The sequence below is a fragment of the Lithobates pipiens genome, unplaced genomic scaffold, assembly GCF_037356315.1.
Source record: "Lithobates pipiens isolate NorthernLeopardFrog02 unplaced genomic scaffold, aLitPip1_a1.2 Scaffold_44, whole genome shotgun sequence".
NCBI lineage: Eukaryota > Metazoa > Chordata > Amphibia > Anura > Ranidae > Lithobates > Lithobates pipiens.
This window is the reverse complement of record NW_027507870.1, coordinates 3,076,974-3,221,152: the sequence shown is the minus strand read 5'-3', so window position 1 is coordinate 3,221,152 and position 144,179 is coordinate 3,076,974. Positions and strand designations below refer to the sequence as shown.

General features: G+C 45.7%; 1 protein-coding gene across 4 annotated transcripts; it reads left to right on the top strand.

Annotated features, from left to right (window-relative positions):
• The first annotated feature begins 77,392 nt into the window (after positions 1 to 77,392).
• LOC143956891 (cytosolic phospholipase A2 gamma-like) lies at positions 77,393 to 127,184 on the top strand. 4 transcript variants are annotated; one of them, XM_077467056.1, is made up of 20 exons: positions 77,393 to 77,435; positions 78,400 to 78,457; positions 81,405 to 81,427; positions 83,125 to 83,209; positions 84,759 to 84,904; positions 88,331 to 88,538; positions 88,849 to 88,957; positions 90,523 to 90,663; positions 101,265 to 101,315; positions 102,947 to 102,982; positions 104,318 to 104,347; positions 105,821 to 105,856; positions 106,382 to 106,417; positions 111,897 to 111,926; positions 113,167 to 113,211; positions 114,895 to 114,930; positions 120,438 to 120,533; positions 123,701 to 123,858; positions 124,003 to 124,174; positions 126,634 to 127,184. In XM_077467056.1, the coding sequence occupies exons 2-20, from the start codon at positions 78,443 to 78,445 to the stop codon at positions 126,816 to 126,818; spliced, it is 1,638 nt and encodes a 545-aa protein (XP_077323182.1). In that variant the 5' UTR covers positions 77,393 to 77,435; positions 78,400 to 78,442; the 3' UTR covers positions 126,819 to 127,184. The 4 variants fall into 4 exon arrangements, with proteins under 4 accessions (XP_077323182.1, XP_077323183.1, XP_077323185.1 ...); XM_077467057.1 differs by having other exon boundaries at positions 77,415 to 77,485; XM_077467059.1 differs by lacking the exon at positions 77,393 to 77,435 and adding an exon at positions 77,652 to 77,709.
• Positions 127,185 to 144,179: the final 16,995 nt, after the last annotated feature.

Below are 144,179 nucleotides of genomic sequence, written 5' to 3'. Positions count from 1 at the left end.
CTAATTATATTATCACACGATGACACTTGTTCAGTATATATATATATATATATATGCTCTTTATTCAGAACATTGATCAGCTATGAGTAAGCGCTACTTTTAGTGTGAAACGCGTCAACATTTTTGTTCTGTATTTTTCCCTTTGCTGCTGTGATTTGTGTGATGTGGGTTTTTTCATTTGAGAAAATAAAGGCACAGTTTACTTTATTTGATCCGGAGTGCGGCTGTCCAGAGTTACGTTTTTTTTTTTATCCATTTGGTTTGTGCAATCGGCCTGCACCTGGGACCCCTACTTGTCTGGAGGAGAAGCAAACAGTTTTCTGGTGGATTGGCCTGGAGCGGTGGATCCCTTTTTCCTTTGTCGATTTTCTGGATTTTCTTGCATATTTCTAATACCACCGGCTCGGATTGTTCCACCTTTATACATACATTTATCTACGGCTTTTCACTTCTCCTGACTGTTTTACTTTAGGGGCCGAAGAACCTTGCCTTACTAATTTACATGGATCAATCCACCATCCCAACATCCACGGCAGAGGGAGTATTTAGCAGAACCCTTACAGCACCTTCTAATAACCCATTACGACGGACACTACAAGCACACATGCTACAATCTCCGGACGATGACAATGTGTCTTTAATACGTCAATTTAGGAAACTTGAATATTTGATGGCCAAGGAGATCACAGCTTACTGGGATATCAGTTTCCTGATGGAATACATATCCCTAGCACACATTCCACGAGGATTACGTATTAAAAAGTTTCCATCTTCGGAATTATTTGATGATCAACTCAAAAAGCAATGGACTGAAGCACTTGATATATGCTCCATCACACTAACGAATATCTTGGTTTCATCAAAGCAGAAGGAGATTGAAATGTTACAAACAGAGATGACCAGGGGCGGACTGACCATTTGGCAACTCGGGCACTGCCCGAGGGCCCGGGCCACTAGGGGGCCCCATCAGGGTTGCCAGCCTCAGTAAAACCAGGGACAGTATGTCAAAATCTGTGTTTTTTTTTACATCTGTCTCTGAAATATCCCTTACCGACATCCTTTTGGTCTAAAAATCCTGAGATTATAGCTGCCCCACCTCTCCAGTACCTTCTCAGCCAATTGAAGCATGTCTGTGTATACTGTGGGTACATGTATGTGTATACTGTGTGTGTATACTGTGTGGCCCCATAATCTGATTGCCTGGGGGGTCCATAATCTCCTATTGCCCGGGGGCCCCATAATTTCCTATTGCCCGGGGACCCCATGAGTTGTCAGTCCGCCCCTGGAGATGACCTCTATTCAAACAGATTTAGCAGGGATGCAAACCCATGCAGGCTTTTCTGACCTAGATAATCGTCTGAAAAGCAATCTGGATAAAATGGAGAAGTCAGTCATTGACAGTAAACGGGGCAAAATGGCTCGGGACAAATTAGATTATGAAAGTTACAAAGTGAATGTCTGGAAAAAAAAAAAAAACACGATTTGTCCCTAGTCGCTCTCGGAGACTTCCCACTAAACAAGTTTGTTTCTCAGATCATGAAAGTAACCTGGTAGACGACACTTTTGCATTTACCATGTCGGATTCCTCACCAGACCGTCTTATGGGATCCACAGAATCTTTGGGACAAGGAAAATCTACAGTGGATCCGGTCACCAGGAAACCCTCGTGGATCCAGCCAAGCCAAAAAGAAAAAGTCTTCCATAAAAAAGGCAGGCGAGGCAGCAGGAAACACAGACACCACAAAAGACATTCAGTATACGCTACGGACAAAGATCAAAAGATGATTTTAAATGTCATTAATGTCTCAGAAAGGATTATACTTAAAGAGGAAATTCGTTTGTTATCGAAAGGACTGAATTTTTGCCCCAATAGACATTTTGATTTATTTAGGACTATTTTAGATGTCAACAGGTTCTCTCGGTCTTTAACCCTTAAAAAGCACTTCATTGAGATTCCTCTTGGGGACACCAAGGTCTCTTCTGACACTCGCAAACTGGGTGAGTCGTTTATTCTACCTTCACCTATTATGTTTCAAGACACTTGTGCACTATTAGATTTATATGATCTAGCTTTAGAATCTGATCCTCCCCCTATTGACCCAGTGGCGGCTGGTAATAGAATCAAATTTAATACCATGTCGGATTTTTACCCGATTGAGTCAAGGGGCAAGGATCTAGACTTATTTCAGAAAATGGTGGAGAGAGACTTGACTCGCCTCGCTCGCGTTTGTCACAACAGACCTGTTACACAGAATTTAACAAATGCTGAAAAAAAACTGCTCTTAAGACATTGTCATCAGATAAAAACATAGTCATCAAGAATGCTGATCAGGGTGGCAGTGTAGTAGTTCTGAATTCAGGGGATTATAGAACAGAGGCATTGTGCCAACTTTCAGATATAAAAACCTACCGCCCACTCAGATCTGACCCCACTGCCCCCTTTAAACGTGAACTCTTTAATTTACTAAATAATTACTGCTGGTCTCCTCTCTGAGAAAGATAGGGATTCTTTTATTCCTGAGAACCCTATTATGCCTGTTTTTCACTATCTGCCTAAAGTCCACAAGGGGTTAAATCCCCTTGCGGGTCGGCCGATAGTGGCAGGCATAAGTTCCCTCAACGAACGACTGGGAGAATGGGTAGACACTCAACTTCAACCTCTAGTCCTTGTGATGTTACTAGCCTGTATTTGAGTATTTCACATCAATTAGACTTGAGGGCAGTTGCTTGGTTCTTAAAGGCCTCTGGCAAATTTTCTCTTTTACTCCAAGAATTTATTCTCCTGTCCTTGGAATATTTATTCACTCACAATTTTTTTCGTGTTTGATCGGGGGGGGGGGGGGGTATTATATCCAGAGGGATGTGGGGCCTCTATGGGGGCAACATTTTTGCCCTCATTAGCCAACCTATACATGGGTTGGTGGGAGAGGTCCCGCATCCTCGGACATGATAGCCCCCATCGTAAAGATACAGTGATTTTTGGTCGCTATATAGATGACCCATTATGTATTACATCTAATGAACATGCTAATTTGGAAGAATGGCTCACCTATTTCAATGACAATGCCTTGAATTTACAATTTACTGTCCCATATATGATCAAATGGGAACAAGCAATAAATCTCTTGCTCTCATCTCACGATTGGGACATTTGTATTAGCAATTTACACAAATGCACGAGATCAATCACAGTCAAAGAGACCGCACTAAAATAATTTACCCGATGGTACTATACCCCAGTCAAATTACATTCAATATACCCCACAACACCTTGTACATGCTTCAGAGGCTGTGACTCCCCAGGCTCATTTTCACACATCTTCTGGGACTGTTCCAAAATCACATATATATGGAAACAGTTAGAGAATTTTGCCTCAGTGATCTCAAATAATAATATAAATCTAGCCTTACAGAATTGTCTCCTATATGCCCCTATCCCCTCTCTTTCCACCTACAATATGAGATTGATACATACAATATGTGTCGCAATTCATTGGCTAATTGCTTTCCATTGGAAATCCCATTCCATCCCCTTGGATCATCTTAAAAACAGGATTAATAACATCAATCTGATGGAAAAGATATTCCATATCACACAGAATACCACACATTTATATAGTAAGAAATGGGATCCCTGGTTTAACCATTCTACCTCCTTTTTTAATCCTCCCTGAAATTTGGTCTCCTATACATGACTGTCCAAGACTTACTGCACTATTGCGGCTCTAGCCCAACACTATGCCAAATTAAATCACAAACTATTGCAATATATATGCTCTGAATTTTGTATATATGGTGATTTTCTATGCTTAACTTGACATGCATTGCACTTATTATGTTATATCTATGCTTACTCTCTGTACTTCCCCTATGTACCAAATAAAAATCGTTTGTAAACGAATTTACAATTTACTGGAGCCCTGAGAAAGGATACTATAGAATTCCTAGATGTGAAACTTACTGGTTCAGAAGGAAAGATTGCTACCAGCTTATACAGAAAACCGACTGCTGGTAATACACTTTTGCAAGCAGATTCAGCACATCCCAGTCACACCATTAGAGGGGTTCCATATGGACAATTTTTAAGACTCAGGCATCTTTGTAGTACATCTGACACATTCCAATCAGAAGCCACTGAGATGGCCAACAGATTTAAAGATAGAGGATACATTACTGCCAATATACATAAAGCCTTAAAGCGGAGGTCCACCCTAAAGTGGACCTTCCGCTCATCTTAACCCTCCCCCCCTCCGGCGCCACAATTGGCACCTTTCAGTGGGGAGGGGAGTGCAGGTACCTGTACAGTACAGGTATCTGCACCCACTTCCGGGATAGCTCTCTGCGGAAAGGGGCGTAGATTACTCCCCTTTCCGAAAGTCCCCCGCTGCCTGCTGGGAAACACACAGATCCCAGAGGCAGCGGGTCCATTCTTATTGCGCAGCGCGACTCGCGCATGCGCAGTAGGGAACCGGGAAATGAAGCCGAAAGGCTCCACTTCCTGATTCCCATACCCAAGATGGCGGCGGCAGCACCCGAGAGACGATCGAGAGATCAGCTTCGGGTTCCGACATCGCGGGTGCGCTGGACAGGTAAGTGTCACTATTTTAAAAGTCAGCAGCTGCAGTATTTGTAGCTGCTGGCTTTTAAAAAAAAAAAAAAAACACGGACTCCCGGCGGACTCCCGGCGGACTCCCGCTTTAATCTCAGCTAGTGACATTCCAAGAGACATATTGTTGCAGAACAGACATGGTAAGAAAAAATATAAATCTTCCTTTACTGAGAATACAATTCCTGTCTTCTCTACACCTTATAGTTCAGAATTTACAGATATAAAAAAAAAGTAGTGACAAGATACCTTCCAATTCTATTCAATGACCCTACATACAATCAAATTCTTTCCAAGGGCATTAAGACGGTCTCCCGTAGGGCACCGGCATTAGGCAACATTCTGTCTCCCAGTTTTTTTTACAATGAAACAACCAGGCCAGCATTGGCTTAGTTTTAAAGGCAATTTTAAATGTGGGGGAACAGGTTGTGCCTACTGTGACCATATCACGAAAGGTACGTAGGTTACGTCTTGTACCAACAATAAAAGTGCAGAAATTACATCTTTCATTAATTGCAATTCTAACTTCTTGGTCTATGTCATCACCTGCGATTCCTGTCATGTTCAATACGTGGGACATACTACACGCAGACTCAAGGATCGTTTATACCATCATTTATATGATATCGAAAAGAATAAGTCCACCAACGTAGCTAAACATTGGAATGCAGTACATCACATGGACGTCTCGTTCAAAAAATTTTATTTTATGTTAAAATAAATTACATGTACAGAATATAAGAAATGATGTGATACCAGAAATAAAAAGTAGACATATTGAAGTACGGATGATACAAAGCAAAGAAGAATTTCAAGATATTCTCGTGGGAATGACAATAAATGGCCTTTATATTTCAGAATTTGAAAACATTCTTATAGCTGAGTTTTAAACATTTTAATCCCAAGAAAATATAAATATGTCTAAAAGAAAATATATGATTTTAAAGTTATGACCATAACTTCTAAAGTATGTTTATAGTAAGTATTATATAGTAAGGGAAGAACATAAAAGGTATATAGGAGGGGAAGGGGAGGGAATAATTCTCCGGAGGAGGTTTTATATATCAGCTAATGTTGTAATTCTATAAAAAAATCTTAATCACCATAACAATAAAACTCGGTTGTCAATATTATCTGACGTATAATATTTAATCCAGGGTTTCCATATGATATCAAACTTTGTCATCTGGTTTTTATCTATAGCGTCCATTTTAGCATGGACGAAAGATTGATTCATTCTACGTTTGGTTTCTGCAATATTCACCACGTCTGTTTTCCACGCATTGGCTATAGTCTGCTTTGCGGCTATCAGGAGTGTAAGAACTAATTTGAATTTTTTCTGATTCAGAAAAACTGGTTTTAAATTAAGGAGAGCTATAATTGGGTCTGGAAAAATTGGACGATCAAAAAATTTTGTAATTATCAGAAAGATCTTTTTCCAAAATGATTGTACAATTGAGCAATGCCACCAGGTGTGTATATAGGTACCTTTTTCTGGCTCACAAGGACGTCTCAAGTCTCTTTATACAGGGCATAGTGAAAATTGTCACCCCCAAAGGAGGGGGTGACAGATTTCGCATGCTCTGCAAACGTGAGATATTCTGGATATATTTTTTTGGAAACTAGGATCCCGACAGGATTACATTTTGAATGGGACGTTTCATATTATTATAATTAATATGTGGTTGCTTTTTTTTTTCCTTCACACATGCATATGTATGGTAGAACCTACATGAAATATAAGGCAACCACGAATTTGCCTCATTTTTAATTGAGTTATTATTTCACGAATCGCATGAAGCCTATGCAGATACATGGGTTCTATATTTCCATTAAATAATGGACATTATTCCCTTTATACGATTGCATTAAAGAAGGGGGTTCTTTCTTTTCCGCTTCTTTTATATCTGGTTCATAGATTGTCACATCATGATGCAGTTTTTGTGTTGGGGTTGGATGCATGTGCGCTCACATAAGTGCCGTGATTATAAATCACGGTCCACATGTGGTGCTTGGATATACATGCTTCTACAATCACCCTTACACTATATCATCATTAACCACTTGCCGCCCGCCCTATAGCAAATAGACGGCGGCAAAGTGGTTTCATAATCCTGACCAGACGTCATATGACGTCCTCAAGATTATGAGCCGCTGCGCGCCCCCGGGGGCGCGCATCGCGGCGATCGTTGTTGCGGGGTGTCAGTCTGACACCCGGCAACTACGATCTCGGTAAAGAGTCTCCGACGGAGACTCTTTACCACGTGATCAGCCGTGTCCAATCACGGCTGATCACAGTGTAAATAGGAAAAGCCGGTGATCGGCTTTTCCTCACTCGCGTCTGTCAGACGCGAGTAGAGGAGAGCCGATCGGCTGCTCCTCTGACAGGGGGGGTCTGTGCTGATCGATCATCAGCACAGCCCCCCCGACGATGCCCACACTGGACCACCAGGGACGCCACTAGACCACCAGGGATGCCAAGGACAAAGGTATGCCACCCTAGACCCCCAGGGATTGCAATCAGCGCCACAATGGATGCCAATCAGTGCCCATAATGGATGCCAATCAGTGCCCACAATGGGCATCACTGATTGGCATGCATTATTGATTGCCACTGATTGGCATCCATTAGTATAATATATTATAATACAATGCCGCCTATCAGTTCCCATCTGTGCCGCCTATCAGTGCCTACCCATGCCCACCTGTGCCGCCTACCCATGCCCACCTGTGCCGCCTACCCATGCCCACCTGTGCCACCTACTCATGCCCACCTGTGCCGCCTACCAATGCCCACCTGTGCCGCCTACCCTTGCCCACCTGTGCCACTTAACCCATGCCCACCTGTGCCACCTATCCATGCCCATCCATGCCAATCCATGCCAATTTGTGCCACCTATCAGTGCCCATCCGTGTCGCCCATCAGTGCCGCCTATCAGTGCCACATATCGGTGTCCATCAATGCCACCTCATCAGTGCCACTTCATTGGTGCCACCTCATCAGTGCCGCCTTATCATTGCCCATCAGTGTAACCCCATCAGTGCCCATCAGTGAAGGAGAAAACGTACTTATTTGCAAAGTTTTGAAACTGAAACAAAAAAAAACATTTTTTTTTTCAAAATTTTCGGTATTTTTTTATTTGTTTAGCAAAAAATAAAAATCCCAGAGGTGATCAAATACCACCAAAAGAAAGCTCTATTTGTGGGGAAAAAAATGATAAAAATTTCATTTGGGTACAGTGTAGCATGACCGCGCAATTGTCATTCAAAGTGCGACAGCGCTGAAAGCTCAAAATTGGTCTGGGCAGGAAGGTGTTTAAGTGCCCCCCGGTATTGAAGTGGTTAAGACCTATGCATTCTCTTGAACCCATATACTTACACCTATATCTTATATGAATTTATATATATACTATTATCAGGGACATCGCATAGATGTTCATACTGGTATATTTCTACGTTGGCTCAGTTTCTCTTTCTCCTGTTTTCCCATAATTATATTCCTCTACAAGGTTTATCCCGAGGCGTCATACATGTAAAAATGTCTATTTGACAGTCAATAAGGTTTGGTTAGCCCTTCCTTTTCTTCTAATTTTACTTTATGGGCTTTTCACCTTCCGATTTCTGTTGAAGTGTCTTTTTCGCTGCCAGTAAGGGTTCTGCGGTTTTTCTTCCTCTTTCTCTTCCTTTTTTTCTTCTTCTTCGGCTGTTTCTCTTCCTTATATTATTCATACAATCTATTCATGCAATACCTGTGCCCCCTTCATTGATACGGACGGTGTTCTAGGTCCGCCTGTTTACTAAAAGCTCTTGAATATATATATATATATATACATTTTTCAAGTTGGTTATAAGGCACTTGTATTATCTACATGCCTCAATGGCACCTAGAGTTTACAGCCGAATAATACTATACTTGATATAGGCTTGTTCTTACCAATTAATGATTTTACATTTATTGTGCGTTTTTATAACATATTATGGACTTCTTATTTCATGTATAATAATGAGCTATCTATTATTAATTTAGTTGTTTTTTTTTTTATATGTATTTACAACCATAACATGGCGATTGATCTATTCGTTTTTGTTTGATTGTATCCACTACCGATAATGGTTTAAGATTGATCTGTGTATGTGAGCCTTTTGTTAAAGATTGGTGATTGCGGCCTGCTCGGAATTTTGGGATCTCCAGACATGCAAAGAATCCGTTACAACAATAATGTTTTTTTTTCTTTTGCATCAGTCACTTTATTACACATCACTCATTATTTGGTAGTTTACACAAACAACATTTAATGATTGTCATTTTTTGAGATGAGTTTAATTTAATTAATTTCTCTATGCTCTATTCTATAGAAATGGCTCAGGTCCATTTTCTCACAGAAGTTTACATGAGCACTTCAAAATCTATATGTATACATCCTTCACTTTTGGTTTTAGTTACATATATTCATATTTATTTCTATGGCTTTTTACATGAAATTATACACACACTTTTACACATATACACCTTTTCTCACACATACATCTTTTGTTTCTTGTTTCAATCACTTTTTATTTTTCACTGATAATTTGCATTCACCATTTTTTTTCTTTTTGCACATCCCGCTTGTTCACACACGTTTCCTTTTTTTGTTCTTTTATTTCACTCTCTATTATCTACTGACTGAGTGCAGGAGTTACATGTGTGGAGACTTCAGATTGATGAGCCACCGTCTGTCACAGTTATTCACTTCCTAATTATATTATCACACGATGACACTTGTTCAGTATATATATATATATATATATATGCTCTTTATTCAGAACATTGATCAGCTATGAGTAAGCACTACTTTTAGCGTGAAACGCGTCAGCTTTGTGTTCTGTATTTTACCCTTTTTCTGCTGTGATTTGTGTGATGTGAGGTTTTTCATTTGAGAAAATAAAGGCACAGTTTACTTTATTCGATCCAGAGTGCGGCTGTCCAGAGTTCTTCCGTTTTTTTATTCGTTCGTAAAGTCTGACGGAACTTTGCCAAAAGTCCATCTGGAAGACCGTCGGACCTAGTCCGTCGAAAAGTCCGGTCATGTGTACACGGCATTAGTTCCTCTATGTACACTCTGTACATAGACATATGCAATTAGTTTCGTACCAATCGAAAATTTCTACAAATCTCCATAAATTCGTGCTTCTGAATTTTGTACAAAATTTCGTTTTCGAATTTCGGATCCAAATTCCGTTACAACGGAAATGTGACTGGTGTTTTGTTGACCCATCAGAGGTCTCCTTCTGCTGCTGAGTTGGGGTTGGGAAAATTACCTTTTTTTTAATATGGGGGTGGGAGAGACTTGTACTGGTAGTCGATGGGAGATTCAGAATTGGACAACATAAGAATTTTCGTTAATTACGATTATTCGTTATGATGAAGTTAAAAACCCAGGAATGCAGCACCAGCACAGAGATGGCGGGAGCCCCTCGTAATGATAAATTTCGTCATAACGAACGTTTGTAATTGTTACCAAAAGTTAACTAACCTAACAAAAATTTGTATTTCATACGAATCCAAATTGAATCTCGGACACGAATTACCAAATTCATGGCTAATATGAAACGGAACGGAGCAAAACAAAACAAATGTATTGACTGCACACATGTCTAATATTTATAAAGCAGTGAATAAGGTTCTATTCAACAAAATCCATATTAGACCTTTATCTAAGCATACGGCCTGGCTATTCAGGAAAGGAAGGGGCAGCTAGAGCCCCCACGAACCATACAAGGCCACATGCCTCAACATTGGAAGGATACCTTGCTAGGGCTCCAGCGGATGTGGGGGTCTGCACAGGAGGGTGGATAATTGCAATATGGAGACCCTCTTTAATTTAAGGGACCCCAAGATATCCACCTCCCTGACTACATGAATGGCTACCCCTTGTTACTACCCTCCATCACAACGCCCTTTCTCTTGATCCTCTCCTGCCAAACTCCTGTCACTAAAGGGCAGATACCCTACTGGCTTCTGAATGTCGACAAGCCAGCCAGTGACACTGGGTGACATCATTGACAAACAAGCCGGCAGGTGGAAAGCTGTCATTTGGTGGTGATAGCAATACTACCTCAAAATGAATGACTTCTGGGTGAAGCACCTGAAGTTTCAGGTGGGCTTCTGAATGTCAACAAGTTAGCTGGTGATACTGGGTGACACCATTGGCCAAACAACCCGACAGGCGGGAAGCTGTTATTTGGTGGTAATAGTAATATTATCTTAAAATGAATGACTTCTAGGTGAAGCACCCAGAGGTTCAGGTGGGCTTCTGAATGTCAATATACTAGCTGGTGATACTGGGTGACACCATTGGTCAAACTAGCCAGCAGGCGAGATGCTATCATTTGGTGGTAATTGTAATATTATCTTAAAATGAATGACTTCTGGGTGAAGCACCCAGAGGTTCAGGTGGGCTTCTGAATGTCAACAAGCAGGCTGGTGATGCTGGGTGACATTATTGGGCAAAAAAATCAACAGGCAGGAAACTGTCATTTGGTGGTAATACCACCTCAAAATGAATGACTTCTGGGTGAAGCACCTGGAGGTATAGGTGGACTTTATGTTATTGATTAATGATGGCATGCATCAAGGTAGGACCTGCAGTCCACTTCTGAGTGATATATATGAGACAATCTTCTCAGCTCTATGTTACCTCCCAGCCCCAGGCTCAGCACTACCTTATATATTACTTGGCCGCATCAGTCCCTTATCATTGCAGGAAGCTTACCACCCTTTCTGTGAAAGAACATGCTACATGTTCTACAATCTAAAGCTTAGGAACAGGCATAAAGTTCCTTTCCCATAATGCAATTGGAGCTTTCCATGCTTTATTCTGTAGAATGGTGGAAGTGATGGTTTTTATGAGGGTGTTGAGTCCAAACAAGTTAGATATCTGTGTGTGGGATGTGTGATAAGTATTATGTATTGTTATGTATGATATTGCTCCATAATGGGTCCTTTGGGTTTTGTACCTTCAGGGTGGCATCACTCTCCTGTATTTTGGCTTTGGCCAGGGTGGCGTTCTTCTTCTTGCAGTCCTCGCCCGCTTTGCATCGCACTTTATTCTCAGTGAAGAAATAGTAACACGTCTCGCCTATCTGCTTCCAGCCGCCCGGACAGATGGAGCCTGCAGAGAGGGGGGGGGGGGGGCTGAGTATTAGGATGAGAGTAGTGTACAATTTAATTCCTTTGTTATTCTGAAGCAAAAACTTACCGGAGTGCAACTCCGAGCCCCTCTCATCCCCGCCTGAAAAGAGAGAATAATCAGGAAGCACTCTGTATTACAATGGCTTGTATAACTGACACTAAACTCAATGGGGGGGGACTTAGTAAAACTGAATTAGCCAGAATTCAGAGGAGCTAAACATGACAACCAATCGGGTTCTAACTTCCGCTTGTATAGTTAAGAGTTGAAAATGACTGGTTGCCCTTCACAGCTGCTCCAATCTTAGGTAAATTTCTCTTATTCTGGAACACATTTTGTGAATCCATCGCTTTGCATTCATTATGCAATGTATAAAAAATCTTATTTTCTGACATCTAGTGGAAATCCAGTGTAACAACAATTAGTTATTATTGTATGCTGAAATGGTTCAATCCGATTTACCTACATGTTTGGATTAGATGTTTTAGTCCTTTGATAGACCCTTCCCTTCTTTTGTCATAGTGGGCACATGGTGTAGATCATTGTCTAATAACACTTGACCAGTGAACATCCATGTATTGCTGTCACAGTCAGGGGTCAGGCTCAGAAACCAGTTACATATGGCAGTAGAGAGGCTCCCACCTTACCAGCTGTATAAGTACATAAGCAGGTCACCCTGGTGTATGACACAGGCTCACTCATAGTGCAGGGTCTAAGCACTAACTGGTATTCTCCAAAGCTCCTAATGGTGGGGATGGGTTTTTCTGCATGCTAGTACCAGGTCGCAGTCCTAAGGATGGCACCACCAGGGGTGAGCAAGCCGGGGTCGATTAGCAGATATAGGAGGTAGGGATCAAGCAGAAGGGTAGTCATTAAACAAGCCAAATATTTGCAAGTTGGGGACAAGTCAAACATCAGTAACAAATGGTTGCAGGTTGGGATCAAGTGGAAACATAGTTGAAGAACAAGCCAAGGTCAGTAAGGAGTTCAAGGTTCTCCAAAAATAAGGGGCAAGGCAAGGTTTTCCAATGGATCAGACAGGGAGCTGTCCAGTATCTAAGGTGGCTCAGCAAGAAGAGCTATTGTTGGATGCAGCAGAGGATTGTGGGTTCTGGTCCTGACAATTGCCTTTTATCAAGTAAAGCTATGTTGAAATAAACTGACCAATTTTATTGGAGAATTAAGCTTTCTGTGAGAGGTGCTTATTAGGCAGGTGACAATATGGGTCAGATGGACTGAGGCCTATATGTGGTACGTCAGTGCATAAAGCGGTGCTTGAAACAGGATACCTCTCATTGACTCCACATGTGTATTGCGTTCTTACATTGATAGTGAGTGAAATACCTTTGCAGATGGTAGATCAGAGAAGGGCTTCCTTAGAGGCTGGAAAAAGGCCCCCCTTGTTTAGATGATCGGGGAAGAAGGACTTCCTTAGATTGGTGATGACCATTAAAAGGTCCACCTCACATTGAGGATAAAGGAAGAAGGGATCCTCTAGATTGGTGATGACTGGGAAATGTCTCTCTTACGTTGAGGATTAGAGATAGGCCTAACGCCTCCCTGTTCGGTTTACAGCAGAACTCCCGAACATGGTAAAAGTTCTAACCAGAACAGCAAAGCCCATTGAAATCTATAGGAGCTGAATAGGAAAAATCAAAAGTGCCCATTTTGAAGGCTTATATACAAGTAAGTGGCCATAAAGGAGGTATGGGGGTCTGGGTACTGCCCTGGGGAACATGTATCAATGCAAATATTTTCTTTTTTAATGTTTTTTCAAGAGCAGTGATTTTAATGATGCTTAAAGTACAACAATCAAAATGAAAAATGCCTTTAAATATTGTGCCTGGGGAGGGGGGGAGGGTCCCTTAGTCTGCCTGTAAAGTAGAACTTATGTACCATATATAGAACCTGCAGCAGCAAAACTGACATTTTTAAAGAAAAACATTTAGTCAAATTACATTTAAAATGGCTTGCGGTTGCAATTGCCATGGAATAGAAAAAAAAAATGGCGTGGGGTCCGCAGCCCTCCCCCTCCTGAACCATACCAGGCCACATGCCCTCTACATGGGGGGCAGAGGAGCCTGCCCAAAGCAGGCTAAGCCATTTGACAGTTCTATAGATAAAGCAGTGCGGCCACCGGGCTACGTCGCCTGGTAGCACTGCCCAATTCTGACATCAGTGACCCAGCATGCACCAGTTCATGACATCAGAAGGGGGTGGTGCCACCTATGTTCAGCCAATGTTCGGCCCAAATTGATGCTTGGGCTGAACCGTTCCCCTAACTTTATTGAGAATGAAGAGAAAAGGTCTCCTTTAGATTGGCGAGGACTGGGAAAAGGTCTTCCTTATATTGATAATCAGGGGAAAAGGACTCCTTTACATTGATGATGACTGTCTAAAGGCCCATCTTACATTGAAGGAAGAAGGTCTCCTTTAAATTATGACTGGTGATGACTAGGAAAAGGTCTCCCTTATGTTCTTTATCAAGAAAGAAGGGTTCCTTTAAATTGGTGATGACTCGGAAAAGATCCCCCTTACATTGAGCAAGAAAAAAAAAGATTGGTGATGACCGGGAAAAGGTTACATTGCTAATCAAGGGAAGATGTCTCCTTTAGATTAATGACTGGGAAAAAGCCCCTTACATTGATGATCAAGGAAGAAGGGCTCCTTTAGATTGGTGATGACTGGCAAAAGGCCTCCCTTATGTTGAGAATGAAGGGGAAATGGCTCCTTTAGATTGATGACTGCGAAAAGACTCCCCTTACATTGATGATCAATGAAGCAGGGCTCCTTTAGATTGGTGATAACCGGGAAAAAGTCCAACTTTTGTTGATGATTAAGGAAAAAGAGCTCCTTTCCATTAGTGATGACTGGGAAAGGCCCCCTTACATTGATGATCAGTGAAGAAGGGCTCTTTTAGATTGGTGATAACTGGGAAAAGGTCCATCTTTCGTTGATGATTAAGGAAAAAGAGCTCCTTTCGATTAGTGATGACTGGGAAAGGCCCCCTTACATTGATGATCAATGAAGAAGGGCTGGAGGGGGCGTGGCTTGGTGCCTGAGGAAGATGGACGCCCGCTTCTAAAGCTCTCCTTCCCGGAGGTCCAGCTATCAACTTCTCGGCTACCTACACTATAGCGAATATGGGGAGCACACCACAGAACCCCTCAGGACTTCCCTCCCGCTCATCCAGGAGCCAAGACGCCCACGTAAATCAACATATACCGGAGATCTTCCGGATGCGGCCTAGAGGACCGGCGTCTGACTCACAGGCAGCGCCGCATGACACTTCTCCTCATAGCAGATCCAGAAGCCGGAGCCCACAATCACTGCCCCCAGACCCTCCGTCATCTCAGGCGCTCAGCATAGCAGATCTCAGAGCCATGACGGCGGACATAAAAGGTGCACTAGCAGCTGCTGTATCTGAACTGCGCGCGGATTTCCAGTCGATGGTCCTGCGGGTGGAGGACATAGAGGAGACACAAGCCCGCCATGACACCACACTCTGCCGTGTGCAACAGGTCTCCGAATCCCACGCAATTCACCTCAGAGATATCAACCGTCACCTGGAAGACCTCGACAACCGTGGAAGAAGACACAACGTTCGGGTAAGAGGTCTTCCAGAGTCCATAGAACCCGCACAGCTTGCACGCTCTGTCACGGCCATTTTTAAAGGCCTCTTAGAGAGGCCTCCTGACACACCTATTATCCTGGAGCGCATACATAGAGCTTTGAGACCTAGGGGAAGAGAAGCTGATCCTCCACGGGATGTTATCTGTTGCATAGCCGACTACATTTTAAAAGAAGAAATTATGCGGAAGGCCAGGAATGGAGGGCGGCTACACCACCAGGGCGTCGAAATTAAACTGTTTCAAGATCTATCGGCCATCACCCTGCAGAGAAGAAGGGAGCTGAAACCGGTTTTAGATTTATTGAGAGCGCGCGCCATTCCATACAGATGGAAATTTCCTCTCTGCCTCTCTGTCACCTACAATGGCCACACTGCCAATCTCAGGGTCCCTGAAGATCTGGACCATTTTTGCAGCACTCTTAATCTGCCCTCAGTTGAAGTGTCTGATTGGTACAGTGACTTTCGCCTTCCTCTACTACGTAGAGCAGATTCCATGGAAGGCATAGCAGAGGCTGGCAACTTTAGCATCGGCAGACGCAGAAGAGCCCACCCTCCCGCTTCATCTCCAAGACCCCAAGGCAACCTGCGTAATCTCAGTCCCACGGCTTCACCGGGCCACAGGAAACCAAGAAGATCATAACCGAATCTTTATACCGGCATACTGCGTCGCCGAAACACGGCCTATTATATTTTGTTCCCTGTGTCTACTTTTGTCTGAGTCCGTTGCAATCTCACAGCAGTACAGTAGCATTGCAGTTCTGAGGTCCTCTTGTTCCCCCCTTTCCATTTTGTAACCTATGACTGGTGCACAGGAAACTTACGTCTTCTACTACTCCAGAGTCTGCTCAAACTTCACTCAGATAGAAACATATTTTTGCTGAAGTTACGCGTCTGCTACCTCTTTTCTTCCCCAAATTCACTACATGGAACTTGATTGATCGTCCCCATGGCTTTTAGCTAAGAGGTAAGCTGTCTCGCTGATCTATACGCATGCTTCTGGCCCGATTCCTCCCGTTTGGAGAACTCACCCTTAAAGGTTGACACGACTCAACGCATTAACTGTTCCAGAATAGTTCCAGCTACACCCTCTTGAAGAACTAATTTTTCTTCATTTTTTCTTTTGTTTTCGTTTTCTTTTTTCTTTCGTTTGCCGGAACACTTGTTTTTCTGTGTCCTACAGATATCCTCTGATTTTTGCTCACCCAACCAGATGGACACACGCTATGGGTATAAGCAAGGTATCATTCATATAGCTGACCTGCTCTTAGAGGTTTTTCTCCTTGTCACTCTCTCACCTAGTTTCCAAACTAGTGGAATATAGTATTGTGCCTTATTGTATTTTATTCTATTTTATTTTATTTTATTTTATTGCATTTGATTTTCTTTTACTGGGTTGACATCGACAACTACTCCCTGTGATACGGATAGCATCGGGGGAGAGATCTCAATCTCATCCTCATCTTAGCTCCTACAGCTAAGCCATTCCGCAGAATGCATACTACCAGGTTTAGATTGCACGCCTCACACGTTATTAAGGTTACGTTCTGTTTGATGTTTATGTATTAGTAAAGTTGTTAATAATATGCTCTTAATTGCGCCACTTTAGCCCCCCTATGGTCATTATGGGCACACTCACAGTCATACAAAATCCTTTCCACTCCTCCGCATTAGAATTTGCTTGCTCACAGTAAATCTACACAAATTCATTCCCATGCTCCAGCAAGATACCCTACCCCCCACCCCCCCCATACTGCTCACAGCCACAAGTACTAGATGGTATCCCTCTCAATCCCCTTTCTTGACCTCAATGGGAACTGGAGCATATATTCATCTTCGCTCGGCCACCAATCACTCCCCACCACAGGAATCTCTGTGAGACTCCCCTGACCTCCACTGGAATTGTTTTAAGTCAGGACAGTTTTATATATACTTCCTGACCCCAGTTATAACACCACCCCTCCCACTATTCTACGTCACTACCTACCTTCAGCAAACTAGTGTACGCGACTATTCCCCTGATACTCTTGACCCCTCACCTTTCTTCCTTTCTGTAGTTCTTTCCCTTCCTCCTCGTACCTCTTTCCCTTACCTCCTTGGGCGTCCGCTGCTCGCCGTCTACACCTTAGATCGACTAATCTCTCGCTCACCATGCACCCGCAAACCCCAACAACCGGGCCAAAACTTAGATCTCTTAAGATTGTGTCTCTAAACGCGAAAGGTCTAAACATCCCTGAAAAGAGATCTCAGCTTCTAGCACATATGAAATCCTTGAAAGCTGACATCATCTTCATTCAGGAAACCCACTTTAGCTCCCAGGCTACACCTAAATTTTCCAATTTTCATTATCCACACGGCTATCACTCAACCACTCCAAACTCTAAAACGAAAGGTGTCTCCATTCTGCTGTCTAAACAGACCCCCCTACAGATTACTGATACCATGATCGATGAAAACGGAAGATATATTTTCCTTAAAGGCTCGCTACACAACAAACCTATTACACTTGTGAACATATACAGCCCCAACTCCACACAGGTCCCCTTCTTCAGGACAATTACGCATAAACTAGCTACTTTTCAAGCTGGCATACTGATCTTTGGGGGCGACTTTAACGTCCCCTTGGACCCCCTGGTGGATACCTCAACAGGATCCTCTCACCTTCCCTACAGAGCCCTTAGACAGATCAAACTGACTCTCCAAGACCTCCTCCTCCACGAAACCTGGAGGACCCTTCACCCGACAGAGAAAGACTTTACTTTCTACTCTAATTCCCATGACAAATATTCCAGACTTGACTATTTATTCCTGACCCAGTCGGATCTTCCCTACCTCAAATACGCGACAATAGAACCTATGGTCCTGTCGGACCATCACCCTATCTCGATTACGTTGACGTTCCCTGAGATACAAGACAGAACATATATTTGGAAATTGGATCCATCTATTCTGACAGATGTTACACGAACCGAGCAAATTCGACAATGTCTCACGGACTACTTCATCGAAAACAATACACCGGACACCTCTTCTATCACTCAGTGGGCTGCCCACAAAAGTGTTATAAGAGGAAAACTGATATCCATTTCTGCTAAGCTCAATAGAGAGCGCAAAGTTCAACTGTCCGATCTTTACAAACGACTCAAAGTGTTATAAACGACACACAAACGTACCTTGGCCGAGCAGACCCTCCATGACTTACAAAACATCCGTTCCTCCATTCGAGAGGAGTTAGGAAAATCCATCCGGAAAAAATATATGCTCTCGCAAAAACAATTTTATGAGTTCGGCAACAAAAGCGGTCATCTCTTGGCCCTAGCCTTGAAAGCCAAATGGTCAAAGACTAACGTACACTCCTTACACACTCCCTCCGGGGAAAAACTCACTTCTAATGTGGACATAGCTAAGGAATTTGAACGATACTATTCTAGCCTATATCATATCGCGAAATCTGACCCATCCCCGTCTGCTGACCTTACCAGACAACGCTCGATAAAAGGATTCCTAGACAAATTCTGCCCTAAACTCCAGAACCCTGACGTTATATCTGCTCTAGATGACCCTATCACTCCATTGGAATGGACGACAGCCCTTAAACAGACAAAAAACGGTAAGAGCCCAGGCCCAGATGGGCTACCTGCGGTATATTATAAAACCTTCTCCGAAGTTCTCCAAGACCCCTTTCGGAGAGCGTTCAACTCTATTTCTGACACTACACCCCTTCATAGGGATATGCTAGAAGCTCACATAGTGGTAATACCGAAAGGTGAAAGAGACCCGACCAAGACTGAAAATTACCGACCTATTTCACTACTTAATGTCGATTTGAAACTGTTCTCCAAAATTATTGCCAATAGACTTCTTCCTCTTATCCCTACGTTAATTTCTGGCGATCAAGTTGGATTTGTCCCTGGCCGTGAAGCAAGGGATAACACGGTTAAAGCCATCAACGTACATCACCTAATCAATATTACAGGGCAGAAGGGCTTCTTCCTTTCACTTGACGCGGAGAAGGCATTCGATAGGGTCGTATGGGACTATATGCACTGTGTTCTTCAAACCATTGGATTGGGACCCCAATTACTACGCTTTATTAGTGCTCTATACTCTACTCCAAGAGCGAAAATCAGAGTGAACAATACCCTGTCGAATGCCTTCTCCATAAAGAACGGGACCAGACAAGGTTGTCCCTTGTCCCCTATTGTATATATACTTACATTGGAACCCTTTTTGAATAGTTTAAGACACGACCCGGATATCACCGGAATCCAGTCCAAGTTAAGAGAATATAAAATCGCTGCGTATGCAGACGATATCTTATTGTTTCTGACCAATCCCCTGATTACGATCCCATCCCTTTTAAAAGCTTTAAGGTTATTTAACACGCTGTCCAACTTAAAGATAAACTTTGGCAAATCTTACGCTCTCAACATCTCTTTACCTCATGATCTAGTTGAACAATGCAAACTCAACTTCCCATTCCAATGGACTAATGACAACATCACCTACCTGGGCATACAACTTACGAATAACCTGAACGACCTATACACTAAAAACTATTTACCTATTCTACACAAAATCAGGCTGGACTTAAAACAATGGAATAAACCTATTTTTTCTTGGTTCGGCAGAGCTTCCATTCTAAAAATGAACATCCTCTCCCGCATTCTATATCTTATACAGGCTGTGCCGATAACACTTCCACTAGCTTTCCTAAAATCGTACAGACAAGCATGTACAAGCTTCCTCTGGAATATGCGTAGACCCAGAATTAGCTTTTCCCAACTTTCCTTACCCAAAGACAAAGGTGGCATAGGCCTTCCAGACATCGCCAATTATTATGAAGCCGCACACATGACGAGAATTATTGACTGGAACATTCATTCACCCTTTAAAGACTGGGTCGCTTTGGAAGCATCATTTGTAGATTCCCCGCTCCATTCTTTACCTTGGATACAGCGTTCACACGTATCCCCTTCGATTAAGTCCCATCCACTTATCGCCCCAACCCTACAATGCTTTCATACTGTCTGTATCCAAAATGATATCTCATCCACTCCTGGACCACTGACCCCACTAAAACTAAACCCACACTTCCCACCAGGTATGCAGGAATCCTTTCTTGTTAAGCATTGGACACGAGAGCCGCTCATCATAAAATCCTTTTATAAAAATGGACGACTGCTCACTACACAACAAATAGCCTCGAATATGCGAATGCCCCCTATACTCATGTGGACTTATCAACAGATTCGACATTACTTGCACTGTACTAACAAACAGACTGACTGTACTAGACCTCTGACTCCCTTCGAGAAACTATGCTCTTCACAGACACCCCTGACACATCTCATCTCTTTGACACACTCCCTTTTATTTCAGGGAATCGTCCCTGGGAACTCTTTGGCTTGCAAGGCATGGGAAAAAGACCTAGACTCCTCCTTTTCCAGGGAAGACTGGGAGAATATCTTTTTAAATATTCATAAAGGTACGCTAAACGTTTCGACCCAGGAAAGCGGATTCAAAATACAAAGTCGTTGGTACTGTACTCCTGCTCTGATTCACTCCTGGGATGCTCAAATTCCGGATACCTGCTGGAGATGCCGTAGTCATCGCGGTACTCTTCTACACTTGTGGTGGCTCTGCTCGGCCATACGTACTTTTTGGCAGAAAGTACACGAGGTAATCAAACTAATCACAGACATGACTCTGTCCTTTACTCCAGCGCTCTACCTTTTACACCACAATGCTACCTTTAGAACATCTTATCGTAAATCTCTTACACTTCACCTTATTAGTGCAGGCCAAGCAGTGCATCCCGATTTACTGGAAATCTTCTACCATCCCCTCCATTTCAGACTGGCTTCGGAGAGTAGATAAAATCGCACACATAGAAGAACTGATCCATATCAATAACGACACACTGACTAAATTCGGCTCGAAATGGGCCCCTTGGCAATACTTTCGGATCACTGCAAGCTTTCAAGACTTGATACAAAATACGCCTACTTAAACATGTGGTAATTTCTATACGACTGTCTAACACACCATATCCCCTGATTTCTTCTCAGACCTAGCATATTGTCGCTAATATTATCGCTAACATTAGCGGGATCCCTTTTATCATATGAGACCAAAGTTGATCACTTTCAATATACAATAGTTGATGGACGGCGAGTAGCGGACCTCCTGGGTCCCCGTATCTTTCCCTGTAACTCTTTCTCCCATCCCCTCTAGATATAGCCCCCCCCTCTTTAAAGAGATGTATACATCTAGAACAGAAGGTGTATACTCATCACATCTCCCCTCTTGTTCCCCCATGATTTTCCTTCATTTATGTTTGATCTTATTTAACTCCGCATGGCAATCCAACAATTGACACATTGGCGAAACTGAAACCCCGCATCTACGGGGCAAATAGCTCCGATCTTGCGAATATCTGGCAGCTCCTATGCACAGTTTCATATGGTTGGCTATATTTTTTATTTATTTTTACATAAGTGGAGCGACGTTACATTACATTACATTAAATTACAATACTCTGTTTATATGGCCTATTAATGTTTTGTACTGATTGCCTGTCATACGGTTTTAATTTCCTGTATGCTGTATTGTATTATGCAAAACAATAAAATCTTTTGGAAAAAAAAAAAGAAGGGCTGCTTTAGATTGCTGGGAAAGGGTGCCCCTTTTATTGATGATCAGAGAAGAAGGACTCCCTTGGACTGGTGGTGACTGATAAAAGATCCCCTTATATTGATGATCAGAGAAGGACTCCCTTACATTGGTAGTGACTAGTAAAAGGCCACTTTTACATTGATGATCATGGAATCACCTTCCTTAGGTTGATGGTAACTGGAAACAAGTCCCCCTCACATTGATGATCATGGGAGAAGGGTCCCATTATCTTGGTGATGACTGGGAAAAGGTCCCACTTACATTGATGATCAATGGGGAAGAGTCTCGTTGGATGGTTTGTCAGTGGAGTAGGGTTCCATTACACTAGTAGTCATTGGGAAGAGCACTCCCTATTTTGGAAGTCTATGACCTTTCATCACCTTTTCAAGTCCTGTATTTACCTCCAGGGCTGCTAGGATGGGAATTATGCAAGAGGCCATTTTCATCTCAGGCTCCTCATACAGTTACTTGTCATTAACCCTCCTGATGCTGCTCCATTGTAAGGAAATTCACTTCTGAAAACAAATTTTCTGGGAGTACTGATGTGCCGTCCCCCCCGTAGTGCTCAGTGGGTCTTCCCTACATCAGTACACAATGCAGGAGATCTGTAGAAGGAAGCACTGAGCACCACGGGAGACACAGTATATCAACACTTCTGGAAATTTTGTTTGCAGAAGACACTTTAGAGGAGGATTCCTTAAAAGCGACAGCAGGAGAGGTAGGTTTTATTTTGTCTTCAGACAAATGTAGGTGTCAATGTGAATTGTTGAATAAACCAGAATGTATTTGGAAGGGAACAGGCCTCTGAGTCACCCAGAGTCTGAATTCCCACCATGATACGTGGTACACTCACAGCTTTTGCGGAAGCACTGGGCAGCTCCACTCTTCTTCAGGTCACTTAGCTCCTCCTCCATGTCACTTAGCCCCTCCTCCAGGTCACTTAGCCTCTCTTCCAGGTTGCTCAGCTTCTTGAGCTCCTCGTGTACGTTCCTCAGGCTCTGCCGAACCTGATTGATTGTCCTCTGTGTGTCATCAAGTTCTCTATCCTTCTTGGGAAGACTGTCTTCTTTTATCTTCAGTTTCTGCTGGACATCAGAGAGAGAATTCCTCATGTGGGAGATTGTCTGGTCAACATTCCTCTTTTGCAAGTTGACCGATTCCAGATTGTCTTCACACCTTTGGGGGTTAAAGGGAAACGTTGGAAGATCACTCATACGTGTCATCATTCGGATACGTTGTTTGTTAGAGGACATAACCAACCAATCGAGTCAAAAACTGTATGTGTCTTTATTTTTTTTGAGTGAATATGTAATGGTACTAAGTACCCCTTACTCACTCACATGGGAGGGATAATATCTGGGTGCCCCTTAACTGATAAAAGGGGCTTCCAGATTCTCATAAGCCCCCTGCCTGCACACTTCCACATCCACTGGGCCAGGGTTGATGTGGAGAGGTCTTTGTCCTCATCAAGATGGGGAAAAGATGCCTTATCCAGGGTGATCCCCCCTGTCAACGGACTTCCCGTGTTGAGGGTAGGTGGTCTTTTATGGTACAGGAGAAGGGAAGGTGTACCCTTCCTTCCTTTCCTGGCCTGCCAGGCTGCATACTCTCAGATAAGAGCATGGTATGTATTTTTTTATGGGGGACCCTACACTTTATTCTTTGCTTTTTGGATGGGATTCCCCCTTAAGATTCATACAAGACCCAACGTATCTAGCATGGAATTAGGAGGGATCCCACACAGGTTTTTTTTTGCTTATTTTGCATGTGGATCTGGTTTCAACATCGAGAGCAGACCCTCATCGAGGCCAAGGGGTTGATATGGATCATTAGGGGGGACCTCATGCCATTTTTTTCTTTTTTTTTGTGAAGCCCCCATCAGCATCTATAGGAGACCCTCATCTAGGATTAGATGAAGTAAATCTCTGCCCATTTTTTACATACAGAAGTAAGTGGCAGGGAACTGTCATTTACTAGCACTTTAAACATCATTTTTTTATATGGAATAATAGGGGGAACCCCATGCTGTTTTTCTTTGTGTGTTGGGGTCACCCATTAGCATCTACACTAGACCCGCATCCAGGACAAGGGTCTGGTATACATGAAATTAATCCCTGGCTATTTTTTTTTTTTACAAACAGAAGTAAATGGCAGGGAACTGTATTTTACTTGAACTTTAAGCACTTAAGTGCAGCTTATCAGTGCCCACCAGTGTGGTCTCATCTATGCCCGCCAGTGCGATCTCATCTATACCCACCAGTGCGGTCTCATCTGTGCCCACCGGTGTGGTCTCATTTATGCCTACCAGTGCGGTCTCACCTGTGCCCACCAGTTTGGTCTCATCTATGCCCAACAGTGTGATCTCATCTATACCCACCAGTGCGGTCTCATCTGTGCCCATCAGTGCGGTCTCAGCTATACCCACCAGTGTGGTCTCATCTATACCCACCAGTGGAGTCTAATCTGTACCCACCAGTGTGGTCTCATCAATACCCGCCAGTGTGATCTCATCTATACCCACCAGTGCAGTCTCATCTGCGCCCACCAGTGTGGTCTCAGTTATGCCTACCAGTGCAATATCATCTATGCCCACCAGTACAAACTCATCTATACCCACCAGTGCGATCTCATCTGTGCCCACCAGTGCGATCTCATCTGTGTCCATCAGTGTGGTCTCAGCTATACCCACCAGTGCGGTCTCATCTATACCCACCAGTGCAATCTCATCTATACCCACCAGTGCGGTCTCATCTGTGCCCACCAGTGTGGTCTCATCTGTGCCCAACAGTGTGGTCTCATCTATGCCCACCAGTGCGATCTCATCTATACCCACCAGTGCAGTCTCATCTGTGCCCACCAGTGCGGTCCCATCTGTACCCACCAGTGTGGTCTCATCTATGCCCACCAGTGTGGTCTCATCTATACCCACCAGTGCAGTCTCATCTGTGCCCATCGGTGCAGTCTCATCTATACCCACCAGTGTGATCGCATATATACCCACCAGTGCGATTTCATCTATACCCACCAGTGCGGTCTCATCTGTGCCCACCAGCGTGATCTCATCTATGCCCACCAGTGCGATCTCATCTATGCCCACCAGTGTGGTCTCAATCTGTAAATCCTTGTTATTGGCCAAACAAAAATGTTATGAATATGCTAACAAGCCTCATAGAATGCTGGTCCATAAATTGAAGCCATTCCTGACTTTCTGCTACAATGTTATAATTGTTTACCTACAGACCTGAAATTCTTAGTTCGCACAAGAGAAATTTAATACTTTTGTTGCTTCTCTACAACTCCCCACAATATCCCCTGATAATCGCTCTGTGCTAAACGCACCTATAACTGTCGAGGAAATAACTGAGGCTATAAGTCATTTACCGTCACATAAGTCTCCAGGCCCTGAGGGACTCCCCTACTCCTACCATAAGACGTTCCTCCAGACTCTCGCTCCCCACATGGTAAAATTGTTTGCCTCTCTGATGAAAGGGAACACCCCCCTCACCCAGTTTTTTCACGCTTTTATTACGGTCATCCCGAAACCAGACAAAGGCCTGACAATTCCTGATAACCACCACCGCCCCATCGCCCTACTAAACTCTGATTATAACATTTTCACAAAAATCCTGGCAAATAGACTGTCCTTACCGCTCCCTTCATTAATTCACAAAGACCAGGTTGGTTTTGTCCCCTACTAGACATGCGGGGACAACACCAGATGTACTATTGACTTTATTGACCTCTTAACCAAAACTAAGCGACTTGTGTTAAGCTTGGATGCTCAGAAAGCATTTGTCCATTTTAATTGGTCATTCGTGTTTGCAGTACTATCCAGATATGGATTCTCGGGTCTGTTTATGCAGGCCCATAAGGTGTTATATTCTAAACCTATTTCCCAAGTACAACTTGCCTCTCATGTGTCCCCGTTGTTTCCCCTGAGTAACGGCACCAGACAGGGCTGCCCCTTTTCATCCTTGCTTTTTGTACTTAGTCTAGGACCTTTGGCCGCAGCCATTCGATCCCACCCTGATATAAGAGCAGGGCTGGATTAATGTAGGGGCTATTGGAGTTGCAGCTCCAGGCCCCTACCTTAATATAGGCCCAGCCACCCAAAAAGGACATGGAAAGCAATGGGTCAACGAGGAAGAGATCTCCCCTGACGGGCCCTGCATTCCACATGTACCGCCGGGGCAAGGTGGTGGGATTGATAATGGGCACTGGATGAGCAGTCCTAACAGAAGCCTGGGGCATGCCAATGCAGGGCTCTTACAGACGTCTGGGGCTTTTAAGTTTGGGCGCATGCCAGCACAGGCTCTTGGAAAGCAGAAGTGTGCCCAGTAAAAGGCCCATCAAAATCCTCAGCACCAAGCACATGTTGCTCTTAATCCGGCCCTGTATAAGAGAGGTGATGCTGGGACACAGGGAGTACAAACTGTCCTTATTTGCTGATGGCATCCTATTGACAATAACACATCCCCGCATCTCTCTTCCATCACTCCATCCTACATTCATTCGGTAGTCTTTCAGGATTTAAAGTTAATTTGACTAAAACTGAAGCCCTCCCTATAAATATCCCGACAGACCTTCTCACCTCCCTACAGGGGAATTTTAAATTTTAAATATCGTTGGTGCTCCCACTCACTTAAATACCTGACTCCCTCATACTCTACACTCTTTCAGGCCAATTCCCCCACCTTATTTACAGAAACAAATAGATTATTGAAAACATGGTTGGATCTTCCCCTTTCCCTTCTTGGGAGGATCAATGTCCTCAAAATTAGACATGTGCAAAAGGAAAAAATTTGTTTAGTTTTGTTTCGTTTTAATTCGTTAATTCATTAATTTCGTTTAGTTATATTCGTTAACTTCCTTAAATTTGTTTTCGGATTTCGTTTAGTTTTCTACCGAATTCGAAAAATCGGCCACATTCGAAAATATTTCAACCAAATTCGAAAATATTTCTACCGGATTCGAAATGATTTCAACATGATTCGACATTATTTCAACCACATTCGAAAATATTTTGTGACCCGAGTTTAGGGCCATGTATCTCGGGGTCACTTGGGGCTAGAAACTCCAATTTGGATATATTGTAGTGCTAGTATTATTGTGTTTGCATACCAAATTTGGGGTTTCTAGCTGTAAGTGACCCCGAGATATGTGGCCCCAAATTCGGGTCGCAAAATGTAATTCTCTGCTCTAATAACTAATAACATTTTGCGACCCGATTTTGGGGCCACATATCTCAGGGTCACTTATAGCTAGAAACCCCAAATTTGGTATGCAAACACAATAATACTAGCACTACAACATATCCAAATTTGAAGTGTATAACTCCAAGTGACCCCAAGATACATGGCCCTAAAGTCGGGTCACAAAATATTTTCGAATGCGGTTGAAATAATGTCAAATCATGTTGAAATAATTTCGAATGCGGTTGAAATCATTTCGAATCATGTCGAATTCATTAGTTATATTTCTTTCGTATTTGTTGTAATTTGTTATTTTTTTATTCGGACATTCGGATGCATCCGAATGTCCGAAAGATGCAAAATTCGGCCGAATTTCGATTAGTTACGAAACGAATTGCACAAGCCTACTCAAAATGTCTATACTCCCTAAACTGCTGTCTCTCTTTGAGATACTACCAGTATTGATCTCTAAGCCTCAACTGAAAGCACTTCAGAGAAATTTTCTGAAATGTATATGGAACAACACTTTTCGCAGGATCGCCAGCTCGGTGGTCCAGGCTTTACGAACCAGGGGAGGTTTGGAAGCTCCTGATCTATTAAAATATTATTATGCTACTCACCTGAGAGCCATTGCCTCTTGGATGTCCACATACGCCCCAAACTGATGGCCGGAGATTGAAATGGGGGTCACCTCTCCTGGTCACCCATGCTGCATGTTATGGCTATCCTGTGACAAATCCATCTCTCAACTGCCCAGTGTATGGTTGAGCCCAATGTTATTCACACTTATGATATGGAAACCTTGCTCCAGTAGATACTCTCTCTTCTCCATGCTCGCCACTTATGAACGTTCGATCCAACCCGGAAATCCCAGACAGCTTATCCTATTACCCTATGTTATCATGGACCCAAGTTGGTTATTTTCAGTTACACCACTTGGTACACCCAGAGACACGTAAACTTCTCTCTGTCATGGTTGTGCAATAGTTTGTCTGCTTACCTGTTCCCATATGTTCATCTAGAGACCAGCCGACCCTCACCTGTCTGCTTTTGTAATCCATCCTCTGGCATGACTCCACCCTAGCTCCTATCAGAGAACTCTATATTAACCTGTGCACTGCAGGCCAGCCCTGCTGATCAACCATTGTGTATTCCTTTGTGTGTTTAGCTTCCTGTTACCTGCCGTGTGCTCTTCTGTTGTTCCGTTACTGACTTAGGCGTGTCTTTGAGTATCCCTGTTTGCCTGTGATCCTGACCTTTTGGCTTTGTCCCTCATCATCCCTATCCTCCTGTTGCCTACTGTGGGTGTGAGCTGGGGGACCCTGGGGGTCGCGACCTGGAGCCAGTTGCAGCCAAGTCCATCCTCACCACTCGAGGCTCTGGTGAAAACCTGCTGGCTCTTAGACTCCGCACCCCAGGGAATCTTACGCTCTAACCCCGGTGGGACCTGTCTCCCATCCGCAGCAGTCAGCCGTAGGGTCCACAACCTTGCGGTGCACTCCTGATCCCTACAGTGTGCATCTGTCACCTCGCCTCAAGGTGACCTGACAGTTTAATCAGCCATGGACCCGGCTGACGTGCCGCTTCCTGCAGATGATCCATTGCAGAGCTTATTTCGGCGACTTGAGACCCAAGAATCGCATCAGACCCAGGTGATGCAATTCCTTCAGGATTTGGCATCCCGTTTTGATCAGGTTCAGGCCTCATTAGGACCCCCGGTTCAACAACCTCAACCGCTATCTGCCACTGCACCTATCGCATCAGTCGCAGCCACACATTCATTACAACTACCAGCTCCGGTCCGTTTCTCTGGGGACTCCAAGGCTTGCAGGGGGTTCCTTAGCCAGTGCACAATTCATTTTGAACTTCAGCCCACAAACTTCCTGTCCGATCGGGCAAAAGTTGCATATATCATATCCCTCCTGTCCGGCGAGGCGTTAGCTTGGGCCGCCCCTCTGTGGGAACTGAATGATCCAGTGGTTTCTAACCTGTCTGATTTCTTGAAACTTTTTCGGAATATCTTCGAGGAACCGGGTCGTGTCTCCTCAGCGGCTAGCGCTCTTTTACGTCTTCGTCAAGAGTCCGCTTCTGTGGGACAGTATGCTCTTCAGTTCCGTATCCTCACAGCTGAATTTAGCTGGAATAATGAGGCCCTAGTTGCAACCTTTTTACATGGCCTCTCTGATAGAGTGAAGGATGAATTAGCAGGAAGATCCCTTCCTGCTGATCTGGACAGTGTCATCACCTTGTGTAAGCAGATCGATATTCACTTTCAGGAGAGGGCCCTGGAAAAAAGACGCCAGCACTCCTCGTTCTTTAGGCAGCCTGAGTCCCCAGTCCCTTCTCTTCGATCCGAGGAGCACCCCCTGCCTACCGAGGAACCTATGCAGTTGGGCTGGACTAAGTTATCTCCCGAAGAACGCGCTAGGCGCAGAACTCTGGGCCTATGCCTCTATTGTTGGGCCAAAGGTCATTTCCGTGATACTTGTTCTCTTCGTCCGGAAAAACGCTCAGGGCTAATACATCTGGAAGGTGGAGTATTAGACCCTGAAATATCACCTTCACCTTCTCGTCTTCTCCTTTCTGCGTTGCTTCATGTTGGTGCTTCCTCTCGTTCGGTCTCAGCACATCTGGATTCCGGAGCCGCTGCCAATTTCATGGATTGGGAAACTGCATCCTCCATGAGACTTACCCTTTTGCCCCTTACAACACCATTGGTGGTCTTGGCGATTGATGGCACGGTTCTCCCAGGGGGTCCTATCCGCTTCCAGACTATTCCTGTTAAGATGTCAGTAGGGACACTCCACCAGGAGTGGATATCCTTCCTTGTCTTACCTAAGGCTTCATCTCCTATCATATTAGGTCTTCCTTGGTTTCGGCTCCATTCTCCACACGTTGGCTGGTCTGCTGGACAGATCCTGGCTTGGGGTTCCTCCTGTTCCTCTTCCTGCCTACTCAAGGGTACCCCAAAGGAGAGACTTCCCATTACCACCATCCCAGTATCTTCTGCTTTTCCTGCTGTATATAGCGATCCCTGCGATACGTCCTGCAATAGTAGGACTGGTGCACTCTCTGGGTCATGTGGTACTCTGGATGAGGAGCCCACCTATGAACCTGAGTCGATCATTCGCTCCAGTTCGCATAACCATTTACCTTTGCCTGTCCCTAATCTCCCTTGGACGCACAGCCAGGCTAACTTGTCTGCAAGTTCCAGAGTCGCTATGCCTTGTGATGCGATTGAGATGGTCGCTACATCTGACAATACTATTCAGTCGGCCTCCACACCACTTATGCCAGTCCAGCCCATGCCCAATGAGCTTCCTGCTTCTTGTTCAGGACCTTCTGTGACCCAGCCTCACCCTACTACTACTATGTCCGTTCAAACCCATTTAAGAGGCTCAATCCATCCTTTGGATAGAATACCTCATTCGGCCAGGAGGGGTTTTCGATCTTTTTCTCAGGGTTCTGTTTGTGTTTCAGCTATCCAGCTTGACTCTTGCGACATGTCACCCTCTAACCAACCTGACCGCAGGGATCCACTGACCTCTGCCCAGTCTGGGGGTCCTGTTATGGATGCCCAACTCAACTTTAAGGGTGAGGGGGTCCCTGCTCAGACTCCTGACCTTCTCATGCCCTTACCTATTCCTAAAAAGCCTTTAGTCCTCAAGTCGTCTCGTCCTCTCCCTACCTCTGCTTTGGTTTCTGAGGATAATCTAAAATACGAGGTTAGTCAAGTTTTGGATTCCCGGCTCCGTAAAGACATTCTTCAATACCTCGTACTTTGGAAAGGGTTGGGTCCTGAGGAGAGATCTTGGATCACTGCATCTGAGGTCTTTGCTCCTAGTCTGTTTAGGAGGTTCCATCTGGAGTTTCCCTTTAAGCCTGGACCCAGGCAGGGGAGGGGGAGGCCTCGTAAGAGGGAGGGTACTGTCATGGTTATGCAGTGATCTTCCTGTGTTTGCTTACCTTCCCCAATGTCTTCAGACTAAGAAGCCAGCCACTTCCACCTGGGGGTTTTTATAACCTCTCCTCTAAGCATGGCTCCACCTCAGGCCCTATCAGGGAGCCCTATATTAACCTGTGCACTGCAGGCCTCAGTGCTGATCAACCATTGTGTATCCTTTGTGTGTTAGCTTCCTGTTTCCTGCCGTGTGCTCTGCTACTGGTTTCCGTTACCGACTTTGGCTTGTCTTGACTATCCCTGCTTGCCTGTGATCCTGACCTTTTGGCGTGTACCCGATTATCCTTGTCTGCTTGTGGCCCCGACCTTGGCTTTGTCCCTCACCATCCCTATCCTCCTGTTGCCTACTGCGGGTGTGAGCTGGGGGACCCTGGGGGTCGCGACCTGGAGCCAGTTGCAGCCAAGTCCATCCTCACCACTGGAGGCTCTGGTGAATGCCTGCTGGCTCTTAGACTCCGCGCCCCAGGGAATCTCACGCTCTATCCCCAGTGGGATCTGTTCCCCGTCTGCAGCAGTCAGCCATGGGGTCCACAACCTTGCGGTGCACTCTGGATCCCTACGGTGTGCACCTGTCACCTTGCCTCAAGGTGACCTGACAAAATGGGTCTCTAGAATTTCAAAATAAATAAATAACTCACCCGGTTACTTCATTTTCCCTTTCTTGCAGCTTGTTTCCGGCATCCACGAGATCTCCTCGTAATCTCTTCACAGTGTTCTCTGTCTCTGCTTTCTCCTGGATGGTCCTATCCAGCTTCTGGTGAATGCTCTTCCTTTCCTCGTGACTAGTAGATGGATGTGGGTTGTTTCCAGCTCCTCCTCTGTCTGGGCGAGAGCTTCCCGAAGTGCCAAAACCACAGAGTCCTTCGTATCCATTACTCCAGAGAGGCTGGAGTTCAGATGTTCGTGTTCCAGACGTAATTTCTCCAATCTGACGGCGGTCTCATCATGCTGCTGAGACACCTGAAATACTGGAAAATACACGAAGACTATGACACCACAGAGTAATAATCATGTGTGACTGTGGGGGAGGGTAGGGGACATTAGAGTGTAAGCTCCTCTGGTACAGAGACTCATGTGACTGACTCAGGGTTTGCTGTACAGCACTGCGTTATACGTCAGAGCTATATAAATGTATAATAATAATAATAATAATAATAGTGTGTGACTGTGGGGGAGGGGACATTAGAGTGTAAGCTCCTCTGGTACAGAGACTGATGTGACCTGCTTAGCATTCTTTATACAACACTGCAGAATATGTCAGATCTACCTGTAAAAAGGACAGGATGGTGTCCAGCCGGAAGTCTGATCACTTGATGATAAATACTCACACTGTGTAGACAGGGCGGTCAGGGATGTCAGGCAGATGACGCAGAGTGTGATAAGGAAATAACGACCAGCACAGAATCCTGAGCACGGAGGAGAATGTGGAGAAACCGGAGACATTGATTTGTATGCACTGAAAATTATTATGGAATTAATAACATTGGATAGATACAACTGACCTACCCCATCCCCCGCATAACTGCAAATGTATCTGACTATTCAACTTCCATAATGTTCACTTATTTCCATAACATGACAGGATGCCACCATTGGCCTTTTTTCACCCGCCATCTAGGTGTACATTGATGGTGCAATCAATGCAGAAATCATCTTTTAGAAACTGATTGCAGCCTTTCTACTCTGTGTCTGCAATTATAAAGAATCAGAGGCTATCACCTAATTCATTAATCCAACTGCCACTTATAACTGCCACTATAATCAGTGTCTGAACCTCCTCATTAACATAGGGCAATGGTGGGCAGTGCTGGGGCTGATTATCTCTATCATCATATAACCATATCATCTCTATCATCATATCACCATATCATCTCCACCATCATATCACCATATCATCTCCATCATATCATCATCATATCACCATTTCATCACCATCATATCATCATCATCTTCATCTCCATCATCAATCACCATATCATCTCCATCATCACATCACCATATCTCCATCTCCATCATCATATCACCATATCATCTCCATCATCATATCACCATATCTCCATCTCCATCATCCCATCACCATATCATCTCCATCATCATATCACCATATCATCTCCATCATCATATCACCATATCATCTCCATCATCATATACCCATATCATCTCCATCATCATATCACCATATCATCTCCATCATCCCATCACCATATCATCTCCGTCATCCCATCACCATATCATCTCCATCTCCATCATCCCATCACCATATCATCTCTATCATATCATCATCTCCATCACCATACCATCTCCACCATATCATCTCCATCTCCATCATCATATCACCATATCATCTCCATCATCACATGACCATACAATCAGTGTCTGAACCTCCTCATTAACATAGGGCAATGGTGGGCAGTGCTGGGGCTGATTATCTCTATCATCATATAACCATATCATCTCCATCATCATATCACCATATCATCTCCATCATATCATCATCATATCACCATTTCATCACCATCATATCATCATCATCTTCATCTCCATCATCAATCACCATATCATCTCCATCATCACATCACCATATCTCCATCTCCATCATCATATCACCATATCATCTCCATCATCATATCACCATATCATCTCCATCATCCCATCACCATATCATCTCCATCATCCCATCACCATATCATCTCCATCTCCATCATCCCATCACCATATCATCTCTATCATATCATCATCTCCATCCCCATACCATCTCCACCATATCATCTCCATCTCCATCATCATATCACCATATCATCTCCATCATCACATGACCATACAATCAGTGTCTGAACCTCCTCATTAACATAGGGCAATGGTGGGCAGTGCTGGGGCTGATTATCTCTATCATCATATAACCATATCATCTCTATCATCATATCACCATATCACCTCCACCATCATATCACCATATCATCTCCATCATATCATCATCATCTCCATCATCATATCACCATTTCATCACCATCATATCATCATCATCTTCATCTCCATCATCAATCACCATATCATCTCCATCATCACATCACCATATCTCCATCTCCATCATCATATCACCATATCATCTCCATCATCATATCACCATATCTCCATCTCCATCATCCCATCACCATATCATCTCCATCATCCCATCACCATATCATCTCCATCTCCATCATCCCATCACCATATCATCTCTATCATATCATCATCTCCATCACCATATCATCTCCACCATATCATCTCCATCATCACATCACCATATCATCTCTATCATATCATCATCATCATCTCCATCACCATATCATCTCCACCATATCATCTCCATCATCACATCACCATATCATCTCCATCATCATATCACCATATCATCTCCATCTTCATCATCATATCACCATATCATCTCCATCATCATATCACCATATCATCTCCATCATATCATCATCATCTTTATCTCCATCATCAATCACCATATCATCTCCATCATCACATCACCATATCTCCATCTCCATCATCATATCACCATATCATCTCCATCATCCCATCACCATATCATCTCCATCTCCATCATCACATCACCATATCATATCTATCATATCATGATCTCCACCATATCATCTCCATCATCACATCACCATATCATCTCTATCATAACATCATCATCTCCATCACCATATCATCTCCATCATCACATCACTATATCATCTCCATCTCCATCATCATATCATCTCCATCATATCATCATCATCTCCATCACCATATCATCTCCACCATATCACCATATCATCTCCATCATCATATCACTATAGTATCTCCATCATATCACCATATCATCTCCATAATATCTTCCACATCATCTCACCATATCCTCTCCATCATCACATCACCATATTGTCTCCATCTCCATCATCACATCACCACATCATCTCCATCTCCATCATCATATCACCATATCATCTCCATCATCACATGACCATATTATCTCCATGATCACATAACCATATCATCTCCATCATATCATCACCATATCACCATATCATCTCCATGATCACATGACCATATTATCTCCATTTCCATGATTACATCACCATATCATCTCCATCATATCATCATCATCTCCATCACCAAATCATCCCCATCATCATATAATTTTATAATCTCCATCATCATATCACTATATCATCTCCATCATCACATCACCATATCATCTCCATCATCACATCACCATATCATCTCCATCATATCATCATCATCTTCATCTCCATCATCAATCACCATATCATCTCCATCATCACATCACCATATCTCCATGTCCATCATCATATCACCATATCGTCTCCATCATCCCATCACCATATCATCTCCATCTCCATCATCACATCACCATATCATCTCTATCATACCATCATCTCCATCACCATATCATCTCCACCATATCATCTCCATCATCACATCACCATATCATCTCTATAATATCATCATCATCTCCATCACCATATCATCTCCATCTCCATCATCACATCACCATATCATCTCTATCATATCATCATCATCTCCATCTCCATATCATCTCCACTATATCATCTCCATCATCATATCACCATATCATCTCCATCATCATATCACCATATCATCTCTATCTCCATCATCACATCACCATATCATCTCCATCATCACATCACCATATCATCTCTCATATCATCATCTCCATCACCACATCATCTCCACCATATCATCTCCATCATCACATCACCATATCATCTCTATCATATCATCATCATCTCCACCATATCATCTCCATCATCACATCACCATATCATCTCCATCTCCATCATCATATCACCATATCATCTCCATAATCACATCACTATATCATCCCAATCTCCATCAACATATCACCATATCATCTCCATCATATCATCATCATCATCTCCATCACCATATCATCTCCACCATATCACCATATCATCTCCATCATCATATCACTACAGTATCTCCATCATATCACCATATCATCTCCATAATATCTTCCTCATCATCTCACCATATCATCTCCATCATCAAATAACCATATTGTCTCCATCTCCATCATCATATCATCATATTATCTCCATCAACACATCACCACATCATCTCCATCTCCATCTTCATATCACCAGATCATCTCCATCATCACATGACCATATTATCTACATCTCCATGATCACATCATCATATCATCTCCATCATATCATCTCCATCACCAAATCATCTCCATCATCATATCACTATATAATCTCCTTCATCATATCACTATATCATCTCAATCATCATATCACTATATCATCTCCATCATATCACCATATCATCTCCATCATCATATCACCATATCTTCTCCATCATCATGTCACCATATCATCTCCATCATCATATCACCATATCATCTCCATCATATTACCATATCATCTCCATCATATCACCATATCATCTCCATCATCATATCACAATATCATCTACACCATATCGCCATATCATCTCCATCATCAAATCACCATAGCATCTTCATCATATCATCATATTATCTCCATCTCTATCATTATATCATCTCCACCATCACAACAGCATATCATCTCCATCATATCATCATCATCTCCATTACCATATAATCTCCATCCCCATCATCATATCACCATATCATCTCCATCTCCATCATCATATCACCATATCATCTCTATCTCCATTACCATATCACCATAGCATCATATCACCATATCATCTCCATCATTACATCACCATATCATCTCCGTCTTCATCATCATATCCCCATATTATCTTCATGATAACATCACCATATAACTCCCATCATATCATCATCATCATCTCTATCATCATATCATCTCCATCATCTTGCCATTTGATCTCCATTAACATATCACTATATCATCTCCATCATCATATCCCCATATCATCTCCATCATCAAATCACTATATCATCTCCATCATCATCTCCCATATAATTACCATTATCATATCAACTCCATCATCATCTCACCATATCATCTCCATCATACCATCATCATAGCACCATAGATATCATCATCATCATAGCATCTCTATCATACTATCATCATATCACCATTACATCTCCATCATACCATCATTGTATCATCAGATCATCTCCATCATCATAACACCATATGACCTCTATCATATCATCATCATCATATCACCAAATCCTATCACCATCATCCTCATCTTCATGCACAGTACCTCTTTTGTCCTTTGCTCAGCTCTTCTGTCCTCCTCCCTGGATGTCTATCACAGGGCTGACATTCCACATGATGACTCCAGGCTGATATCTGTAAATAAGAATAAGCCAGTCACCATTTTAAACCTTTTTTTTTTTTAAACAGTGTAATGTCCCCTTTTACAGAGAAATACAGTGCCTTGAAAAAGTATTCATACCCCTTGAAATGTTCCACATTTTGTTACAAAATGTCACAGTTACAACCAAAAACATAAATGTATTTTATTGGTATTTTATTTAATAGACCAACACAAAGTGGCACATTTGTGAAATGGAAGGAAAATGATAAATAGTTTGCTATTCTTTTTTTTGTTTCTAATTGTTTATACTTTTCTAACCATTAGTTAGGAAAATATAATGTTTAAACTTTTTTCAGTTCCATTTATTTTGCTAGTTGTTGTTTTTTTTTTTTTTTTTTTTTTTGCAAATGTCATTTAATTTATTTGCATTAAAAAGAACAAAAAAAAAAAAAAAAAGAATAACAGTTAATACTTAATTACTTAATGTATATTTTTTTTATCTACAGTAAACACTATTTAAACTAACGCTGATCAAAGTAGAAAAAAAAGTGCCTTTTTTGTTATGTTATTTTTTTGTCTATGCATTGCATAAAAAATAGGTGTTGCATGTTCAAAATGCAAAACTGCGAAAAGAAAAAAAAAAAAAACACTTTTATTTTATTTCTTATTAACTTTTTTATGCTTCATATCAGAATAATTTTGGTGTAATTTTAAAAGGACAAACAATAGAATAAAATGTATATTTTTTTATCTATGTACAGTAGCGCATTTTTTTTACAACTAACGCTGATCAAATTAGAAAGTTTTGGTGCAATTTTTTTTTTTTTTGTTATGTGTTGTGGATATGGATTTAATAAAAAAATAAAAATTGTTTTTTTTTTTTTTAGTGTCACACAGGTTAGGCAGGATAGGTAAGAAGAGGGTGGTGGGGATATTTTAACAGTAGATATAACTTGTTTGTTTTTTCCACATTATTTTGTTGTTTTTTTTTTTGCTCCCTCAGACGATATTGTGAAATATTGTGTGTTTGTGTGTCTTTGTGGATGTTTTCGGTAGATGAATAGATTGTCGGACTTCCTCTTTTCTATGGAGTGTGAAGGCCCGAGACAAAGCTCTGTCTGTGTGTCCTTGTGGGTTCTGCATTCCCTGCTCATCAGACATTTCCAGAAACAGAACAAAGACGATCCTCGCAAACCGATTGACTCAGAAGTCATTGTGTTGGAAGACCCCCTTCTACAGAAACAAAGACCCCCGGGGTGGAATAGCACTGACCTCTGTTTGGTCACACTGAGATACAGTCAGCAATCAATTGGATAAAATAATACAATGTTGCACCTTCACTCAAGGACTGGTTTCTCAGACTTAATAAAGTGGCTGAAATGGAAAGACTCATCCACATTGCACGGGATACCCCCACAAAATACGGCACTAAATGGGCCTGCTGGTCTCACTTTCAGTCGACACTAGAATACAGGGATATAATAGCTTCACCCTCGTAGAAGAGAAATTAACAAGAGCCCACCATTAGATATCCCACCTGGAACTCCATTATAACCTCCCTCCCTGCCCCCCCCCCCCCTTATAACTTGTAGGACCTGCCATACAGAAGAGCATCCCTACCCCTGGCACTTCGGTCCACTATTGGACTATAGAGGATTAGGGGAAGCCAGAGATGTCCCCCCCCCCCCAACATCCCCCCTTGACCCCGTCTTTGTCCCTTTATACCCCCCCGCTCATTTAGTACCTGGTCCCCAATACATTCCCCTGTCACTCCTATCTAGGCACTTTTTTTTTTATCGGCACCCTTCATATGCAGGACACATACCCAGTTCAACTCTTCCTATTTACAAGGCCCAAGAATGAGGAGCAAATGTCTATTACATGATTGGAAAAACATTAGACCTTCTTCCCACTCGTGGGGTCCTATATAGTCAAAATTCTTTTAAGCCCCCCGGATTAAGCCCCCAAGACCCAGTCACACCACACCTTTCTATCATTATGCCCCTCCTGCTCTAATGTCTCATACCCCCCTTCGCACTCTCTGCCTATATACCAGGCATCCTATTCTGAATAGCAGGGAAGGTCACGACTCCTGTCTCCCATTCTCATTTGTTACTGTATGTCCTAGTATCATAAGTATTGTAATAAGATGAAAATGCTTTGGGCTTTGTATCCGCTTTTTGTGTGTGTTCATTCCTACTTTTCAAGACTTCTGTAAGTTCTTTTTTCATTTTTCTCAATAAAAACTTTTCGAAAAAAAAAAAAAAATAATACAATGTTGCTGCCGAAACCTTGAAATACGTCTTTCCAGATACAAGTCCTCTTTTGTTAAAATTGTAACACACGTTATCCTCCATACTGGGAATCTTCATAAAACAGTCCGGAATAAACAGGTCAATCCTGGGTCTGACCACCAGAGGGTGGACCATAGACCATCTAGTCTGTGGAGAGTCGGGGGGCTCCTTCTTAAAAAAGGGCACTTGGCCACCACCTAATGTGGGCAACTTCAAGGATTGTAGGCCAAAACACTTTCACCTCTCTCTTTTTATTCCTCGTTTTTATCATTTTTTATCACTTATCAGTAGACTACAGGTGCTCTTTAAAAAGAAGAAATCCAATTTTATACTAAATCTTAATGATTTGATGTATTGCTTGGCCCCTGGTACCTCTTACTGTGTTGACATAACTTAGAAAATGGTTTAAAGTGGTTGTAAACCCCCTTATACACAATCTCATAGGGAGACATGCACAGCACAGGCATTTTCTGGGATTTTATAATGCCAGCACAGATTCTTAAGAATGACTTATGCAGATGGCAGAGGAATGAGGGGTCAGACAGGAATCATTGGACTGAGGCTTTTACATACAATGAACAATATGCTTTGTTCATTTACTTTACCTAAACTCCAAAGTCTTCCACAGCCTAACTCCCAAAGCCTTTCACAGCTTAACTTCTAAAGTCTTCCACAGACTAACCTTCAAAGCCCTCCACGGCCTAACTTCCAAATTCTTCCACAGCCTGACCTCCAAAGCCTTTTCACAGCATAACTTCTAAAGTCTTCCACAGACTGACCTTCAAAATCTTCCACAGTCTAACTTCCAAAGTCTTCCACAGCCCAACCTCCAAATAATTCCACTGCCTAACCTCCAAAGTCTTCCACAGTCTAACTTCTAAAGTCTTCCAAAGCCTAACCTCCTAAGTCCTCCACAGCCTAACTTCCAAAGTCTTCCACAGCCTGACCTCCAGAGTCTTCTACAGACCAACCTCCAAAGTCTTCCACAGTCTAACTTCCAAAGTGTTCAACAGCCCAACCTCTAAATAATTCCACTGCCTAACCTACAAAGTCTTCCACAGCCTAACCTCCAATGTCATCCACAACCTGGCCTCCAAAGACTTCCACATCCTAACCTCCAAAGTCTTCCACAGCTTAACTTCTAAAGTCTTCCACAGCTTAACCTCAAAAGTCTTCCACAGCCCAAATTCTAAAGCAGATGTGGCCCGCCGAGGACATTTATCTGGCGCACCCCACCCAGGGCCGGATTCCCAATAGGCTAGGCCTCGGGGCAGGCTGGATGTAACACAGTGAGAGACTACTGTGTCACGGAGCTTACTGTTAAAAGTTTGGGCGTGCTGTGATAAAAGTTCCGCCCTCCTCCTACATCAGCTCTTGTGATAGAGGAAATGTCCTGTCTATCACACAAGCTAGTCTAGGAGGAGGGCGGAACTTTTATCACAGTGCATCCAAAATTTTCACAGTGAGCCATAACACAGCAGCAGGAGATGCCCGATGTACACATACACTGACTGGTGAGACATTGTTTGGCACAGTAAGGTTGTGAGGGGGCTTGCAATGATGGTAAGGGGGAATTGCAATGATGGCGAAGGGGGGGGGGGGGGGCTTGCAATGATGGTGAGGGGAGCTTGAAATGATGGGAAGGGGGGGCTTGCAATGATGGTGAGGGGAGCTTAAAATGATGGTGAGGGGGGCTTGCAATGATGGTGAGGGGGGCTTGAACTTATGGTGAGGCGGGCATTGATTGGGCTGCGTTGGCGAGCATTGATGGGCACTGATCAGACTGCATTGATGGGCAGTGAAGTCTGTATGTCTTATATTGTTATTGTAGCGTGGTATATATATATATATATAATGTAAGGGATCTTCCCGGGGTAGGGTGTGTTTGGACACAGTTCACAGCAGACTTGGAATTTGATAAAGCAGATCTTGGCGTTTATTCGTGGTGCAAACAGTCCAGCAAACAAAATATACAGCAACACCGTGCTTTCTAAGTACAACAAAAATAAAAATCCTAGCCCGGCTGGGCGCTTACTAACAGGTTCTGCTCACCTATCTGACACTTACAAACACAGCGTCTTTCGCCTGGATATCGCAGGGTGAGTTTTAGCTCCAGCAGTGGCTGTGCTTGCAGCTTCCTTCAACACACAGATTGTTCTCAGCCAGGGAATGAACAATCACCTGCAGACCCTACAGAGCCTTTAGCTTCCCAGGCTAATTAGGATCCAAGCTCACCTGATCCCAAACCCAGAACTGGATCGGGGGATGTGGAATGACAGGTCCCTCTACCAAACCTACCTGCCATTCCATATAAACCCAGGCCCGGCAAAATTAAATAACAACTCAGCAGCATATCGCTGCTGAGAAACTGATCCATCCTGGATTTACCATCTCACACTGTGTAGCAACCTAGGTGAGATGTACACCCCCTCGATCACTTCTCCAGTGACATGTCTACATATCCCCCCCCTCTTTTTCAGACCGGAGGGCTGAGCCTTTTGTCCCCACAGACAACTTACCCTTGACAATGCGTCAGCATTTGCCTGTAATTTCCCTGGCCTGTGTTCCACAGTGAAATTAAAGTTTTGTAGGGAGAGAAACCATCTAGTCACTCTTGCATTTCTCTCCTTGTTTAACTTCATCCATGTTAGGGGGGCATGGTCTGTCACCAACTTGAATTTCCTGCCTAGCAAGTAATACTTTAAAGATTCTAGGGCCCACTTCACTGCCAAACATTCTCGCTCCACAATGGCATAATTTTTCTCGGCCGGGGTTAGTTTTCTACTCAAGTACGTCACCGGATGCTCCTCACCATTCACTACTTGTGAGAGTACTGCACCTAAGCCTGTGCTAGAGGCATCTGTCTGGACCAGAAATTCTCGCCTGAAATCGGGGGTGACTAACACAGGTGGTTGGCACAAGGCAGACTTAAGGCTTTGGAAAGCCTCCTCGATCTCTGGGGTCCACGTGACCATTGCTGTCTTTCCGCCCTTTGTCAAGTCAGTTAGCGGAGCAGCAACTGAGGCAAAGTTCGGCACAAATCTACGGTAATACCCCGTAATACCCAGGAAAGCTCTAACCTGTTTCCTTGTCAGGGGTCTAGGCCAACTCTGTATTGCCTCAATTTTATTTAGCTGTGGCTTAATCAACCCTCTCCCAATAATGTAGCCCAGATATTTGGCCTCTTCTAGGGCTAGAGCACACTTCTCGGCATTTATGGTCAACCCCGCATCACTTATGGCATCCAACACGGCCTGTACCTTACAGAGGTGACTTTCCCAATCAGGGCTAAAAATGACCACATCATCGAGGTAGGCAGCTGAGTAATCACGATGTGGTCGCAGAATCAAGTCCATCAACCTCTGGAAAGTTGCAGGCGCTCCATGTAACCCGAATGGCATCACTACATACTGGAATAGCCCATCAGGGGTGGAGAATGCAGTTTTCTCTTTAGCCTCACCAGAAAGTGGAATCTGCCAGTAGCCCTTTGTGAGATCGAGGGTGGTTATGTACCTGGCGTTACCCAACTTCTCAATCAACTCATCTACCCTGGGCATAGGATACGCATCGAACTTGGAGATCTCATTCAACTTTCTGAAATCGTTACAGAACCTCCAAGTTCCATTGGGCTTTGGGATTAGCACAATTGGGCTGGACCATTCACTCTGTGACACCTCAATTACCCCCAGAGCAAGCATACGTTTTACCTCGGCAGATACGGCTTCCCTACGTGCCTCGGGTATCCTATAGGGCTTAAGGTTTACTCTGCTTCTAGGCTCAGTTTCAATGTGATGATGGATGAGGTGTGTACGCCCTGGGAGGTCAGAGAACTTGTTTTTGTTTTTCTGTAAAAATTCCTGAGCCTCCTGTTTCTGTGACACTGATAGAGTATCACCTACCTTGACTGGAGGGATTGGTTGTGACAAATTATTAACAGTATTTGTCGCCCCCAAGGATTCCCTGTCTTTCCAGGGCTTGATCAAGTTTATGTGATAAACTTGGAAAGGCTTCCTTCTACCTGGTTGGTGCACCTTGTAGTTCACCTCACTGATCTTTTCAACAATTTCATAAGGACCTTGCCACTTCGCCAAGAATTTACTCTCAACAGTGGGGACTAGTATAAGGACCCTATCGCCTGGGTTGAATGTCCTGATTCTTGCGGACCGGTTGTAAATTCTACTTTGGGCCTCTTGAGCTCTCTGGAGGTGTTCCCTTACCAGGGGCATTACAGTGGCTATACGGTCCTGCATTTGTGCTACATGCTCAATAACACTCTTGTATGGGGTGGACTCATTCTCCCATGTCTCTTTTGCAATGTCTAGTAGACCCCTAGGGTGATGACCATAGACCAACTCGAATGGTGAGAACCCTGTGGACGCTTGGGGCACCTCCCTAATAGCAAACATGAGGTAGGGTAATAAATGATCCCAGTCACGACCATCTTTTGCCACCACTTTCTTCAACATATGTCTCAAAGTTTTATTAAATCTCTCCACCAATCCGTCCGTCTGGGGGTGGTACACAGAGGTACGGATGTGTGAGATTTTAAATAGTCTGCATAATTCCTTCATTACTTTCGACATAAATGGCGTACCTTGGTCAGTTAGGATTTCTTTGGGGATCCCAGTCCTAGAGAACATATAAAACAACTCACGTGCAATTGTTTTAGATGCAGTGTTTCTTAAGGGTACAGCCTCAGGATAGCGGGTCGCATAATCCAGGACTACCAAAATATACTGGTGTCCTCTAGCTGACTTTACAATGGGACCCACTAAATCCATGGCAATACGCTCAAAAGGCACCTCTATAATAGGGAGCGAAACCAAAGGACTGCGAAAATGTGACACTGGGGCACTAACCTGACATGTGGGGCACGACTCACAGTATTTTTTAATGTCATCATATATGGCCGGCCAAAAAAACCTCTGGAGAACCCTCTCTCGCGTTTTGTCAGTCCCCAAGTGTCCCCCAAGAACATGGTTATGTGCCATGTCAAGCACCTGACGCCGGTACGGCTTAGGTACCAGAAGCTGTTCCACAATCTCATCCTTAACCTTATTAACCCTATAGAAAAGATCATTAGTCACCGAAAAATGTGGAAATCTTTTTTCAGCATCTGGTTCCTGAGGTACCCCATTCATTACAGCAACCTGCTCTCTCGCATTTTTGAGAGTGGGGTCCTGTAATTGTGCAGCCCCAAAATTATCTCTAGACACCTCTAAGTCTAGTATATTTTGCTCAGTGGGAGGAGCCTCCTCCTCCCCAGCCAGGACCTGTAAAGGAAAACAATCATTTTCATCCTGCATACTTTTATCATTCACAGTGGACAAGGCAACCCCCTTAGAGGTATCCTCACTCCTTTTGGGGATTTTTCTTTTTTCCCAGAGAGCCCAGAATAATGGAAAATCGCGCCCCAATATTACATTATGCATGAGGTTTTTAACCACACCCACTTCATATTGTACGGTGCCTTGTTCAGTCCCGACTTTAGCCAGCACTATAGGGTACATTTTTGTATCACCATGTATGCACACAACACTCATATGCTTTTTAGACTCTAAGTCCCCAGTCACCAGGCTAGCATGCACCAAGGTTACAAGGCTTCCTGAGTCCATTAACGCTTTAACAGGAAAGTCATTGATTGTAATATCGCAGATTTGCGGTTCAGTCTCTAGTCCAGGAACTGCAGCACAAGATGGTTCCGCAAATAGCGACTGACGCCGGCTAGCGTCACATTCCATGGGTTCAGAGGTAAGAGGGCAATGGGCCGACACGTGTCCCGCCTCATGGCATCTCCAACACTGGATAGGGCCTGGTCTCTTTGGCAAGGAGTCCTTTTCAGAGCCCCTTAGCCACCCGGGACCATCACCAGTCTTTTGTCCCTGAGACACCACTTGAGCCCTTTTCCCCCCATCAGCACCCCTCCACACTCCCCCAATAGATGGAAGTCTCTTACCAGCTGACGGCACAGATCTGGCGCTCCGGGGAGGTGAAGATGCTGCAGGAACATCACGGAGATAGTCCTCAGTCGCCTGGAACCTCTCCACAAGGTTGACAAGTTCGTTTGCATTCTTAGGATCACCTTGTCCCACCCAGCGTTGCAAGTCAGTAGGAAGGGCTCGGAGGTAGCGATCCATCACGACCTTCTCTAGGATTTGTGCAGGAGTAGAAGTGTCTGGCTCCAACCACTTTCTTGCCAAATGGATTAGGTCATACATCTGGGACCTCGCTGATTTGTCCAGACTGTAGCTCCAGTTGCGTACCCTCCGGGCACGGACTGCAGTAGTAACTCCTAGTCGGGCAAGCATCTCCTCTTTTAGCCGAGTATAGTCCTTAACCTCTTGCTCACTGAGGTCATAGTAGGCCTTTTGAGGTTCACCTGTTAAATAGGGCGCAATTACCTCTGCCCACTCAGCGGCTGGTAACTTCTCTCGCTCAGCCACGCGCTCAAATACTGTTAGATAGGCCTCAACATCGTCCTCAGCAGTCATCTTTTGCAGCGCTTTCTGCACAGTCCTTCTCCCAGAAAAAATCTCTGGAGCGGCTCCCATCACCACAGGCGCCTCTCGATTTGCTATCAGGTGCTCAATAAGTTGTTGTTGTGCAGCCATGGACTGTTCATGTCGTCTATTGACCTCTGTCTGAGCCTGCTGTTGTGCAGCCATGGACTGTTCATGTCGTCTATTGGCCTCTATCTGAGCCTGCTGTTGTGCAGCCATGGACTGTTCATGTCGTTGCTGTTGTTGCAAACTCACTTGCATAAACTGCTTCAGCATCTCCTCCATGTTGCTGGACTGTTCCTGGAGTGTCATTGCAGCTTTCACCCAAGACATAAGCAGCTGTAGCCAAGTCTGTCCACACCGTTGCCCCTAGCAACCGACTTTGCCCGCATTCTCCACCAATTGTAAGGGATCTTCCCGGGGTAGGGTGTGTTTGGACACAGTTCACAGCAGACTTGGAATTTGATAAAGCAGATCTTGGCGTTTATTCGTGGTGCAAACAGTCCAGCAAACAAAATATACAGCAACACCGTGCTTTCTAAGTACAACAAAAATAAAAATCCTAGCCCGGCTGGGCGCTTACTAACAGGTTCTGCTCACCTATCTGACACTTACAAACACAGCGTCTTTCGCCTGGATATCGCAGGGTGAGTTTTAGCTCCAGCAGTGGCTGTGCTTGCAGCTTCCTTCAACACACAGATTGTTCTCAGCCAGGGAATGAACAATCACCTGCAGACCCTACAGAGCCTTTAGCTTCCCAGGCTAATTAGGATCCAAGCTCACCTGATCCCAAACCCAGAACTGGATCGGGGGATGTGGAATGACAGGTCCCTCTACCAAACCTACCTGCCATTCCATATAAACCCAGGCCCGGCAAAATTAAATAACAACTCAGCAGCATATCGCTGCTGAGAAACTGATCCATCCTGGATTTACCATCTCACACTGTGTAGCAACCTAGGTGAGATGTACACCCCCTCGATCACTTCTCCAGTGACATGTCTACAATAAGCATAGAAACAAGCATAGCAATGGGTTCATAGTTTTTTTTTTTAAACTAGTCTGGCCCTCTAATGGTCTGAGGGACAGTGAACTAGCCCCCTGTTTAAAAAGTTTGAGGATTCCTGGTCTAAAGTCTTCCACAGCTTAAACTCCATCGTCTTCCACAGCCTGGTTTCCAAAATTTCCTGCAAAATAACCTTCAGAATATTCCAAAACCCCAAAAAATTCTATAACCCAATCTCCAAAGTCACTCATGACCTAACCTTTAAAATCTTACACAAATCGTACACAGCCTAAACATTTTTCACAATGTACCCTCCCTATATTGACCAAATACAAGATTTAACAGGGAATCCTGGTGTGGAAGGCTAGGTGTCAGGAGTACAGGGGTGTCTGTATCCACCTATATCGTGTGCTGTTGGGGAGAAGCTTTAGGAAGAACAGCATTCCTCTGTATTGGAAATTATGAAGGTCTAAGGTATATAGAAAAGGAGATACTTATGCCCCGTACACACGAGAGGGATTAAGTCTGACAGACCTCCAAAGGAGTTCCGCCGGAGTTCCGCCGGAGTTCCGACGGAGTTCTGGCGGACTTTTCGACCGAACGGACTTGACCACACACCATCACACCAAACTCCGACGGAGTCGAACGTGATGACGTACGACTGGATTCGACGTAGGAAGTTCCTAGACAGTAGCCAATAGCTTCCCTAGCGTCGGTTTTAGTCCGTCGGAGTAGCATACACACGAGCGGATTTTTCAAAGGGGACCGGGTCCGGCGGAGTTCCGTCGGGAAAATTTAAAGCATGCTTCATTTCTAAAGTCCGTCAGACTTTAGCTTCGCTAAAGTCCGTTGCAGCCCACACACGATCGGATAGTCCGCCGGACTCAGTCCGTCGGAGTTTGGATGTCGAAAAGTCCGCTCGTGTGTACGGGGCTTTATGCCCTGTACACACAGTCGGACTTTCTGACGGAAAATGTGAGATTGGATTGAGTTGTGAGAAATTCCAATCGTGTGTGGGCTCCATCGGACTTTTTCAGTTGGAATTTCCGACACAGAAAGTTTGAGATCTGGATTTTCCGACAACAAAATACGATTGTTTAAATTCTGATCGTGTGTAGACAAATTCAATGCACACGGTGCCACGCATGCTCAGAATTAATTACGAGATGAAAGCTCCTGGCTACTAGCCTCTCTATAGTCACATCGTACGTGTTGTATGTCACTGCATTCTGGACGATCAGATTTTCCGACAACTTTGTGCGACCGCGTGTATGCAAGACAAGTTTGGGCCAAAATCCGTCTGGAAAAAAATCAGACGGATTTTTCCGTCGGAATGTCTGACCACGTGTACAAGGCATAAAGCTCCTGTATTAATGACACCCTGCCTTCCACACGAGATTCCCCTCCCCTGACCTTGTTCTTAACTACAGAGGAGGATGAGTGGAGGACAGAGAACTGAGTGAGCAGTCTCTCTCCATCAATAGCATATAAATATTGTGTGTTCAGAAAGAATGTTGTGTTTTATCTAAGTGGAACAGATCATTTTAATCCAGCATTATTTTCACCCCTAGGGTTGGACTTTCCAGCAGTGGGGATAGACTATGAGAATGGAGAAGGAAGAAAAATTGAATGTCCATAACAAAAAAAACTGACTTGTTGCTTGAAATCAACTTCAGGAAGATGTATATTTATAATAATAATAATAATAATAATGTAAGCCATGAAAAGCATAAATCAGCACTTAGGCCGCGTACACACGGGCGGACTGTTCGCCCAACCTTGTCCGCTGAACAGTGTTTGGGCGGACAGTCCGCTCGTGTGTGGGCTTTCAGCGGACAGTTTCAGCGGACAGTTGGACGGACAAAGTCTTTCGGAAATTCCGAAAAACTGTCCGCTGAAACTGTGTTTGAGCGAACAGTCCGCCCGTGTGTGGGCCTGTCCGCTGTACTTTCGAAATGAGCGGACTGTTCCCGCTCGGAAAGTCCGCCCATTTCGAGCGCGTGTACAGGTAGGCGGGGCCCGCGAAGGAGACGTCGCGGGCTCCGCCGCCTGGAATGGGCTTAAAGGGGAACCCCAACACCGAAAAAAATCGGCGTGGGGGTTCCCCCAAAGTCCACACCAGACCCTTGTCCGAGCACGCTACCCGGCCGGCCAGGAAAGGGGGGCGAGCGAGCGCGCCCCCCCTCCTGAGCCGTACCAGGCCGCGTGCCCTCAACATGGGGGGTGCCTTGGGGAAGGGGGGGCCGCGCGGCCCCCCCACCCCAAAGCACCTTGTCCCCATGTTGATGAGGACAAGGGCCTCTTCCCGACAACCCTGGCCGTTGGTTGTCGGGGTCTGCGGGCGGGGGGCTTATCGGAATCCGGGAGCCCCCTTTAAGAAGGGGGCCCCCGGATACCGGCCCCCCACCCTATGTGAATGAGTATGGGGTACAATGTACCCCTACCCATTCACCTGTGAAATAAAGTACAAAAAAAAACACAACACAGGGAAAAAATATTTTATTGCACAGCTCCGGGGGTCTTCCGTCTTCGGGGGTCTTCTCGCCGGACTCCTCCGCTATCTGTGTGTAGCTCTTTTACTAGCGGAGGAGTCCGGCTTTCTTCCTCCCCGCCGCCGGCCTCTTCTCCCGACTTCGGGGGTCTTGTCCCCCTCTTCGGTTCTTCTGCCGGGCCACCGCGCCTTCTTGTAGCTCTTTTACAGGCGGTGGCCCGGTCTTCTGTCGCCGCTGTCTTCCGTTCTTCTGTCGCCGCCTTCGGTTCTTCTGCCGGGCCACCGCGCCTTCTTGTAGCTCTTTTACAGGCGGTGGCCCGGTCTTCTGTCGCCGCTGTCGTCGCCGCCGCCGCCGCCGCGGACTCCTCCGCTAGTAAAAGAGCTACACACAGATAGCGGAGGAGTCCGGCGAGAAGACCCCCGAAGACGGAAGACCCCCGGAGCTGTGCAATAAAATATTTTTTCCCTGTGTTGTGTTTTTTTTTGTACTTTATTTCACAGGTGAATGGGTAGGGGTACATTGTACCCCATACTCATTCACATAGGGTGGGGGGCCGGTATCCGGGGGCCCCCTTCTTAAAGGGGGCTCCCGGATTCCGATAAGCCCCCCGCCCGCAGACCCCGACAACCAACGGCCAGGGTTGTCGGGAAGAGGCCCTTGTCCTCATCAACATGGGGACAAGGTGCTTTGGGGTGGGGGGGCCGCGCGGCCCCCCCTTCCCCAAGGCACCCCCCATGTTGAGGGCACGCGGCCTGGTACGGCTCAGGAGGGGGGGCGCGCTCGCTCGCCCCCCTTTCCTGGCCGGCCGGGTAGCGTGCTCGGACAAGGGTCTGGTGTGGACTTTGGGGGAACCCCCACGCCGATTTTTTTCGGCGTTGGGGTTCCCCTTTAAGCTCATTCCAGGCGGCGGAGCCCGCGACGTCTCCTTCGCGGGCCCCGCCTACCTGTACACGCGCTCGAAATGGGCGGATTTGCCTCCGCCTTACGTGGGCGAGTCCGTTCATTTCAAAAGTTGAGCGAACTGTTTGGCAAACAGTTCGCTGAAACAGTCCGCTCGTGTGTGGGCAAGTCCGCTCATGCAAATTTTGAGCGGACTGTTTGCCGAAACTGTTTGACGAACAAGGTTGGGCAAACAGTCCGCGCGTGTGTACGCGGCCTCACTATAGTATTTACTATAGGATATCCCTCAGCTTCTCTCACTTCTACAAAGCTCTGCATACTGGGAGGACCTAAGGACCTCCAGAAAATGTCCTATATGACCCTCCACAGAGAAGACAGCCATTCATTTCTACCAGCATGAGGCCCCATTGGTCCTGACATCTCCATGAGGCCCCATCCATTCTGACATCTCCGTGAGACCCCTTTCATCCTAACAGCTCCATGAGACACCTTCCATCCTTACATCTCCGTGAGACCCCTTCCATCCTCACATCTCCGTGAGACCCCTTCCATCCTCACATCTCCGTGAGACCCCTTCCATCCTCACATCTCCGTGAGACCCCTTTCATCCTCACATCTCCGTGAGACCCATTTCATCCTCACATCTCCGTGAGAACCCTTCCATCCTCACATCTCCATCAGACCCCTTCCATCCTCACATTTCCGTGAGAACCCTTCCATCCTCACACCTTCCTGGAATGTGCTCAGTCAGGATGGCGGGATGCAATGGTGCTTCCTGTACATCATTGGTCTACCTTACCGGACACTGACTTTAGGTATAGGGTGAACCTTGTATTTCTAAGGAGACATCAATACACATGCACATTCACACATGCCATAACCGATGACCATCGACAAGAATGATGGACCCCCTGTCTCACTAATGTCCATCTCATACAATACAATATGTAAAGCCTTAACTACAACAATAGCAAACCATGTGACTCCAATGGGGCCCAGAACTGTCCGGTTGCACAGTGATGGTAATGGGAACAGTAACATTTGACACATATATTTGGAAGAAATAAATGTGTAGGAACTTTAAGAATTTCTGTTGGATTCTTATGAAGGCAGTTATTATTAGACATTCTAGAGGAATTGCCTTTGAGATGGAGATGAAAGAAACAGGGGGGGGGGGGGTCCTGAAGGGTTTAGGAAAGGTCCCATCACACATTTTACAGCCCTACAATATCAATTGTTTTCCTACAGAGATACTAAACAATTAATTCATCCATATGCTAATACTACCTAAATAACTCACTATGCAGCTCAACTTTTCTAAAAAAAAAATCAGGTCTAAGTGTACCTGGGATAAAAACAATTCACTGGTGAGTCAGTTCTCCTTACATTGGCACTCAATGGGAAGAATGCCACCCTTGTGGACAGATAAGAAGATAAGAAGTGTTGTGCTGCTGCTGGCAATGGCAAGTGTCATTGGCCCCAGGACAATCTAGAAACCAGCAAGTGGGAGGTCAATGAGCCACAGGAAACCCTAGAAACCTAATGCCTCATACACACGATTGGACATTGATCAGACATTCTGACAACAAAATCCATGTTTTTATTTTTCTGATGGATGTTGGCTCAAACTTGTCTTGCATACACACGGTCACACAAAGTTGATCAGAAATTGCGAACATCAAGAATGCGGTGACATACAACACGAACGACGAGCCAAGAAAAATAGTTCAATAGCCTGTGGCGGCTCTTCTACTTGATTCCGAGAATGCGTGGAAAATTGTGCGTTGGAATTGTGTACACACAATTGGAAATTACGACAATGGATTTTGTTGTCTGAAAATTTGAGAACCAGCTTTCAAATTTTGCATGACGGAAATTCCGATGGAAAATGTCTGATGGAGCCTACACACGGTCGGAATTTCTGACAAAAAGCTCCCAACGAACATTTTCTGTCAGAAAATCCAACCGTGTGTATGGGGCATTAGGGTTCTACACAACGCTGGTTGAGAATGGCTGATATAGCTGAACATCTATGGGCCCCATAGGGGCATCCGAGTCTTCCATTGTTATATGTAGACCTTTGTACAGGGTCAGTGTTGGTCATAATCCGGTACTGTAGGGGTTAAGGATAATAGCCTGGTTTGCCATGGCTATATGTAGACCCTTGCGCAGACTAACATGTCGGTCATAATTATTCAGCAATGTAGAGGTTAGTAATAAGCATAAAGTCAAAGGTGAGAAGATCCAATTAATGGAACCGAATTTTGAGGAGTAATTGAATATACCTGGAACCATCACCCACATCAACCAATCCCACCCTCCTTCCATCAGATGAAATCCCTTCCAAACAACAAAGGATTATGTTCTAGGGAATATTCTTCCATCAAACGATCACACAACAAATACGGATGAGGATCAAACAAAACCAACCAACATCATCATAAATCATACTTACCACCATGTCTGAATTCCTTCAGTTGGATGGTACTGAACTTCAGGTCGTAGGTGACGGCGTCAGCCATATCCTGATCACCGGATAGACGAGGGACAAGGAGGAAGACTCACACCAGAATGAATATTATATGATATTACTCAAGATTTATGTGGATACAAATCATGAGGAAATAAAAACAGGAAATAAAACAGCAGAAATCCCCTCCCAACAACAGAGAAGTTATTTATCTGGTAAATACAAAACATTAAAAGACGAGAACTTCAGTGACCCTACAAGTAGACAACCTGACCCTGTCCTTCTTAAAGTGGACCTGTCATCAGATATATTTACTCAAGTTTAGTGAAATCATAGTTTTTACCCTGGTAATGCCTTCATCCACTTCTCACTTAAGATGAACAGCATCTTTGTTTAGCCATCATCCAGGGTCACAGAGAAACCAAGATGGGCACCACCAAAGATGGCCACCATCTTTGTTTAGCCAGCATCCATAGGGATGGCCGAACTCTTCGCCCAGCGGCCAGTTCCTGGCAAATTTTGGCTGTTCGCGTTTCGCCCCGATCGGCGGACTGTTGCCGCTGTTCGCCCAGTGGACTTACGTGTTTACAGTGTGAAAGAACTTTGACCCATGATGACACATCCATCATGGGGTGCAGGACAGCCAATTGAGACATTACAGCACATGGACACTTGGACATTCCCCCTAACTTATAAATAGACCCGATCCGGTGGCCATTTTACATTCTTTCTTCTGTCACTATAGGGAGAGGTTGCTCTGTGGAGCAGGGAGAGATTGCAGTGACACAAATTGCTATCTATTAGGTCCACAAAAGTCCTTTAGGACTGGTATGGTGTAGGTGTAGTACAGGATATAGGGTTGAGTGCACTGCTATGCAAGTGATTGTTGCAGCAGCCTGTCTTTTGTCAGTGTAGAGAGGGACAGGATGCTGTGTGTAGCAGGGAGGGACAGTCAGTTTAAGCATTAGCTGTTACTATTAGGTCCACAAAGGTCCTTTCCAGGACTGGTATGGTATAGGAGTAGGACAGTATATAGGGTTGTACACGTATAATATTCTTTCTTCCAAATATAGAAAGAATATTATACTTGACTGCTGCCCTGATGCTGCAGCAGTCCTTTCTCAGTATAGGGACTGAGGTACAGTCTGCTAATCACTAGCTACTAGTTCCACAAAGGTCCTTTTAAGGACTGGTTGTCAGGTCACCTTGAGGCGAGGTGACAGATGCACACCGTAGGGATCAGGAGTGCACCGCAAGGTTGTGGACCCTACGGCTGACTGCTGCGGATGGGAGACAGGTCCCACCGGGGTTAGAGCGTAAGATTCTCTGGGGCGCGGAGTCTAAGAGCCAGCAGGTGTTCACCAGAGCCTCGAGTGGTGAGGATGGGCTTGGCTGCAACTGGCTCCAGGTCGTGACCCCCCAGGGGCCCCCAGCTCACACCCACAGTAGGCAACAGGAGGATAGGGATGGTGAGGGACAAAGCCAAGGTCGGGGTCACAAGCAGATGGGAATAGTCAGGGACTCGCCAAAAGGCCAGAATCACAGGCAAACAGGGATAGTCAAAGATACGCCAAAGTCGGTAACGGAACAACAGAAGAGCATACGGCAGGTAACAGGAAGCTAAACACACAAAGGAATACACAATGGTTGATCAGCACTGTTGACTTGCAGTGCACAGGTTAATATAAGGTTCCCTGATAGGGCCCGGGGTGGAGCCATGCTTAGAGGAGAGGTTATAAAAACCACCAGGTGGAAGTGGCTGGCCTCTTAGTCTGAACACATGAGAGGAAGATCACTGCATAACCATGACAGTACCCTCCCTCTTACGAGGCCTCCCCCTCCCCCGCCTGGGTCCAGGCTTAAAGGGAAACTCCAGATGGAACCTCCTTAACAGACAGGGAGCAAAGACCTCAGATGCAGTGATCCAAGACCTCTCCTCAGGACCCAACCCTTTCCAAAGTACGAGGTATTGAAGAATGCCTTTACGGAATCCAAAACTTGACTAACCTCGTATTTTCGATTATCCTCAGAGACCGAAACCGAGGTAGGGAGAGGACGAGAGGACTTGAGGACTAAAGGCTTTTTAGGAATGGGTAAGGGCATGAGAGGATCAGGAGTCTGAGCAGGGTCCCCCACACCCTTAAAGATGAGCTGGGCATCCATAACAGGACCACCAGACTGGGCAGAGGTCAGAGGATCCCTGAGGTCAGGTTGGTTAGAAGGTGACATGTCACAAGAGTCAAGCTGGATAGCTGCAACACCAACAGAATGCAGAGAACACTGAGAAAAAGATTGAAAACCCCTCCTGGCCGAATGAGGCAGTCTATCCAAAGGATGGATTGAGCCTCTTAAACGGGTTTGAACGGACATAGCAGCAGTAGGGTGAGGCCAGGTCACCGAAGGTGCTGAACAAAAAGCAGGAATTCACTGGGCATGGGCTGGACTGGCATAACTGGTGCAGAGGTCAACTGAATAGTATTGTCAGGTGTAGCGACCATCTCAATCACATCACCGGGCACAGCAACTGTGGAACTTGCAGACAAGTTAGCCTGGCTGTGCGTCCAAGGGAGATTAGGGACAGGCAAAGGTAAATGGTTATGTGAACTGGAGTGAATGATCGACTCAGGTTCATAGGTGGGCTCCTCATCCAGAGTACCACATGACCTAGAGAGTGCATCAGTCCGACTATTGCAGGACGCATCCCAGAGATCGCTATATACAGCGGGAAGAGTAGAAGATACTGGGATGGTGGTAACAGGAAGTTTCTCCTTTGCGGTACCCTTGAGTAGGCAGGAAGAGAAACAGGAGGAACCCCAAGCCAGGATCTGTCCAGCAGACCAGTCAACGTGTGGAGAATGGAGCCGTAACCAAGGAAGACCTAATATGATAGGAGATGAAGACTTAGGTAAGACAAGGAAGGATATCCACTCCTGGTGGAGTGTCCCTACTGACATCTTAACAAGAAGAGTCTGGAAGCGGATAGGACCCCCTGGGAGAACCGTGCCATCAATCGCCAAGACCACCAATTGTGTTGTAAGGAGCAAAAGGGTAAGTCTCATGGAGGATGCAGTTTCCCAATCCATGAAATTGGCAGCGGCTCCGGAATCCAGATGTGCTGAGACCGAACGAGAGGAAGCGCCGACATGAAGCAACTCAGAAAGGAGAAACGAGAAGGTGAAGGTGATATTTCAGGGTCTAATACTCCACCCTCCAGATGTATTAGCCCTGAGCGTTTTTCCGGCCGAAGAAAACAAGTGTCACGGAAATGACCTTTGGCCCCACAATAGAGGCATAGGCCCAGAGTTCTGCGCCTAGCACGTTCTTCAGGAGATAACTTAGTCCAGCCCAACTGCATAGGTTCCTCAGTAGGCAGGGGGTATTCCTCGGATCGAAGAGAAGGGACTGGGGGCTCAGGCTGCCTAAAGAACGGGGAGTGCTAGCGCCTTTTTTCCAGGGCCCTCTCCTGAAAGCGAATATCGATCTGGTTACACAAGGTGATGACACTGTCCAGATCAGCAGGAAGGGATCTTCCTGCTAATTCATCCTTCACTCTATCAGAGAGGCCATGTAAAAAGGTTGCAACTAGGGCCTCATTATTCCAGCTCAATTCAGCTGTGAGGATACGGAACTGAAGAGCATACTGTCCCACAGACGCGGACTCTTTACAGAGACGTAAAAGAGCGCTAGCCGCTGAGGAGACACGACCCGATCCTCGAAGATATTCCGAAAAAGTTTCAAGAAATCAGACAGGCTAGAAACCACTGGATCATTCAGTTCCCACAGAGGGGCAGCCCAAGCTAACGCCTCGCCGGACAGGAGGGATATGATATATGCTACTTTTGCCCGATCGGACAGGAAGTTTTGGGGCTGAAGTTCAAAATGAATTGTGCACTGGATAAGGAACCCCCTGCAAGCCTTGGAGTCCCCAGAGAAACGGGACGGAGCTTGCAGTAATAATGCATGCGTGGATGCAACTGGTGCGATAGGTGCAGCTGCTGACTGTACTTGAGGCTGCAGGCTCAGGGTTCCCAAGGAAGCCTGTAGCTGCTCGAAGCGGGAAGCCAGATCTTGAAGGAATCGCATCACCTGGGTCTGATGCGATTCTTGGGTCTCAAGTCTGCGAACTAAGCTCTGCAATGGATCATCTGCAGGAAGCGGCACGTCAGCCGGGTCCATGGCTGATCAAACTGTCAGGTCACCTTGAGGCGAGGTGACAGATGCACACCGTAGGGATCAGGAGTGCACCGCAAGGTTGTGGACCCTACGGCTGACTGCTGCGGACAGGAGACAGATTCCACTGGGGTTAGAGCGTAAGATTCCCTGGGGCGCGGAGTCTAAGAGCCAGCAGTTGTTCACCAGAGCCTCGAGTGGTGAGGATGGACTTCGCTGCAACTGGCTCAGGTCATGACCCCCAGGGTCCCCTAGCTCACACCCACAGTAGGCAACAGGAGGATAGGGATGGTGAGGGACAAAGCCAAGGTCGGGGCCACAAGCAGACGGGAATAGTCAGGGACTCGCCAAAAGGTCAGGATCACAGGCAAACAGGGATAGTCAAAGACACGCCAAAGTCGGTAACGGAACAACAGAAGAGCACACGGCAGGTAACAGGAAGCTGAACACACAAAGAAATACACAATGGTTGATCAGTACCGTGTTGACTTGCAGTGCACAGGTTAATAACGGTTCCCTGATATGGCCTGGGGTGGAGTCATGCTTAGAGGACAGGTTATAAAAACCACCAGGTGGAAGTGGCTGACCTCTTAGTCTGAACACATGAGGGAAGGTAAGCAAACAGGAAGATCACTGCATAACCATGACACTGGTATGGTATAGCGTAGTACAGTATATAGGGTTGAGTGAAGTAAAGTCTGCTAATCACTAGCTACTAGTTCCACAAAGGTCCTTTTAAGAACTGGTATGGTATAGCGTAGTACAGTATATAGGGTTGAGTAAGGTACAGTCTGCTAATCACTAGCTACTAGTTCCACAAAGGTCCTTTTAAGGACTGGTATGGTATAGCGTAGTACAGTATATAGGGTTGAGTGAGGTACAGTCTGCTAATCCCTAGCTACTAGTTCCACAAAGGTCCTTAAAGAGGAGGGCCGTTTAAAATAAAAAATAAAAAGTCAGCAGCTGCAAACACTGCAGTTGCTGACTTAGTAAACACACTTACCTGTCCAGGGCGCCCGCGATGTCGACCGCCCGAGGCCGACCCGTCCCTCGGCTCTCGGGTCCCGGCGCCGCCATTCCCTGTAAGGGAAACAGGCAGTGGAGCCTTATGGCTTCACTGCCCGTTTCCTACTGCGCATGCGTGAGTCCCGCAGCTACTGCGCATGCGCGAGTCCCGCAGCGCTTTCCGAATGGGACGCGCTGTGTTCTGGAACACACAGTTCCCAGAACACAGCGCGACCCATTACCCAGAAGACGCCGCGACGAAGACAGAAGACAGAAGATCTCAGTGGAGGAAGAAGAGGAAGATTAGGATAAAGTGCCTAGCAACAGGCATTTCTGGTAAGTAAAAAAAAAAAAAAATTTTCATTTTTTTTTTTTTTAGATTTTTTTCTAATTTTTAAAAAATTTTTGTTTTTCAGGGTGGCCCTCCACTTTAAGGATTGGTATAGGTCCACAATATATAGCGTTGAGGTGCACTACTGCTGACTGCTGCCCCATTCTGCAGCAGTCCTTTATCAGTATAGGGACTGAGGTACAGTCTGCTAATCACTATCTACTAGTTCCACAAAGGTCCTTATAAGGACTATTATGGTATAGCATAGTACAGTATATAGGGTTGAGTGAGGTACAGTCTGCTAATCCCTAGCTACTAGTTCCACAAAGGTCCTTATAAGGACTGGTATGGTATAGCATAGTACAGTATATAGGGTTGAGTGAGGTACAGTCTGCTAATCCCTAGCTACTAGTTCCACAAAGGTCCTTAAGGACTGGTATAGGTCCACAATATATAGGGTTGTGGTGCACTACTGCTGACTGCTGCCCTATTCTGCAGCAGTCCTTTATCAGTATAGGGACTGAGGTACAGTCTGCTAATCACTAGCTACTAGTTCCTCAAAGGTCCTTTTAAGGACTGGTATGGTATAGCATAGTACAATATATAGGGTTGAGTGAGTTACAGTCTGCTAATCCCTAGCTACTAGTTCCACAAAGGTCCTTAAGGACTGGTATAGGTCCACAATATATAGGGTTGAGGTACACTACTGCTGACTGCTGCCCTATTCTTCAACAGTACTTTATCAGTATAGGGACTGAGGTACAGTCTGCTAATCACTAGCTACTAGTTCCACCAAGGTCCTTTTAAGGACTGGTATGGTATAGCGTAGTACAGTATATAGGGTTGAGTGAGGTACAGTCTGCTAATCACTAGCTACTAGTTCCACAAAGGTCCTTTTAAGGACTGGTATGGTATAGCGTAGTACAGTATATAGGGTTGAGTGAGGTACATTCTGCTAATTCTTAGCTACTAGTTCCACAAAGGTCCTTAAGGACTGGTATAAGTCCACAATATATAGGGTTGAGGTGCACTACTGCTGACTGCTGCCCTATTCTGCAGCAGTCCTTTATCAGTGAAGGGACTGAGGTACAGTCTGCTAATCACTAGCTACTAGTTCCACAAAGGTCCTTATAAGGACTGGTATGGTGTAGCGTAGTACAGTATATAGGGTTGCGTGAGGTACAGTCTGCTAATCCCTAGCTACTAGTTCCACAAAGGTCCTTAAGGACTGGTATAAGTCCAAAATATATAGGGTTGAGGTGCACTACTGCTGACTGCTGCCCTATTCTGCAGCAGTCCTTTATCAGTGAAGGGACTGAGGTACAGTCTGCTAATCACTAGCTACTAGTTCCACAAAGGTCCTTATAAGGACTGGTATGGTATAGTATAGTACAATATATAGGGTTGAGTGAGGTACAGTCTGCTAATCCCTAGCTACTAGTTCCACAAAGGTCCTTAAGGACTGGTATAGGTCCACAATATATAGGGTTGAGGTGCACTACTGCTGACTGCTGCCCTTTTCTTCAGCAGTCCTTTATCAGTATAGGGACTGAGGTACAGTCTGCTAATCCCTAGCTACTAGTTCCACAAAGGTCCTTAAGGACTGGTATGGTATAGCGTAGTACAGTATATAGGGTTGAGTGAGGTACAGTCTGCTAATCACTAGCTACTAGTTCCACAAAGGTCCTTTTAAGGACTGGTATGGTATAGCGTAGTACAGTATATAGGGTTGAGTGAGGTACAGTCTGCTAATTCCTAGCTACTAGTTCCACAAAGGTCCTTAAGGACTGGTATAAGTCCACAATATATAGGGTTGAGGTGCACTACTGCTGACTGCTGCCCTATTCTGCAGCAGTCCTTTATCAGTGTAGGGACTGAGGTACAGCCTGCTAATCACTAGCTACTAGTTCCACCAAGGTCCTTTTAAGGACTGGTATGGTATAGAGTAGTACAGTATATAGGGTTGAGTGAGGTACAGTCTGCAAATCCCTAGCTACTAGTTCCACAAAGGTCCTTAAGGACTGGTATAGGTCCACAATATATAGGGTTGTGGTGCACTACTGCTGACTGCTGCCCTATTCTGCAGCAGTCCTTTATCAGTATAGGGACTGAGGTACAGTCTGCTAATCACTAGCTACTAGTTCCACCAAGGTCCTTTTAAGGACTGGTATGGTATAGAGTAGTACAGTATATAGGGTTGAGTGAGGTACAGTCTGCTAATCACTAGCTACTAGTTCCACAAAGGTCCTTTTAAGGACTGGTATGGTATAGCGTAGTACAGTATATAGGGTTGAGTGAGGTACAGTCTGCTAATCACTAGCTACTAGTTCCACAAAGGTCCTTTTAAGGACTGGTATGGTATAGTATAGTACAATATATAGGGTTGAGTGAGGTACAGTCTGCTAATCCCTAGCTACTAGTTCCACAAAGGTCCTTAAGGACTGGTATAGGTCCACAATATATAGGGTTGAGGTGCACTACTGCTGACTGCTGCCCTTTTCTTCAGCAGTACTTTATCAGTATAGGCACTGAGGTACAGTCTGCTAATCCCTAGCTACTAGTTCCACAAAGGTCCTTAGGGACTGGTATAGGTGTACTATTTGGTGTGCAGTATATAGTTGTGTAATACACGTATAAAATACCTGCGTTTCCACTGTGCAGCATTGTGACTGCTGAGCGGTTCTGCAGCAATACTACAAAGAGTGACAAACGCAATCCTAAAAAAAAGTATTGTAACTGGTGTGATAGACCAGTGGCCCCCAAAAACAACAGATTGAAGCGCGGTGTTATATACCTTCTTCCACATACATACTGCACTTCTCTAGAGACTTTTGTCACAGGGTCATTTAAAAAATGACAGGCAGAGGAAGAGGCAGGCCCTTCCGCAGGGGTGGTAGGGGTAGGGCAGGAGCAACAGGCTTGAGCCAAAGTGGGAAATTGCAGAAGGTACGTGCGATTATGTCAAAGGAAGCACCAGACTTGGTGGAGTGGCTCACTCAGCCTTACTCTTCTGCACCCTCCTCATCCTCCCGATCTTCACCCTCTTCTTCACTCTCTGCTATGTGCACCCCCAAAGACACTACCACCAACACCCCCACCACCTCCACCACATACCTTCCGCTTGAGTCACAGGAATTATTTTCCGATCCATATCAAGACATTTCTGATGCGCAGCCACTCTTGGTATTGGATCAGGAAGAGGAGGTAGCAACAACCGCCACTCAGCAGTCTGACGACAGTACCCAGATCAGCCCAAGGAGGAAGTTGGTCCCCGGTGTTGCTGCCTACTCCAAGATCTCTAATTATAGCGGTGGGGAAGGTGACGTCGATGATGACGTGTCTAGTGATGTCACATGGGTGCCCACAAGAGAGGAAGAGGAGGGGAGTTCAGAGGGAGATATGGACCAGCAGATAGGGAGGAGAAGCAGGAATAACTTACATTGCACAGGAGGGACAAAGCAGACTGCTAATGTATCAGGAGCAAGACATCGACCATGTATGGTCACATCTGGCACTCCCAGGACACCGGCACATGGCTCCGCAGTGTGGGCTTTTTTTAACGTGTCCGCTGCTGACAATAGTGTTGCCATCTGCAGCCTTTGCAGTGAAAGCATTAGTCGCGGTAAGCCCAACACTCACCTGGGGGGACCGCCTTAAGAAGGCACATGAGCTGCCATCACAAGCCCAGTGGGAGCAACGGAACACACAAAGCCACACTCCAGGCTCTCACCGTCCAGCCTCGTCTTCTACTTCTTCTCCTCTCTCCTCACAATTGTCCTCCACTCCACCTTCCATCACGCCAAGCTCACATTTTTCTGCATAAAGGCAGGCATCCGTGGGCCTAATGTTCGAGCGTAAAAAAATTATGACGCCGGATAACCCTCTTGCCCAACGGTTAACGGCTAGCTTGTCAGAACTGATAGCCCGCCAACTACTGCCATATAAACTGGTGGACTCGGAGGCCTTTCGAAAATTTGTGGCCATTGGAACACCACAATGGAAGGTCCCAGGAAGGAAGTATTTCTCACAGAAGGGCATCCCAGAGCTATATGGCCATGTTCAGTGGCAAGTGAATGTATCTCTGGCACACAGTGTTGGTGCCAAGATACATCTGACCACAGACACGTGGTCTAGCAAACACGGGCAGGGAAGGTATATCACTTTTACTGCCCACTGGGTGAACCTTCTGATGGCCGTCAAGCATGTAACCCGTGGCACCAGTGTAGATTTGGTTTTACCGCCACGGATTGCATGCAGGCCTGGCTCTTCTTCTCCTCCTCCTCCTACTCCATCCTCCTCCCTCTCCTCCTCAGCTGCCTCCTCCTTTTCCGCTGCTAGCGTCTCTTCCGCTGCGCTGCCCAAGCTCCCCAGAACCTATTCGACATGCCAGGTGAGACGTTGCTGTGCTGCGTCTGTTGTGCCTGGAAGCCAAGAGCCACACTGGCCCGGCACTCCTTTCAGCTTTGCGTTCACAAGCAGATCAGTGGCTAACACCGCTTAATTTGACAGTTGGTAAAGTGGTGTGTGACAACGGTGCCAATCTGCTTAGCGCATTGAAACAGGGCAAAATTATGCATGTGCCATGCATGGCACACGTCTTAAACTTGGACGTGCAGCGATTCATTGTCAAATACCCTGGGGTCCAGGACATCTTGCGTCAGGCAAGGAAAATCTTGGCCCATTTCAGAAGATCTTACACGGCCATGGCTCGCCTTGCTGACATTCAGTGGCGACACAATATGCCGGTCAGACGTCTTATTTGCGATTGCCCGACGCGATGGAACTCAACCTTCTCTATGCTTGATAGGCTGCTCCAGCAGAAACGTGCAGTTAACGTCTACCTGTATGAACTCTGAGGCAGAACAGGTTCTGGGGAGCTGGGGTTTTTTTCACCGCGCCAGTGGCTGCTCATGCACGACGCATGCAGACTTCTGCGCCCATTTGAGGAGATCACCAAACTGGTCAGTCGCAGCCATGGCGCCATCAGTGACATGGTACCTTATGCCTTCTTTATGGAGCGTGCATTGCGTCGTGTCATTAATCAAGCTGTGGAGGAGCAGGAGCAGGAAGATGAGGAAGTTGCAATGCTGGATGAATTCCCAGGTGGGGGGCTACTCTATCTGAGACAAGTGAACAACAGGAGTCTGAAGAGGAGTCAGAGGAGGATGGTGCCGGGGAGGATGAGGAGGAGCAAGAAGAGCATGCTTTAAACCTTTCTGGGATCCCTGTTGTTGTGCGTGGATGGGGAGAGGAGAATGAAGAGGACGACATTATCCTGGATGATGAGCAGGAGCCAGGCCACCACACCGCTTCCAGATTAGTGCAAATGGGGGCCTTCATGCTCCAGTGTTTTATATGGGACCCCCGTATAAGGGTCAAGGACCAGTACTGGGTGGCAACGTACTTAGACCCCCGGTACAAACACAAAATGGCAGAAATGTTACCGCCGTCACAGAGGGCTGTCAGAATGGAGCACTTCCTGGCCTTGCTTCGAGAAATGCTGCATTCTGCTTTTGCGTGCGCTGGCAGAGGAGCAATTCCCACTCCCAGAGAAGGAGTTGCGGGTACCAATCCAACAGCGCCTGCAAGAAGAGGCCGGTTTGAAGATGTGTTGGTGACTTCGGATATGAGGTCATTCTTTCAGCCGACCCATCGACAGGTGTCATCCGGATCCAGCATCAGGGAACGCCTAGACCGTCAGGTGTCCGACTACATCGGCCGATGTGGACGCTCTGAGGAGTGATGAACCCCTGGACTACTGGGTGGGCAGGCTTGACCTCTGGCCAGAGCTTGCCCAATTTGCAATGGAACTGTTGGCTTGCCCCTCGTCCAGTGTCCTGTCTGAAAGGACGTTCAGCGCAGCAGGGGGGATCGTGACCGATAAGCGTACTCGCCTAGCTCACGACAGTGTTAACTACCTCACATTTCTAAAAATGAATGAGGCATGGATTTCGGAGGAATTCAACACATGTGACCAGTAGACCATGTATATGTCTATAAACAATTTTTTTAATCGAGCACAGAGACCTTCTTTCTTCATTTGGCTCACTTCCTTGTCCAAAAAAAGCACACCGTACTATATGCCCCTACCCTCCTGTTTGAAGGGGTTGAGCGGTGTCATATTTCTACTGGGGCTGCTTATTATGAGGGGCTCCCACCATCCCTGTGCTGTGCTGACTTACTCCTGGGGCTGTACCTCTGCTGTGCATATTATGAGGGGCTCCCACCATCCCTGTGCTATGCTCATTATGAGGGGCTCCCACCATCCCTGTGTTGTGCTGACTTCCTCCTGGGGCTGCTTATTATGAGGGGCTCTCACCATCCCTGTGCTGTGCTGACTTCCTCCTGGGGCTGCTTATTATTATTATTTATTATTATTATTATTATTATTATTATTATTCAAGATTTATATAGCGCCAGCAATTTACGCAGCGCTTTACAATATAAAAGGGAGACAATACAGTTACAATACAATTAAATACAAGAGGATTAAGAGGGCCCTGCTCAGAAGAGCTTACAATCTAAAAGGGTGGGGCAGGTGGTAAAGAAGGTTATAATTGTTGGGAATGAGTTTATGGAAGTGGTAGGAGATTAGTTGGAGACGTGATAGGCTTCCCTGAATAGATGAGTTTTCAGGGATCGCCTGAAGGTAGCAAGAGTAGGGGATAGCCGGACCGGTGGAGGTAGCGAGTTCCAGAGGATTGGAGAGGCTCTGGAGAAATCCTGGAGACGAGTGTGGGAGGAGGAGACGAGAGAGCTTAAGAGTAGGAGGTCTTGAGAAGAACGGAGAGGACGGTTTGGGTGATATTTGGAGACAAGATTGGTGATGTAGCTCGGGGCAGAGTTGTGAATGGCTTTGTATGTGGTGGTTAGTATTTTGAATTTAATTCGCTGGATGATTGGGAGCCAGTGTAGGGATTGGAGGGGAGGGTTGGCATACACTGAGCGGTTGGTAAGGTGGATAAGTCTTGCAGCAGCATTCATGATAGACTGAAGAGGGGAGGAGCCTATGGAGAGGCAGGCCAATAAGAAGGGAGTTGCAATAGTCAAGGCGAGAGATAACAAGGGAGTGAATGAGGATCTTGGTAGTTTCATTTGTTAAAAAGGGGTGAATTTTAGAGATGTTACGGAGGTGAAATCTACAAACTTTTGACAACGATTGAACTTGGGGCTGAAATGACAAGTCAGAGTCTAGGATTACACCGAGTACCCTGGCGTGAGGGGAGGGCCTGATGGTTGCATTGTTGATTTTGATGGAAAAGTCATGGAGGGGGGCATGTGCAGGGGGGAATATTAATAGCTCAGTTTTAGAGAGGTTTAGTTTAAGGAAATGGTGTGACATCCACGCTGATATGTCAGTTAGCAGGTTAGTAATGCGAGAGGAGACTGAAGGAGTGAGGTGAGGCGTAGACAGATAGATTTGGGTGTCATCGGCGTATAAGTGGTATTGGAAGCCATGGGCGGTTATCAAGTGACCAAGGGAGGAGGTATAAATAGAGAAGAGAAGGGGTCCAAGAACAGAGCCTTGGGGGACCCCCACAGAAAGGGGCAATGGAGAGGAGGATACAGAGTTGTAGGTGACACTAAAGGAGCGCTGTGATAGATAGGCAGAGAACCAGGAAAGCTTAGAATCTCGGAGGCCAAAGGAATGTAGTTTATTGAGGAGGAGCGGGTGGTCAACAGTATCAAAGGCAGCAGAGAGGTCAAATAGTAGGAGTATGGAGTACTGGCTGTTGGTTTTAGCAGTTAGTAGATCGTTAGTGAGTTTTAGTAAGGCAGTTTCCATGGAGTGTTGAGAGCGAAAGCCAGACTGTAAGGGGTCAAGAAGGTTATTTTCACTGAGGTAGGAGCTAAGGCGGTTGTAGACTAAGCGTTCTAGAAGTTTAGAGGTGAATGGGAGCAATGAGATAGGTCTTAAGTTGTTCAGGTTGGTGGGGTCCAGAGAGGGTTTTTTTAAGTATGGGGGTGATCTGCGCATGTTTTAGAGGGGAGGAGAAGGTGCCACTTGAGAGGGAGAGATTGTAGATGTGAGTGAGGGAGCATAGGATAGAATTAGAGGCATGGGCGTCCGCAGCAGGGGGCAAGGGGGGTCAAGTGCCCCCCCCCCTGGAATCCCCAAGGTGTCTGCCGTGGCCGCTGCCATGCTGCATTTTTTTCATTTTTTGTCCGCTTGTGGCTGCATCCTCCGCCCTCTTCGACTCCTATGGATCAGAGCGCTGGATGGCTCTGTTTACTGCGGCCGCTCTGTAACATGGCCCCGCCCCCTCAGACCGACTCGTGTAATAGTAAAGAGAATCAACGTTCTGCCTATCACACGAGCCGGTCTGGGGGGGGCGGGGCCATGTTACAGAGCGGCCGCAGTACACAGAGCCATCCAGCACTATGATCAAGAGAAGGAGATGCTGCAGGTACAGCCCGCCCTACGTGCCGCAGTGCCTGGACAGGAGGGGGGAGTGTATCCAACTTATTTTACTGTCCCCAGTTCATTCACCTTGTGCTCCCTGCGCCCCCCGTGCTCTCTTCCCCACCACACTCTCCTGCACCCCCCCAGTGCTCTCCTCCACCACCACACTCTCCTGCACCCCCCCAGTGCTCTCCTCCACCACCACACTCTCCTGCACCCCCCCAGTGCTCTCCTCCACCACCACACTCTCCTGCCCCCCCCCCAGTGCTCTCCTCCACCACCACACTCTCCTGCCCCCCCCCAGTGCTCTCTTCCACCACCACAATCTCCTGCCCCCCCCCCAGTGCTCTCTTCCACCACCACACTCTCCTGCCCCCCCCCCCAGTGCTCTCCTCCACCACCACACTCTCCTGCCCCCCCCCCAGTGCTCTCCTCCACCACCACACTCTCCTGCACCCCCCCAGTGCTCTCCTCCACCACCACACTCTCCTGCCCCCCCCAGTGCTCTCCTCCACCACCACACTCTCCTGCCCCCCCCAGTGCTCTCTTCCACCACCACAATCTCCTGCCCCCCCCCCCAGTGCTCTCTTCCACCACCACACTCTCCTGCCCCCCCAGTGCTCTACTCCACCACCACACTCTCCTGCCCCCCCGTGCTCTTCTCCACCACCACACTCTCCTGCCCCCCAGTGCTCTCCTCCACCACCACACTCTCCTGCCCCCCCAGTGCTCTCCTCCACCACCACACTCTCCTGCCCCCCCGTGCTCTTCTCCACCACCACACTCTCCTGCCCCCCCAGTGCTCTCCTCCACCACCACACTCTCCTGCCCCCCCAGTGCTCTCCTCCACCACCACTCTCCTGCCCTCCCTGTGCTCTCCTCCACCACCACACTCTCCTGCCCCCCCCAGTGCTCTCCTCCACCACCACACTCTCTTGCCCCCCCCCCCCAGTGCTCTCCTCCACCACCACACTCTCTTGCCCCCCCCAGTGCTCTCCTCTACCACCACACTCTCCTGTCCCCCCCAGTGCTCTCCTCCACCACCGCACTCTCCTGTCCCCCCCAGTGCTCTCCTCCACCACCACACTCTCCTGTCCCCCCCAGTGCTCTCCTCCACCACCACACTCTCCTACCCCCCTAGTACTCTCCTCCACCACCACACTCTCCTACCCCCCCTAGTGCTCTCCTCCACCACCACACTCTCCTGCCCCCCCCAGTGCTCTCCTCCACCACCACACTCTCCTGCCTCCCCCCTCTCTCCTCCACCACACTCTCCTGCCCCCTCACAGTTTTCTCCTCCCCTGTTCTTGCTGCCCCCCAACTCTCCAGCTCTCCCCATCCTTCTCTAGACACCATCCCAGTGCTCCCCCCCCTGTTCCCCCCCCCCCCCGCCCAGTGCTCTCCACTCCCCACAGTGCTCCCCCTGCCCCCCCCCCCGCCCACAGCACTCACCTCTCCCCCCAGTCCTCTCCCCTCCGTGCCATCCCCCCTGTTCCCTCCCATGCTCTCCCCCCCAGTGCCCCCCCCCAGTGCTCTCCACTCCCTCCAGTGCTCTCCCCCCTGTTCTTTCTCCCCCCTGTTCTTCTCCCCCAGTGCTTCCCCCCCAGTGCTCTTCAGCTCTTCCCATCACTCTCCAGCCCCCAACCCAGTGCTTTCCAGCCCCCCATTCTCCCCACCCCTGTTCTTTCTGCCCCCCTGGTGCTCTCTAGCCCCCCCCCCACCACAGTGCTCTCAACCCCTGTTCTTTTTGGCTCCCCCCAGCACTCTCCACTCCCCACCCCTGTACTCTCCACTCCCCCTGCATTCTGCCCCCACCCATGTGCTCTCCAACCCTACCAGTGCTCTCCACCCCCCATAGTGCTCTCCAGTCCCCAGTGCTTTCCACCCCTGTTCTTTCTTGCCCTCACTGGTGCTCTCCACTCCCCCCTGCTCTTTGTACCCCCCAGTACTCTCCAGCCCCTGTGCTCTCCACCCCTGTTTTTATGCTCCCCCAGTGCTCTTCACCGCACCACACTCTCCTGCCCCCCGTGCTCTCCTCCACCACCACACTCTCCTGCCCCCCCTGCTCTCCAGCTCTCCCCATCCTTCTCTAGCCACCATCCCAGTGCTCTCCCCCCTGTCCCCCCCCCCCCCTGCAGTGCTCTACACTCCCCACAGTCCTCTCCCCTCCGTGCTCTCCCACCGTTCTCCTCCCCCCGTTCTCCCCCCCAGTGCTCTCCCCCCTGTCCCCCCCCCCCCAGTGCTCTCCACTCCCTCCAGTTCTTTCCCCCCCTGTTCTCTACCCCCCCCCCCCCAGTGCTCTCCACTCCCTCCAGTTCTTTTCTCCCCTGTTCTTTCCCCCCCAGTGCTTTCCACTCCCCCCAGTGCTCCCCCCATGCTCTGCCCCCTGTTCTTTCCCCCCAGTGCTCTTCAGCTCTCCCCATCAATCTCCAGCCCCCACCCCAGTGCTCTCCAGCCCCCCATTCTCCCCACCCCTGTCCTTTCTGCCCCCCTGGTGCTCTCCAGCCCCCCCCCAGTGCTCTCTACTCTCCGTGCTCTCCATCCCTGCATTTTGCCCCCACCCATGTGCTCTCCAACCCTACCAGTGCTCTCCACCCCCCCCCCCCCCATTGTGCTCTCCAGTCCCCCGTGCTTTCCACCCCTGTTCTTTCTGGCCCCCACTGGTGCTCTCCACTCCCCCCTGCTCTTTGTAGCCCCCCAGTACTCTCCAGCCCCCGTGCTCTCCACCCCGTTTTTCTGCCCCCCCAGAGCTCTTCACCGCCCCACACTCTTAGCCCCCCCAGTGCTCTCAGCCTACTGTGCTCTCTACTCCTGTTCTAATTGCCCCCCCCAGCGCTCTCTGCTCCCCACCCCTGTGATCCCCACTCCCCTTTGCTCTTTGCCCCCACCCATGTGTTTTCCAACCCCGCCAGTACTCTCTACTCTCTAGTACGCTCCCCCTTCTCTCCAACTCTCACCCAGTGCTCTCCACTTCCCCAGGACCAGAGGACAGGCTGACTGGGGCAGGAAAATGAGGATGGCTGAAGGTGCAGGTGGCCAGGGACCACTCCATCTCACAGCAGACAGATCCTCCAGAAGGAGCACCTTCCCCATCCAAAACAAGAACAGACCCTGCCTGCTGCTGCCCATCATGGATATCCCGCTGGCATGCAAGGTACCATACCGAGCATCAACAACACACCTTCCCACAGACAGGGACTGCAGACTGGGACATGGGGCACAGGAGGGGCTGCATTTGGTGGGCACAGTGAGGCTGCATTTGGTGGGCACAGTGAGGCTGCATTTGGTGGGCACAGTGAGGCTGCATTTGATGGGCACTGGTGAGGCTGCATTGAGCTCTTGCATCAAGTCTGCAGTCTCTGACCATCTCCTGTAGTATGTCTGCAGTCTCTGAGGGAGTCTGGAGAGGAGTCAAGAGTGGGAGCACCGCTGGGATGGGGGTCATGGGAAAAGTCAGACTTGTGTGGACAGGAGACCATAGGATAAAACCAGACCCACCAAGCTGGAGCCGACTGACTGAGCCCTGCACAGTGCACCTGAGAGGAGGTCAGTGAAAGCACCGACAGGCCAGTCGGGGGGGGGGGGGGTCACTGATGTAAGGGGGGAGTGAATACGATAATGTAAGGGGCACTGATATAAAGGGTTTCCTCCTTATATTAGTAACCCACCCCCTTACCTTCGAGTATTCTTTCTGCAGAAGGTGCCCCCCCACGTTCTGAGTTCCTGGGGTCCCCCTTGATGATTGATCACTTGCCACTATTAACTGGTAAAATGTATGGTTTTCCCTTTCATGAACAAGAAAATAATGACGTTATGCTGTTGGGCTGGTATAATAATGCTGTGAGGCTGGTATGAAATTTATTCCAGGGCTGGTTTTTGAAAGCATGGGCGTCTGCAAGGTTACTCAGGTGGCTGCGTACCATGCCCATATAGCTTAGAGAATGTACATCTTTTTACATTGCAATACATCTGTTTTTGCCATATTTTTATCTTGATGAAAACAGCCTATACAGTGACAGTATGAGATCAAAATATGGTCACAACAGATGTATTGCAATGTAAAAAGATGTACATTCTCTAGGCTATATGGGCATGGAACACAGCCGCCTGAGTAACTTCCAATACAAAGTGAAGATGAATTATCTGTTATATAATGCATATGTATTACCAGTGGAAAGATTTTCATGAGATTGACGAAAAGGGGCGGAGCATGAGTGGCCTTAAAATGATGCCCCCCCTTGGAAAAAGTTCTGCGGACGCCCATGATTAGAGGGTGACCTTAATAGTTGTGAGGGAACAGGGTCCAAGGGACAATTGGTTAGGTGAACATCTGAGAAAAGTTTTGCAACCTCTTCAGTAGTAGCCAATTCAAAAGATGAGAGTGTTGAATGTGCTATTGGGCAGGGTATGTTGGCTGGGGAAGATGTACGCACAGCAGAGGTGTCCTCGCGAATTGCATCAATCTTGTCTTTGAAGTGATTGGAAATCTCTTGGGCAGTGAGTGAGTTGGTGGGTAGAGGGGGTGGGGGACGAAGCAGAGAGTTAAAAGTTGAGAAGAGCCGACGAGGATTGGATGACAAAGTATTAATAAGACATACAAAATAGGCTTGTTTGGCAGCATGAGGGGCTCCCACCATCCCTGTACTGTGCTGACTTCCTCCTGGGGCTGTACCTCTGCTGTGCATATTATGAGGGGCTCCCACCATCCCTGTACTATGCTCATTATGAGGGGCTCCCACCATCACTGTGCTATGCTGACTTCCTCCTGGGGCTGCTTACGGTGCAGGTGTCAGTGCTGTATATCACGGTGCTGGTGTGAGTGCTTTATGTCATGCTGCTGATGTCAGTGCTCTCTATCACGGTGCTGCTGTCAGTGCTGTATATCACGGTGCTGGTGTCAGTGCTTTATGTCACTCTGCTGATGTCAGTGCTCTCTATCACGGTGCTGGTGTCAGATCACTCTATATTGGTGCAGGTGTCATTGCTGTATGTCAGGCTGCTGATGTCAGTGCTCTCTATCACGGTGCTGGTGTCAGATGACTCTATCACAGTGCAGGTGTCATTGCTGTATGTCACCCTGCTGGTGATCATCTCCTGCACCCTCTTCTTTGCCTACCCTGGTCCCTGACCATCCCTCTCCTCCATTGCCTTCATGCACTCCACAGTCCTGAATTGTCACAACAATTTCACATATAAAAAAAGAATGCTTGTAGTTGTCGATCCCAGATTCACCTCATACATGTGTTATGTCATTGGCCATGTGGTGGGACTGTATTTGCACAGCTAGTAATTATTTTGTGGCTGCAAATTTGACCTATAGGTTTGCAAAGTTCGCCTCCCATTGAAGTCAATGGGGCCCATCGCGAACGTTACGGTTCGTGAACTATCGGCCGCGTTCGCGGTCCGCGTTCGCGAAACGTCCCGTCGGAAGTTCTTCCATCACTACTGGGGACAGTAATCGGGGGCTAAGGACATTATTGTGGGGGACTAAGGATATTATTGTGGGGGACTAAGGATATTATTGGGAGGGACTGAGGACAGTAATTGGATCACTGAGGACATTAATGGGGTGGGACTGATGACATTATTGGAGGAGCTCAAGGTCAGTAATAGGGGCCTGAGAACAGTAATTGGGTCACTGAGGATATTATTGGGGGCCTTATTGATCCGCTAGCCTGCTCAGTGCCCTACTAGGGAAAGGGGGGTGACACCAACCCTAGTGACGCCACTGATTTGATTTATTCAACAACCACTTGGGGACTATTAAACAAACTTTAACTGCTGGCAAGATCAAACCACCAAAAAGCTGTGATGAAGGTGGGGTGGGGATGTCAGGGTCTCCACCTTGGCCAATCAGAGAATGCTTTACATTCATTCAGAAAATGAAAAACATTCTATGAATGGTGCCCATGCTGAGTGGCCAACCTCCTGTGTTCACAATGCAGCAAGCCAGCCACCTTGTAGGCAGGGCCGGATTAACATAGGGGCTATTGGAGCTGCAGCTCCAGGCCCCTTTCTCAAGATAGGCCCATTTGTTAAAAAAAATAAAAAATTAAAAAAAAGAAGATCGACTTTGAGGATTGTAACTTGGCGATCAGGAGTCACAGAGACCCCACATTTGGGGGATAGGTAGCTAAATACCCACTCCAGCACTGGTTAAAATATGGGGCTGTTATCATCTATGGTTCCGGAGATACAGGGCTTCTTGTGTAGCCTGTCAGAAGCTACATACAGAGCGGCAGTATAAATACGAGCTGGAACACTCTGCAGCAGACGGAGAGGATGACCTCACAGTGCTTATAATAATTATTTGTATATTACTTATGATAATTAACCCCTTGCCACCCAGGCCCATTCTGAGACTTCTCTCCTACATGTAAAAGTCATCATTATTTTTATGCTAGAAAATGACTTAGAACCCTCAAGCATTATATATTGTTTTAGCAGAGACCCTATGGAATAAAATGGTGGTCTTTGCAACTTTTTATGTTACACGATATTTGCGCAGCAATTTTTCAAACGTTGTTTTGGAAAGTAACTGTTTCATTCATAAAAAAAAACACTAAATTTAGCACGATTTTTTGTTGTGTACTAAGCGATGCTTTACATTTTTTTACAGGTTACACATTTAGAGTTACAGAGGAGGTCTAGTGCTAGAATTATTGCTCTCGCTCTAGCGATCGTGGCTTATGTAACCTGTGTGTATCTGGCTCTGATACTAACCAGTGCCTACCCAGGGACTGAATAGTATCTCTCCCCAGCCTGCGATCACTACCGCAGTGTTGTGTTCTGCCAGTGAATACAATGATTAGTGTTGCTAACTATAGCTGGCAGCAATAAATGTTTTGGGGAAAACCTGACAGGCTGGTTGTACTCAAGTCGGTTAATAGGTTGACTTGTGTAAAACCAGCTAGCCCATACATAGATCGACTATGGCTGGTCTCTGCTTAATTGGTGTATTTTCAATCCATGTATGGCCCGCTTAACCACTACGCAGTCCCTAAACATCCTTCCACAAACCTTTACAATATATCCTTCCCAGATTACTTCATCCTCCTCTCCTATACATAGTGCCCACTGTCATACTCTCCACACTTCTCTCCTATACATAGTGCCCACTGTCATACTCTCCACACTTCTCTCCTATATATAGTGCCCACTGTCATACTCTCCGAACTTCTCTCCTATACATAGTGCCCACTGTCATACTCTCCACACTTCTCTCCTGTACATACTGCTCACTATCATACCCTCCACACTCCTCTGCTGTGCATACTGCCCACTGTCATACCCTTCACACTCCTCCTCTCTTGTACATAGTGCCTGCTGTCATACACTTCTCTCCTGTACATAGTGCCCACCGTCATACCCTCCACACTCCTCTCCTGTACATACTACTCACTGTCATACCCTCCATACTCCTCTCTTATTCATAGTGCCCACCGTCATACCCTCCCTCCACACTCCTCTCCTGAAATTGCTACTTACTGTCCTACTCTCCACACTTCTCTCCTGTACATATTGCTCACTGTCATACCCTCCACACTCTTCTCTTATACATAGTGCCCAATGTCACACCCTCTACACTCCTCTGCTGTGCATACTGCCCACTGTCATACCCTTCACTCTCCTCTGCTGTACATAGTGCCTTCTGCCATACCCTCTGCACTCCTCTCATGTACATAGTGCCCACTGTTAGACCCTCCACATTCCTCTCCCTCACCTGCACATATTTCCCACTTTTATACCATCCATACTCCTCCCCTATGCCTCTTACCCACAAAAACTGTTCTTTAAAATTATACTGAATATCCTCAATGTTACCCGCTCTAGAATGGGCACACTTTTGTTAGTTCAACTAAAGGAAATCTCACAGTCCTCATATTTGTTCTGCCCCATTATTAGTACTTATTTCATTTTGTAATTACTATTGTGATGTATAGAGGAACACGGGGGATGTCAGCTACTCTAAATATAGCACTTGTAAAAAAAAAGTCCCTGAAAATATTTTTGAAATGTTGACAACTATGCACTTAGGCACTGCCCAAGGGCCACAGGGTCAGTAGGGGGCCCCATGAGAGGCTCCTGTGATATTAAAGCGGTAGTAAACTTTTCTAACATTACTAATTTTTAGAGGCTAGGTTATACCATAATGTACAAGTATGCACAGCATATTAGCACATGCCCTGCTTCTCCTCTCAAGACTGTTGCTGCCAACGGTGCTCCCCCTGTATTATTACAAATGCTATTGTTGACATTTTAAAATATTCATACTCAAATAGAGACTATACAGTGACTGATTTTTTGCGCCATCTGAGCCCAAATATTTCTCTATTAGGACATTAGGGTACACTTAAATTGTCAGACTGAGCCCTCCAGTGCTGTGCTGTGATCAATCCAGCGGGGCCCGGGCACTTCCATCTTCACCCGGACTTCCTTCTGGGTTCTGTGCCTTCAGTCACTTGCCTTGGCCAGGCTGCGTTGATGTCATTCCCACACATGTTCATGTGCGTCCTCTCTCCCTTACCCCATCCCCCCCCTTCTCTCTCTCATCCCCCCCTTTCTCTCTCATCCTCCCTCCCTTACCCCTCACACCTCTTTCATCCCCTCTCTCTCTCATCCTCCCTCTCTCTCTTTAATTTAATTTGTTATAACAAAAAATAGTTTGCATTTTTATTTATTTATTGTTTATAAAAGGCCCCACCAAAATCCTCAGCACCAGGCCCATGATGTTCTTAATCTGGCCCTGCTTGTAGGGGGCAAATAAGCTAGTGGAGATCACTGGAGATGCGGTGTAGTAGCAGTGCAGCCAGTGGCGGCTGGTGCTCAAAATTTTTGAGGGGGCGCAAACAAACTGAAAAAATCCCATCAAACGCAGCCACTGTGCCATATCAAATGCTGCCAGTGTACCCCCTGCCGGCCCACCATCTGCACTTACCTGTCTCGGTGGGACAACTCCTCGATGTCGTCTCCCGTCCTCTCCACCCATTCTCTGCTATGATTGGATGCCTTGCATCCAATCACAGTGCCTTTTGTTTCAGCCAACCAGGTGACGGGTAACAGATTCGAACACCTGATTGGTGAAGATGCGGTTTAATGTTAGGAAAGCAAATATTTATTTGTTTTTCTAACACAGCAGAGTGACCTGCGAGCATCCAGCATGGCCCTCGCAGGTCACCTTTTTTGACACTTATTAGAGCCTATGGCTCCAATCAGGTGCTTCAAAACCTCCCCCCGCTGATGTAATTTGGCACCCTGCACCTGGCACCTTAATAGGGGGTGGCCATAGATGCATGCAATGCATGCATCTATCTATTGGTGCTTAGGGGGTGGCAGAAGAGAGGGGCGGCACCTGGGCACCCTTAATGCATGGGCCACAACTGAGTGTAGCAGTGTTGTAGTGGGGGTGCAGTAGTTAGGGTTACCACCTCATTCCTTTAAAACTGAACACATATTAATTACACAGGTTCTGTGGCTGATTATGGTCTTAAACTCACTTGATGCCTTATCTGCATTAAACTAGCCTCAGAACCTGTATAATTAATATGTGTTCAGGTTTAAAGGGATGAGGTGGCAACCCTGGTAGTAGTAGTGCTGTAGTAGAGATGTAGTACCAATGTAGTAGATCTGTAATAGAGGTGTAGTACCAGTGTAGTAGTGCTGTAGTAGAGGTGTATTAGTGCTGTAGTAGAGGTGTAGTAGTGCTGTAGTAGAGGTGTAGTACCAGGTATTAGTGGTGTAGTAGAGGTGTAGTAGTGCTGTAGTAGAGGTGTAGGCACCCAGTGATTTCCAGCTTCTAGAGAGATCTCACAGGTATGGTATATACATAGTTACATTGATCCATTGTAACTACACATAAAACATCCATACCTGGAATTCAGCTTTAGAAACATTTTCAGGAAGTAGATAAAATTCCTGCTAAATGACCCCAGAAATACAATGTACAGCGCATGTCACTTCCTGTGAGCTTCAAAGAAAGCGCCAAGAACTTCATCTTTCTTGTATAAACTACGACTCCCATCAGTCCCCATATACTGGAGATGAAGAAAGGCAGACATGGGTGTTGTTCCCCTTGAGTGACAAGCATGGCTGCCTCCACAGATTCAGGGGGGAAGTGAGTGTAGCCCCCCAGGGACAGATATTCCATTGATGGTGAGATGCTCCCAAAGGGTTAATCACACCTGAAGGGATTCTTATTGGCAATTTTCCTCATTAAAACCCAACAAGTTCATCAGCTGCTCGGTAATAAAAGTCACTCCCATTCTGATTACTTTGCACACTGACATCACCCAACACAAGGTAAGACTGCAACAAAGTTCCCTCCAATCCTTGCAATGTACATTGATCAGGTAGAGGGGCTTGTTTGTTTCTTCACCAAAGTGGGGGGTCCCTGTTTAATGTCTTGTGTGAGAATGTAATAATAATGAAGAGAAGAGGAAGCTCGGGGGTGAAGTCTTCCCATTCACAGAGTGAAGCCTGGGACATTGTTGTCTGTGAATGGTGTGGAGTAGAGGGAGGTCGGGGTCCCACCTCAGTACTGGGGTCTATGAGACCTGCAGAGCTTCCATCCAAGGTGGGGGGGGGGGGGTCTGTACAGCGGGGGCTCTACTAATCCAACATGGAAATGAGGAGGGAGAATAAAGACTGTGGAGGGGGGAGGACTTTGTTGTAATGGAATGTCTCCATATGCTTCATCCTAGGGAAGATCGTTCTTCACAACGTTAGTCTTTTGAAGTTTTTATAGGTTATAATCTTACATTGAGGTCTGTGGTTCCATGGAAGAGGGGTGTTTGGGGTTTTTCCCCCTACAGATCGGCCCTTCCCAATAGAACCTGGCATGTTCTGATAAGGACTGCTGGAACAGAACCAGACTGGTAAAAACAACCCCCGTTGGAGGTGTCGGGGGTCCCACTAGGGTCTCCCCCTCATTCCTCTAAAACTGACCACATATGAATCACACAGGTTCTGTGGTCATTAAGGTGGTAACTAAACTCTGTGCTTTATCTGCATTACATTAGTCTCAGAACCTGTATAATGAATGTGTTTGGGTTATAAAGGGATGAGGAGGCGACTCTAGAACCCCCCCAATGATATGATGTGAGGTCCGGATTATACGAGGCTCAAAACTCCACACGTTCCAATAAACCTTCCCAACCACACTTCTCCCATCATCTGATTACTGGTACAGCCATCTCCATCCCGTCTTCTGTATATCTGAGCTCCTCCTCTTCACAAGTCTCACTACTGCATTCTGTTTTATCAGATTTACATGTTGGGAGATAAGCGGTGACCTACCTTCATCTCCAATGGCGGCCAATGAGGTGAGTGACTTTCTATTCATTTCCATCAGTGATAGCAAATCATTTCATACAAGCTGAGCGAAGAGCTCATGGCAGCCAATCAAAATGCATCCAGTACTGGATCCTCTAATAAGAGATCTCTATGGGGGGAAAGGAACTCAAACGTGTGTGTGTGTGTGTGTGTGTTTTTTTTTTTTTTTTTTTTTTTTTTTTTATGTTAATACAACATTAACACCTGCAGCAGACGTCATGAACGCCCCATCCAGGTCTCGGCTTCAGGGTCTCCTCCAACTTTCAAACACGGCAAAAGTTCAGACTTTAATAACAAACCCCATTGAAGTCTATGGGACCCGACTGTCAAAAGTGCCCATTTTGATGGCGTATATGAGAGTAATGGGGCATACAATGGTTATAGGGGGTCTGGTCCTGGGGGACGTGTATCAATGAAAATAGTTTGTGGAAAAACCTTAATTTTTAAGTGAGCAGTGATAAAAACTACATTTTTACTTAATCCTTAACCACTTCAGCTCTGGAAGAATTTACCCCCTTCCTGACCAGAGCACTTTTTGCGTTTTGACACTGCGTCGCTTTAACTGACAATTGTGTGACGTGACTACCAAACAATTTTTTTTTATTTATTTTTTCTTTCCCACGAATAGCTTTGGTGTTTGATCACCCCTGGCTTTTTTTTATTTTTTTGTGCTTTAAACAAGAGCGACAATTTTGAAGAAAACACACTTTATATCATAAAAGAAAAAAATATCCCCCAAAAATATACGTTTCCTCAGTTTAGGCCGGTATGTATTCTACATATTTTTTTGGTTAAAAAAAAAAAAAAAAAAAAAAGTTTGCACAAGTTACAGCGTTTACAAAATAGGGGATAGTTTTATGGATTTTTTTATTTTTTTGTTAAATGGCAATTATCGTGACTCTGACATTATGGCGGACACACCAGACATTTTTGACACCTTTTGTCATTTATACAGCAATCCGTACTATACAAATGCACTGATTCCTGTGTAAGTCACACTGGCAGTGAAAGGGTTAACCAGGAGGTGGCAGTGTAGGGGTTAAGTGGGTCCTAGGGGTGTGTTGTGAATGGTGGGGGGGGGGGGGGGGCGTGGCTGTGTTGTGCACATCACTGATCTCTGCTCCAATAACAGGGAGTAGAGATCAGTGTCGCTTGTTGCTATGCAGAACGGGGAGATGCTTGCTTACGTCGGCATCTCCCTGTTCTTCCTCACCGTGAGGTGATTGAGTCTGCTGCCACTTAAAGGGCAACATACAGGTGCGTTATTCTACCTGTATGTGCCCTTCTGCTGATGTATATCGGTGTGAGGCGGTCAGGAAGCTGTTAACCACTTGTCAACCAGCCGCCCGCAGCTCACCCCCAGAGCTGATGTGAGTGTCCAGCGGTCTCGACCACCGCACTCCCAAGATCACTCCTGAAACGGTGGGAATTGGGATCTGGTTCTCTGAGGGGAGAAGTGACTGTCTGTCCATGCAAAGTATGAATAGTGATCTCATTTCCCCTAGTCAGTCCCCTCCCCCCCTCAATTAGAACACACTAGGGAACACAACACCTTGATCACCCCCTAGTGTTAACACCTTACCTGCCGGTGACATTTACAGTAATCTGCATCTTTTTATGGCATTGATCGCTGTATTAATACCAATGGTCACAAAAAATGTGTCTGCCACAATGTCGCAGTCACAATAAAAATCTCAGATCACCACTATTACTAGTAAAAAAAAAAAAAAATAATAAAAATACCATAAATCCATTTATGTTGTAGATGCTATAACTTTTGTGCAAAAATTTTTTTTTATTATTTTTTTTTTTTTTTTTTTTATATTGCACAAAATAAAAACCAGAGGTGATCAAATACCACCAAAAGAGAACTCCATTTGTGGGAAAATAAGGACTTACATTTTGTTTGGGTGTAAAGTCGCACGACCGCGCAATTGTCAGTTAAACCGACGCAGTGCCAAATCACAAACTGCTCTGGTCAGGAAAGGGGGGTAAAATCTTCTGGGGCTGAAGCAGCTAAAGTGAAAGCATAAAAAAATGCCCTTTTCCCTGTGAGCCGCCTTTATTATGCTCAACAGCTGGAGATCCAGTGTGTGTGATGAGGTCACAATGTAGAGCACTGAGAACAAGATCGGAGATTTGTTGGATACATTCTGGTGTGACTTTGGATAGAAGTAACGGGTGTGTAAAAATTGGTGTTTGGGTGTCGGTGGCGCCTTCCCACCATAACCCTATAGAGGAAATCCTGATGAAAGCGAGAATTGGCCTTCCTGTAATTGTAATGATCTCCTCCTGTCAGACGGGTGCTGAGAAATTGGTCTTTGGGTGTTAATTGTGCCCATGAAACCTACACCAAAAATCTCCCCTTCACCCCCTCTCCTTCTGAAGGACATTCCTGAACATCCAATCAGGAGAGAGCTCCCACCCGGCCGTATATATACATTGGTGGGAGGGAAGTGGTTAAAGGAATATTTCAATTTTAAGCATTAAAAAAAAAAAAAATCACTCCTTCTGAAAATGGGCCATAAAGTTTTCCTTGATCCATGCCCCCTGGGGCAGGACCCGGGTCCCCAACACTTTTTATGACCATTTGCATAGAAGCCTTTAAAATGATGACTTTTGGTTTCTCATGTTGGTGCCCCATAGACTTTACTGGAGTTCCGGTGGCTTTTGAATTTGCCCTGATCTTGTGCTCGGGCCGAACCGTTCCCCCATCCCCCACCTTCTACCTTCCTTTCCATGAAGCTCCTGATAACGGATTTGTTATTCCCACCGACTTGTAGAGATGAAATGAGTGGAGCAAAAATCAATGTGTGATGTGTGAGATCTCCTCCGGGGTCACAAGAACTTCTCATTCATTCTGGGAAAATGTGTCCTTTTGGTTTGTATCACCAGACTGTTCCTGAACATCACAATGTGTCTTTTGTGTCTTCACAGGGAAATCTTCATCTTCTAGATGGGTAAGTAAAGGGATTTTCACTCATTTTTACTTGGTCCTTTTTCTACAGAAGAACCAAAAATGAGACATTGGGAGGTGCCGGCAACATAAATCTGCCATCCTGGATTTCACATATCTTGTCATCAGAACTTTTATTTGTGGAATCCATATAAAGTGATCTGATCCAGAAATGAAGGAAAAGGTTTCCTGTGACATCGGGGGTTTCCCAGGGACCCTACGGGGGCAAGCATTACCAGCAGGAAGCCGAGATGGACTTGTCTCTCGTCTTTCTCCTCTTCTGGGAAGGCTGTTACAAGGCTAAACAAGGTTTAGGAGTGTCTATGGGAATGGTTGGTGGGTTTTCCAGAAGCACATTTGTGAGGTCAGGTACTGATGTTGGACATGAAGGCCTGGCTCAGTCTCCACTGTAATTCATCACAAAAGTTCTATCGGGTTGAGGTCAGGACTCGGGCCACTCAAGTTCCTCCACCCCAAACGCTCATCAATATCTTTATGGACCTTGCTTTGTGCACTGGTGTGCAGCCATGTTGGGCAGAAGATGGAACCATCCCCAAACTGTTCCCACAAAGTTAGGAGCATAAGATTTTCCAAAATGTCTTGGCATGCTGATGGCTTAACAGTTCCCTTCACTGGACCTAAGGGGACAAGCCCAACCCCTGAAAACAACCCCCATCAAATGATTTGGACCAGTACACAAAGTAAGGTCCATAAAGACATGGATGAGCCAGTTTGGGGTGGAGAAACCTGACTGGCCTGCACAGTCTTGACTTCAACCGAAAACTTTTGGGATGAAAATGGGCAAAGACTGAAAGCCAAGTCCACGTGCTGATGATGATGCACCGTGTCCACGACCTGCTTGCCCTTTTATTGGCTCGCGCCTGTCTGCCTCTCCTTGTTGGCCTTCCAGACATGGTAATGGCCTGCAGGGAGATGGGGGGGGGAACCAGCCATTGGGTAGTGTATATTGTGCTGGAGGCACACAACACCCACTAACTTCGGCAGATGGCTCAATTGGAGAACAGCAATAAAGGGTAGATACAGGTGTATTCTGCGGTGAAGGCACACAACACCCACTAACTCCTGCAGACACCAGAACACTACACAAGGCTGGCGGCCTTGTATAGTGTGGGGCGTGTACTACACAGCCTGAGCTATAATTGGCCACAGGCATCCTGCCTGTGGCCAATCATGGCTCTCTTCGCTGCCGGCGCTGTGATTTGCCAATCATGAGCAGCAATGTACTGCAATGGCGCAGTGCATTGTGGGCAGTGAGCGCCACACGAATTTGGCACAAACGACTCATAGAGTTCTGGTTTCACCGAATGGGCGAACAGCCAGTGTTCAAGTCAAACACCAAGCTCATCCCTAGTACCAAGTGACCAAAGCTCAGTGTGAACCTAGGTTCAGACTTGGATGTCAGCTCCTCCTTCGTGTCATACAGCTGGCTCTGCCAAGTGGCGTTGCCCCTGAAACTATACAAGCACCATTAAATGGGAGGTCAATGAGCCACAACTCATGGAACCTTAGAGCTTCACAGGACCCAGGTTGAGAATAGCTGCTTTAATAGGAACACTTGATCAAGAGGGAATTTTTCCCACTTTGGGGAGATTCCTATTCATTTTCAAAAAAAAAAACTAGTGAATTCCATTCTATCTTGTCTCTGGATAAACTTTATTTATTTTCTTTCACACTTGATAGCTCAGAAGGGGAAACCGAAGCTGTCCAGGCAAGGATGGGTAAAGTAAAGGAGACCCTTTTGTCCTTGGGCATGAATGTTAAACAGGTAAGTCTTAGTAGTTTTGTCTTGTAAACCAAGTAAGTGTTGCTCCAGACCTGCTCCTCTCACCTGTCCATGAACAAACAAGGTGCTGGCTCCAAGAAGCCCATTCTTGCTCACCAGGGCTTTCTTTAACACGGGGAAAAAGGGGCATCTGCCCAAGGCCCTGTCGTTGTTGGGGGGGGCCCTGCGCTGCGGGCCAAAGTTCGCCCACCTCTGGTGCTAGTCGCATGCTGGCTCCTAATACACACGCACTCCTCTCTCTCATCCCTCGGGTATACACATTGCTCTGAGGAGGAAGGGGGCGGGGACTCCAGAGGACGCTGCTTCTGAGACTGGCACGCTGCACGGACATCAGAGGACAACATGCTGTGTCTGTGAGTAGCACTTGGGACAGAGGAAAACTCTGTACTGGAATGGGGAGGGGGGGGGGGCGCTTTGTGGGAGGACAGCCTTGGAGAGTAGCTCTGTCCTGGAATCTGGGGTGGGAGGAGAGCTGTGAACCCACCTCAGTCCTGCACTCTGCACATAGTGCACCCCTCAATGCTAGCGCAGTTTGGCCACACCCACAATTTGCAGTGTAGTAACCTCTAGAAACGAATCGGTAAGCAATAATGATATGCAGTAACCTCTAGAATCCAATTAGTGAGCAGTAATGATGTTCTGTAACTTCTAGCAACTAATCTGTGAGCTGTAATGATGTGTTGTAATCTCTGGCAGCCAATCACAATCACTGCCTGATCTGCTGCCGTAAACTAGTTTTGAGTCTAGCTGGGGGGGGGGGGGGGTGCGCAATTAAAATCTTTGCCCAGGGTCCAATCAATATTAAAGACGGCCCTGTTGCTCACCATTGTAAGGAATAGGGCAAAGTAGTACATTTGCCAGCTGTTGCTGATCTTTGCTTTCTGCCTGCCAATCTGGTCCTTCATTGCCTGGCTAAAGCCAACTTCCACCTGCTTCCTGGCCCTGCTACCATTTCCTGCTCTGGTGCCAAGCTGCTCCAACATCCTGTCCTGAGGACTGCAACTTCCAGCTCTATCCGCATAAGGAGCGGGCACCACCAGCCAGCTACTCTGGTACTTGTGATACTCCATGCCATCACACTCTCTGCCTCCACCTTTAGGAGTGTAGGGCAGGAGGTACAAGAGTCCTCTGAGATTTTCCAGTCTTCATTCCATATGTGATAGTACAGTGGCACTCATCTCCGTCCAGAAGCCACCACTTCCCTAAAATGTCTCGCCATGGTTACAAAAATAACCCAAACCATTCATGACAAAACACATTAAGGAAGAGGGGCTTCTAGATGGAACCATGTTTCAGGTATACAGCTGATGATTGAATAAACAAATTTGGAAGAGTAGAGATAAGATTACAACTCATTTATTCTTTTGCTATTATCATATATATGGTAAGATTTCCCTTCAACCTTGTACTATAATTTTACACAGATGTTGATTTATCCCATACTTGTGTTTCTTTTTTTGGTGCTATTTTATTTCTTACCACTGTTCATTCCATAATCCATCTAAAGTAGACTGTATTTCTCTTTCTGAAGAATTGTAACCCTCCTGTAATTGCGGTCTTGGGATCTGGAGGGGGACTCCGTGCCATGGTTGGTTTTCTGGGAACTATTTCGAAGCTGTCTGAACTCAACCTTTTGGGTACCGTGACCTACATGAGTGCGATATCTGGAGCAACCTGGTATATTTATATTCTAACAATTTGTATAGCAATTTATTGAAAATATATTTCTATTGTGGATATTTTTAACCACTTTACACCCAGGGAAATTTAAAAAAAACGTTACTTTATTTATAAATGGAAAATTTAACGCTAAGCCTTGGCAGGTTTTATCCCCTTCATTACCAGGCTATGCCACCCCCCCCCCCCCCTGCTCTATCTCAAGGGGACTAGGAAACCTACTATGTGATGGCATAGGTCCTTTATGGAGACATGAAGGGTCTATTAGACCTATTGTGTCTCCCCTGCTGCTAATCCAGCACAGACCATGCTTAACTGCTTCTCCAGCTACAGTGACCAGGGAGGGACAGCTCTTAAATAGATTTCATTACTTCTTGGTCGCTTTCAACCATTACTTTTTTGTTTGTATTTATGGAGTTTATAGGAAAAGGGGAGCAAGGAAATGAGGTGTAGATTAAGATTGATGGGGGTCCAAGAAAGGCTTTAAGTATGTGGGTGACTAGAGAATGTTTTAGCAAGTTTGGGAAGATGCCAGAAAAGTGGTAGATTGAAGCTGTGTAGGATAGAATTGGAGGGTAACAATAGTATTTGAGGGTCCAGAGGAGAGGTGGTTTGGGTGTTGAGAAATAAGTTTAGCAACCTTGTCTATAGTAGTAATATGACTGAACTGAGGTGACTCCATCTTGTGCGGCCATGGAGTCCTTTAAGTTCAGGCTCTAGTTGAAGTCTATTAGTTCTGTTTTTCAGCTTTAGAACAGTGTTCTATAAAGCTTGCATAAGCAGCTTAATTCTGTAACGTCTAAAGAATTGTGGCTCAATATGTCTGGGCCACCTTTCCTGTGTAATGAGACATGAAACGGGGAAGCAGGACTTGTGACTAAGTCATGAAAGCAGATGGCAGAACTAATGAGAAATGTACACCTCTGTATTAACCACGTCCACCTTCCATATGATTGGTTAATAATGTATATAAGTTGTATACCAGCTAAGAATTAAATCAGATGGCTTGGAACATAACCTCTGCATCTTTGTGTTCACCAAGAAGCTATCTCCTCAGTACTGAGAGGGTCTTGTGAGTGTGGTAATTGCTGTGATTATACCTAGCTGGTTTTGTCTGGTAAATGGAAATACCATTTGCTTCTCTTCAGTAGGGTTGTTTAAGGGGAATGTTGATTTATACCTGTTGACATGAGTGTGGGGGAGAGATCGGTAAAGTGGTGGTTTCATAATAAAAAAACTGTTTTTTATATATATATTTTTTTTATACTTGAGTTGATTGATCTCCTGGGCAGTTAGTGGGTGGTAGAGAAGAGTTGACATAGACTGGATAAGGTGTTAATGAGATAAAATGGGTCTGCTTGGGGAGGAGGCAGGAATTGCATTTTTGGAGGGCAGATCTTAATTGGGTGAAGTCCTTGAGACATAGCCACACTCTTGAGCATCAGTGGAATAGGACTGTTTTTTTTGAGACTTCTGGTGTCATCTGTTTGCCAGGGTTGTAGGGGTCAGGACCTGATTCAGTGTATAGTGAGAAGGGTAAGCTTGTCCAGGGCAGAGGATAAGTATCTATTGTAGATGGCTAGGTTGGGGTAGGACAGGTGGTCAGAGAAGTGATGAAGTTGTATCTATTTTCGAGTGATTGTTAGGCAATTGGAGGCAAAGGCAGTGGAAGACAGGGAGGGAGTAAAACTAATAAGGTGGTGATCAGAGTGAGGAAAAGGATTGTTGGAGAGGTTGTACATGGGCAGGAGAATACAAGGCCAAGGGTGTTGCCATCAGAGTAGAAGCCTGTACCCATTGCTTCAGGTCAAATGAAGAGTTTAGTCTAGGAAGCTTAAAGTAGGAAGTAGCTGTGTTCATATGAACAGGGATGTTGAAGTTGCTGAGAAGGATTGTGAGCATTTCATGAGAGTGGGGTAGCCAGGCAGAAAATTTGTCAAGGGGAGTTAACGGTCCAGGGGGTTGGTAGATCAGAGCACTAAAGGAAATTGGAGAGCATAGGCATGTACAGTGAGTTTCAAATGAGGGATAGTGAGGGTGGAGAGTACTTGGTGCTCTGTGGTTATAGGAGGAATTCCATTCCACCTCCCTTGCATCCCCTAGGTCTAGGAGAGAGTCCAGTGAAGGCCACCATGGGGGAGAGGGAAACGGTGTTGGCTTTATGAAGCCAATTTTCGGATACAAGTACATTTAAAAGGAGTTGGTGACAGTGTGTGTGTTTTGCATGTGGAAATTAGGAGGAAGTTATGTGAAAAACAGCAGTAACACAAATGCAAAGTTTACCAAGGAGACATTTGAGCAGTCAGTCTATGTTCAGTTTAAGGTGGATGGGAATAGCGGGAATATAAATGCAGGTTTATAAATGAGAAATGGTGATCAAGAGCAGAAGTGTCAATTAAAGAACCCCAGTTTGTTGGGAGAACCCCAGCATGCGTCTCCCTGGCCTGGCTTGCAGGGGAGATGTTTCTCAATCTCCTCCTGCTTAATAGATGGAGACCTTTTTATCAGTCTGGGGCTCCCTAAAGGAATGGGATAGATGGTGAACCACTGCAGGTGGCAGTGAAGAGGGGGTGGGGCTACTGTAAAGGCGATTGGGAGGTAGAAAAGCCATCTGGATCACTGTTGTTAAATGGCTGAGAACTGGATGAAAAATAACCCCAAACTCATGGTTGGCAGCTTCAGCCATGAGCTTGCTGTAACTACTGAAAGACTAGGATGTCAGTTGGTTAACCACTTCCCAACTAGCCACTGCATTTATACTGTGGCAATTGGCTCCCCTGGGTGAGCTGGCATTGCTGTACATCAGCTCTTTAAGATACATTGGCATGTGCGTGTCCCCCGGAGCCAATACGCGGGTGCAATGAGAATCTGGATCTGTGTGTAAACACAGAAATCCCAGTTCTGTCAGATCGTGTGTTCCTACTAGGTAGGAACACAATCTCTCTCCTCTAGTCTGCCACATTCCCTCCCCGCAGTTAGAAACACACATAGGGAACAGTTAATCCCTGCCAGTGACACAGTAATCTGTGGGGGTGTTTTTAGCTGAAAAATGTGTCGCATGTCCATTGTAATGTTGCAGTCCTACTAAAAATTGCAGATCACCACCATTACTAGTGTAAAAAAAACAATAAATGCAATTTTTCCCCATTTTGTAGACGCTATAACTTTTTTGCAAACCAATCAACTTATGTATGCCACCAAAGACCTTTATTTGTGGGAAAACCAAGGACATCAATTTTGTTTGGGTACAGGGTCCCAAGACTGCAATTTTTGGTTAAATTGACGCAGTGCCGTATTGCAAAAAAGGCTGAAAATCCTTCCGGGTTGAAGTGGTTAAACAAATGGGGTGGAGATTTCAGGCAAAGGAAGCATGCTGAATGAAAAACTTGCCTATGAAACTCCTAACTTACTACTTTAATGTTCCAGGTGTATGTCCTCTCTGTATGCTAAAAGTAACTGGTCGGACTTTTCATACATGAAAGATCTGGAGATTTGGTTATGTGAGCGAATCAAATTGGAAACTGACCGGGATTGGACAAAGCCATGGGAGAAGATCAAAGAGAAATTTCTTGGAGACTCGTACTCTCTGACAGATCTTTGGGCCTATACATTCGTGTTCTTTGTCCTGAATAAAGTACGTACATGCCAGGTCCTGGCCAAGTTTTTAAACCAAGGAGAACTTTTAGCTCTGAAGTAACTTGACTTTATCTTCTTGAATAATGGAGGCATCAGTCTTTTTTTTTTTTTTTTTTTTTTTTTTTTTCTGTTCATCAATATCAGACTCTGTTTGTCTGCATCCTAACTTCCTCTCAGATGTTCTCAGTACCGGCAATCTGAGGCATGTGTGAGGACTCGGGATGAGCCAAACTGCCCCAATGATGAGGCTTGGGGTACCCTAAAACAACATTCACTATTACACTTTTTTTTTTTTTTTTCCTCTGCAGATTGATGAAGAAAAGCTGTCGGGTCACAGAGAGATTTGTGATATCGGTGAAGACCCGTATCCCATCTACTGTGCTGTGAGAATGCGTAAAATGCTTGAAAACAGAACAGGTGCATTTACTAGAATGGCCTCTTTTATTCCTCACCATATTATTACTAAAAATGAAAATTGGGGCTTGGGCTGCCCATTATCCATATACTATTTTATTACATTTACAAGCTCCTTCCCTGGGGGGCTGATGTCATCCAGATTAAGCCCTGCCAATCAGACACTAAGTGGATGTAGAGAGAGCTGCTTATCAAGCTAGTGGAGCACTAAATCTGGCCATACACTAGTACATTTCCCAATAACCTTTCCTTTATAAATACTCCACAGTACATTCCATCAGTTGACAAGTCATTCAAAATTGTTTCCTGGAACTATAACCTCCACGCCAGCCATGCGGTGTCCTAGAGGCGATTCAGTTTGCATTGTGCGTTATTACAAGTATTTCATTCATGAGCCCCTCCAGCCACTTTTTTATTTTTATTTATTTTTATTTTTTCCTTCTCGTCATTTTGATTGGTAGTCGGGATAAAGTCCCTCCCACATTAATCTTGACAGATGCCACAATTGTTCTGTGCCTATCTCAGTATGCATTGCAGGCAAGAATACTTTAATCCCAAAGGGACGCAGTAAAAATCCTCACTAATATATCGGAGGGATGGAATTGCACATCAAGAGATGCTCAATTGCAATTGTGACAGGAAGGATTCAACTCCATTCCCTCCCCCAACCTCACCCTCTAATGTGATTAAGGGGATGGAACTGAAGCCTTCCCATCTCCTGCAATGGACCAGCTCTTGGTGTGCCCTTCCATCTCTCCCTGGTATGCTTCTGAATAACGGGCAAGACCAGCCCTGTGGGAGCTGCACCTGACGGGGATTGAATCACCAGGTGACTGAACTAGTGGAGCTTGGAGTGGTGCTACATATTTATTTTGGGTGCAGATAGTAAAAATTCTCTTCAGAAATATTTACTCGTTCCTGCCCAGTCCCTTTAGTAGGATCTGTATGCCTGGGGGTGGGGAAGGATCAGCCCATATAACTATGCATGGCTGTCAAACTGCTCGTGTGATAAAAAGCCGGTCTCGTGGACACCCGATCATTTGTACGGAGTGAGAGCCGTCTATGACACCCTAGTTAAGGTTCTGGAATGTGCAGTGAGTATGTTCTCTACACAGAAAGCGGCATGTGGGCATTAAAGTCTTCCCACTTTGCTGCCGCACACATGCGTTATTTTGGGTGGTAACAAACAAGTGGGGGTTCAATTTTGGAATAAATGGAATTTCTGGAGTGAAAACCATTCACTGATTGAAATGTGTTCATTGGAGAGAATTTCCATCCTGTTTGACTTTTCTCATTACTGCATCAAATAACTTCGACTTGACACCACCAATCCTTAAATGTGTTTGAACATTCACAATTTTTGAAACCAAATACCTCCTAGTGGATGGCCAGCCTTACAATTCTTGCTCTTCTCCATTCCTATTTTTTTTTTTTTTTTTTCTCCTTGTCCTTGATGAAGCTTGTCAGGTAACTGTTTGCAAGGAAGAGGAAATGGAGATGACTCTTCATTGTGTATAGGACACATCATTCTCTGGCTGGACAATAACTGGAGGAAAATCTCATTTCAGATGCTTGGTTTGAGTTCACTCCACACAAGTCCGGATTTCCTGCTTATGACTGCTATATAAAGACTGAGCATCTGGGATGTACGTTTAGCGAAGGCCGTATATTGAAGGAGCTGCCTGAACATGACTTGACTTATCTTCAAGGTGAGACTAATCAAAAAAAATGGTTAAATCTTACTTGTGCTATTTTATCTCGTCGTCAAATGTGCTTTTCAGTTGTCGTCCAGGACAGCCCTTGAGAGATGGAGTCCCTCTCATCGACCCAGGAAACGCATTGCCACAGTTCAAAAGGCGTTCCTTCAGGTACCTGGCCAGTAATTTGTTTCCTCCATCGGAACATGTTGCCAGGAGAAGGACTAGATCTCTCAGGGGCCACCTGAAGGAAATGAAGCTGCGCAGGGGGGATGGGTCCTATCCAACAGCTTCATTCTAGTCTGCACCTTTTTTTTAAATGGGGCTCGGGTACCGTCACCCTCTCCCTTCCTCTTTCCAGCATGAGTTGTGCCAGGATCAGGATGGCGCAGTGCATTGCTGGCTCATGATTGGACAAGCATGCACTGTGACCCCCCACATGCTTGGCCAATCACGGCGTCGGCAGCGAGGAGAGCCATGATTGGCCATAGGCATCCTGCCTGTGGCCAATCATAGCTCGGGCTGTGTAGTACACGCCCTACACTATATAAGGCCGCCAGTGCGGCGGCCTTGTGCAGTGTGTTGGCGTCTGTAGGAGTTAGTGGGTGTTCTCTGTGTGCCTTCAACACAGTATACACCGTTCATTATCTGCTGATTTTGCGTTCTTGCTCTTCTGTAATTGAGCTGTTAGCAATCTGCAGGAGTTTGGGTGTTGTCTGTGTGCCCTGACCACACTATACACCGTTATATCCACCTATATACCTCTTCTCTAATTGACCCGTCTGCAGGAGTTAGTGGGTGTTGTGTGCCTCCAGCACAATATACACTAACCAATTGCTGGTTTTCCCATCTCCCTTCAGGTCATTACCATGTCTGGAAGGCCAACAAGGAGAGGCAGACAAACGCGAGCCGATAAAAGAAGGCAAGCAGGCTCTGTCTAGAGACAACAGTGCTGGTCGTGGACACAATGCATCGTCATCAGCACGTGGCCATGGGACACGCTTGTCCTTTTCGGCAGCTGGACGTGTTGAGTCGCATCATGCCAAAGACTTGGTAGAGTGAATGACCAAGCCCTCTTAATCCTCCTCATCCTCTCACCCAGGCTCAGGGTACTAGCAAAGCAGCTGCCAACGCATCATCTTCCCTCCCCTCAATGTCATCATCTTTGTCCTCCTGAGGAGTCTCCTGAACTCTTTGAGTACAGTATTGGGTACATGCTCCAGGAGGATGCCCAGTGTTTTGTAGACTCTGATGATACTAAGCTAGAGGAAGGCAGTAGCGTGAGCGCAGAGGGGATGCTCAAGAAGGACCGCAATCTGGCAGTCATGTTCCACAAGCTGCAGCATAATGTCAGGTTTGCTCCAGCGATGAAGAGGGAGGGGATGAGGGCACTGACTCCATGTGGGTGCCGAGGAGGCACATGTCCAATGAAGCAGGATGCCCTCTGGGGGCCAGCTTAGGGGCAGCACACCGACATAATCACACCGCAGAGCTCTGCACGTTATTCTAAAAGTTCTTTGTGGGCCTTTTTTGAGACGAGTGCATCAGATCGCACCACTGCTATTTGCAACATATGTCTCAAGCGTATCTCGCGTGGCCCAAACAGCCGCTTGGGCACCACAAGTTTGACCAGACATATGTTGACCTGCCATGCAGCTTGTTGGCAAGCGTACCTCAAAGTCCCACACCAAAAAACAAAGCGGACCTCTCCTTGCTCCTCATCAGCTGGCATCTCCAACCCCACTATACCTTCAGTCCTCTCTGAAATCTGGGCTGCACAACGGTGCTCCGTAGGTGTTCAAGGGGCTACGCAAGTACGCAGGCAAAACTATGCCATGCCGTGTTTGCGCTGGTTTGTTTGGGGGACAGGAGCCACACTGGGGCAGGTATTTTGTCAGCTCTGCAGGGGCAGGCCGAGAGGTGGTTGACGCCACGCCAGCTTAAACCAGGAATGGTGGTTTGTGACAATGGCACCAACCTCTTCTCCACCCTCCAACGCGGACAACTGACCTGTGTGCCCTGTGTGGCTCACGTCCTTAACCTGGTGGTTCAGCGGTTCTTGGGCAGGTACCCGGGCTTACAGGATGTCCTGAAGCAGGCCAGGAAAGTCTGTGCATTTCTGCCGATCATTTAATGCCTGTGCTCGGCTGGCTGAGCTCCAAAAGGAGTTGAACCTGCCCAAGAACCGCCTCATATGTGACATGCCCACCAGGTGGAACTCAACGTTGGCCATGCTGCAGCAGCTGCACGCGCAGCAGAGGTCCATCAATGAGTACCTGTGTGACTAGGGCACCAGGACAGGGTGAGGGGAGTTTTTTTTTTTTTTTTTTTTTTTTCCCTCTCCTCACCATGCCAGTGGGGCATGATCAGGGATGCATGCACTGTCCTGTCACCGTTTGAGGAGGCCACAAGGATGGTGGGCAGTGACGGTGCATACATCAGTGACACTGTACTTCTTGTCCACCTGTTGGAGCATACGCTGCATGGAATAATGGACAGGGCACTAGAGGCAGGAAGAGGACGACTTCCTTGCCTCTCAAGGCCCCCTTTATCCAGACAGTGTTCCTGCTGTCCCACCCATCACACAGGACGAGGAGGACTATTGTGTCAGCATGGAGGTGGAGGCTGTCACTCAGCATCAGCAGAAGCAGTCTTGTAGGGATGATTTACAGTCCCAAGAAACCCGTGGACTTGTACATGGCTGGGAGGAGGTAGCTGCAGATCATGTTGTCCTTGGTGACCCAGAGGACTCTTGACCGAATGCCTCAGCTAACCTACACTGCATGGCCTCCCTGATCCTGCAAAGCCTGCGGAAGGATCCTCGTATTCTTCGGATCAAGGAGAGGGCCATTACTGGCTGGCCCCTCTCCTTGATCCACAGAAAGGTTGCCAACCTTATCTTGCCATCGCAGAGCATGAGACGTCTCCAGGAGGCCTTGCAGAAAGGTCTGTGCAACGCGTTCCCAGAGACAGGGAGGTTACAAACTCCTGGTCCTGGACAACGTGTTGCTGAGGCATCGGTCAGAAGGAGCGTTGGAGAAGGTGGCCGTCTGACCGATGCGTTCAGACTATTATTATTATTATTATTATTATTATTATTATTATTATTATTCCCTTCAAGACTGCCTATGCTGAGTGACTGTCATGTTGGTTGTCTATCCTCTTCCTCCTCCACTGATGTTGGAAGAACCTTTTTTGGTTCTGGGTGATGCCACAGCCCAATTTTTCAGCCCCTGTTTAACAGGGGCATGTAATTACAATTCTTGATATAATATTTCACAGCAGGGCCCATTCCTGTGCCCACCCAGAGTAACTGTGAGGACTTATAGTGTTGTGGCACCACAACCACCAAAGGTCCATTTTTCTACCACTGTTTTACAATGGCATGTAATTACAACTCTTGATATAATCGTTCACAGCAGGGCACTCCAGCGCCCACCAAGAGTCACTTTGAGGGCTTACAATGTTATGGCAACACCTTGTTCTGTAATTTCTGCAGAGCATATAGGGCAGGCCCCTACTTTCAAACGTCCAACTTGCAAGCATCTCCTACTTGCAAACGGAAGGAGAAAACAGTGAGATGGAAAAAAGGACAGCCAAACAAATTATACAGGGGTGATAACCCTTCCCTATGTTTTCCAAAAAGCTTAAAAATACATTTTTTTTTTGACTGGAGCTACACTTTAAAAATGTACCAGTTCAAAATTACACACAGATCCTACTTAACACAACAAACCTACACAGTCCCTGTCTTGTTTGCACTGCCTGTATACTGCTGTTCTCAGTATATAGGGCCTGGAGGCCCCACATATTTCCTTTTTTTTAATATGGGTACTGGGTTCCCCTTAATATCCGTACAAGACCCAAAGGGGCTGCTAATGGGCAGGGGGGACTACCATACACTTTTTTTTTTTTTCTCAATGATTTTCATCTATATTGCCGGAACCAGATATTACATTAAAAACGCAAGCAGTTTGAAATTACTTTTTCCGTTAAATGTCATTTTGTGCAGGGACTGTTCTAAACACGGGAAACACGTGGCACTTCACAGGCATACTATATAAGGCTAATCCCCAGGACACTCTGGTGGAGGCAGGCATAAGCCAAACCCAGGTAGGCTGCTGAGCAAGCCATTACTCTGGTGGTTAATGGGGTTAGTGGTGATGGTAAGGCTGGGACCTGTAGTACCCCATGGTGGTGGTTACCTTGCAGTCAAGGAGATTTTACGGTGGTGATGCAGTATGGGTGTCTTAGGAGGGATACAGTTTAGATACTAAGAATGCCTATTTGTTTCAGGCTAAGGAGGCCCTAAGGGAAGACAAATCGGGCCGCAAACAGTTCCTTAATTGTGGAAATTGTCCTCAGGCTCTAGCAAAGCCCTATGCAAACAGTGTATTGCAGGCATTCTTAAAACAGAGGCAGACTCCCCCTTGGCTAAATTCCTTGGTTCCTTTAAACAGATGGCATCAACTTTTAAATCTCTCCAGGATTTAATTACAGATGTAGACACAGCTGCTTCCACCGGTAGGGCGACTACAATATCCTCCTCACCATGCCTTACAACACCCAGCTCTGGGGAGCCCCGTATTGTCGGGGAGCATAGCCCGCGAATCCTCTGATGTAGATTCAGACCAGGATGAGGATCAGGCTGTAGCTAACAAAGGCGCAAGATATAAGCTATCTCTGGAGGAAGTAGAGGAGCTATTGAGCACCATTTATTATACGCTGGAAATTGATGTGGAAGAGACTCTATTAACCAGACATTATCAAATGTATGAGTCTCTGGGGAAAAAAGGCTGCTAAGGCTTTTTCCAATACACAAGGTGCTCTCTGACCTGGTCCTTAAGGAATGGTCCGAGACAGTTAGTCTTTCCCAATTGTCTAAAGTTGTTTTGAGAGCCCAGAGGTGGTCTGGAATAAAAAATTCTAAGCTAGACGCCCCTCTGAAGTCTCTAAACAGTCTGACCTAGCCTTTGAGGACATGGGTCATTTAAAAGATCCAATGGACAGAAGGACAGACTTGGTCTTAAAGAGGGCCTGGGATGCTTCTATGGCAGGCTTGAAACCAGCTCTAGCCACTTCTTGTGTGGCTAGAAATCTGGAGTTCTGGTTATCACAACTACAGGAACATCTTAAAGCGGGCACTCCCAGGACTGAGTTCTTAAACCTTTCCAATGCTATTTAAGGTGATGTGTTTCATTTTCTGATGCCTCCACTGATTCCGTTTACAACTAAATCTGCAGCTAGGTCAGTATGGATGAAAACTTGGGTGGGGGGGAGACAGTGTGTGGGGTGTGTGTTTGTTTTTTTTTTGTTTTCCCCAGGAGACCTAGTCTTCGGGCCTGGGTTAGATACTGCTGCCTTAGGATGACTGATGAAGAGAACCTTTGCCACAAGTTTCAAAGGAACCCTCAAAGGAGTTCAAACCCAAAAAGCACTGGATGGGACAAAAGGAAAAGGGGGCATACTCTTAAACCATCCCAGTCAAACCCCCCAAGCCCCAGGTTTCCCGTGGGGGGTAGGTTATCAAACTTTCTTCCACAGTGGGAAAGGATAACCTCAAACAAGTTAAGTTAAATATAATAAAGCGGTTATGTGCTAGTTTTACAGCAGCCTACCCTCAAAATTTCTCGTAACCAATCTCCCGAGTGACTCAAAATGCCAGGGCCTTGCCATCTCTGTTGGGGGAGATGGTGGATCAAGAAGTATTGACACCAGTCCCCATTCAGGAACAGGGGGACGGTTTTTACACATATTTTTTGTGGTAAAAAAGCCATCTGGGGAGTTCAGACTGATCATGTCCTCCGTCCTCTGAATCTCTCCATCCGTTTTGGATGGAGTCCATTTATTCAATAAGGAATCTCCTCCAAAAGGAGGGGGTTATGTCTACCTTGGATTTAAGGAGTGCCTATCTGCATATCCCTATAAAGAAGGAATGCCAAAAATTTCTTCGGATGGCAATTTCAGATGAGAAAATATATTGTTTTCAGTGCAGCACAATTCCCTTAGGACTGTCATCCAAGGTTCTTGGGCAGGCACTAGTTCCATTAAGACTTCAGTCAGTCTCGATCATTCCATATCTAGATGACTTGCTACTGACAGCTCACTCGGAGAACAGGCTCTCTCAGGACTTGGATTTAACACAGCTCAGCCTGAGTCAGCTAGGGTGGATTGTCAGTCATGAAAAATCCAAAACTATCCCTACACAGGAGATCCTGTACCTAGGTTACAAGATCATGTCTGTAAATCAGACAATGGTGCTACCGGAAGAAAAGACTTTGAATCTCTGGCACAAAATCTTTTCTCCAAAGCTGCCCCAAGTTTACAGTAAGAGGTCATATCGGTATTGGGTCTAATGACAGCAGCCATTCCAGCTGTACAATGGGCTAGGTTCCATCAAAGGGCCCTTCAGAGGTTCTTGTTAGAACACTTAAAAGGTAGGGATCTGGAAGAAGAGGCCTCGATCCCCCAAGAAAGTAAAGCGCTCCCTCTGGTGGTGGAAGGATGCAGAGAACTTAAACAAGGGGGTTCTCTGGGTCTTGCCTATCACATCCACACTGACCACAGATGCAAGTGGTTGGGGAGCCCAACTCTAACTGGGCCCAGGGCAGGTGGACTCTGGAAGAGAAACATTTCTCTTCCAATTGGAAGGAGCTAAAAGCAATCCTCAGTTATACTAGCTTTTCAGACCACGATACAGGGTCACAATCTACAAGTCCACTCAGACAATGACGGCTATAGCTTATATAAACAGGGAGGTACCAGAAGTCCTTGTTTAATGTCGGTGGCCAGGCACATTTTTCAGTAAGTAGAATGCAATCTAAGGTCTATTTCTGCAATACGCTTGAAAGGGGAACTGAACAACTCTGCAGACTTGCGTTGACAATGAGTTTCGAATCAAGAATGGTCTCTAGATCCAGAAGCGTTCAATCTCATAGCAGCTCACTGAGGAAGGCCAGTAGTGGATGTTTTTTGCAAACGGAGAATGCAAAAGTTCCTGCTTTTTGCTCGCTATGCCCAGGGGATGTCCCCTTGGCAGTAGATGCCTTACAGACTCCATGGACTTTCAGCTTGGCTTATGAATTTCCTCCACTGCACCTCATCCCAAGGGTTCTAGTGAAATTTCTTGGGGAGGAAACATGTCTAATTCTAGTGGCACCGTTTTTGGCCCAAAAGACCATGGTTCACAACATTGCTGCAGTGACAGATCAACCTCCCCTGAGACTTCTCTGCAGGCGGGACCTCCTTCGTCCACAAGTAACCATGCTGGAACTCTCAGCATGGTTACTGAGGAAGACCTTTTGAGCAGTAAGGGTCTGACAGTGTAATTCGGACCTTACGACAGAGTAGGAAACTAACCACCAGAGCTATTTATAGAAAAATCTGGAGAAAATTTAATAGCTGGCTGGATAGCCATGGGGAGAAACATGGATACAGCTAATGGCCTTCAGTTTTTACAGGAAGGGATAGACGAAGGACTAACTCCTAGTACTATTAAGGTTCAGATAGCTGCCTTAAGTGTGTACCTAGAGAAAAGGATACAGGATGATCCTTTCATCTTTAGGTGTAAACCAGTCAGTCAACAAAGCTCCATCTTGGGATCTAACTGTTGTACTGAAGGCTTTCTTGGGGTCACCATTTGAACCTATATCAGAGGCCTCTAAGACTGATTTACATTCAAGACAGTACTTCTGGCAATCTCTTCAGCCCGTAGGGTTGGTGAGATACAAGCCTTTTCCTTCAAAGAGCCATTCCTTCAGATTTTATAAGACAGTCGTTCTAAAGACCAGACCCTGGGTTCTTACCAAAACTGGCATCTAGTTTCCATAGGTCACAGGATATTGTCCTTCTTTCTCATTTGCTGCATTCTGGCAGAATGAAGGAACAATTTAACTAGATGTAAGGTGCTGCATTTTAGAATATCTCAAGGTAACCAATCCATTCTGAATCTCAGATTCTTTGCTCTTTTTTTTTTTTTCCAATCAACGTAAGGCACAGAAGGCTTCAAAGGCCACCATGGCTAGGTGGATTAGGCTAGCTATAACAGAGGGTGATAGAGTAATGAACAAAGATCCTCCTGGGGGTATTGGAGCCCATTCCACAAGGCCATTGGCGGCATCCTGGGCAGGAAGAGCTGGTGCCACCCTGGAGCAAATATGTAAAGCAGCCACATGGTTAAGCTTCTCCACCTTTACAAGACATTATCAACCAGACTTAATGGTCCAGTCAGGATCAGGCTTTTGGGAAGAAAGTCCTCCAAGCTGTCTGCCCCCCACCCCCAAATCTGGTGAGTACTTGGGGATCCTCTCAAGGGCTGTCCTGGAAGACAACTGGTGAAATCTGGAGTTGCTACTTACAGGTAACTCCTTTTCCAGTGGTCTTCAAGGACAGCACGATCCCACCCTTTCTTTTATAATGTTGATGTAATAACGTTATTACTTGTTGTGGTTGTTGCAGTTCCATCCTCTGGTTCTTGGTAAATGACTGGCCAGGGACCTAAAGGACCACCTTTTGAACTGTGGCAATGTATTTCCTGGGTCGATGGGAGGGACTCCATCTCTCAAGGGCTGTCCTGGAAGACCACTGGAAAGGGAATTACTGGTAAGTACTAACTCTGGTTTTCTTTTGTTTTTAATATTTTCCAATGCAAAATCATGTGTAGCTGCAGCTCCTGAAGTGTGTGTGTGTGTGTGTGTGTTCAAAGTTCATCTTTGCCTAAACTGCAGTTTGGCTTGGGTATAATTGTCTAAATTGGACTTCGGCATCAGTCTGACTGGACTGAGATGTTCAGCCTGGCCATAGGGGGCACTGTCTCCTGTTTTAGGCATGGAACTATGGTCTGGTCAGGTGCTTAAGTTATTCTTTTGGAGCCAGGTCAGTGGGAGTGGCCCTCTCGCTGTGCCCTCTGGGAGAGGGTATTTAAGATGCAGACGTCATGTGGTTGAGGGTTTTGGTCCAGTATGATGTGCTGACTTCATGGCCCTGGTCCTCCTGGCTAGCCCCCAGGAAGGCTATTGCCTGAGGTGCAGATCCACCTGACTTCAGTGTCTCTGGGCTGGCTAGCCCAAGGCAAGGAAACTAAATGAGGATTCTGAGGTGGTTGGGTGCTGTCTCCAGTTGGGGAGAGACCTAGTGTACTTCAAGCATTCCAGGGGAGCACTCTTTAGAGGAACACCACGTATGGGTTGGTTTTCTTAGAAAAAAAAAAAAAAAAAAAAAAGCCTGGAAGGGCTGAAGTAACCAAGAGAATTTTGGTCTTGTGGATACTGCCAAGCAGGCTGAAAGATCCAGGTATTCTACAAGTGTTTCAAGTTTGGTTTCCCTACATGTTCTACAACAATGTCCTGTGGCAGAGGCTTGTTCCTGAGCAAGCACCTTGTTGGCTTCTAGGGCTTGTGAGAGGGACTGTCCAACCTGAGTGATCATCCAGCTGCAAATGGCTATTCTCTGGATGCAAAGTAAGCAAGTTCTTCAACACTTTTGACACTAAACTTGGGATCAGAGGGTTGGGAAAGAAGTTGAGGTACTCTTAAAGACTTGTTGTTCAATTTTCTGTAAAGAAATTCTGCGCTATAGAAAAGTGAAAACCATGTTGCAAAAAGCCGCTACATGTGAATGTGACAAAGAAAAGGAAAATGTAGAGCTAATGTGAAATAAACCAGTGATATATTCGATATAAAGAAGTCCATCTAGAGGGATAATAAGGCCACCATGGATCCGACGTTGACCTCAAACAAAAGAAAATGACAGCAAACAGTAAATCAGACGGTAATGGCATCCACAAAGGTAGATATAATTAAATATTCTTACCAGAGTTGGTGGACCTGTGTGTCAACACCAGATCAAACAGACCTAGAATGAGAAGCCACCAACATCGATTGCTGTATGTCATCTGGAAACCCTTAGAGGCCAGAACCGGGGTGACGAGGAGGTCCAATATTGATATAGCTCTCAAAATGGTCAATACATTCATGGAGCAGATGTCATGAAAAACATAAACAAGCTCCCAATGGTGTAGGTCAAAAAGATAATATGGTTTTATTTGCATAAAATACCAGCTATTTAACAAAACTGCAGCAACAAGAGGTAATAAAAAAATAAAAATAGCGATCACAATTTTTAAAAGCAATATGGGGAGCGGAAAACACCCCGTCTTTCCACTCCCCATATTGCTTTTAAACCTTACTCTTCTCCCCAGCCACTCCCTCCCAGAGATTGGTAGTGGTCAGATATATATATTCATAACCCATTGACCCCCCTCTCACTATTTCTGGAATATTTTTCCAGAGGCAGGCAGGAGTAATCATCCACCAGGCTTAGGAATAGACGTGACCAGACCTGAAGAATTGCTTCTCAACTGAGTACAGCGGAGCCAAAGACTACATTTATCCAGACTTTGGCACGGTGCTACAGATCTATACATATACAATGACTTTATCAAATGACCACCTGAGATCTATGTCCTTGCCAGTAGGAGAGAAAACCCATAATTATGAATGTGTACAGCTATGGAACTAACACATACTAAAAGGTCATTTACAATTCATAACTGATCCTCCTTTTTTATATTCAGCACTAATGCAGCTTTTTTTTTTTTTTTTTTTTTTCTGCAGGATTGTGGGGCAGTGCACCCGGCGCTGATTGGGCTTGGTTGGCCATTCGTGGTAGGTGATCAAGGATTCCCAGCTTAACATACCTCCCCACCAATTAATGTAACAATTAGGAAAACCAAATGTAGTGCAGTGTCCCACATACATGTTTAGTGCATGGCAGCAAGACGGTATTCTCAGCATTTCAAGCGAAAACCAAGCAGATGGTGTCCTTTGTGTTTTTTTTTTTTTTTTTTTTTTTTATTTGTAGAACTGGGAAAGGGATTGTGGTGCACAACCTCCTGCAGATTTCTCCAGATTGCCATGGAAGGCATGACAGTCCTTCCAGGCTGAGTCACTCTCAAGCAGGCAGGGAAAGGACCCTGTTCAGGTCTTGGACCATTTATACCCCCCTGCTGATCACTCTCCTTACCAAGGATTGGCTGAGGCTGTATGAAGGATCTGCCTCTTCCAGCCCACTATGTTCCTGTACTTTCTGGAATACAGGGGAAGTAGATGAGCCTACAGAATGGAACATTGAAACATGGTGCCACTGAATACAGAAGCTCAAAAATAGAATACATTTATTGACAGCTAACTAGCAGGGTGCTACACAAAACATACATGTATTTTCTTACATCAGGGGACACAGTCATAGTAATTACTATGTGGGTTATCGGGCCACTGATGGGTGATGGACACTGGCACGCCGTAGGGCACTAAGTGCACTCCCTATATAACCCCTCCCACTACGGGGAGTCTGTTTTTTCACCAGTGTCTAAGGTGTTGTTCACAAAGATGTGCTGTGCTCCACTGGAAGCTTCCTTGCTGGGGCTAGTCATGCTGACTGGATCCAATCAGATGTCCTTTCATGGGCTAAAAGAATGGTACCCAGGCCTCGTGTCTGAAGAAACAAGGTTTTGCTTGCAAATGCTGTGTTTTTTTATTTTTTTTATTTGATCACAGCACAAAGGAAACAATGTATTGCCCCATGCTGCAGTGTAGTGGACATGCCTAGGGCAGATTTTCAGTGAATGACCTCACATTACACACAACACATGTTGAGAATAGCCCTAAAAGCTGACTTTGATCTGAGTCTTCCTTCCCTCTTCCCTCTTCCCTCGGTCAATGAGTCCAACAGGGCTGAAGCCGGACAACTTACAATTTCAAGGAGATCAGCAGTTGCAGCTTTTCCACAGGTTTCAAATGAGTTCAAACTGAGCCAAACTGCCCTGGGTTCAGGATAACTTCAAAGTTTGGGTGCCAAAACCCAACTCCATTGAAATAAAAACCATGTGTGGCAACACAAAAAAATCCAATTCCTGGTCTAATCAGTTGTCACAAAAAAAAAAGCGTGGGGGGGGGGGGGTAAATTACTGGGGAACGTACCAGTGCAGAAACAAGTTGAAAGCATTCCATTTGTCAGAACAGTTTTATTCTGTTGTATGTCTTAAACAGGCAAAACGAGTTTAGGCATCCCGTCCCCTGATGGCGCTGGAGCTCCACCTATTGGCTTCATTACACATGGACTCTATAAGCCACCTGGGGTACGTTTCTAGGGTCCCCCAGGGGTACTGGGATCAGGATGTGTCATGTCAGATGGGCCTCCAGGAAAATCAAAACTACCTAAAGGGGGGGGGGGCACCCTAAAAGACTGGCTAATATATTTGTTTGATATTCTTTAAGATGATGAAATTGTTTTACAGAAATATACAAGAAAGTGATGAAAACAATGACTGGAGGTAAGAATTCACCCACTTGGCAAATTCCTGGAATTCCTCTCCTACATGTAAAAATCATCATTTCTTTGCTAGGAAAATTACTTGGAACCCCCAAACATTATTTCTTTTTTTTTGCAGAGACCCTAGGGCAGTGATGGCGAACCTTGGCACTCGAGATGTTTTGGAACTACATTTCCCATGATGCTCAACCAAACTGAGGAGTGCATGAGCATCATGGGAAATGTAGTTCCAAAACATCTGGGGTGCCAAGGTTCGCCACCACTGCCCTAGGGAATGAAATTGCAGTCATTGCAACTTTTTAATTGTCGCTGTATTTGCACAGCAATTTTTCCAATGCTTAGTTTGGGGGGTGTTTTTGGGGGGGGGGGGGTTTACTTGATCTGCTGTCGCTGTATGTTTAGATAATGTACATAATTACATTTCTAGTAATGTGTGTCTATAAATTACCTGAAACTATCGTTGGGTTGGATGTGTCAAGCTACATTTTTATCTATTATATTGTGATGAAGTTTTTGTGCATTTATATGTAGTCTTTGACAGTTGGGTCCTTGTGCTCGGTGTGTGTGGAGCACACTGTCAGCAGATGAAGATTGGCTGCCCAGTGAAGCACATATGCAGTGTGGGGGTGTTGAAGCCCACCCTCTTTTACCACCACAATATTGTATTGGGTTGTGATTTAAGGGTGTGATTGGGAGGCTAAACACGGCTTTGCCATCACTCTAAACCTGCCCTATGGGATGTTCCAGATTACACATTTCACCCTCCCATGGGTTTAGTCATAGAGGTCCGATCCTCTATACATGGTGACTGGGCTCATGGCTGGTGTGTGGCTCCTTATCTTCCACAGTCAGTTACAATGATGTGGGGAAGCTCTGCTGGATGTGAACTCCCCAACCGTATTGGAGTCACTTGGCTGCTGTAAGCCGGTGCTCTTTACTATTTTTAGGGTGACGATGCTTCTCCATCACCGCTGATTTCTCTTCTGTGAAGTGTGGAGCACATCAGACTGGGGCACTGCTAAAGCTGGCTATACACTAGTAGATTTGTGACCCAATGTTCTTATGTATGTTTGCTTGAACATTCATACTAATAATTCTTTGTACATTCGATGACTGGAGAAATATCTCTTTGGAAGCAATTCAACGATGATGGAATATTCTTAGAATGAAACATTTTGAACAAAATTTCCTTAGTGTATGGCCGGTCTGACGACTCCTTCCTTCATACCTCATTTCCTCCCTCGGGATCTCCTCTATTCACCTACATATAGAAGTTGTGTCTGTAGATCTGGATGGATGTTACTAATGCCGTTCCCTGACCTCTTTTCTCTAACAGCAAAAGATGAAGGTGTGAGATACTACAAAAGTAAGTGTGGTGTGTGTGTGGGGGGGGGGGTTCTCATGTAGTAATTTACTAACCTCTTATAATTTAGTCAAATTCTTTGACTGTCTGGTCGGATGGAGGAATTCTAGGTTTTGCTCACAGCCAACAAGAGCCAAGCCTCATCCGTTGGTTCTGCTCCCAGTACCACCCCTTATAGAGAATACAGACTTGCCTGTCCTGGAATCCAGTGATGTCGGCACCCCAGCTGATGTTTCCATCGGGTGCTGCCGCCGCCATTGTGGCTTCACAGCTGGGTCTCTACTGAGCATGCATGAGGTGTGCTGTTTCCTGAATGGTGCAGTGGGGGAGGAGACAGGTGAACGAAGTCTGTCGTAAGTGGAGGAGGGCACTTGTCAAAAAGGTACCCCCCCCCCCAAAAAAAAAGTGGCACCAGTGGGGGGGGGGGGGGAAATGGGATAAGTGCAAGTACTACTTTTGGGTGGAACTCCATTTTTTTTAATAAGCAAAAGCGGCAAAAAATCTCACCCATTGTTACCAACCCCCATTCCCCAGCAACAATGGACCCTCCCAGCAAAAATACTCCCAACAGCAACTATGGACTCCCTCCTCCCAGAAGCCGGCAGCAATAAAGCCCTTGCCATTTCATACATTCAGTGCTGGAACTGTGTTCCCCGCATTCCTGATAAAACTGTTGGTGCAAAAAATAAGTCAAAATAAAAAAAATCCCTCCCACTGCAATACTTCTCCTCTGCAATCTTGTGTCCTGCAGTAATTGCCCCCACTAGATGCCCCTAGTCTACCAGTTTGAAGCTGAGGGTGTCATTCAATCTGTGACACTGGGGGCATCCTGTGAGTGCAGGGGGTCTTGAACCCACCCCTTCAGGGCAGAGAAAGGCGCTGTGGTTGGTTTTTGTAAAGAATTTTACAGCTAATTGGGTAATTTTCTGACCAATATCAAATGGCCTCAGTGATGGTAACGAAGGATACGGTGATCTGTCATTTCAGTGATGTCATCCTGTAGCTATACTGCAATTGTAATATTACCATGATATTCCTAGTAAACATTATGGGGTCTTCATATACAAAAATTCAATGACCAAATGTGACCCAAATCCACACAGCTCCAATAAAACATGCCGTATTCTGTTATAGAACCATCACCTATAATCGGCGCCATCTAATGGCCAAAATTCCTTTTCTTTCCAGATTGTGATATTTAAAAACAAATGCCACATTATGTCCAATAGGATGGGGCTTATATAACAGAATAAGTTTCATTGGCGCAGTGTGGATCTGTGTCGTGGACATTTTTTAGTCAGACTTTGAGGTGTTTAGTAGTAAGGCAGCAGATATTTAATTAAAAACTATTATATGACCTTTTTATAAAGCACCCCTTGATCCTATCACACATGAGACACACAGATGCCTCTTATTCTTGGTGTTGGTGTTATATGCACGGCTTTCACTGATTTTGTTTCCATTCATTTTATCCAGGAACCTGGAGTTGGGTTTCTACTGGTATAAAGGAAGGTAAGGAGACTTCATCTTCTTCCATACACTGATCAGATAATGGATGAGATAACATTATGACCACCCACCATAACCCATCCAGGTATGGACTCCACCAGATCTCTGAAGGTTTGCTGTGGTATTGCCCCCAATCCATCAGTAGCAGTTCATGAAGTCCTGTGTGTTGCTAGGTGGGGCCTCCATGTATCAGACTCAATTTGATTGAGATTTATAGAATTTGAAGGTCAATCGGTCTCAGATCTGTAAGGCTGAGATCTTCTCCTCCCCTTTTTCTGTCAGTGCCGCTGTGTGAAGGGGGGGGGGTTCTATCAAAGCTCAGCGGTTGGAGAGAAGATCCTGGATGGAGCTCCATGTTTAGTGGCCATTTTACATTCATGGTCAGACCACGTCCCATCAATCTTCATGTGACATTTGATAAGTTTCATTATTTCAGAAATACAATTCTGCAGGAAAATGTCTGATGTTCTTCTGTACATATTATGTTTTGGGGTGATATTGATGACATCTTGTGTTACTTTATCATAGCGGTCCCAGGAATTTCCTTCTGTGAATTTATACGAGGTATGTAATGCCGGCCATCCAATTTATAAGATGAGGTGATAATAATGTTCTCTTGTTCTATCCAGAAATATCACAGCAGATTCCTTAACTGGTTTAGATGTATCCATCCAACATAATGCCATGGATCAGATTTATCTCCAATCACACCCTACAGTATATCTACTGTATGTAATCTCTCATATAATCTCACAAAAGTGAGTACACCCCTCACACATCTGTAAATCTTTTCTTCTATCTCCATGTAACACTGAAGAAACAACACTTGTCTACAATGTAAAGTAGTGAGTGTACAGCTTGTATAACAGTGTAAATTTCCTGTTCACCCCCCCAACTCAACACAGCCATTTAATGTCTAAACTTCTGGCAACAAAAGTGAGTACACCCCTAAGTTAATGTCCAAATTGGGCCCAATTAGCCATTTTTCCCTCCCTGGTGTCATGTGGCTCATTATTGTTAGGTCGCAGCTGTATTAAATTTGGTGGTATGGCTCTCACTGGTCAATGGAGGTTCAACATGGCAAAAAACACCTTTTGAGGATTTGAAAAGATTTGTTGCTCTACATAAAGATGGCCTGGGCTTTAAGATTGCCAAGACCCAAAAATTGAGCTGCAGCATGGTGGCCAAGACCCTACAGGGGTTTAACAGGACAGGCTCTACTCAGAACAAGTCTCCCCATGGTCAACAAAAGTTGAGGTCACTTGCTCAGTCAGATCCAGTGGTTGTCTTTGGAAAATAGACGTATGGGTGCTGTGAGGAATGCTGCAGAGGTTTAAGGGGTGGGGGGTCAGCCTGTCAGTGCTCAGACCATACACTGCATCAAATTGATCTGCATCGCTGTCATCCCAGAAGGAAGCCTCTTCTAAAGATGATGCACGAGAGCCTATAAACGGTTTGCTGAAGACAAGCAAACTAAGGACCTGGATTACTTGAACTAAGTCCTGTGGTCTGAGACCAAGGTGAACGTATTTGGCTAAAGTCAGGCATGGTGGTGGGAGTGTCATGGTCTGGGGCTGCATGAGTGCTGCCGGCACTGGGGACCTACAGTTCATTGAGGGAACCATGAATGGCAACGTACTGTGCCATGCTGAAGCAGATCATGATCCCCTCCCTTTGGAGACTGGGTCACAGGGCAGAATTCCAACATAACCACCCCAGACACCTCCAAGACCACCACTGCTTTGCTAAAGAAGCTGAGTGTAAATGTGATGACTGGCCAAGCATGTCTCCAGACCTAAACCCTATTGATCATCTGTGGCATCCTCAAATGGAAGGCGGATGGGTGCAAGGTCTCTAACATCCACCAGCTCTGATGTCGTCATGTGACCTCCATGCTGAAGGAGAGGTGCAGAGGAGGGTCAAACAACGATGCCGGGCAGGTGACCAACATCCATGATGACGAGCTCATCGGTTAAGGATGACGGTGGCTAGAAGGTCATAATGGTCCATAAGAACCTGTGGCTTTGTAACTAAAATGCAAGCTTGATCCACCTTCTGGCCTAAATAATAAAATGTGTGTTTTTTTTTTTTTTTGGGGTGTTTTGCCAAGGCACCCCCTGAAGAAACCTCGAGTCACCCCAGGGTGCCTGGTCACCTAGCAAGCAGCTTTTCAAGCATTAACAACCTTTATATCCTCTTAAAGCCTAATTTTCACCCTCCCATGAGTTTAGTCAGAGGTACGATCCTCTGTACATGTTAATCGCTAGTGTGCGGCTCCTTGTCTTCTAGCACACTACCAATTAGCCCAATAAACCTATATAGAGGATTGGCTTCACCTTGTCTCCTCCCTAAAACCACACCTCCCAATGTTTCACCCTCGTTTGGGTTTATTCAAAGGTCAGATCCTCTATACATGGTGACTGGGCTGATTTTGGGTTGTGGTTCCTCCTCTACTACATGCTAGCAACCATTCCAGTCTCTATATATAGAGGATTGGCTTCAGCTTGTCTCCTCCCAAAGCCACACCTCCCAACATGTTTCTCCCTTCCACACCTTTAGTCAGAAGTCTGATCCTCTATACATGGTGACTGGGCTCATGGCTGGTGTGTGGCTCCTTATCTTCCACAGTCGGTTACAATGATCTGGGGAAGCTCTGCTGGATGTGATCTCCCCAACCGTATTGGAGTCACTTGGCTGCTGTAAGCCGGTGCTCTTTACTATTTTTAGGGTCACGATGCTTCTCAATCACCGCTGATTACTCTTCTGTGAAGTGTGGAGCACATCAGACTGGGGCATTGCTAAAGCTGGCTATACACTAGTAGATTTGTGACCCAATGTTCTTATGCATGTTTGCTTGAACATTTATACTAATAATTCTTTGTACATTCAATGACTGGAGAAATGGCTTTTTTGAAGCACTTCAACAATGATGGAACATTTCCTCCCTCGGGATCTCCTCCATTCACCTACATATAGAAGTTGTTTGTAGATCTGGATGTTACTAATAGACATGTGCATTCGTTTTCGTCCGAATGCATTTTCGTCCGAATTTCAGCTATTTTCGTTTTCGTTTTGACAAACGATAACGAAAGCACAAAATCCGAAAAACGAAAGATCCGACATAAATAAATGCTTTATTTTCGTTTTCATTGTTACAACAGTTCGATATAGAATAGGAGATTCGACATGACTCTGACAACAATCTGTGTCTATAGAACCTGTGTTCGAATGTGCCTAACCTTACTTCTATTAGTCCAAGATTATATAGAGAAAATATTCAACAGAGAAAGATTTGACAGAGAGAAAAGATTCTGCAAGATACTGTCCTAAAAAGTGTTTGGGGGACCCGGGTCCTGCCCCAGGGGACATGGATCAATGCAAAAAAAAGTTTTAAAAACGGCCGTTTTTTCGGGAGCAGTGATTTTAATAATTAAAGTGAAACAATAAAAGTGTAATATTCCTTTAAATTTCGTAGGGGGGGGTTGTCTATAGTATGCCTGTGAAGGGGCGCATGTTTCCCGTGCTTAGAACTGTCCCTGCACAAAGTGTCATTTATGCAGGAAAAAAAGTCCTTTAAAATCACTTGCAGCTATAATGAATTGTCGGCTCCGTAATACAGAGAACACTCATTGAAAGTCATTGATAAAAAAATAAATAAATAAATAAAAGCGTGGGGGTCCCCCAAATTCAATTACCAGGCCCTTCAGGTCTGGTATGGATATTAAGGGGAACCCTGCCTCAAATTTAAGAAAAAATTTGACGTGGGGTTCCCCCTAAATATCCATAACCAGACCCTTCAGGTCTGGTATGGATATTAAGGGGAACCCCGCGTCAAATTCAAAAAAAAATTGACGTGGGGTTCCCCCTAAAAATCCATACCAGACCCTTTATCCGAGCACGCAACCTGGCAGGCCGCAGGAAAAGAGGGGGGGACGAGAGAGCGGCCCCCCCTCCCTCCTGAACCGTACCAGGCCACATGCCCCCAACATTGGGAGGATGCTTTGGGGGTCTGTGACCCCCTCAAAGCACCTTGTCCCCATGTTGATGAGGACAAGGGCCTCATCCCCACAACCCTGGCCGGTGGTTGTGGAGGTCTGCGGGCGGGGGGCTTATCAGAATCTGGAAGCCCCCTTTAATAAGGGGACCCCCAGATCCCGGCCCCCCCCCTGTTTGAAATGGTAAGGGGGTACAAAAGTACCCCTACCATTTCACAAAGAAAGTGTAAAAAATGTTTAAATAAAACAAACACACTTTTGAAAAATTCCTTTATTAAAAATAAAAAAATAAAAAAAAGATTCCAGCGGCGGTAATCCACTCTTGCTATCCATCGACGGACGGTCATCTCTCCAGCGATGTCTAATATCATCCAGCGCAGCATCCTTCTTCTGTCTCCGTGGAGGAGACACTACAGACATTCCGGCGGCTGACGTTTGTTATATACGGAGGGCGGGGCCACCCGTCACCTGACCCCGCCCCCCTCTGACGCAAGGGGAAACCCAGGGTTCCCTGTGACGTAGGGGTGACCCGCACCCCTCTGATGTAACACAGGCAGGTTTCCGTTACATCAGAGGGGGGCGGGGTCACCCCTACGTCACGGGGAACCCCGGGTTTCCCCTTGCGTCAGAGGGGGGCGGGGTCAGGTGACGGGTGGCCCCGCCCTCCGTATATAACAAACGTCAGCCGCCGGAATGTCTGTAGTGTCTCCTCCACGGAGACAGAAGAAGGATGCTGCGCTGGATGACATGAGACATCGCTGGAGATATGACCGTCCGTCGATGGATAGCAAGAGTGGATTACCGCCGCTGGAATCTTTTTTTTATTTTTTTATTTTTAATAAAGGAATTTTTCAAAAGTGTTTGTTTTATTTAAACATTTTTTACACTTTCTTTGTGAAATGGTAGGGGTACTTTTGTACCCCCTTACCATTTCAAACAGGGGGGGGGCCGGGATCTGGGGGTCCCCTTATTAAAGGGGGCTTCCAGATTCTGATAAGCCCCCCGCCCGCAGACCTCCACAACCACCGGCCAGGGTTGTGGGGATGAGGCCCTTGTCCTCATCAACATGGGGACAAGGTGCTTTGAGGGGTCACAGACCCCCAAAGCATCCTCCCAATGTTGAGGGCATGTGGCCTGGTACGGTTCAGGAGGGAGGGGGGGCCGCTCTCTCGTCTCCCCCTCTTTTCCTGCGGCCTGCCAGGTTGCGTGCTCGGATAAAGGGTCTGGTATGGATTTTTAGGGGGAACCCCACGTCAATTTTTTCTTAAATTTGAGGCAGGGTTCCCCTTAATATCCATACCAGACCTGAAGGGCCTGGTAATTGAATTTGGGGGACCCCCACGCTTTTTTTTTTTTTTTTTTTTTTTTTTTTTTTATCAATGACTTTCAATGAGTGTTCTCTGTATTACGGAGCCGACAATTCATAATAGCTGCGAGTGATTTTTAAAGGACTTTTTTTCCTGCATAAATGACACTTTGTGCAGGGACAATTCTAAGCACGGGAAACATGCGCCCCTTCACAGGCATACTATAGACAACCCCCCCCCCTACGAAATTTAAAGGAATATTACACTTTTATTGTTTCACTTTAATCATTATTAAAATCACTGCTCCCGAAAAAACGGCCGTTTTTAAAACTTTTTTTTTGCATTGATCCATGTCCCCTGGGGCAGGACCCGGGTCCCCAAACACTTTTTAGGACAATAACTTGCAAATTAGCCTTTAAAATGAGCACTTTAGATTTTGAACGTTGGAGTCCCATAGACTTTAATAGGGTTCTAAAGTATGCTATATACTAGCTCCGTCGAATCTTCTTTATACATTCGACAGACACCATAAGCCTTCAAAGACAGGTTCGACCGTGATTCATGTGGATTTTCGGACGAATGCAATTTTTGAACGAAAAATGAAATAAATAAAAACGAATTTCGGGAGTAACTAAATAAATTAAGTTTTCAGACGAAAACGAAATTCCGAAACGAAATATTTTACTCTGCACATGTCTAGTTACTAATGCCGTTCTCTGACCTCTTTTCTCTTCCTGACAGTAAAAGATGGATGTGTGAGAATCTTCAAAAGTAAGTGGCTTTTTGTTTTGTGTGTGGAGTGTGTTTTTTTTTTTTTTTTTTTTTTTTTTTTTAACACTCGTTTGCCATTCTCCATTATAATCAAAAGGTGAGGGGGGGGGGGGGGGTGGAGTGGTAGATCATTTTTAATTAGTCTGTCTGAGGAATTACAGATATTTACTATGGGCTTTAAATTTTTTTATCTTGAAAACTAAAATTCCAGTCTTCACCCCCACTTTGTCCCTTTTTTTTTTTTTTCTCCCCTGAAGGAAAAGCAGTAAAGCTCACCCATAGCTAGCAACCCTCCCAGCAAAAATTTTCCCGACAGCGACTATGGACCCTTCCCTATACAGTAATTGTCCCTCCAGCACCCCTTGCCATTTCATAAATTCAGTGCTGGAGGTGCCAGAACTGTTCCCCACGTTCCTGCTAAAACTCTTGGTGAAAAACTCCCACGGCAATACTTCTCTGCAGTTTTGTATGTCCTGCAGTAAACCCCCCCCCCCCCCCCCCACTAGATGTCCCTAGTCTACCAGGTAGAATGACACCCCCAGCTTCATTCAATCTGTGACACTGAGGGCATCCTGTGAGTGCAGGGGGTCTTGAACCCGCCCCTTCAGGGCAGAGAGAGGCGCTGTGGTTGGTTTATGTAAAGAATTTTACAGCTAGTTGGGTAATTTTCTGACAAATATCAATAACCTCCTCAGTGATGGTAATGAAGGATACGGTGATCTGTCATTTCAGTAATGTCCTCCTATAGTTATACTGCAATCTTAATAATCCATGACATTCTTGGTAAACATTATGGGGTTTAATGTATAAAAAAATTGCCCAATTGTGACCCAAATTTACACAGCTCCAATGAAACATGCCGTATTCTGTTATAGAACCATTGCCTATAATCATTGGCGCCATCTAATGGCCAAAATTCAATTTTCTTTCCAGATTGTGGTATTTAACATCAAATGCAACATTATGGCCAATAGGATGGGGCTTATATAACAGAGAATCAGCTTCATTGGAGCAGTGTGGATCTGTGTTGTGGTCCTTTTTATACATAGACTTTGAGTTGTATAGAAATACAGCAGAATTGTAATACTAATTTAAAACTGCTTACTTTTTTATTTTATTTTTGTTATGGCCTTTTTAAAAGCACACCTTGATCCTATCACACCCCGAGTCACACAGATGTCTTATTCTCGGTATTATATGCACGAGTTTCACTAATTTTGTTTCCATTCCTTTTATCCAGGAAGCTGCAGAAGAGTCCAGAGTCAGGTTTCTGGTATAAAGGAAGGTAAGGAGACTTCATCTTCTTCCATACACTGATCAGATAATGGATGAGATAACATTATGACCACCCACCATAACCCATCCAGGTATGGACTCCACCAGATCTCTGAAGGTTTGCTGTGGTATCTCCCCAATCCATCAGTAGCAGTTCTTGAAGTCCTGTGTGTTGCTAGGTGGGGCCTCCATTTATCAGACTCCATTTGATTGAGATCTGCAGAATTTGGCGGTCAAGTCAATTGGTCAGATCTGTAAGGCTGAGATTGTGTGTGTGTTTCCAGTTGGCAACTTCTGCACACTGTGAGCTTCAGCATGTGCTGACCCCGCTCTATCTTTTTACATGGCCTACCACTTCATTGCTGCTAATCCCAGTTTTCACTTTGTTTAGAATACCACTAACTGACTAGTTAGCAGTTGGAAATTATCATGGATAGGTTGTCACCTGTGCAAAAAATTCTATCGCGGTTCCACTCTTGAATTGACTGAGACGGGGGTGGACTGACAACTCATGGGACCCCCAGGCAATCAGATTATAGGGCCACACAATATACACAAACACACACACTACTGTAGAGGTGGGGCAGCTATATTCTCAGGATTTTTAGACCAAAAAGGATGTCGGTAAGGGACATTTCAGAGATGTAAAAAAACACAAACTTTTACATACTGTCCATGGTTTTACTGAGGTAGGCAACCCTGATGGGGCCCTCGGGCAGTGACCGAGTGGCCCAATGGTCAGTCTGCCCCTGCCCTGAGAGCGACCCATTCTTATACAAATGTTTGTAGAAGCCATCTGCATGCCCAGGTGCTTGGCTTTTATACACCTGTGTCTATGGAGGTGTTTGGAACACTTGACTCCAATTATTTTGAAGGGTTGTCCTGATACTTTTGGCAATAAAGTGTAAAACATTACAGAGTCTTTTGACATGACTGGAATTTTCAACAGCACAGCTGGGACAATTCGATCCTTCGTGTGGGCTCCATTGGACCAAAAGAATCAGACTTTAGGAACGCCTCTTCCTCTTCCTCTAGCCCGACAGAGAAACCGACGCTAGGCCAGCTATTGGCTATGAACTTCCTGAACTAGTCCGGTCGTACATCATCCCGTTCAAATCCGTTGGACTTTGGTGTGATTGTGTGTGGCCAAGTCCATTCGTTTGTCCATCGGAAAGACCATCAGACCTAGTCCATCAAAGTCCTGTCATGTGTACGCAGCATTAGAGAAGATGCTGTAGGGGAGGTTGCAGGTCTCTTCTGTGATGTCTGGGGCTCCCCTTTGTGGGTCTATACTGGAGCTGTCAGGTGCAGAGGAGGGATATTGTCTGCAGGAGAGGGGCTATGTTCCATGCTGTCCTCCCCACCATCTTGTGCTTCCTCTCTGCCAAAGCCAGGAAAGAAATCCATCAACCTCCTTGGGTTGTGGTTGGAGGTTGTGCCGTGAATATTTTTTTTTCCCAGTGAGGGGCTTATCAAAGCTCAGTGGTTGCTGGAGAGAGATGATCCTGGACTGAGCTCCATGTTTAGTGGCCATTTACATTCATGGCCAGACCACGCCCCATCAATCTTCATGAAACACTTATCAAATGTCATAACTTTAGAAATACAATTCTGCAGGAAAATGTCTGATGATCTTCTGTACATATTATGTTTTGGGGTGATATTGATGACATCTTGTTTTACTTTATCATAGCGGTCCCACAAAAAACCTGGTCGGAATTTATACGAGGTATGTAATGCCGGCCATCCAATTTATAAGATGAGGTGATAATAATGTTATCTTGTTCTATCCAGAAATATCACAGCAGATTCCTTAACTGGTTTAGATGTATCCATCCAACATAATGCCATGGATCAGATTTATCTCCAATCACACCCTACAGTATATCTACTGTATGTAATCTCTCATATCTCACAAAAGTGAGTACACCCCTCAGTCACATCTTTGTAAATCTTTTCTTCTATCTTTTCATGTGACAACACTGAAGAAATGACACTTGTCTACAATGTAAAGTAGTGAGTGTACAGCTTGTATAACAGTGTAAATTTGCTGTCCTCTCAAACTCAACACACAGCCATTCTAAACCTCTGGCAACAAAAGTGAGTACACCCCTAAAGTGAATGTCCAAATTGTCTCAATTATCCATTTTTCCTCCCCGGTGTCATGTGACTTGTTAGTGTTGAAGGTCTCAGGTGTGTTACATTTGGTATTGCTCTTTCTCTCTCATACTGGTCACTGGAAGTCAACATGGCAAAGAACTCCTTTGAGGATCTAAAGAATTGTTGCTCCACATAAAGATGGCCTAGGCTATAAGATTGCCAAGACCCTGAAACTGAGCTGCAGAATGGTGGCCAAGACCATCCAGAGGTTTAACAGGACAGGTTCCACTCGGAACGGCAAAAGCCGGGGGAATTCCCTGGGAAAAAAAAACCAAAGCCTACTTGCCACCAGCTCAGACAACCAAATAAACCTGTTCAACAGTAAGCGTTAACAGGGGTTTAATCCACACGCATTTTCAAACACATGCACGAGCCACGTCACAGCACCCTGGTATCTGTGGTCCTAACACTAAAATATATAATATATGGAGGCACATGCATTCTGATGGATAGATGAGGGTAGGTGGTCTGAAGGGGAGCCACCCCTTCTGAAAGGTCCAGGAGCACACCAAACACCCAGCAAATGTCACTATGTCTGCAAAGGTCCTTTGTACTGTGACGTACTGAAGCAGAGCATGTCCCCCCTCCCCCCCAGAGACTGAGCCACAGGACAGTTTTCCAACATAACCCCAAACGCACCTCCAAGACGACCACTGCCTTGCTAAAGAAGCTGAGGGTAAAGGTGATGGACTGGCCAAGCATGTCTCCAGACCTAAACCCTATTGAGCATCTGTGGGGCATCCTCAAATGGAAGGTGGGGGAGTGCAAAGTCTCTTCCACTCCTCCATGATGGAGTTGGTGGATGTTGGAGGACTCCAGTAGCAACCTGTGAAGCTCTGGTGACCTCCTTGCCCAAGAGGGTTAAGGCAGTGCTGGAAAATCCTTCAGTGTTGTCAACTGAAAAGAGAGAATAAAATATTTACAGAAATGTGAGGGGTGTACTCACTTTTGAGATACTACGTGTATTATCATTTTTGCTACTGGATCGATTTTTCTATGTTAGTAAATTTTCAAGCCAAAAGCAAATTGTAAAACCCACAACAATTAACGTACAGGTTTTATATACTGCCAACAGTCTGTACAAGGCTTTACAATATACAGTAAAGGGAGACCACACAGTTGCAATACAAGATGGGAGGGCTCTTCTTCCAAGAACTTGCAACAGGGCCGGACTGGGACTAAAAACCAGCCCTGGAAACATGTCATACCAGCCCCATAGCATTATTATGCCAGCCCAACATCACCTCATTTTTCTTCATGAAAGGGATACATGCATACATACTGGTCAATCAAGGGGGACACCAGGCACTCTAGGAATGTAGGGGGGGGACTCTGGTGACCAGAGACCACCTTCCATAGAATACACTAAGGTCAGGGGGTAAGGTTACTGAAACAAGGAGGGAAACATTTATCAGTGCCCCCTTATATTCTTGTATTCACCCCCCCCCCCCCCCGACTGGCCCGGCGGCGCTGTCACTGACTTGGGTGCACCGTGCAGGGCTCAGTAAGCGGCTCTGGTTTTATCCTATAGTTTCTTCTCCAGTCCACACATGTCTGACTTCTCCCATGACCCCCATCCTGGAGGCACTTCCACTCTTGAATCCTCTGTAGGCTCCCCCCAGAGACTGCAGACATGATGCTAGAGATGAGTTCCGTCTCACCGTTGCCTGGCACTGATCTCTCATACAGCGGGAGTGCTGTGTATCATGGATCTGGGTCTGTCGGTGGCGCTGTAACAAGGTCTCACTCCAACAATCTCTTGTAATGGGCAGAGCACTGATTCAATCTACTATCACATGAGATGGTCTAGAGGGGTGAGACCTTGTTACAGCACCGCCAACACACAGACCCAGCTCCGTGATGCACAACACTCGTGCTGTATGTGACAAACAAGGAGGTGGGAGGGGAGCGCTGCGGCCCTAGGGCAGGCGGCCTACTGGGAAATTTCATGATGGGCCAGTCCAGCCCTGGCTTACGAAATAAAATGGCAACTGAAAAAACTAAATGGGAGTTTTACAAAAGTTATGGAATGTAGGAGAATAAATTGTAGATAATATAACAAATGTTTTTCAAGTCTTTTTCTAGGAAATGCCGTATTTATCGGCGTATAACACATTATTTTTTTTTTTTTTTTTCCCACTTAATCAGGGGGAAATCGTGGGTGCGTGTTATGCGCTGATCCCCCACTGATTTGTGAGTTTTTCTGCAGTTCTTGGCAGCTTTTGGAAAGCTGCTGAGTGTGGCTGAAAATGGCCGAGAGCTACCGAGAGCCGCCGAAATACACAGGACATCCGCTCTGTAGCGCGGCACTTTTTTTTTTTTTTTTTTTTTAAATGGCAAGGCTGCAAAGATGGGCATTTAAATGTAAGTTTTGTTTCCTTAAAATTCTCTCCTAAACTTGGCGCGTGTTGTACGCAGATAAATACGGTACAAAACGTGCTACACAAATTCAACCTATAGGTTGAAAGACACCAAGTCCATCTATTCAACACATAGAAAAAATACATAAAACCTCCATATACACAATCCCATACCTACAGTTGACCCAGAGTAGTGTTGGATAAGCTGAGTTTAGGCTGAACATTGGCTGTTTGCCCATTTGTTAGTACCCCCTAAGCATTCAAGGTGCTATTCAATAAATCGGACTAAAAGGTGCCATGCAGTGCTTCAGCCGGTGTGTCTAGAGGACAGGAACCAGAGCAGAGCTTGTTGCAGCTCTGCAGGGACAGGCATAGAGGTGGTTCACATCACAGCAGCTGGAGCCAGGAATGGTGGTGTGTGATAATGGCACAAACCTCCTGTCTGTCCTTTAGATGAGGAAAGGTGGCACATGTGCCAAGAATGGCACATGTCCTTAATTTGGTGGTGCAGCATTATTTTAATGTGTACCCAGGGTTGGAATATCTGCTAAAGCAGGCTAGAAGAGTTTATAGCCATTTCAGGTGTTCATACACAGCGAGTGCTCGGTTGGCTGGAATTCCACCTGCCCGTAAACTGCCTGATTTGTGACATGCCCACCAGGTGAAACTTTACTTTGGCAATGCTGCACATGCAGCAGAGGGCCGTCAATGAGTACCCATGTGTGGGGCACGACAGGCTCAGGGCAGCTCAGTTTCCCCCCCCACCCCCCGTACACCAGTTGCTGCTCATAAAGGATGCATGCACCTCACTGTCACCATTTTTGGAAGCCACAAGGATGGTGAGCCATGACAATCACTATTGTGTTACTGCTGGAGCAGACTCTTCATGGCATTATGGACAGGGCACTCGAGGCAGAGCAGCAGGAGGAAGAGGACTTCTGTTCCTCTCGAATTCTGGCAGTTTTGGAGGCATTGAAGCAAAGGAAGACATAAGCCAACCCTTAACAGATGGGTTTCCATTCACATAACCCTTACGAGCCGTACATGACTGGGAAGAGGCAGTTCAAGATACTGTAATCCTCAGTGACCCCGGGGACTCTGCTTCTCATGCCTCCACAAACTTGCGGTGCATGGGCTCCCTCATTCTTCAAAGCCTGTGAAAGGATCTAAAAATACGTGGCCTCAAGGAGAAGGATCACTATTGGTTGGAAATCCACCATTACAAGGGGAAAGTCTGGGCACTCGCCTCATCCCCACAAATGGAGCAGACATCTCTTGAGGACATTTTTTTTTTAAAGAGGAGTTTATGTAACACCTTTCCAAACTCTGGTAGGTGACTGTCTTGTGAAAAACATTGTTTTGAGGCTTCTGTTCATTGAGGAGCAGTGAAGGGGGCTGCCTCAGTGATGCCTGGCTTTTTTTTTTTTTTTTTTTTTTGTCCTTTTGACACCCAGGACTGTCAGCTTCCACGTCCCATTTTCAGCATCTGCATCATATGATAGATTATCTAGGGGCGAGAAAAGACACAGGGAGACTTCCAGTTTTTGGTGTAGGTTTCATGGGCACAAATGACACCCAAGGACCCATATTTTTTCCTTATGTATTTATAAATGGTGATCACATCCCCCTTATGCAGTGGCGTCACTAGGGTTGTTTCCTGGTGCGGAAAACATTAGTGTCACCCACCCCTCCACCAACTATTGTTCCCCCCTCAGTGCAGACCCCCCCCCATCAGCATAGGCACCCCCCACATATCCATCTACTTATAATAAACTAGTGTACAGTACGGCCGTTGAGACACAGCACTGTGTCCCTCGGGCTCATCCTCCTCGGATGTAAACGGAGGAGGAGTCGGCTTCAGTCCACTCCATTGGACACAGCGAGGTGCAGATCATCAGGACAGCGGTGGTGTTAGCAGTGCTGCAATCCACAGGTGTCACCCGGGTGTGGCCCACACCCCTTGCCCCCACCTTGCAACGCTACTGCCCTTATGTATTCATGGTGACCCACCTTAACTTCTCAAGAGAATAAATTGAATTCCTCTAATCTCTCCTCCATAGCTGAGCTTCTCCATGCCTCTTATTGGTCTTATGAATTTGTACAGATAATATCTCTCAGGAGTCCATATCTTTCATACAAATGATTTTGCTTGTTTTTAGAAACTACAGCTTGGCATTGCATGCTATTAAGCTTATGATCTACCAAAACACTTAGATACCTCACTATTGACTCGCCAAACCTCAAAGCCTCATGTGTTCAAATAGAAATGTGTAAAGTCCAATGGGAGCACCAAACAAGTGTCCATATTTGGTAATTTTAATTGTTTTTTTTAAAGTGGAGAAAACTCAGTGCCTTTCAGGGGCCAAACACCCTCCCCCTTCATTGGGGCTTAGGAATTTGGGCTTGGATAAGCCAATACAAAATAAATCCATGATTTTCTGCTTGTAACCCTTTCAGGGGGCCAGGTTAAGCCAGTGTTAATGCAGTAAATCTTCTTTTGGCCCCTGAAATACCTGAAAAGGGGTTATTGAATTGATATGGAGATTTACTTTATACATTTTTTTTTTTTTTTTTTTTTGATCATGTAATAAAATGGTGCATCCCAGTAAGTTTTATTTTTGGAGGGGAACATGTACATGTGGATCACTTGTGCGGTTTTTCTGTTGTCTGACAACTGTCACGTGTTACTTCATGAAAATGTTTCTCTTTTCTCTAGGTGTCAAAGATAATGCTAAAGTGGTGAAGAACATTGTATTGTGTCTTCCTATGTGGGAATGGGGAACAACTAACAATTTCCTCTATGAATGCAAAGGTGAGCATATGTGTGACATTGTGAAAAAAAGACCTCTAAATCGCAAAGTGTTTTAAGGACAAGATTGCTATCACTGTAAGACTCTATCCTGACAGCCTAACCAGGAACTTCAAAGTTAATGACAATGGGGGGGGGGGGGGAGGAGAAGTGTATACCAGGTAACAAGCCCAAGAGTGTGAGCATCTACTCCTTCTGCTAGTGGTTAAGATGCCACAAGAGGAACCTTGGGACTTCAGGGCTGGTTTTGAGTTCAAACTGGTCCAGTTGTGGAAGGTCCCGACTCCCAAGTTCAGGTGATCTGCACAAAGGCTACTTGATGAAGAAACCGCTCTGGGATCTGGACAGACATCGCCTAATTTTGAGCCAAACGTGGAAACGCGCTCTGGGATCTGGACAGACTGTCTCACTGTTTTTGAAATGTAATTCTCTTTTAATCCTTGACATTTTCTTTGGCCAGAGCTAGGTTCTACCTCTGAGTAGGGCTCCACTGTGGGGTCCTACTTTGCCTCTGAATGTATGACACTGCTGCTTTATTGTCCATGCATAGTCACTGGGTGACCCTGAATGTGAGGCAACAATGCAGATGGTGCCATAAATGATGCTCGGACTTCTACAGAAATGGGCACCAACTATTCTTGCCTTGCACTTTGCGATGGTCATGGAAGGCATCCCAACCTGGGCAACATGGTGGCTAAGAGGTTAGCACTTCTGCCTAGCAGCCCTAGGGTCACCAGTTTGAATCCCAACCACAACCCCACTTACCTGGAATTTGTGTGTTCTCCCTGTGCCTGTGTGGCTTTCCTTCCAGGTACTCCGGTTTCCTCCCACATTCCAAAGACATGGTAATAGAATCCTATCTAAATTGGTCCTACTTTATGTATGAGTTGGTGACCTTAGGTTGTAAGCTCCCTGAGGGCAGGAACTGATGTAAAAGATGACAAATGTGCAGAATCTGAAAAACCGAAAGATCCAAATGTTTGTTTTTTGTTGTGACAAGTTGACAACAGTTCTACAGCACAATAGCAATTTGTGTCCCTCGAACCTGTGGTTGAATGTGCCTAACCTAACACTTAGTCCAAGATTATTCGAGATTTTTCAAAGCGGTCGCCGTGAGTGGACATTTATGGTCCTATGCTCCGCCCATAGGCTATAGAAGAATTCTAATGTTGGTTGACTAGTAGTAATATATTACTAGTGTTATACAACATGAGAATTCTACTATAGCTTGTAGGCAGAACATTCGCCTGGCAATGTGATTGCGGCATCATACAGTTTAGCTGCTCCGTCGAATCGTCTTAGAACATTTGACACACCAGAAGCCTTCAATGACAGATTCGACCTTCATTTTCAGATTTTCAGACTAATGCATTTTAAAAAAAAATAAACACCTTTTGAGTACCTAAAGGTTTTATTTTTTAGGACAAGCGAAACAAAATTTCAGTGTGCACATGTCTATATAAAGTGCCTCCCAATAAAATAAACCTGTGGTGCTGGCATCAGTAACAATGGTCCAGGGTTATGGCCATAGCAAGTGTACCCTTTGCCATCCCCTTAATGGCAAACCCTACCTGAGCATGTGGATAACTTGTTCACATGGTAGAAGGTTCATAAATACATGTTGGAGGCTGCATAAAATGCCTATTGCTAAGAACAAGGACAGATTTCCAAATGGACAACTCCGGTGAACATAAAAAAAAAATGCAACTCCCAATAAAGTGCTCCTACCCAAGAAACGCCCAGCCAAGAATGTAGGAAATTAATATGCCCTCAAGCAAGTTGATGCTCTGGGTACAAGGCAGCTTTAAAACTGGGAGCCAAAGTAAAGACAAAAATCTAACGTGGTTTCCACTCCAGAGGTGTGACATCCAGGAGCTCCACACTGGCTGCTGATCTCATTGAGCGGGGTTCTACTGGGTTCTGGATTTTCAGCCATTTTGATTGGCGAGGCCAAGATCATCTCAAGCAGGTGTAGAAATGTGTGGTCAGAAACAAGCAGACAATATTTTTATGCAAGAGACTAAAGGGGTCTATGTAGAAAAGCTTCACTCTGTGGATGACAAACCTTCACATACACAGGATGAAAATTGAACAAATTAAAATTACACATCTAATTTCTGAAATATCTCATTTTTGAATTTCTGTCATTTTTTTTTTTTAATTTGGGAAATTCAAAATATTAAAATCTAAACATTCAAAATGAATTTGAAAACCCAAAAATCTGAAATTAAATTATAGGCTTTGGTGGCTTCATTTTAAATTTATCTGAACATAATGAATACAAATTTTTATCTGAAGTTACAAATTATCCAAAATAACATGTCGCATCTAAACAAAATGGAACAAATACTAAAGGTTTTACTATTATGAGTTGCATTCATTTAGATACGGCATTTGTTATTTCAGGAAAATTCATAGCATCGGATAAATTCATATTTCTTACGTTCACCAGCCAAATTTGAAGGATAATTCCAATACCTATAATTTTATTTCATATTTTTGGGTGTTCAAATGTTGTTTTTTAAATTTCAAAAATGTTTTGAAAATCCAAAAATATATGAAATTATAGTTGTTTGGAATTAACTTAAAAATTTTGGCTGAACATAACAAAATATGACTTTATGCGATGTTAAGAATTTTATGAAATAAATGCTGTATCTAAAATGTATTATAATAAACCTTAAGTATTCCATTTTTTTTTAGATGCGACTTTTATTTTTTTTGGGATAATTTTGTAACTTCAGATTTGTATTTATGTTCACAGACAAATTTGAATGGAAATTCCAATACCTATAATTTTTTAATGGTGGTTTTGCATTTTCCTTTTCCTTTAGGAAAAAAATAAAATAATCTTTAGCAAACCAAAATGTATTGTGAAAACTAGATGCCACATAATAGAGGAAGTGTGGGAATTTTTTTTTTTTTCTTCCCGATTGTTGTGTGAATAAGACATAACATTGGCGCACAGGTTTTATTATACATGGACCCTCTTCTTCTGCATTTAAAACTTGTTTGACACTTTAATAAAACCTGCAACTGACTGTCACAAGGGTTGTGTGAGGGTTAAGTATACAGTTTTACCTGTTTAATCCGGAGGCAGGGGACCTGAGAATATTTGTAAAGGTGTGGGGGGTTCTTTGTGTGTAATATATTTTTATTTTATTTTCCAGATAAAATCCCAGAAAGCAGCAACCTCTCTGATAAAAAGCTCCTCCATCTGGTGGATGCCGGGTTGGAAATTAATACTCCGTACCCGTTAGTGTTGCCTCCTCATCGCAAAGTAGATCTGATTTTATCTTTTGACTTCAGTCTTGGAGATCCATTTGAGGTAACCAAATTTTATGGTCATTCGATGCAACTCTCCATTCTCTGGTGTTATGTTTGAGAACTGCCATTTGGTGTTGACCTTTCTTCTTCCTTTGTTTTCTTTTGTCTGTACTTTGGGGGATTTTAATATATATTTTTTCTTTAGACTTTGAAAAGAACAGCTGACTACTGTAAGGATAACCGGATTCCCTTTCCAGTAAATACCAGAGAACTTTATGAGGACCCTCCAACTAAAAGCTGCTACGTCTTTGAAGGAGATGGATATGAGACTCCCGATGTGATGCACTTTCCTCTGTTCAACGCCCAGACTTGTGGAGGTGAGTTTACAGAGGAAAGTCCTGTAATACGTCTTGTGTATTCATGGAGTTGTCTCACTCTCTGTATTATGATCTTGGTGGATGCTATAGGCTGCATTCCAAGTATGGATATTTCTTCGTTCCAGCTTGGACCAATGCAATTCTGTATATGCCGTACCTGTGGGATCACTTTTAGAAGCTGGAAATCACTGTAGGACACTACTACCAGTGTCAGGCACTCGTGCAGGGGTGCCATCCCCCTAATCTATGCGCCCGGCCCCTAATCTACATGCAAGGCACCAGATGCATAGATTACAATTTTTTTTGTTTTGAAGCACATGATTAGAGCCTGAGGCTCTTATTGGATTCAAAAAGTGTGGGCTCAGTGATATTTGCTTATGTCTTCCTATTTCTCCATCCGGCCAATCAGGGAGTGGGTCCTGACTCTCAACTAGACGGGAGTCATAAATCCTGAGTGGCTGGGAGGAAAAGTGTCTACTGGGACTTGAGAAGAGATGTGGGGGGGGGGGGGGGCTGTGACCTGGATGGGGTAAGGAGCTGGCAAAGGAGCCTGGAAAGTGTGTGGGGGGGTGTCTGGCTGTGTATTGACCCCCCAAAGAACATTATTTGGCACCAGCCACCACTGGCTACTACTATGATCACTGCTGGCTCCCTTCTCCCATGCCCAGAGGCTGTCCTGTTGCATTGTGAAATTAAGAATGGCCACTCGGCACATTCATCACTTTGGAGCTATTTTTGCAAAACATTCTCTGGATGAGGCAGAGAGGTGGGGCAGTGACATCTCCAATCAGACTATCGGAAAATGTAACCCCCTTGTAGGTCTGTACTTGCCCTAGTCTGATGGGTGACGCCTCCTATTAATGTTTGCATCTCGGCCAGCAAAAGTTTTTTTGTATTGGGCTGTCGGCACCTACAAAGGCTTAATGAACCCTGTTTTTGTTGTACAGGTAATTCCCATTGAAGTCTATAGTATATTTTGCAAACATTAAAAGGAGGGCAGGTAATGGCACAAACTGCCATCATAATTGTGGGAATCCATAGTCTATGTAAATGTATGGGCATAGGGTTCAGGAATAAAGTACAATAATTGGTACTGATATCAAACAAGATGAGATGACAGTCCACAGCTCTGCCCCCCCCCCCCCCCCCCCCCCCCCCCCCCCACCCCAAAGAACCTTGTTCCCAAGAGACGAGGGTCTCCTCCCCACAACCGTGGCTAGTGGTTGTGAGGGTCTGCTGGGTGGGGGGGCTTATCAAAATCTGGCAGCCTCCCATTAACAAGTGGGGGGCCCTAGATTCTGCCACCATGTGAATGAGTACGTCTAGGGGACCCCATGCTTAAATTTTGAGGGGAATTTTTTATATATATATATATATATATATATATATATATATATATATATATATATATATATATATATATATATATATATATATATATATATATATATATATATATTTTTTTTGCTGTGGCATGTTTTATGTATGCTACAGTCGCACCACTTTATAGGCACATTTAGTGGCCCCCCAGGCACTATACTTATAAGTGTGTATTTGTTTTTTTTTTTTGCACATTAAACATCAGTCGCTGCTCCTGGGGAAAAAAGGTAATTTAAAAAAAAACCTGTATTGAATGTCCCCCAGGGCAGTACCCGACCCCCATACCCCTTTTATGGCCAATTACTTGCATGTAAGCCTTCAGTGTGGGCACATTAGATTTTTTCCTGTTTGCTTGGCTCCCATGGATTTCAATGGGGTTCGCCATTCTGGTTAGAACATTTCCCCTGTACGGTAGTTCCGCTCCGAACCAAACGGGGTGTTTTGACCATCTTTGGATAAAGGGCATGTCAGCGGTATCTGGAGGCCATGAAGTAAAGAAGTCCTCTGTGTATAAGTTGGCATTCCATGTGCCAATCTGCAATGATCCAGGATAGAGCAGCCCATGGTTCCACACCTGTCAGTGCAGGATAATGGAGTACAGAGTGACCACCAATTTGCACAGCAGGAGATATGTGACAGGATAAAGCTTGAGGGGATCACACTCTCCGCTTGGGATGGACTGGATGGAGCAGCTTTGCTCATAGTGAATGGAAGCCAATGCCTACTAGGAGAACAAACTCAGAGCTGCCGGACGACACGGCTTGGCGTCTTATCAGTAACCATGACAACGTGTTTCAGGTGTGTATCCCCCCTTAATCAAGTCTTGACAAAGGGGGGACATGCTCCTAAAATGCATTGTCGTCATGGTTACTATTGCAACATTACATTTTTGTTCCCTTTGACATGAACTGAACTAAAGCACAGAAATGTAGGCTTTCTTGTGAATATTTCATAAACATAAGGTTGTCAAACTATATATGCAGGCCTGTTTTTAAAGATACCGGAGAAGTTGTTTTATAAAATTCTCATTGCTATTTCCATTGTTCATCTCATTACACAATCTGATGCGTTTCTTTCAGAGGCTACAAAAATCCGCAGACTAATCAAGAAGTATGCTGCACGTGTTCCTTCCTATGACACATGTATGATGAATGAATTGCTAGACATAGCAAAGAAAAATGTGGAGAGCAACATGGGGGAGATCCAAGCCAAAATCCAACAATGTGTTTGGAGGAGTAACAAGAGGGAGACGTGCCCGACATAACGGGCAATGCCCACCACTTTGGATGAAATCTGTAGAGGACCATTAAGACAAACTGCTAAAACTTTTCAAAGAAATTTGTCAATGGAATCCTGAGGATTTTGATCATCCTAAATTCAGCAAAGTTGTATAAATGTTTGAATGTGACCAAGTACCACTAGATATACTTTTTTTCTGTCTACAATTGTAAGATGGACATCTTGGGTTCTGACACTGGTGGTTGGGGGGTTATCATGCATATCCACCTATTTTCCTGCAAACTCAGGCAAGGGTGATTTGGTAAGGGGTTCCAATGTTTATCTAAATGTATTTCAATATTTAAAAAATCACATATTGTGTATGGCAATAAAATTGATACTTTGTTAAAAACATGTTTGTCTTCTTTGTACATAGGATAGGAATGTATATTGGAGGTTTGTGCTGTAATAGTCATGTCTGGCTGGGGGTGCATTTTGGTTAAACTGAAAGGGTTTTGCAACAACTTCTAAAACTTTTACTATCCCAATGGACTTTTGGCCCTAGAATGTATCTTTGGGATTACTTAACCACTTCAGCACCAGAAGGATTTACTCCTTCCTGACCAGAGCACTTTTTGTGATTTGGCACTCTCTCTAACTGACAATTGTGCGGTCGTGCGACGTTGTACCCAGACAAAACTGACATCTATATTCTTTATTTTATTTTTTCCCACAAATAGAGCTTTCAATGCTCTCTAACTTTTTTTTTCTTGGCAATTTTGAAGAAACACTTTTTTTTTTTTTTTTTTTTTTTTTACTGTAATGATTATCCCCAAAATATATAAACAATGTGTTCCTCAGTTTAGACTGCGATGTATTCCTCTACAGATTTTTGGTAAAAATAATGCTATAAGCGTATATTGATTTGCACAAAAGTTATAGCATCTACAAAATGGGGGATAGTTTTTTATGGCACTTCAAATTTTTTTGTAATGGCGATCAGTGCTATAAAAAAATGGTGTAAATGACATTGGCAGTGAAGGGGGTTAAGTGTCCTAGGAAGTGATTCTAACTGGGGGGGAGGGGATACAACACGCATGATGGCGATCACTGCTCTCGAACACAGCAGTGATCTGTCCTGTCACTAGGCAGAACCATCTCCCCGTTCTACCTCTGTGACACAATCGCAGACATGGAGTCTGCAGAACCCGCGGTCATGGAGAATGTGGTGGGTGTGCAGTGCTGCTTCTTAAAGGGGACATACCTGTACACACTTTTGCCCACCAGTGCCATTCTGCAGATATTGGTGTGCACTGGTCGGGAAGCAGTTTAATTTAAAACCCCCCTTGGCTGTTTTTGTTAAGTTTGACACAATGGCTTAAACTAGAATGTTCTCAGTATGTCAAATCGGACTAAAGTGGTTGCTAAGGTATATACTTTTTTTTTTTTTTCCTTTTTGTAAGGAGTGGTAAACGCTCATGGTTTTTCACCTTGTGTTCTATGCATTAAAGTAAATTTGTGCTCTGCACTGCAGCTCCCGCCCACAGAGCCCCCCCTTTTTCTTACTTGAGCCCATTTTGTTCCAGCACCTCCAGCCACTGTCTCGGGTCCTCGTTGGATAGATTTATAGCAACAAGAACCATTGTCTACTGCTGCCTTAAATCAAATCCAGTGAAATGGGGGGGGGGGGGGGGGGGGCAGTGGGCAGGAGCGTATCCTGTTGTCTGTCCATGGATGCAGCAGCAGGACTTGGGATGCACCTGCACGGGTGCTCCCATGGAAACTTGATCTCTGTGGGGGCACCCAATGAAGAGGAGCTAGGAGTGCCGCCAGCTGACTCCAGAAAAGGCAGATTGGGGCCACTGCCTTGCACAGAGTAGGCAAGTATGACATGTTTGTTATTTGTAAAGGATGTTTTATTTAAAATGATATGCTTTACCTGCTGCTCTGTGCAATGGTATTGTACAGAGCAGCCCCTTGCCATCTTTTCTGGTTTCGCCATCACTACTGTCCAATCCTTCTGAGTGCCCTCATAGCAAGCTACATTTATACTTTCACTTTAAGTTGAAAATCAATTGACCCTTTGCTCCAAAAATATACATTTATACATAGATGGATATGAAAAAGTGCCCATTACAGTTCCCTTTATCTGCATATGAATAAATTAAAATGTACAAAGGTCTTAAAATAAACCTGAAATTAGATGAAGAAACAATATTTTGAGGGGCCATGTCTTCTGGTTGCCAATGCCCATCAAGGTGAGCAGCTTTGCTTCTAAAATGGCTCCAAACTGGTACTAATCCCCCACTCACAGCTCACTGAAAACATTACCTGCACTTCTGGAATGGATGCAGCTCATGGGATGAGCGTGAGATGCATGGTCCTAGAAGAAGCATAAGTTCAGATCTCAGAAACGCAGAGCCTTTTGATTTTGCTTAGTGGGAGAGCCTCTAAATGGTGCAGATCTGTATATCAGGAGCTGATTTCTGGCATTGAGCCAATCTCAGAATTCTGAAAGGAACCAAGAATCAGTCTACTATACACAGCAAATAAAGACCTGGAACAGTTTCCTAGACTAATAAAGTATTGCACTCACTTGTACCCAGACTTGCCACTGATGTGAAAAGCCTTTCACATAATTAGCCATTGGCGTTGCTACCTCAATCTATGGATGAGGCTTTATATTGTGCTGATTCCCAAGCTGGCTAAGAACCTGCACAATTGTGCTTCATATTGGCCAATCTGCCTTCTGAATGTCAATGAAAACATTTTTGGTTAGTCGTCTCTGTAAAGGCATTGAGGATTTGATATATGTTGACCTAACAGGGCTTGGGCTGGGCAAGGACTTCCTCTGTGTCTCCTCTCCCCCCCCCCCCCCCCTCCTCCTTGGCGGCCCATAGGATTGGTTCTCCTTTTGGACAACCAGGTGATAGGTTTCAGGACCTGCTTCCTGATTGGCCGGGAGGAGAATCAGTTGGAAAACTATTTGCCATTTTCACATGACTGGGTGGGCTTGGGGCATAGTGCATTGCACCCTGAGCCCTCCCCTTTTTTTAAGACAATTATAGCCTCTGGCTCTAATCATGTGTGTCAAAAAAATAAATCTCATTGGAATCCATGTCTGTTACCCTGCATGTAGATTAGAGGGCCAGATGCCCCTGTGTGAGAGACTGGAGCATGCACTTGGGGGCAAGCATGGGCACTTTTTTATTTTTTTCTTCTTCTTCTTCTCAATAAAATTATTTTTACACTGGCTCTTTTGATTATTTTTTTTTTAATCAACTTTATTGCTGACTGCATGCGAAATTAACATTTCAAAGTCCAACATACATGTGGAATGTTTTTCCTAGGTCCCTACTACTAACTACAGGCTTGTGCTGCCCCAGCATACCTTCAAAGGTGTCAGAGCACTTAACCAAGCTTGTCTGTATGCTGGAACATGTGCACGAGCATTAGCGGCGCAGATCTGAACATCAGCTGAATTGGTTTCCCGACACCCAGTACTTACTAACACAGCCTGGACTATTTCAAAGAATTTATTAGGCCAAGTGTAATCTAAAGGAAGAAAAGATTAGAAAGCCTACTTATGCAAACAATAAGATAATAACATTACTTTGAGAGATATGGGTAATCATCTACAGTATTCTGACTATCGGTAACTGAATTTCTTTTACCTAGCAACAGTATATAAAGACACATCTAACCTATTACAGTCCCAAATGTATCCCACTGGCCAGTAAATGATGGGGAGGGAAAAAAATCCATTGGCCAGCAATGTTGGGGCCCTTGAAGAAAGCCCAACCATTCCCAGCAGATAACAAAATAAATTGGCAGTGTCAGTCTCTCACCAGACCCAGAGTACCCTCTTCTGGGTCTCCAGATATGTGCTCTTATTCAGTCCAAGCCTGCAGACAGGGATAGGAGTTGCTATGATTTCTCTCTTTCAATCCTGCAGAGACAGTCCACCTTTTCCTTCCTTACCAGTGGTGGGAATGCTCTGTAGTGCAATCTGATTTCACCAGGCATCCAAATCACACTTTACACCTTCCAATGGAGAAAGTTCCCATCTCTGAGGCAAGGTCCTGTGCAATGAGCAGACTCTCTATGATCTCAATTGATTGTGGTCAGCAGTCCAGTCCTTTCATTTAGCCAGTAGCCCAGTCTCCCCCCCCCCCCCCCCTCACACCATCTCATTTAAGATCTCTCTCCCCCTCTCAGCAGACTGCAGGCCCTCTTCTCCTTGCTTTGTTGCAGCAGCCAATCACTGTCTTAACAAGCAAGAGGGCTGCCTATGCACTGGAGTCACTCCTTAGAATAGCACTGCAAATGCTATTCGGTTTAACCCTGTCCGCACTGCAGAAGGATAATACAGCAGCAACAAAGGAAGACATTCCACAGCAGTTATCAGCTATATTACAAGGTAAAAACATACCCCATGCCAGTTACAATTATACTGTGAGCACACCTGAACAGTAGCCTGACAAAGTCTGAAAGACATGAGTGTCAGGCAGGCATTTGATTCAGTGGTGTCGCTATGGGAGTGCACACAGGTGGAAACCTGATGACACCCACCAGAGGGGTGGCACCTAAGCCTCGGCACTGCTGTCATTCTTTCTGGTGGGATGGGGACAGTAATGGGGTTGCTAAGGGTATTAATAGAGGTGAGGACATTATTGGGGTGACTAAGGAAAGTAATTGGGTCATTGAGGACATTTTTGTAGGGGCTCGAGGACGGTAATTAGGGTCACTTAGGACAATATTGGGGATGACTAAGGACAGTATTAGGACAAGAATTGGGTCACTGAGAAGAAAATTGAGGGAGAGCCTCACTGATACGCTAGCCTGCTCAGTGCCTTACGGGGGGGGGGGGGGGTGGGGTGATACCAAATTTTGATTTATTCAACACCCACTTGGGGATATCGACCATTAAATGAACTTTAACTGCTGACAAATAGGGATGAGCCCGAAGTTCGGGTCAAAAATTGGATGTTTGGCGAACAGCGAACATTATGCGGTGTTCACAGCAAATCCGAAAGCTGCTGGAACACCATTAAAGTCTATGGAACACTAATATGAAAAATCAAAAGTGCTCATTGTAAAGGCTTATATGCAAGTTATTGCCATAAAATGTGTTTGGGGACCCGGGTCCTGCCCCAGAGGACATGTATCAATGCATTTTTTTTTTTTAACCACTTTCAGACCGGACCATTTTGCTGGTAAATGACCAGAGGTCTTTTTACACTTTGGCACTGCGCTGCTTTAACTGGTAATTGCGCGGTCATGCAATGTTGTACCCAAACAAAATTTGCGTCCTTTTCTTCCCACAAATAGAGCTTTCTTTTGATGGTATTTGATTGCCTCTGCGATTTTTATTTTTTGCGATATAAACGTAAAAAGACCGCAAATTTTGAAAAAAAATGATATTTTCTACTTTTTGTTATTAGAAAAATCCAATAAACTCAATTTTAGTCATACATTTAGGCCAAAATGTATTCAGCCACATGTCTTTGGTAAAAAAAAAGTCAATAATTGTATATTTATTGGTTTGCGCAAAAGTTGTCACATCTACAAACTAAGGTACGTTTTCTGGAATTTACGCAGCTTTTAGTTTACGACTGCCTATCTCATTTCTTGAGGTGCTAAAATGGCAGGGCAGTACAAAACCCCCCCAAATGACCCCATTTTGGAAAGTAGACCCCCTAAGGAAATTGATAAGAGGCATGTTGAGCCCATTGAATATTTTATTTTTTTGTCTCAAGCGATTGAATAATGACAAAAAAAATTTTTATTTTTTTTTTACACAAAGTTGTCACTAAATGATATATTGCTCACACATGCTATGGGCGTATGGGAAATGACACCCCAAAATAAATTCTGCTGCTTCTCCTGAGTACGAGGATACCACATATGTGGGACTTTTTGGGAGCCTAGCCGCGTACGGGGCCCCGAAAACCAAGCACCGCCTTCAGGCTTTCTAAGGGCGTAAATATTTGACTTCACTCCTCACTACCTATTACAGTTTTGAAGGCCATAAAATGCCAAGATGGCACAAAACCCCCACAAATGACCCCATTTTAGAAAGTAGACACCCCAAGCTATTTGCTGAGAGGCATGTTGAGTCCATGGAATATTTTATATTTTGCCACAAGTTGCGGGAAAATTACAAACTTTTTTTTTTCACAAAGTTGTCACTAAATGATATATTGCTCACGCATGCCATGGGCATATGTGAAATGACACCCCAAAATAAATTCTGCTGCTTCTCCTGAGTACGGGGATACCACATATGTGGGACTTTTTGGGAGCCTAGCCGCGTACGGGGCCCCGAAAACCAAGCACCGCCTTCAGGCTTTCTAAGGGCGTTACAGTTTTGAAGGCCATAAAATGCCAAGATGGCACAACCCCCCCCCCCAAATGACCCCATTTTGGAAAGTAGACACCCCTAAATTTAGGGGTACACTAGTGAGACTAGGTAATAAATGGCGGGTGCCCTGAAACTATAAAAAAATAACTAACCAACCAGCGTCACCTGTAACAGTTATATGGTGATCACTGGTGAAAGGGTTAACTAGGGGGCAATCAGGGGGCTTTATGCGGTAGTATATGGGGGTCCCTGGCGCTATAAAAAGCTGCGGCGAACCTAAATACCTACCTGCCTAACTAGCGTCACCTGTGACACTAATACAGCGATCAGAAAAACGATCGCTTATTAGGCTGGGTTCACACTGGAGCGATGCGGGAACGCCACGAATCCGCGGCGGGTTCCCGCATCGCATGCCTCCCGGCGGCAGTTCACACTGCCCTATGCGAACTGCTGGGAGTGTCAGTGAAATGTTAATGACACCCCCAGATCAGTTCGCATATCGCAGTGCGATCTGCAAACTTGGATCGCATGGTGTGAACACCCATGCGATCCGATTCTGCTGCGGACCAAAAAAAGGGTCCCGTGCGAGTTTGCGGCGGGTGCGGCGGGTGCGACATGAATTCAGCCATACTATCTGTATAGCTGAACTCGAATCGCACAGAGATCGGATGTGATTTGCACTGCAGTGCGGTGCGAATCACATCCGTTCTCATAAACCGCTGCAATGTGAACCCAGCCTTAGTGACACTGGCGACGGGGGGTGATCACGGGGTTAAACCTTTATTGGGGGGGTTAGGGGGGTACCTTAGAACTAAAGGGGGCTAACCCTAACTGCCCTAACAGTTATTAGTCACAAATGACACCCGCCGGGTGATCAGGGGGTTAAACCTTTATTAGGTAATAAATGGCGGGTGCCCTGAAACTATAAAAAAATAACTAACCAACCAGCGTCACCTGTAACAGTTATATGGTGATCACAGGTGAAAGGGTTAACTAGGGGGCAATCAGGGGGCTTTATGCGGTAGTATATGGGGGTCCCTGGCGCTATAAAAAGCTGCGGCGAACCTAAATACCTACCTGCCTAACTAGCGTCACCTGTGACACTAATACAGCGATCAGAAAAATGATCGCTTATTAGGCTGGGTTCACACTGGAGCGATGCGGAAACGCCGCGAATCCGCGGCGGGTTCCCGCATCGCATGCCTCCCGGCGGCAGTTCACACTGCCCTATGCGAACTGCTGGGAGTGTCAGTGAAATGATACTGACACCCCCAGATCAGTTTGCATATCGCAGTGCGATCTGCAAACTCGGATCGCATGGTGTGAACACCCATGCGATCCGATTCTGCTGCGGGCCAAAAAAAGGGTCCCGTGCGAATTTGCGGCGGGTGTGGCGGGTGTGGCGGGTGCGGCGGGTGCGGCGAATGGCTGAACTCGAATCGCACAGAGATCGGATGTGATTTGCACTGCAGTGCGGTGCGAATCACATTCGTTCTCATAAACCGCTGCAATGTGAACCCAGCCTTAGTGACACTGGCGACGGGGGGTGATCACGGGGTTAAACCTTTATTGGGGGGGTTAGGGGGGTACATTAGAACTAAAGGGGGCTAACCCTAACTGCCCTAACAGTTATTACAGTCACAAATGACACCAATGCAAAAAAAAAAAAAAAAAATGACATTGGTGTCACTGTGACTGGGGGGCAGGGGTAATTGGGGGGGTGATCGGGGGATAAAGGGGGGGTGTGAGTGTGCCTGGCATGTTCTACTGTGTGTGTAGAGTGTTGGTGCAACTCACCGATCCGCTCTCCTCCGTGTCGGAACGAAAAATACCGACACGGAGGAGAGAATACATCACTTCCTCTCCTGTGTTTACATTACAGGAGAGGAAGTGATGTCACGGGGGATTTCTATTCGTCGGGAGCGATCGCGAGGGGGTGGCCATGAATGAATGGCCGTCCCCTCGTCCGGGATCGCTCCCGAACGAATACCGACCGCCGCAGGCACCGGGCGGGGGCCCGATCGGGCCCCCGACCCGCGGGAGGCAAAGGACGTACATGTAAGCCCTTATGCCTGCCCGTGCCATTCTGCCGACGTACATCGGCGTGCGGCGGTCGGCAACTGGTTAAACGGCCGTTTTTTCGGGAGCAGTGATTTTTGTAATGCTTAAAGTAAAACAATAAAAATGAAATATTCCTTTAAATATCGTGCCTGGGGGGTTTCTATAGTATGCCTGTAAAGTGGCACATTTTTCCTGTGTTCAGAACAATACCACAGCAAAATGACATTTCTAAAGGAAAAATTGTCATTTAAAACTGATCACGGCTGTAATGAATTGTCGGGTCTCGGCAATATAGATACAGATAATTGAAAAAAAAAAACGAGCATGGGATCCCCCCCCAGTCCATTACCAGGCCCTTTGGGTCTGATATGGAAATTAAGGGGAACCCTGCGCCAAATAAAAAAAAAGACATAGGGGTTCCCCAAAATCCATTCCAGGACCTTATCTGAGCACACAATCTGGCAGGCTGCAGGAAAAGAGGGGGGGGACGAGAGAGAGCCCCCCTCCTGAACTGTACCAGGCCACATGCCCTCAACATGGTAAAGGGTGCTTTGGGGTAGCCTCCCAAAGCACCTTGTCCCCATGTTGATGGGGACAAGGGCCTCATTCCCTCAACCCTTGCCCGGAGGTGGTGGGAGTCTGCAGGCAGGGGGCTTATCAGAAACTGGAAGCCCCCTTTAACAAGGGGACCCCAGTTCCCAGCCTCCCCTCTGTGTGAATTGGTAACGGGGTACAAATGTACCCATGCCATTTCACAAAAAAAGTGTCAAAATGGTAAGAAAAAAAAGTGGGAAAAGCTCTTTATTAAAAATTTTTTTTTTAAAAAGTCCCATGGTGTAAGTTCATGCCGCCCAATGGGCTGAAAAATAAGAGAGGGGCGGTGCCACTTGGTGATATAAACGGGTGACCCTGCCCCCTCTGACGCCACGGGGAAGCCATGGCGAAGCCCCATGGTGTCAGAGGGGGCGGGGTCACCTGGTTACATCACCAGGAGGCCCCGCCCTCAGTTGTATAAGAGCTGTCACAGAGCTGTCAAGTCAAAGACATGTCAGATGGCGGAAGCCTCCCATGGATGTGGGTCAGTTGCGGCTTTTTGTGAAGAAGAAGAGTGGTGACCTTGTATTGATTATAGGGGTCTTCACGATTAAGAATGCCTATCCGATTCTGTTGATTACGAAGTTATTTGACCGCATCAAGGGAGCAACAGTTTTCACAAATCTTGATTTGAGAGGGGCATACAATCTCGTGAGGATTAAGGAGGGCCAAGAGTGGAAAACTGCGTTTAATACCAGAACGGGCTATTATGAGTACCTTGTAATGCATTTTGGCCTTTGTAACTCCCCGGCAGTTTTCCAGGAATTTATTAATGATGTCCTCCGAGATTTTTTGTAGTTATATGTGGGGTGGTTTATCTCGATGTTATCCTCATATTTTCTCCAAGTCCCTGGAGAGCCACCACCCAGATGTCTGTCATATGCTTCAGAATCTTTATTGTAAATTGGAGAAGTGCGAATTCCATTGTGAACAGGTTAAATTCCTGGGTTACGTAATTTCCACTGCTGTTTTTTTAATGAACCCAGAGAAACTTTCAGCAGTCCTACAGTGGCCCTAACCTATGGGTTTATGTCCTCTGCAGCTTTTTCTTTGCTTTGCCGACTATTATCGAAAGTTTGTTTGTAACTTCTTGTCTCTGGTCAAGTCCCTGACTGATATGCCCAGAAAAGATGGTAACCCACAGTGTTTGTCTCTGGAGACCATTAAGGCCTTTGAGAGTCTCAAGGCTGCCTTTGTTTCTGCTCGTGATAGTCTCGGACAGGGATAGTCAGTTTGTGTCCCGGTTCTGGCGAGCCTTTTGTGCACAGTTGGGAATTCAGCTTGCTTTCTCCTCTGCGTATCACCCGCAGTCTAATGGGGCCACAGAACGAGCCATTCCTACATTGCTATATTTCTGACCATCACAACAACTGGTCAGACTTATTACCGTGGGCAGAGTTTGCTCACAATAGTGCCTTGAATTCTGCTTTGCGATTGGCCCCGTTTATGGAAAAATATGGTTTCTAACCTTCCATAATGCCTGACTCATTTGTTCTGCGGAGTATTTCTGCATTAGAGGAGCATCTCTGTGGTCTTCATTACACTTGGGCACAAGCCCAGGAGGCTTTGCGACATGCTAATGATAGGTACAGACTCCAAGCTGACCAGAGATGTCTGCCTGCGCCTTCCTACCAGGTTGGGGACAGGGTCTGGCTGTCATTTTGCAACCACCGACTTTGTTCCCTCTCTGAAGTTTGCACCTCGTTTTATTGGGCCTTTCTGTATTCTTCACAGGATTAACCCAGTCGCTTAGGCATTAGACCCTTCTCCTAATATGCATATCTCAAATGTATTTCACGTCTCCTTATTAAAGCCTTTGGTCTGCAACAGCTTTACCACCTTGGTGCCTCGTCCTCACCCTGTACAGGTTGAGAACCATGAGGAGTATGAAGTACAGTCCATTGTTGACTCCCATAGGTTCCGTGGGTGTATACAGTATCTGGTGCATTGGAAAGGGTATGGTCCGAAGGAATGCTCTTGGGTATCATCCTTGGACATACATGCCCCTGTCCTCCTCCGTGATTTCCATAGACATTTTCCCCTCAAGCCTGGTGGTCTTCTGAGGTGGACGGGTAATTGAGAAGGGGGTATTGTCAGTGCTGGGATCAGCCCTTCTTCTCTGAGCTGGCCGCTCAGCTGTCGGCTAATTGCCAGCTCCTATCTCTCTACAGTGACTCAGCTGTTGATGATATCCTGCTCATCAGTCCTGCCTACTGAAGCTGTCTAGCCCAGATAATCTTTGCCTTCACCTTGGTCACATCTCTAGAGATGCTCTTCTGTGTTCCTGTTTAGGGATGGCCGAACGGTTCGCCCGGTGGTCGTTTTGCGGCGAATTTCGGCTGTTTGCCGTCTGCCCGATCGGCGGACTATTGCCGCCGTTCGCCCGGCGGACTTCCGTGTTTACTGTGTAAAAGAACTTTGACCTATGATGACACATCCATCATGGGGTACAGGACAGCCAATTGAGACATTACAGCACATGGACACTTGGACATTCCCCCTAACTTATAAATAGACCCCAACCGAGCGGCCATTTTACATTCTTTCTTCTGTCACTATAGGGAGAGGTGGCTGTGTGGAGCAGGGAGAGACTTCAGTGACCCAAATCGCTAGCTATTAGGTCCACAAAACTTCTTTTAAGGACTGGTATCATGGTATAGGTGTTAGGTGTAGTTCGGGATATAGGTTTGAGGCACTGCTATTCAAGTCATTGTTGCTGCAGATTGTCTTTTGTCAGTGTAGAGAGAGGGACAGGACGCTGTGTGCAGCAGGGACAGTCAGTTTAATCATTAGCTGTTACTATTAGGTCCACAAAAGTCCTTTTCAGGACTGGTATGGTAAAGTAGTACAGGATATAGTTTTGAGTGCTATTCAAGTTATTGTTCCAGCAGCCTGTGTTTTGTCAGTTTAAATAGGGACAGGCAGGAAGCTGTGGGTGGCAGTGAGGGACAGTCAGTTTAATCAGTAGCTGTTACTATTAGGTCCACAAAGGTTCTTTTCAGGACTGGTATGGTAATAGGCTTGTACACGTATAATATTCTTTCTTCCAAATATAGAAAGAATATTATACTTGACTGCTGCCCTTCTGCTGCAGTAGTCCTTTATGAGTATAGGGACTGAGGTACAGTCTGCTAATCATTCACAACCTACTAGTTCCACAAAGGTCCTTATAAGGACTGGTAAGGTATAGGGTACTACAGTACATAGGGTTGAGTGAGGTACAGTCTGCTATTCCTTAAGGACTGGTATAGGTCCACAATATATAGGGTTGAGGTGCACTACTGCTGACTGCTGCCCTTCTGCTGCAGCAGTCCTTTATCAGTATAGGGACTGAGGTACAGTCTGCTAATCATTCACAACCTACTAGTTCCACAAAAAGGTCCTTATAAGGACTGGTAAGGTATAGGGTACTACAGTACATAGGGTTGAGTGAGGTACAGTCTGCTATTCCTTAAGGACTGGTATAGGTCCACAATATATAGGGTTGAGGTGCACTACTGCTGACTGCTGCCCTTCTGCGGCAGTAGTCCTTTATCAGTATAGGGACTGAGAGTTTTGTCACAGGGTCATTTAAAAAATGACAGGCAGAGGAAGAGGCAGGCCCTTCCGCAGGGGTGGTAGGGGTAGGGCAGAAGCAACAGGCTTGAGCCAAAGTGGGAAGTTGCAGAAGGTGCGTTCAATTACTTTAAAGGACGCACCAGACTTGGTTGAGTGGCTCACTCAGCCTTACTCTTCTGCACCCTCCTCATCCTCTCGATCTGCACCCTCTTCTTCACTCTCTGCTATGTGTACCCCCAAAGACACTACCACCAACAACCCCACCACCACCACATACCTTCTGCTTGAGTCACAGGAATTATTTTTCGATCCATATCAAGACATTTCTGATGCGCAGCCACTCTTGGTATTGGATCAGGAAGAGGAGGAAGCAACAACCGCTACTCAGCAGTCTGACGACAGTACCCAGATCAGCCCAAGGAGGAGGTTGGTCCCCGGTGTTGCTGCCTACTCCGAGATCTCTACTTATAGCGGTGGGGAAGGTGGCGTTGATGATGACGTGTCTAGTGATGTCACGTGGGTGCCCACAAGAGAGGAAGAGGAGGGGAGTTCAGAGGGAGATATGGACCAGCAGATAGGGAGGAGAAGCAGGAATAACTTACATTGCACAGAAGGGACAAAGCAGACTGCTAATGTATCAAGAGCGAGTCATCGACCATGTACGGTCACATCTGGCGCTCCCAGGATGCCGGCACATGGCTCCGCAGTGTGGGCTTTTTTTAACGTGTCCGCTGCTGACAATAGCGTTGCCATCTGCAATCTTTGCAGTCAATGCATTAGTCGCGGTAAGCCCAATGCTCACCTAGGGACGACCGCCTTAAGAAGGCACATGAGCAGCCATCACCGAGCCCAGTGGGAGCAACGGAACACACAAAGCCACACTCCAGGCTCTCACCGTCCAGCCTCCTCTTCTACTTCTCCTTCTCCTCTCTCCTCACAATTGTCCTCAACTCCACCTTCCATCACGCCAAGCTCACGTTTTTCTGCAAAAAGGCAGGCTTCCGTGGGCCTAATGTTCGAGCGTAAAAAAATGATGACGCCGGATAACCCTCTTGCCCAACGGTTGATGGCTGGCTTGTCAGAACTGATAGCCCGCCAACTACTGCCATATAAACTGTTTTTTTTTTTCGAAAATTTGTGGCCATTGGAACACCACAATGGAAGGTCCCAGGAAGGAAGTATTTCTCAGAGAAGGGCATCCCAGAGCTATGTGGCCATGTTCAGCGGCAAGTGAATGTATCTCTGGCACACAATGTCGGTGCCAAGATACATCTGACCACAGACACGTGGTCTAGCAAACACGGGCAGGGAAGGTATATCACTTTTACTGCCCACTGGGTGAACCTTCTGACGGCCGTCAAGCATGACACCCGTGGCACCCGTGTAGATTTGGTTTTACCGCCACGGATTGCATGCAGGCCTGGCTCTTCTTCTCCTCCTCCTCCTCCTACTCCATCCTCCTCCCTCTCCTCCTCGGCTGACTCCTCCTTTTCCGCTGCTAGCGTCTCTTCCGCTGCGCCGCCCAATCTCCCCAGAACCTATTCGACATACCAGGTGAGACGTTGCCATGCCGTTCTGCGTCTTTTGTGCCTGGAAGCCAAGAGCCACACTGGCCCGGCACTCCTTTCAGCTTTGCGTTCACAGGCAGATCAGTGGCTAACACCGTTCAATTTGACAGTTGGTAAAGTGGTGTGTGACAACGGTGCCAATCTGCTTAGCGCATTGAAACAGGGCAAAATTATGCATGTGCCATGCATGGCACACGTCTTAAACTTGGTCGTGCAGCGATTCGTTGTCAAATACCCTGGGGTCCAGGACATCTTGCGGCAGGCAAGGAAAATCTCGGCCCATTTCAGAAGATCTTACACGGCCATGGCTCACCTTGCTGACATTCAGCGGCGACACAATCTGCCGGTCAGACGTCTTATTTGTGATTGCCCGACGTGATGGAACTCAACCTTCTATATGCTTGATAGGCTGCTCCAGCAGAAACGTGCAGTTAACGTCTACCTGTATGAACTCTGCGGCAGAACAGGTTCTGAGGAGCTGGGGTTTTTTTCACCGCGCCAGTGGCTGCTCATGCGCGACGCATGCAGACTTCTGCGCCCATTTGAGGAGATCACCAAACTGGTCAGTCGCAGCCATGGCGCCATCAGTAACATGGTACCTTATGTCTTCTTTATGGGCGTGCATTGCGTCGTGTCATTGATCAAGCTGTGGAGGAGCAGGGGCGGGAAGATGAGGAAGTCGCAATGCTGGATGAATTCCCAGGGGGGGCTACTCTATCTGAGACAAGTGAACAACAGGAGTCTGAAGAGGAGTCAGAGGAGGATGGTGCCGGGGCGGATGAGGAGGAGCAAGAAGAGCATGCTTTAAACTTTCTGGGATCCCTGTTGTTGTGCGTGGATGGGGAGAGGAGAATGAAGAGCACGACATTATCCTGGATGATGAGCAGGAGCCAGGCTACCACACCGCTTCCAGTTTAGTGCAAATGGGGGCCTTCATGCTCCAGTGTTTTAATAGGGACCCCCGTATAAAAAGCATAAGGGTCAAGGACCAGTACTGGGTGGCAACGTACTTAGACCCCCGGTACAAACACAAAATGGCAGAAATGTTACCGCCATCACAGAGGGCTGTCAGAATGGAGCACTTCCAGGCCTTGCTTCGAGAAATGCTGCATTCTGCTTTTGCGTGCGCTGGCAGAGGAGCAATTCCCACTCCCAGAGAAGGAGTTGCGGGTGCCAATCGAACATGGCCTGCAAGAAGAGGCCGGTTTGAAGATGTGTTGGTGACTTCGGATATGAGGTCATTCTTTCAGCCGACCCATCGACAGGTGTCATCCGGAATCCAGCATCAGGGAACGCCTAGACCGTCAGGTGTCTCCGACTACATCGGGTTAACGCCCGATGTAGATGCTCTGAGGAGTGATGAACCCCTGGACTACTGGGTGGGCAGGCTTGACCTCTGGCCAGAGCTTGCCCAATTTGCAATCGAACTGTTGGCTTGCCCCTCGTCCAGTGTCCTGTCCGAAAGGACGTTCAGCGCAGCAGGGGGGATCGTGACAGATAAGCGTACTCGCCTAGCTCACGACAGTGTTAACTACTTCACATTTCTAAAAATGAATGAGGCATGGATCTCGGAGGAATTCAACACATGTGACCAGTAGACCATGTATATGTCTATAAACTATTTTTTTAATCGAGCACACAGACCTTCTTCCTTCATTTGGCTCACTTCCTTGTCCAAAAAAAGCATACCGTACTATATGCCCGTACCCTCCTGTTTGAAGAGGTTGAGTGGTGTCATATTTCTACTGGGGCTGCTTATTATGAGGGGCTCCCACCATCCCTGTGCTGTGCGGACTTCCTCCTGGGGCTGCTTATTATGAGGGGCCCCCACCATTCCTGTGCTGTGCTGACTTACTCCTGGGGCTGTACCTCTGCTGTGCATATTATGAGGGGCTCCCACCATCCCTGTGCTATGCTCATTATGAGGGGCTCCCACCATCCCTTTGCTGTGCTGACTTCCTCCTGGGGCTGTACCTCTGCTGTGCATATTATGAGGGGCTCCCACTATCCCTGTGCTATGCTCATTATGAGGGGCTCCCACCATCCCTGTGCTGTGCTGACTTCCTCCTGGGGCTGCTTATTATGAGGGGCTCCCACAATCCCTGTGCTATGCTGACATCCTCCTGGGGCTGCTTATTATGAGGGGCTCCCACCATCCCTGTGCTGTGCTGACTTCCTCCTGGGGCTGTACCTCTGCTGTGCATATTATGAGGGGCTCCCACCATCCCTGTGCTATGCTCATTATGAGGGGCTCCCACCATCCCTGTGCTGTGCTGACTTCCTCCTGGGGCTGCTTATTATGAGGGGCTCCCATCATCCATGTGCTGTGTTGACTTACTCCTGGGGCTGCTTATTATGAGGGGCTCCCACCATCCCTGTGCTGTGCTGACTTCCTCCTGGGGCTGTACCTCTGCTGTGCATATTATGAGGGGCTCCCACCATCCCTATGCTATGCTCTTTATGAGGGGCTCCCACCATCCCTGTGCTATGCTGACTTCCTACTGGGGCTACTTACGGTGCAGGTGTCAGTGCTGTATATCACGGTGCTGGTGTCAGTGCTGTATATCACGGTGCTAGTGTGAGTGCTTTATGTCACGCTGCTGATGTCAGTGCTCTCTATCACAGTGCTGGTGTCAGTGCTGTATATCACGGTGCTGGTTTCAGTGCTATATGTCACGCTGCTGATGTCAGTGCTCTCTATCACGGTGCTGGTGTCAGATCACTCTATCACGGTGCAGGTGTCATTGCTGTATGTCACGCTGCTGATGTCAGTGCTGTATATCACGGTGCTGGTGTCAGTGCTGTATATCACGGTGCTGGTGTTAGTGCTTTATGTCACGCTGCTGATCTCAGTGATCTCTATCACGGTGCTGGTGTCAGATCACTCTATCACGGTGCAGGTGTCATTGCTGTATGTCACGCTGCTGGTGATCATCTCCTGCACCCTCTTCTTTGCCTACCCTGACCTTCCCTCTCCTCCATTGCCTTCATGCGCTCCACAGTCCTGAATTGTCACAACAATTTCCCATATAAAAAAAAGAATGCTTGTAGTTGTCGATACCAGATTCACCTCATACATGTGTTATGTCATTGGCCATGTGGTGGGACTATGTTTGCACAGCTAGTAATTATTTTGTGGCTGCAAATTTGACCTGTAGGTTTGCAAAGTTCACCTCCCATTGAAGTCAATGGGGCCCGCCGCGAACGTTATGGTTCGCGAACTATCGTCCGCAGTCGCGAAACGTCCCGTCGGAAGTTCATC

Coding starts and splice junctions, on each gene's coding strand:
- LOC143956891 (XM_077467056.1), top strand. Junction 84,905..88,330: donor GCGATATCTGGAGCAACCTG/GTATATTTATAT, acceptor TTAATGTTCCAG/GTGTATGTCCTCTCTGTATG. Junction 114,931..120,437: donor CTGGTCGGAATTTATACGAG/GTATGTAATGCC, acceptor TCTTTTCTCTAG/GTGTCAAAGATAATGCTAAA.